The sequence below is a fragment of the Mus caroli genome, unplaced genomic scaffold, assembly GCF_978045245.1.
Source record: "Mus caroli unplaced genomic scaffold, Mus_caroli_1 scaffold_11, whole genome shotgun sequence".
NCBI classification, from domain to species: domain Eukaryota; kingdom Metazoa; phylum Chordata; class Mammalia; order Rodentia; family Muridae; genus Mus; species Mus caroli.
This window is the reverse complement of record NW_028227266.1, coordinates 940339-1084517: the sequence shown is the minus strand read 5'-3', so window position 1 is coordinate 1084517 and position 144179 is coordinate 940339. Positions and strand designations below refer to the sequence as shown.

Here is a 144179-nt window from a genome sequence, read left to right as displayed (position 1 = left end):
GTCTCACGTTTACCTAGGAAGCTCATCTTTGTCAACTTAACTGTTAACACTTCTTGAGGGAAAGAGACATGATTGATCACATGGTTCTTTGATTTGCTCAACTATAGAACTATATGCTGAATTTCCCCCCCTCTGGAAAGACAACACAGAGACACAAAAGTTGGGGAGAATAGCACTGTGTGATATAGTAATAAATACCTGTTTTGATCTATCTCCTCAAAGACCTGAACATGTCTTTCTCCTGCTTGGCATATTACCTTGTTTGTTGTAGACCATTTGGCCCCTTCCATATTTATATTGTGAAATCTTAATTCTAGGTGTTTGGAAATGAGGCCTTTGGAGATAAAATTCTGTCCTGAGAGTGAAATCTTCTTAAGTGGGGTTAGGGCTCCTATAAAAGAGGATATAATATTTTCCTTTTCCCTTTCTACCATATAGGGACCTAGCTAGAAGACAATTATCTACACAGTTCCTAAGGCATAGTATCTGCCAGCAGGCTGACCTTAGACTTTCCAGCCTCTGTCATTTTGTTAAATGGATATTGACTGATGAAGCCACCTAGTCTCTGGGAGTGTGTGTGTGTGTGTGTGTGTGTGTGTGTAATAGCAAGTTGAATGGAATAAACTAGTGTTTATAGATACAAGTTCAAGATACTAAAATCTGAAATTTAAATACAGCTAACAAAATTCAAATTGGGAAATTCTGTAATTAGTTGGTTTTGATAGAATTCTAAGTTTATAAAAAGATAAACTAGAAGAGTATTTTATTATCATACTTTTACATATAGTCTTTTAATTCCTGTTCTCATGGTGTTATCATTAATGATGACTTTCACCCTGTCTATTAGTGATCAACCTGTGATTCCAAGTCTCCAGCTGCACACAGTTTTCTCCCCTGCACTCTGCTCTCTTCTGAAAGACAAGTCCTATCACTTCCAGTAGTCTGCTCTTTTATATTGAACCACTTGATTTTATCTAAAAGTTTCAAAAGACAAAAAACATACAGTAAAAGACTCTTCATTTTTTTTTAATTTTTCTCATACCCAATAATCTGCACCTTGGAAATTCATCACTAGCCTTTTTTCTTTAATGTCTGTATTTTTGCATGTTATTTCATTCTTTTGTTTGTTTGTTTGTTTTGTTTTGTTTTTTGTTTTTTGAGACAGGGTTTCTCTGTGTAGTCCTGGCTGTCCTGGAACTCACTTTGTAGACCAGGCTGGCCTCAAACTCAGAAATCTGCCTGCCTCTGCCTCACGAGTTCTGGGATAAAAGGCGTGTGCCACCACCACCTGGCTTGATATTTCATTCTTACTGCCTCTCCCACACTTTACATTCTAATTTCTTCCTAGTTATTAGAATGTGTATATTATTAGAACATGTATAATATACACATGTAGATGATAATTTAGTAGATAGAGAAAATATTCTGGTTCTCAATCATGAGTTCAAAAGCAGATAGGTAAGTTATACAGTATCTTTTTAAATTCAAAAGGTCCCTAAAAACCCTCAAGTAATTTTATTTTTATTTTTTTACTAATTTTTGTGGCTCTGCTTTTCCCATGTTTTTTCCTGGAACAAAACCAAAACAATTTTTCTATTGTTTATACATTAGTAGTGAATGTTCAATTTTAATTATTTTAAATTTATAACTTAAACATATTTCACATTTATTTAAAGGGAAAGCTAATTTTAGATAGAAAAAATATTTACACTACTTTATGAGTTTTAAAAAAATCTGTTTAAGCATATTTTTCCAGCTTGATTAAAGTATGGTAAAATATATGTTATATTCTATATTTTTCTGATAAACAGCACTCCACTATACCATGTACATTGATAACCCCAGCCCTTCATTCTTCTTAGGGAATGGGGAGGGTTTTATTTTAATAGAATTTGGAATTGTGTCAGAATCCAGGGTTTCATTACTATAGCAACAGAGAACAATGGAAACACCAAATGTCAAATACATTCAGTGTTACCATAGCAACAGTCAGGTGCTTTAACAAAAACATTTACTTTTCTGGTCAGTCTCTTTAATGCTCTCATTTATATGAATACTCAAAAGTGGAGAAAAGTTCAAAATTATTTTTAAAAGAAAAGTTCTTCAAGAGACAAAAGCAATTGGTTTCACTCTCCATTATGTCAAGAAAGAAAGGAAGAAAGAAAGAAAGAAAGAAAGAAACAAACAAAAAACCAAAACACTCACATGATTCACAAAGAAAACTTTTTAGTGGAAATAGAAAGTCTCAGTTTAGTCCCATTGGATTTTTGTTTGTTTTTTGTTTTGTTTTGTTTTGTTGTTGTTTTCCATTATTCCATTTTTCTTATTTACAGTCAAGCAGATTGAAGCACATCATTTAAAGCATGTTTGCACTGCTGTTGCCTGAAATTTCAAACCACTTTCCTTGAGCCTCTGAATAGAGGTAATTCTGCCATATGAAAAGAGGAGACACTATCTGTTCCCATATACCCAATCCCTCAGACTTCTCCCTAGAACTGCAAGGGAACACCAGCTACAGCCCTCCCACCTGGCCCCCAACCTCTTACGTCCCCACCTCCCCACCTCCTACTAGCACCCACCCTCCACCCCCTGCCCATGCTTCCTGTGTATCTCACAGCCCATCCTTTCTGTCCTTTCCTATCCCACTGGTTGCTATAGCCCAACCACTAACTCAGGTAGAAACCCCCTACCTGTTCAACCACAGGCTACTCGACAGACAACAGGGTGGGCTGCCTGTGGAGAGTCTCCATTCCCTCTGCTCCCCACAATATTTCAGGCTCCTCCCTAGCTCTGCAAAAGAATGTCAACTGCAACTTCCGTTCTACTCAGACCTCTTCTCCTGTGGAACTAAGGAACCATCCTTTCCTGACCTCCTGCTTTTGTGTGTCAACTTGACACAAGCTGGAATTTTCACAGAGAAAGGAGCTTCAGTTGAGAAAATGCCTCCATGAGATCCAGCTGTAAGGCATTTTCTCAATTAGTGATCAAGTAGGGAGGGCCCCTTGTGGGTGGTGCCATTCCTGGGCTGGTAGTCTTGGGTTCTATAAGAAAGCAGGCTGAGCAAGCCAGGGGAAGCAAGCCAGTAAGGAACATCCCTCCATGGCCTCTGAATCAGCTCCTGACCTGCTTGAGTTCCAGTCCTGACTTCCTTGGTGATGAACAGCAATGTGGACTGAATCAGCCCTTTCTTCCCCAACTTGCTTCTTGGTCATGATGTTTTGTCCAGGAATAGAAACCCTGACTAAGACACCTCCCTACCTCAACTCATTGCTTTATCCCAGCTTCCAACAAGAGCAGGCATTCAGTGTGAAGCCAAAAGCAGATCAGGCAACTAGTACTGGAAACGTACAACCATCACACTTTCTGAAAATCCAGAGGAAATTGAAGTCAAGGAACAAAACATCCCCCAACAAAGAACACTCTATTTTACCACAAAGCACTTACTCAGCCATGTTAAGTGCAGTTCTATTCATAATCTCCAGAAACTGAAAACAACCTAGAATAAATAAAATGGAGCATTACTCAGCTGTTACAAAAACAAAAACAAAACAAAAATAAAAATAAAAATAAAAACAAACCATGAAATTTGCAGGGAAAATGGCTGGAACTAGAAAAAAATCATCCTGAGTGAGTGAACCCATACCCAGAATGACAAATATGCTATATACTCATTTATTAGTTCATATTAACAGTTACTAAATGATCACCGAGCTACAATCCATAGACCCATCAAGGTTAAGTAAAGAGGAGGAATCTAAGAGGGGAGGCAGATACGTGGATTTCCTTAGGAAAGGGAAACTGAATAGATTTTGCAGTTGGACTGCACACAGGTAGAGACTGAAGAGTGAGAGGTCAGGTAGTAGAGAAAATGGGACAGGAGGAGAGAAGGCTGAAGATGCTGGACATTTGGAATTGTTTGGACACCTACTGCACTAGGAATGTTCTGGAATCTATGAGGGTGATTCAAGTGAGGGCTCCTTGTAATGGGGATACAGATTCTCAATTGACCATCTCTTATAGCCCGGCAAGTCTTCCAGTAGTGGAACTGGTCTTTTAAAAGAAAGAAAAGAAAACCAAAACAACAACAACAAAAAGATTTCTAATGATTTCTGATGATTTCTTTTATACTCTTGGATTGGTGCTGTGTCCAGTCCTTATCAGAAAGTCTTCTGGCAGCAGATGGGAGCTGACGAAGAGACCCAGAGCCAGACATTATGTGAAGAAAGAGGCTAAATCCATGGGAGAGGGGTGCAGAAGGATTGTAGGAATCAGAGCTGAAGGAAGACACCAAAAGAGCATGGCCTACTGAATCCATGAAGCATAGTGCTCATGGGCTCATAGCAACTGAAAAGGCAAGCACAGGGCCTGCATCAGGTCCTCTGTTTATGTGCTGTGGCCAATAATGATCATTCTGACAACAAGAAATATTCCTAGGTACCCTTGGGCTTTCTATACTTTATCCTCTGTATTTTATTATAATAGTAGCAAGTACACTATATCTTTATTAGAAATATAGGTCAGTCTATTGTTTACCAGTTGTGACTGCCAGATTTTTTCATTCAACAAAAATTTGTTGAGGTCTGCTACATGATCAAGTAAAATTTTCTACCCTCGTGGACCTGTGTGATTGAGCAATGCATAAATCATGTTTATTTTGAGATTTTTAATTCTGCTTTGAGTCAGGTTGCTGGAAGCTTTATGAGCTCTATATGCCTCTGCTTTTCTACATGATTTTTTCCTCTGCTACATCCTGAAAGCATCTTTAAGCATCTTATAGTGGACAAAGTGGAAAAGCCATGATCATTTAAAATTAAGCATATTTAAAGGGAGATATATTGTGCAGACATTAATTTAAATTATACCATGAAGAAAGGTGTGTGTCTTCCTTGTTTTATGTAGAAAACTAATTTTTTGCATCATTGTCTGGAGTCACAACTTACTTCAAGCCACTTTTTAAACTCCCCGGTCTCTGTTTTTCCTGGTGGACAAGATTAACTACCATCACATTATCATTTTATTTCTCTCTCATTCCCAAATAGTATTTTAAAATAACTGAATTATACAACTTCCTTGACAATCTTAACCTACAAGAATATGTGCTCTCCCAGATGACCCACTGCTCCAATAGGTCATATTTGATTCAACCAAGACCTCAGCTTGCTTTCTACTTCTGTGGGGCATTGGGCTATGCACAGATAGGCTGGTCTCCAGTCGAGCTGAGATGCTGAACCCCAGGACCCAGTGGTGCTAATTTACTTACATGGGACAGGAGTTCTCTTATGTCTCCTGGAACTCTGGCTCCTAAGTTACCGCCATGCCGCCTCCCTCCATCCCCCCAGCCCCAACTAGAGAACCATGGCTAGAAGTCACATAGGCAATGCCCAAGCTTCTGACCTTCAGGCTAAACTCCTCCCCAGTTACCTAGCAACAGAAAAGGTAGCAGCATACTTTAAAAGGGGCTGTTTGGCCCCTCCCTTCTCCTCTCACTCCTCTTGCTCCCTTGTTCTTACCCATCTCTCCTCTCTCTCTTCTCCTCTCTTTGTTCTCTCTTCCTCTCTCTCCCTCTTCCTCTCTCACCTTTCTTCTCTCTCTCCTTTTCCCCTGTGTCTCCTCTTGGCCATGGCCAGTCTCTCTCTCTTTCTACCTTCTCTCTTTCCCCCTGACTTCTACAATAAAGCTCTAAAACCATAGACTGTCTCTGTTCACCTGCGCAGACTCTTGCCTGTGTGGGAACCTCTCTTCCATCAGCCCTCTCTCCCATAACCCCAGGCTACAGGGTGTAACCCCAGGGCTTTTGGTTTCCAGGGCTGCCCCTTGTTCACCCCACACCCCCCTTCAAGTGGGTCGGAGGCTTGGATGCCCACCTGGGGCTGAGTGGAAAACTTCTGCCAGCCCTCCCACATCCACCTATCCAGAGCATAGGTGGGCTATCCTCCCTCCCTCTTCCCACTAGGCCCCTTTTCAGTTCCCACACACTTCCCTGACTTCTGTGGCCTTCTGTGCTTTTCTCATTATTTTTTTTTTATTTATTAAACTAATAAAGTTTATTTTAAAATATACAACTCAGTATTGACATTTTTAAGTCATCAAAATGATTTATAATAGTTAAATGTCTCTTAAATATACATGATATCTTCTTAAGCTAAAAGTAATATTCACTCAACCAGTTAAATCTATTTGTAATATTAAACATGATAGAAGTAGAAAAAAAATCTCTTATGAAGTCTTCTATGAAAGGATATTGTAACAAGTTCCTGATTAGACAGAAACCATTCCATCTCTCTTAGTCGGGGGTTCTATTCCTGCACAAACATCATGACCAAGAAGCAGTTGGGGAGGAAAGGGTTTATTTGGCTTACATTTCCACACTGCTGTTCATCACTGAAAGAAGTCAGGACTGGAACTCAAGCAGGTCAGGGAGCAGGAGCTGATGCAGAAGCCATGGAGGGATGTTCTTTACTGGTTTGCTTCCCCTGGCTTGCTCAGCCTGCTCTCTTATAGAACCCAAGACTACCAGCCCAGAGATGGTCCCACCCACAAGGGGCCTTTCCCCCTGATCACTAATTGAGAAAATGCCTTACAGCTGGATCTCGTGGAGGCATCTCCCCAACTGAAGCTCCTTTCTTTGTGATAACTCCAGCCTGTGTCAAGTTGACATCCAAAACCAGCCAGTACAATTAACCCCTTGTCAACTTGACACACAAATACATCACTAGTTAGCCTGAACCCTTAGTTCTTGTTCACCCCCAAGATCTTAAATAACTTTAAAAGTCCCACAGTCTTTACATATTAAAAGTTCAATCCTTTAAAAATATCCAATATCTTTTAAAATCCCAAGTCTTTTTACAATTAAAAGTCTCTCAACTGTGGGATCCACTAAAATATTTTCTTCCTTCAAGAGGGAAAATATCAGGGCACAGTCACAGTCAAAAGCAAAAATTAAACTCCAACTGTCCAGAGTCTGGGATCCAACTCACAAACTTCTGGGCTCCTCTGAGGGCTTGGGTCACTTCTCCAGCCATGCCCTTTGTAGCACACACGTTGTCTTCTATGCTCCAGCTTCCTGTAGTCTACTGCTGCTGCTGTTCTTGGTGGTCATCTCATGGTCCTGGCATCTCCGAAACACTGCTGTCTTTCACTGTAACTTGGCTTCAACAATAGCCTCTCATAGGCTTTCTTCATGGTGCCAAGCTTCAACTCCTTTGCATGACCCCTTCAGTCCTGGGCCATCAATTGCAACTGAGGCTGCACCTTCACCAATGGCCTTCCATGGCCTCTCACAGTGCCGAGACTCAGCTGCTCTTCGTGACCCCTTCATGCCATCAAAACCAGTACCATCTGGGTAACACTTAAACATTACCAAGTCCAGCCACAGCACAAGGTACAACCTTGGCTATCTCTGGAATACAGCCTCTGTGCTCTCAGAAAACACTTTCCCAGAAGATGTCACCTCAATGATGCTGGTCTCTTCTTAATCACAGCTAATTTCTTACTCCAGCTAACCAGCATCAATAATCCCAGTAATGCAAAGTTTTTGCTTTAGTAGTTCTGCTATCTTGTTAATCACAGCTGATTCTTCGGTCCCAGCTAACCAGAATCACAGAATCTTCACAATCAAACTAGCAATGGCCCTGAAAAAAGTCTTTAATCTTCCCTCTTAAATTTCACAATCCAGGCCTCCATCTTCTATTCTGTTCTCAACATTTTCTCCCAAGCTCCTACACAACATTCAACAGAGCTCTTAACACTGAATGGATCTTCTGGCCCAAAGTTCCAAAGTCCTTCCACAGTCCTCCCCAAAACATGGTCAGGCTGTCACAGGAATACCCCACTCTGCTGGTACCAATTTGTCTTAGTCAGGGTTTCTATTCCTGCACAAACATCATGACCAAGAAGCAGTTGGGGAGGAAAGGGTTTATTTGGCTTACATTTCCACACTGCTGCTCATCACTGAAAGAAGTCAGGACTGGAACTCAAGCAGGTCAGGGAGCAGGAGCTGATGCAGAAGCCATGGAGGGATGTTCTTTACTGGCTTACTTCCCCTGGCTTGCTCAGCCTGCTCTCTTATAGAACCCAAGACTACCAGCCCAGAGATGGTCCCACCCACAAGGGGCCTTTTCCCCTTGATCACTAATTGAGAAAAATGCCTTTACAGCTGGATCTCGTGGAGGCATCTCCCCAACTGAAGCTTCTTTCTCTGTGATAACCAGCCTGTGTCAAGTTTACATCCAAAACCAGCTAGTACAATCTCCAAGGGAAAATATGCGGCATAACTGTGGCTTCATAGAATGAATTGGGTAGTGTTCCTTCTGTTTCTATTTTGTGAAATAATTTGAAAAGTATTGGTATTAGGTCTTCTTTGTAGGTCTGATAGTATTCTGCACTAAACCCATCTGGTCCTGGGCTTTTTTTGGTTGTGAGACTTTTAATGACTGCTTCTATTTCTTTAGGGGTTATGGAACTGTTTAGATCATTTATCTGATCCTGATTTAACTTTCGTATTTGGTATCTGTCTAGAAAATTGTTCATTTCATCCAGATTTTTCAGTTTTGTAGAATTTAGGCTTTTGTAGTAGGATCTGATGATTTTTTTAATTTTCTCAGTTTCTGTTGTTATATCTCCCTTTTCATTTCTGATTTTGTTAATTTGGATACTGTCTCTATGTCCTCTGGTTAGTCTGGCTAAGGGTTTATCTATCTTGTTGATTTTCTCAAAGACCCAGCTCCTGGTTTGGTTGATTCTTTGTATAGTTCTATTTTGTTTCTACTTGGTTGATTTCAGCCCTAAGTTTGATTATTTCCTGTCTTCTACTCCTCTTGGGTGAATTTGCTTCTTTTGTTCTAGAGCTTTCAGGTGTGCTGTTAAGCTGCTAGTATATGCTCTCTCCAGTTTGTTTTTGTTTTTGTTTTTGTTTTTGTTTTGGTGGCACTCAGAGCTATGAGTTTTCCTTTTTGCACTGCTTTCATTGTGTCCCATAAGTTTGGGTATGTTGTGCCTTGATTTTCATTAAATTCTAAAGTTTTTAATTTCTTTTTTTATTTCTTCCTTGACCATGTTATCATTGAGTAGAGTGTTGTTCAGCTTCCATGTGTATGTAGGCTTTCTGTTGTTTTTGGATGCTATTGAAAACCATTCTTAGTCCGTTGTGTGTGATAGGATTATTCTAATCTTCTTGCATTTGCTTAGGCCTGTTTTATGACCAATTGTGTGGTCAGTTTTGGAGAACGTACCACGAAATGCTGAGAATAATCTTTTGTTTTAGGATGGAATGTTCTATAGATACCTGTTTTGATTTTTTTCAGGATACCTGTTAAATCTGTAGCCTCCCCCAGCCTGAAGCAGGCTGATGCAGACCTTGTCACCAATGAGGTGGGGCCACCTGTGGTGCAGCTTTTCAACTTGACTGGCTTCTTTTGATGTGTCAACTGCCCTGCTCTTCTCCGAGATCCTGAGCCTGCTGAGACACCGTTGAGTCTATTCATGTTGCCTGGTGTCTTCAGGCTGGCAACAGGCACCAAGGATGGACTGGCAGGGGAGGGGGGAAATGGGGATGGGCCTTCCCCCTTTATAAGCACAGTCTCTTAGTAAACTCGAGGGCCTTGGTCAGAGAAAAATTGTCTTGGCTTCATTCTTTTCTCACTGTCTAGTCTCTCTTTCAGCCCCAGCCTGCCTTCCAGGAATACCCAGTTCATATAGGCCGCGGGCAGCTTACAACTACAAAATCCTTTTTTTTTCATAACTTCCTTGAATTTCACTGTGTCTCTGTGTAGTTTGTGTTTCTATGATCTGTCCATTGATCAGAATTGGGTGTTGAAATCTCCCACGATATTGTGTGAGGGGCAATGTGTGCTTTGAGCTTTTGTAAAGTTTCTTTTATGAATGTGGGTGCCCTTGCACTTGGAGCACAGATACTTAGAATTGAGAGTTTTTCTTGGTAGATTTTTCCTTTGATGAGTATGAAGTATCCTTCCTTATCTTTTTTGATAACTTTTGGTTGTAAGTGGATTTTATTCGATATTAAAATGGCTACTCCAGCTTGTGTCTTGTGTCCATCTGCTTGGAAAATTGTTTTCCAGTCCTTTGCTATGAGATAGTGTCTGTCTTTGATACTGAAGTATGTTTTCTGTATGCAGCAAAATGCTGGACCTTGATTTAAGTATCTAGTCTGTTAGTCTATGTCTTTTTACTGGGGAATTAAGTCCATTGATGTTAAGAGATAATAAGGAAAAGTGATTGTTGCTTCCTGTTATTTTTGATGTTAGAGGTGGAATTATGTTTGTGTGGCTATCTTCTTTTGGGTTTGTTGAAAGAAGTTTACTATCTTGCTTTTTCTAGGGTATAATTTCCCTCCTTGTGTTGGAGTTTTCCATCTATTATCCTTTGTAGGGCTGGATTTGTGGAAAGAGATTGTGTAACTTTGGTTTTGTCGTGGAATATTTTTGTTTCTCCATCTATGTTAATTGAGAGATTTCCTGGGGTATAGTAGCCTGGGCTGGCATTTGTGTTCTCTTAGGGCCTATACGACATATGTCTAGGATCGTCTTGCTTTTATAGTCTCTGTTGAGAAGTCTAGTGTAATTCTGATAGGTCTGCCTTTATATGTTACTTGACCTTTTTCCTTTACTGCTTTTAATATTCTTTATTTTTTTGTGCATTTGGTGCTTTGACTATTATGTGATGGGAGAAATTTCTTTTCTGGTCCAATCTATTTGGAGTTCAGTAGGCTTCTTGATAAACATATGGACATCTCTTTCTTTATGTTAGGGAGGTTTTCTTCTATAATTTTGGTGAAGATATTTACTGGCCCTTTAAGGTGGGAATCTTCACTCTCTTCTATATCTATTATTCACTCTCTTCTATATCTATTATTCTTAGGTTTTGTCTTTTCATTGTGTCCTGGATTTCCTGGATATTTTGAGTTAGGATCTTTTTGCATTTTGCATTTTCTTTGACTGTTGTGTCATTGTTTTCTGTGGTATATTATACACCTGAGATTCTCTCTTCTATCTCTCGTATTCTGTTGGTGATGCTTGCATCTGTGACTCCTAATCTGTTTCCTAGGTTTTCTATCCCCAGGGTTGTTTCCCTTTGTGATTTCTTTGTTTGTATTTCCATTTTAGATCCTGGATGGTTTTGTTCAGTTCCTTTACCTATGTTTGACTGTGTACTCCTGTAACTGTTTAAGGGACTTTTTGTTTCCTCTTTACCTATTTACCTGTGTTCGCCTATATTTCTCTAAGATGTATGTCCATCTGGTTATCTCTGGTGTTATCTGGTCTTGCTTTCTCTGACTATGGCTTATCCCTCCTGTAAGCCTGTGTGTCAATTTTCCTGAGAGACCAGTTCTCCCTGGGAAGAATTTGGGTATGGAGAGCTGTGGCACAGGGTCAGCTCCGGGATGCAGAAGGAAATGGGAAGGAGCCTGTCCCTGGCTGTTTTTTGGTTCCTTTGTCCTGATGGCTCTAAGCAGGTCTCCCTTGGGCCAGGAATTTGAGCAGAAGTGGTGGTCTTACCTGTGCTCACAGGTGTGTGGGCACTCTTGGGAGATCAGCTCTCTCTCGCATGTATTAGGGTATAGAGTGCTGTGGCACAAGATCAGCTCCCTGTGCAGACAGAAACCAGAAATATCCTGTCCCAGGCTACTCCTTGGTTCCTTTGTCCTGTGGTCTCTGGGTGAGACCCTCTGAGCAGAAGTGGTGGTTTTACCTGGGCTCACAGGCTTGTCTGCATTCCTGGGAGACCAGCTTTGTTCTGGTGGTATTTGGGTATCCTGCTGTGCTTTTCTATACCAGCCTCTTCTCTATGTGTAGCAATTTTGCTTTCTCATCATCAGGTTCTTCACCTCCTGGTTTGCACCTTGTATCAAGGATTTTATTCACCTAGTGATCTCTGCATTTTTGCTAAAACAGAAGAGTCATTTTTCAAGTTGTGATGCAGTGTGGTGAATAGGAGGGCACAGCAGCAAAAGGAGTAAGATTGCTTTGCACAAGTATAGCAAGATTGAAAGGAAATTGGCCAGAGCAGTAGAAATTCACTGCCAAGTGTTCACTGTCTTAAGAGACATCTGAAGAGGAGTTCCTGTGAAAAGTGGTGAAGGAAAAACCAGTGGAAAGATCTGGTTGGTAGTTAGTCATACGTAGTTTACAGATAGTTTCCAGGATCATATCAACACAAATAGTTACAGTAGAGATAATGTAAAAAGGAGGTTTTGAATGTTTTATAATGTAATCAGCTTTGACAAGAATTGCAGACATTCTATAATCATGGATGACTTAGAAATGTATTCAGATGAATATATTTTAAGCATTGTTCTCTATGTTGAAAATCAAACACACAAGAGCTGGACTGTAGCTCTATTGGAAGAGTGCGTCTCTAGCACACAAAAAGACCTGGGTTCCATTCATAGTTCTCAGTGAGCTGACCATGATGATCATTTATGCATGTAATCTGACCTGTGATCTCAGATGAAGGCAAGGGAATCTGGTGTCCAAATTTCATCCTCAGCTACACAGCAAATTTAAATAAAGATGCAGAGAGATCTGAGTTCGAGATCATATGTTACAAAGATATCTGCCGAATCACTTCTATCTCCCTAACTTTCTTCTTTAATATGACTTTGACCCTCAGGGGGTAAAAAGAAGTCCATCTCTCTTTCTTGAGTTTAAAAATATTTTGTGACCACCTTGACCAAGTATTGCATTAATGACCATTTTCCAAAAATCAGTAAATAAAATAAGGTTTCTGATTCAATTCTATTCTTTAGTGAGCATGTAACTGAAGATATCTGACATCCTCCACTACTGAATGTTGAGAGTAACCCTTGCCTATCTATGAAGACTTTATATATTTGCTGTGACATTGAGAAATGATACACAGGGAAATATATTGCGAGAAGTTCAAGATAACTTGGTAGAAACGCCTGCTGCCAAACATGATGACTGAGTTCCAGCCTCAAGAATTATGAATGAGTATAATTATAACTATCCCCAACTTCTTCCAAATGAATGAAACCCAGACAATGATTTGTTTAGCTTTGCATAATTACTGGGAGATTACCCCTTATCTATATTTCTATTGGCTAGACTGGCTACTTTCTCAGATGTGCTCCCCAGATACTTGCTGTCTGAGTCTTCATGGGTTATTTCTGATCCATCAGCCTGTCTTCAGGGTCCATTTCATTTGGTCATGTGTTTCTAGACCATCATGTCTAACAGAGACCTCCTGTTCTCTCATTCTTCCTTCTCTTTCACTATCCTTTCTTTCTTTCTTTCTCCAAGTGCTTCCTACTTGTGACCCCCAGCTTGGTAACTGATGCTCTACGTTTCTATATTTTCCCCAGTAAATGGCAATAGCCATTTTTAATTAAATGATACTTTCAAATTGGAGAGCAAGATGTGCACAATATAAGCTGATATATGTGGGAATACTCATGCCTTGGGGGAACCAGATCTTGGGATACATAATTTAACATTTGAAAACATGGCAGTACCAGGCTAAACACCAACAAGGAACCACATGTTGAATGGAGAAAACTGACTCCCACAATTGTCCTGTGAACTTCACACTAGCCCTATGATATGCACACACCAACACCCACAGACATACATACACAGCACAAATAAAAAATTTAAATGTAATAAATGTTCAAAAGGTACATAAGGGAAAGTGCAGTGAATGCAAGCTATTGTTACTTTTCCTAGACAAATGGCTATATCTATAAGGCTAATGCTGTACACAGCATTATTATGTTTTTATTGCCTAATGGTTGTTCTTTCCCATACATGCATGGATAGTTGAGATCAAGTTATTGGGTATCCTCTATAGACTCTGAAGTAGTTTTCAATTTAAATACAACATGTTTGTTAAAAACAAAATATAACATTTATATATTATTCTAATAGCAACATTTTAAATAATTGCTACCATTTTCTTTCCAAATATATTTTACATTTTATTGCCATGTGATGAGGACGATTCTTATAGTTTTATTTTCTCAAAATGGTTTTCCAAACACCTGAACAAATCAGAAGACCTTGAGGGCTTCTCTGATTCATGGTTTCTTGTCTAAGATTTGAGGAAATACAAGTTAACCCACTTCCCCAACTAACAGAAAAGCAATGAAAGATTCAAATTCAGTAAAACTATGCTGGCTGTTTGTTTTTAATTATCACAGCACAAGCATGTTTAATTTATAGTCTGCTAAGATACTCCTTTTGTTTTTTGAAAACAAATTCTTCTCTCACACAATACACCTTCCTCAAATGGCCCCCCACTCTCTTTCATTAGACATGATAAATAATGTAGTTTAATCTTTCATAAACTTGAAGGCAGTGTAGTTAATGAAAGAGGGCTCACATTTTAATAATTCCCATGAATAATAACCTGATAATGTTGAACAAAGACTAAGAGGTATATCTTCCACGAGTAAAATAAAATATATTGACCAAATAAACTTCAAAAATGACTCCTTTCTACATATGGGCTTTCTGTAACTGAGTGTTTTTATGAACTTAGTAGCCAGATTTATAGTAACATCTAAAAAGAAGCAGTGAAATGGTATGAAACATTTTACAGGTGCTATTCCAGCTTCCATTTCTTTCACAGTTGTATATCCTCAGACAAAGTATGATTCATCTAACTTCAGTTTGTTTATTGTATCTGTGCCCTTGGGGATCAATGGCTGATATGATCCATAAGGGCAATGGGAGCGATAGCTATGAACAGAGGGGTAGGGAGTAGCAACTACAAACAGGGTTCAGATGACCTGTGAGTAGGAATAGTGAATGATCACACTGGGAGAAGCTGTGGGGAGTCAGATGAACTTTACTTGGGGACAACCTTTCAAGGCTTATAAAGTTTTGGGGGACAGAGGCTTGACACATACAGGATGGGCAAAGGTCATTGGTTGAAGGCTTAGAGTACTGAAATGCCTCATTAGCATGGGGAAGCATTTCTGGAATCTCAGGTGCTAGCTGAATTGGTTCTTATGAGGAGTAAAGAATCTTGTAATCTAACTGAATCTAGTTGACATTCTTCAGGTAGAGGCATATGTGGGGGGTTTGAATTCCCCAGAACAGGTCAGAGAAGGAGACGCTCTGCTAATGGGTCTGGGCCCAGAGGTTATTTGGTCAATGGTAGAGTTCACCCTTAGTTAGCAGAGGTTTCCCAAAATTATAAGCTTAGAAAAATGGAGATCACATCTACATGGATAGGATTTTGAAGGTTAATCTCCAATTGAACATAAAACTAACTATCATTCTGCCTCGTGTTGTATTGGAGTGTGTTGCTACAACAAAGACCTTAGGCAGTACGAGCTACCTTCCTGCCTGAGTCACTAACACTAGTCCTGTTCATTTGGAATCACTGTTACCAGTGTCACTTCCATTTCATATTACTCTGCCGGCTCAAAGGAAGAGGTGGTCTTCCCCAAAGTATAAGCTCATATTTTAAGCTTTTTTGTGGTCCATCTTTTCTACACAAGGTTCTTTTGAGCTTGGTAAGGTGATTCTTGAATCCGTGACCATTCATTTGCATCACCATCAGTGCTGCCAGGAGGTCAGCCAAGCTGCTGCTGCTTCCTCCAATCTAAGCAACTTTAAAAGCTCAAAATAATTGTTTGAGACTCGACTTTTAATGTGTCTTATGTGACAGTCTCCAAGTGTGTAGTTTCTTGAAAGCATGTCTCTTGATGACCTCCTGGTTATAGGACTGCATGCTGGACTTTCCAATAAATACCATCTTCCTCCAGAAGCTTTTTAGGACATCACAATTGAAGATTCAAATTATTAGTAGACAGCTCTCCCTGTCCACTCTTTTTCTCACTTCTGCTGGGAGGTCACCCACTGAATTAAGTCAGAATGGAGATCTGTGGCTCATCTTGCCTTGAGCATGACATATAGCTCTTTTGACTCAGTCTCAGTAGAAGAGATTTCTTCTTTGTTTTGGATATCTAATGTGGTTAATGACTTTGCAAAGAGGGAAAAACGAATAAATTATGGCCCATTTAATAAAATACATTTCAGCTAAGGTTTCTCCATTAAGTCCTGGGAGTATCTCACATCCCAGGTCTCTTGGGCTTTCTAAAGTGTTCCTCCCTTCCCCACATCCCTAGAAATGGGATATTTCTATTCACTCTCCTGGCCTTTTGTCCTCTTCCTCCCTCCCCCATACCTGATCCTGCCCTACCTTTTCCTGTCCCCTCAACCACCCAGGTCACTCCCTCTCTCTGCCTTTTGTGATTATTTTGTTCCCCCTTCTAAATGGGATTGAAGCATCCTCACTTGGGCCTTCCTTCTTGTTAAACTTCTTATGGACTCTGGGTTATATACTGAGTATTCTGTACTTTTTGGTTACTATCCAATTATCAGTGAGCACATTCCATGCTTGTTCTTTGGGTCTGGGTCACCTTACTCAGGATGATATTTCTAGTTCCATCCATTTGCCTATAAAATTCATGGTTTTAATAACTGAGTAGTATTCCATGAATTGTGTAAATGAACCACATTTTCTGCATCCATTCTTAGACTAAAGGACATTTGGGTTGTTTCCAGCTTCTATCTATTACAAATACAGCTGCTCAGGTTCTAAGAACAACAATTAATAAATGGGACCTCATGAAATTGAAAAGCTTCTGTAAGGCAAAGGACACTGTCAATAGGTCAAAATGGCAAACAACAGATTGGGAAAAGATTTACAATAAATCCAATAGAGGGTTAGTATCTAAAATAGACAAAGAACTCAAGAAGTTAGACTCCAGAAAACCAAATAACCCTATTAAAAATGGGATAAGGGCTAAACAAAGAATTCTCAACTGAGGAATCTCAAATGGCCGAGAAGCACTTAAAGAAATGATTAACTTCCTTAGTCATCTGGGAAATGCAAATCAAAACGATCCTGTCTCTCTGTCTCTTATGTGTCTGTATGTCTGTCTGTCTCTCTCTCTCTCTGGAGATGAGGATGTAGCTCTGAGCTACTGCCTCAATGCTATGCATGCTGCCATGCTCTCTGCTATTTTGGCAATGGACTAAGCCTATGAAACTATAAGTAGGTCCTTAGTTAAATGCTTTATAAAAGTTGCTGTTATCATGGTGTCTTTTCATATGCACGTATTCATAATCATATATCTTTTAAAAAGAACTCATATAATGAAATGAGAAATCCAGATGAACTAGTGTAGTATAAGCATATTAATTTACTTAAAATTAAGTATTAAGTTTGTAAATTATTGACAAGTGTCTCGTTATATACGTGAAGGCTGTTGGCTTTGACCTCACTATGTTACTCAAGCTGTTCTCAAACTCAACATTCTTCTGCCTTAACTTGCTGAGCAAACAAGTAGACATGAACAATCATGACCAGATTATATTTAAATAAGTATGAAATTAGCTATGATAGTGCTATAAATTAAAAATTCAGGCTTTTAAATCCTTATTCAGTTTTTAAACAAATATTTACTAATAAACCAAGCTGCACTAGGTGCTAAAGGACTAGGGCACATCAATAAAAAAGTAGAAAATAGCTTAACCAAACTCTCCAAGGAAGACATGAATAAAAGATGCATTGCTATAGATTCTATTAGAAGATGGGTAGTGCTCTAGATTGATGGGTATGAAGGGCTGATGTCATAGGGGGAAGGAGATAACTTCAAGTCTACATAGAAAAACAAAGAACATGTTATCACCAAAAGGTGATTATAGAACTGAGATTTGGAGCATGTATAAACATAGCTCTACTTAGATAGCTGGTAGAAAAGCATTCCTGTGGCAACACCTTTGCGGGGAACTGCCTGTGCTGAATGAGGGAGGGGGAAGAACATAAAGGTCAAAAAGAAAAAAGAGAATGAGTCCACTTCACAGACTCTACTGAAAGTTGGAGCCATAGGAAGACTTTTTAGAAGTGTCACTGAAATGGCCTGCATATATCTACATGCCATTAAATTGTTGTGCTGTAGGGGTATAGGTGTGGATGCAACAAGTCAGGTCTTAAAGGCTAGTGCAGCCATCCATAATAGGACATGACAGTGTCCAAGGTGGGTAAAGAGAACATGGTGATTCTAATTTTTTGTAAAGACAGGATTTACTTGTGTTTCTGATCAATGAACATATGGCATACCCAAGAAAAGTTGATTATCCAGCTTTTGAATCAAAGAACTAGAAAAGTGGTGATCTTGTAGGTTGAGGACCTGAATTGTACAAAGTATAGCAGGTGCTGATCTTTGGGTACTTTACATTTACATTTTGTATGTCTATCAGATATTTAGATGTCTATTAGATACTAGAAAACAGAAAAGAGTGTGTTGAAATTTTGTTATAAGAACATGAAGTAAAGTGCAGATTTAGAAACTATCAGCAAATAGGTGCCAACTATCTTGAAATTTGGAGATCACCCACAGTATTAATGGAGAAGACTGTAAGAGTTGGTTCCATGGTTTTACAAACACTAGGACTCAAGAAAGAAGGAAGGAACATAAAGAGATTCACATGGGTGAGGACAATGGAAAATCAGAAAAAGAGGTTTCTTAAGGCCTCTTGAGGAGCTCACATATCAAGGATATGATATTTGATAAGCTGGGTTCAGGGTACTGATGAGTCAGACAACAGATATACGAAGAGGCTACTCGAAGTCTTGAGAAAAGCATTTTTGGTATAACAATTGTCAAAAGTCTGGGAGATGAGAGATAAGGCATGGACACCAATGAGGTGCAGGACAGATTCTATAGGCTATGTAGTGCTAACTAGTTTATATGTTGAGGAAAAGGATCTGTAAAAATGTAAAAAGAAAGTATGTATGAAAAAGTCATGAAGAGGCCAGTACTTTATATGTTTAATTTAAAAGGAGTAAAATTATGAAACTATGGGGTGTTCAGTTCTAAATGAGGCTTCTATATCACTTCTCCCTACCATGAACACTCTTCTAAGTTCATCATAAAAGAAGGGGAAGAAAGACTTTAGATCAGGAGGGAGTCAATGGTAATGGATTAGGTAAACAGTATTTACTGTATTGATAGCATAGTCACATACTGTCCCTAACCTATATCAGCCATTGTATACCAGCAGTCTTGAGGAGTGGAGGAGTTGGGGAGCAGGGTCTTGAGTGGCAGTGAGTATGGTGGGTAAAAACACTAGGAGACTATTGGAGGACAGCTCACTCACTTATTGAAACAGGGGGCTAGATTTTATAGTTTGAGTCAGTGGAGAGGGTAGAAAAAACAACAAAGGTGGAGGTGCTGCAGTAGGGGCAGGGACCTTTCAAGCATATCAACTAGATTAGCAGATGGCTGGTCACATGATTTCTCTGGTAGGGAAACAGAAGCCTATCTGGCTTTTGTTTCTATGGAGTTGAGTAGGCCCAAGCCTGATTGGTTAGAGGATAACCTCTACTGCTTTGCTCTCTGAGAGCTATTTGGGATTATGGGCAGTGCTTTACCACCCCTCACTCTGGCTTGGTAACCCATAGTACACACAAACTAATATTAGCAGAGACTGCATGCACAAGCCCTTTATAAGAGGAAGTCAGCCTAAATTCCAACATGGATGGAGTGGGGCTTATGAAGTCCCATGCCCAGTTAAGGAGCTAGCAGGTGATGGCTGCTGGAGCCACGAGACACATAGAAATTGCAATCATGTGTAAGTGTCACATCCCTATGGGAAACAAAATTGTTATAAGTTTGGCTAACCAAAGCAGGGATAAGAATGGAGAGATTACAACAGCTGCTCTTTTATCACCTCTATAGAAATGCATTTAGCCCCTCCTCTCATTAAAGCTCTGATTTTGTGTTATAAAAATCTCATCAGTATTCCTTACAACATGAAATTTATGTAAATTTTGGTTTTCCTCTAATGCTGCATTGGCAGGATTAAGAAGGGCTTTTAAATTATCCACGAAAGAGATCATCATATATGACTGGAGTTTTTCATGACTATCCTTCTCAGTTTATAGTTTCAAATATCAATAATTTGTCCTCTGCACAGTTTTTCTTTTTTTTTAATTTTTAATATTTTTTATTACGTATTTTCCTCAATTACATTTCCAATGCTATCCCAAAAGTCCCCATACCCCCCCACTTCCCTACCCACCCATTCCCATTCTTTTGGCCCTGGCATTCCCCTGTATTGGGGCATATAAAGTTTGCAAGTCCAATGGGCCTCTCTTTCCAGTGATGGCCGACTAGGCCATCTTTCGATACATATGCAGCTAGAGACAAGAGCTCCGGGGTACTGGTTAGTTCATCATGTTGTTCCCCCTATAGGGTTGCAGATCCCTTTAACTCCTTAGGTACTTTCTCTAGCTTCTCCATTGGGAGCCCTGTGATCCATCCAATAGCTGACTGTGAGCATCCACTTCTGTGTTTGCTAGGCCCCGGCATAGTCTCACAAGAGACAGCTATATCTGGGTCCTTTCAGCAAAATCTTGCTAGTGTATGCAATGGTGTCAGCGTTTGGAAGCTGATTATGGGATGGATCCCTGGATATGGCAGTCTCTAGATGGTCCATCCTTTCATCACAGCTCCAAACTTTGTCTCTGTAACTCCTTCCATGGATGTTTTGTTCCCAATTCTAAGAAGGGGCATAGTGTCCACACTTTGGTCTTCATTCTTCTTGAGTTTCATGCGTTTAGCAAATTGTATCTTATATCTTGGGTATCCTATGTTTTGGGCTAATATCCCTTATCAGTGAATACATATTGTGTGAGTTCCTTTGTGATTGTGTTACCTCACTCAAGATGATGCCCTCCAGGTCCTTCCATTTGGCTAGGAATTTCATAAATTCATTCTTTTTAATAGCTGAGTAGTACTCCATTGTATAAATGTACCATAATTTCTGTATCCATTCCTCTGTTGAGGGACATCTGGGTTCTTTCCAGCTTCTGGCTATTATAAATAAGGCTGCTATGAACATAGTGGTGCATGTGTCCTTCTTACCAGTTGGGACATCTTCTGGATATATGCCCAGGTATTGCTGGATCCTCCAGTAGTACTATGTCCAATTTTCTGAGGAACCGCCAGACTGATTTCCAGAGTGGTTGTACAAGCTTGCAATCCCACCAACAATGGAGGAGTGTTCCTCTTTCTCCACATCCTCGCCAGCATCTGCTGTCACCTGAATTTTTGATCTTAGCCATTCTGACTGGTGTGAGGTGGAATCTCAGGGTTGTTTTGATTTGCATTTCCCTGATGATTAAGGATGTTGAACATTTTTTTCAGGTGCTTCTCTGCCATTCGGTATTCCTCAGGTGAGAATTCTTTGTTCAGTTCTGAGCCCCATTTTTTAATGGGGTTATTTGATTTTCTGGAGTCCACCTTCTTGAGTTCTTTATATATATTGGATATTAGTCCCCTATCTGATTTGGGATAGGTAAAGATCCTTTCCCAATCTGTTGGTGGTCTTTTTGTCTTATTGACGGTGTCTTTTGCCTTGCAGAAGCTTTGCAATTTTATGAGGTCCCATTTATCGATTCTCGATCTTACAGCACAAGCCATCGCTGTTCTATTCAGGAATTTTTCCCCTGTACCCATATCTTCGAGGCTTTTCCCTACTTTCTCCTCTATAAGTTTCAGTGTCTCTGGTTTTATGTGGAGTTCCGTAATCCACTTAGATTTGACCTTAGTACAAGGAGATAGAAATGGATCAATTCGCAATCTTCTACATGATAACAGCCAGTTGTGCCAGCACCTTTTGTTGAAAATGTGCCAGCACATTTCGTTGAAAATGCTGTCTTTTTTCCACTGGATGGTTTTAACTCTCTTGTCAAAGATCAAGTGACCATAGGTGTGTGGGTTCATCTCTGGGTCTTCAATTCTGTCCCATTGGTCTACTTGTCTGTCACTATACCAGAACCATGCAGTTTTTATCACAATTGCTCTGTAGTACAGCTTTAGGTCAGGCATGGTGATTCCACCAGAGGTTCTTTTATCCTTGAGAAGAGTTTTTGCTCTCCTAGGTTTTTGTTATTCCAGATGAATCTGCCGATTACCCTTTCTAATTCGTTGAAGAATTGAGTTGGAATTTTGATGGGGATTGCATCGAATCTGTAGATAGCTTTTGGCAAGATAGCCATTTTTTACTATTACTTTTCCTTAATATCTCTTAATATCAATGGTTTCAACTTCCCAATAAAAAGACATAGACTAACAAACTAGCTACACAAACAAGACCCAATATTTTGCTGCTTACAGGAAACTCATCTCAGAGAAAAAGATAGACACTACCTCAGAATGAAAGGCTGGAAAACAATTTTCCAAGCAAATGGTATGAAGAAACAAGCCGGAATAGCCATTCTAATATCTGATAAGATTGACTTCCAACCCAAAGTCATAAAAAAAGACAAGGAGGAGCACTTCATACTCATCAAAGGTAAAAATCCTCCAAGAGGAACTATCAATTCTGAATATCTATGCTCCAAATACAAGGGCAGCCACATTCATTAAAGAAACTTTAGTAAAGCTCAAAGCACACATTGCACCTCACACAATAATAGTGGGAGACTTCAACACACCACTTTCACCAATGGACAGATCATGGAAACAGAAACTAAACAGGGACACAGTGAAACTAACAGAAGTAATGAATCAAATGGATCTGGCAGATATCTACAGAACATTCTATCCTAAAACAAAAGGATATACCTTCTTCTCAGCACCTCATGGTACCTTCTGCACAATTTTTCAAGTTTGCATCTTCTGGTTGAGAAAGTACAATAAAAAAACACAGAGAAATAATATTCACTCAATTTATCAAGTAAAAAGTATTAAACTAGTACTCTGTTGAAATGAGTATGTCAGAAAACACTATATAATGCTCAATATAGATACTAGAATGGGGGGTTATTAAGAAAGAATTTGAGCTGTATGCAATCAAAAATTTATAACTTCTGCTTTGCAGTTTATCAAAATCAATGATTCAATAAATTACATATTTCTGAAGACTGATCAAATCTCACTCATATTTGATGCCTATGGAGCTCTGGCTCTCTGACTTATTTGTTCACAAGTGAGCAGGCTAGCTGGGCTTCATTCTTCACTTACCATTACATATAGGAGTCCTTTTTGATCATGAGAGCTGCAGACCAAGGAGCAAACATGAGAATCATAAAAATAGAGCAAATGCTTAGGAAATTTCTGAGGCTCAAGGGCCTGAAAGAGCCTGGCAAACAAAACAAAACAAAGCAAAGCAAAGCAAAACGAAACAAAACGAAACAAAACGAAACAAAACAAAACGAAACGAAACGAAACGAAACGAAACGAAACGAAACGAAACGAAACGAAACGAAACGAAACGAAACGAAACGAAACGAAACGAAACGAAACAAAACAAAACAAAACAAAACAAAACAAACAAAAACCTATCAAATTGAAAGTATTGGCTGTAGAAATTACAGGCAAAATCAGCAGTCACAAAAGCAGCATTCTCAGTGACCTGAAAGTAAAAGGGCATAAGTTTGGTTTTCTTGCCACTGTAAGTCTAAATATTATGCAACACTCTACAGGAGCTCAAGAAAATGTTGTTATCTTCTAGCAGGACAGAGACTCTGCACTAATTTCCAAGGCACATGACTTCACAAAATTGGGCCCATCCCTGTTTCATCATTTAAGGGGGAGGGCTTATGAATGATCACTTCATTCTTTTTTTTTGTTTGTTTTTGTTTTTGTTTTTGTTTTTGTTTTTTTGAGACAGGTTTCTCTGTTTAGCGCTGGCTGTTCTGGAATCAACTCAGTAGACCAGGTTAGCCTCGAATTCAGAAATCTGCCTGCCTCTGCCTCCCAAGTGCTGGGATTAAAAGCATGTGCCACCACTGCCTGGCAAGTGACCACTTTTTTTCCCATTTTTTTTATTAGATATTTTCTTCATGCACATTTCAAATGCTATCCCAAAATTCCCCTATACCCTCCCTGCACCCCATTCCCCTGCCCCACTCCTACTTCTTGGCCCTGGTGTTCCCCTGTACTGGGGCATATAAAGTTTGCAAGATCAAGGGGCCTCTCTGTCTAATGATGGCTGACTAGGCCATCTTTTGCTACATATGCAGCTAGAGACACGAGCTCTAGGGGTACTGGTTAGTTCATACTGTTGTTTCACCTATAGGGTTGCAGACCCCTTCAGCTCCTTGGGTACTTTCTCTACCTCCTCCATTGTGTTCCATCCTATAGATGACAATGAGCATCCATTTCTGTATTTGACAGGCACTTGCATAGCCTTACAAGAGACAGCTATATCAGGGTCCTTTCAGCAAAATCTTGCTGGAATATTCAATAGTGTCTAGGTTTAGTAGCTGATTATGGGATGGATCCCTGGGTGGGGCAGTCTCTGGATGGTCCATCCTTTCCTCTCAGCTCCAAACTTTGTAACTCTTTCCATGGGTATTTTGTACCCTATTCTAAGGAGGAATGAAGTATCCATGCGTTGGTCCTCCTTCTTCTTGATTTTCTTGTGATTTGCAAATTGTATCTTGGGTAATCTAAGTTTCTGGGCTAATGTCCACTTATCAATGAGTGCATATCAATGAGTGCATATTTTGTGATTGGGTTACCTCACTCAGGATGATATTCTCCAGATCCATTCATTTACCTAAGAATTTCATAAATTCATTGTTTTTAATATCTGAGTAGTAGCCCATTGTGTAAATGTACCACATTTTCTGTATCCATTCCTCTGTTGAGGGACAACTGGGTTCTTTCCTGCTTCTGGCTATTATAAATAAGGCTGTTATGAACATAGTGGAGCATATGTCCTTATTACCAGTTGGAACACCTTCTGGGTATATGCCCAGGAGAGGTATTGCTGGATCTTCCAGTAGTACTATGTCCAATTTTCTGAGGAACCTCCAGACTGATTTCCAGAGTGGTTGTACAAACTTGCAATCCCACTAGCAATGGAGGAGTGTTCCTCTTTCTCCACATCCTCGCCAGCATCTGCTGTCACCTGAATTTTTGAACTTAGCCATTCTAACTGGTGTGAGGTGGAATTTCAGGGTTGTTTTGAATTCCATTTCCCTAATGATTAAGGATGTTGAACATTTTTTCAGGTGCTTCTCAGCCCTTCGGTATTCCTCAGTTGAGAATTCTTTTTTCAGCTCTGTACCCCATTTTTAAATGGGGTTATTTGAATTTTTGGAGTCCAGCTTCTTGAGCTCTTTGTAAATATTGGATATTAGTCCCCTACCAGATTTAGGATTGGTAAAAATCCTTTCCCAATCTGTTGGTGGCCTTTTTGTCTTATTGACAGTATCTTTTGCTTTACAGAAGCTTTGCAATTTTATGAGGTCCCATTTATTTATTTTTGATCTTACAGCACAAGACACTGCTGTTCTGTTTAGCAATTTTTCCCCTGTGCCCATATCTTCAAGGCTTTCCCCACCATAGACTCTGAAAACCAGAGTGACCACTTCTTACTGAGGGACTATGGGCAGTTAATGTGTGCTGAAAGAGGAAATGTAATTTTCCTCAGTGGTGCAGATACTGATAAGTTGCCTATTTTCCAATAAGTAAACCAACTCAGGCTTATGCAAACAATTTAAACTCAGTATTCACACACACACACACACACACACACACACACACACACACACACACACACACACACACCAAAGTAGGAATGGGGAATATTGGAAAGAATGATGTTTGCAAAACAAAGAATGTTATAAAGAGAAGATAATGAGGAATGAAAATGAGCAAAGGTCAGCAAGCACATGTATAAAAATGTCAACGATTTAAAAAAGTTGTTGACTGAATAAATTAATAGCCAAGAAATTAATACTTGAATTTATGAGAGAGAAAGTTTAAAACATTAAAAACAAAAGTGTGTCTTAACCAAGCTTTTGTCGCTTTAATTCCCTCTGTCAAGGTAGATCTTGGCATTTTTCAAATTTAAATTTGTATGCTTGGTTGTGGAACTAAAGAGGCAAAGAAAGATGGCTTCTATTAAAATCAAAGAAAAGATAAAGAGAAGCAGAGCTTGTATGCAAGCCTGCAATCCCAGCACTGTGGAGGCTACTCTAAACGTCTCACTAAAAACTCAAGCCAAGCTTAGACACAGCAAGAGCCTGTCTCAGAAGACAAAATGACTAGTCGGATAAAGAGACGTTCATTGATCATTTCTCTATACTGTGCACACACATCACATGTAATCACTGTAAACAATAACAACAGTAAAACCTGGGCAAGGAATACTGAAGGACCTTGCTCAAGCATCTACATATGTAGCATGTTGCTCTGCAGAAAAAAAAAATGAGATTGGGAACCATGCTTGTCTTATTTCAGAACAGTGTTCTCAACCGCTCCTGACAAATGTTCCACAGACTACCTAACAATAAAATTATTTGCAGTACTTGTGAGATATTTAAGCTCCCAGATCCCAAATGTGGAAATCCATAAAGAAATACCTCGTAAGTATGGTCTTTTTGCTAATAGGCACTTCTCATATTATTTATTTATTTATTTATTTATTTATTTATTTATGTGTATGTTTCTTTGTTTACTTAGTGTTTTTACCATGCATTCACATGGAGACTACAAGTTGATTTGGAGAGTCTTTCCTCGTCAAACTTCACCTTATTTTTTGAATATTTAGTAGGAACCTTCTGTCTCAGCACACTCCAGGAGTGAGGGTAGAGATGCCTATGTCCGTGTATAGCTTTTGCATGAGTTCTTGGAATGAACTTAGATCTACATGCTTATGCAACATTGAACTATCTCCCCAGCTCCTAATTATTTTATTTTTAATTTTAGGAAAATGTACTGACACTGAACATTCATAATAGGTATTCCATTATATAAGTCTTGCTTAGAGGGGAAAAATGAAGAGCTATCTCAATAGTAAAGAGTACATACTGCTCTTGGTTTTGGTGCCCAGCATTCACACTACATAGCTCACAACCATTGTATCTCAATGTCCATTTACAGGATAGCCAATGCCTCTGGCCTCTGAGGAAGTATTTACATATATACACTCTGGGGATACTGGTTAGTTGATATTGTTGTTTCACCTATAGGGTTGTAGACCCCTTCAGCTCCTTGGGTGCTTTCTCTAGCTCCTCCATTGGGGGCCCTGTGTTCCATCTAATAGATGACAATGAGCATCCACTTCTGTATTTGCCAGGCATTGGCATAGCCTCACAAGAGACAGCTATATCAGGGTTCTTTCAGTACAAACACAACACAGACACACAGAGACAGTTACTGACACAGACACACAACTAAAAATAAAATTATATAATACCCTGGTTGAAGCTGAAACACCTCTCTTATAAAAATAAGAAGCATAGATATTTTAAGCTATTGAGATTTTCTTCATTGTAAAAATTCTTAGAGGCATGAGAGAATACTAATTTGTACTCACAACACACATAAACAATAGTTAAATAGATGATATAGTAGAAGAGAAGGGAAATGAATAATATTTGTAAAAGAAATAAAACTTTACTGATATGTTCAAAGTTTTTTGAAGCTATAAATGTTTTGAATTCTAAGTAATATTTCATAACATATAAGGTAGTTAATCTCTAAAAGAAAAAACATTAAAGCTAATTGGATTTTTAAATCTGAGATGACCTTAGGGAAGGGCTGTTCTTGATTAATAACTGTAAATTCATTTTTGAACATACACTTTGGTGGTTAGAGAGGGGTAATTAACTTCTCATGGAAAGATTCAGTAATAAAGATTCACTAATTACTAGATGAGCAAATCAGGCTAGACATGAACTAAACATGGAAGAAGCACAACACACACACACACACACACACACACACACACACGTTTGTCAGGTTTAAATTCTAAGATGATGTGTGCAATACTTATGTCTAAGTTTTATTTTGAAAAGACTTTCACAGGTTTCTTTAGGTTTTCATAGGTAGCAAGCAATTCATTGGATGTCTTATATTTGGGTTCATTAAGTTTTGCAAAAAATCTTTTTGAACCACAAAATTTCATAAATACAAAGTGAATTTATTCTGGGTTTTAAAAATATCTAGCAAAGTTTTATTTTAAATAATAATGTTCACTATAGCGCATCCTTTCCTCTTTTTCTCGAACCAGGCGGCCTTAGCTGTGAGCAACACAGCAATGGCCAAAATGAAGGCTCAGGACCTGCACAGCAAGAAGAAAGAGGAGCTGTTGAAACAACTGGACAATCTGAAGGTGGAATTGTGCCAGCTTCACGTCGCCAAAGTGACAGGCGGCGCTGTGTCCAAGTTCTCCAAGACATGAGTCCAGTCGTAAGCAAATCCATCACCGGAGTCCTCACTGTCATTAACCAGACTCAAAAAGAAAACCTCAGGAAATTCTACAAGGGCAAGAAGTACAAGCCCCTGGACCTGCAACCCAAAAAAACTAGAGCCATGCACCAGTGGAAGGAGCAGCTATACCCACTTCACAAGTATGCAGTCAAGATTTATTGGCAAAAACAAACAAACAAACAAAAAGTTCACTATATAGACTACATTAGTGCTATATTACCACAAAATAATAGTTTCCAGAACTTCAGGTAACTCTACTGAAACAGAAGAGTGGACACAGAAAATGTGGTAATTTACACAACAATATTGATCAGCTGTTAATAAATGACATTGTGGAATTTGTAGGCAAATGGAAGAAACTAGAAAACAAAACAAAACAACAACAGTCATGAGTGAGGTAACCTAGACCCAGAAAGATAAATATGTGGATATTAGCTTTTAAGTAAATGGAAAGCTAAAATACACAGAACCAGTGAGCGTACTGAGACAGGCTGATTCGATGACAGGCCTCAAACTAGATCTCTGTTTAGTGGAACTCAGGACTAGATCTCTGTTTAGTGGAACTGGGCAAGTCCAGACAAATCAGTTACTGGAACTCTAGGCCTCAGGCAACCAATCAGAAACTGCCCTGCCATCAGAAGCTATCCCTGGCCTAAGGTTTCCAGCCTTCCCCAGCAACAGTTTCCAACCCCCAGCTAAAGCCAACCAATTAAGATAAAGGTAATCTACCTCTCCCAGGAATTCCTCTAATGTGCTTTAAATCGGGCCTGCAAGCTTACCTGGGTGTCTCCATCTTGGTAAATGATAGACCCTCAAATGCTGGACATCTGTAGAATAAAACACTCTTTGCTTTTACAAACTGTTTGAGTCTGGGCTACCATTCTTCTGTGAATCATGGACACTTACACCAGAAAGGTTAACCATAGAGGAAGGGTTTAGGAAGCCACATGGAACACTCTGGGAGCAGGAAATAGAATACATTTTATAGGTAGACTGAGAGCAGGTGGCAGTTTGAGACAGGAACAAAGAAGAAGAGATAGGGTAGAGGGAGAGAATGTGGGGAGAGACAGCTGAAATTGAGGGCATTTTCAAGAAAGATGTTAAGGAAGCTTAGTGCAGTGAAAATTTCCTAAAATATATGAAGGTGATCCTAATGAGGTCTCGTAACAATGGCAAATACAGAGTCTCAACTGCCCATCTCTTGACATCAGACAAGGTCTCCAGTAGCAGGACTGGGTTACATTTAAGTTAGTTTGTTGGCCAAGGAAGTCCCATGGAAATTTCCAAACAACTCAAGCTATTGCTACTACAATAGGTTGCTCTATGCAAAGTGATAGCAGGGGTGCCATTGTGGAAGACAACACCAACATAACTTATTAAACATTGAGAAGTCAAGCTGGTGTATCTTTAGTGACTTTACCTCTCCAGTCTAGTTTCTTTAGTTTGGGGAATGTGCACTGAAGTTACTAAAAGAGAAACATAAACCCTAATCTAGACACAAAAAATTTGATATACAACCTGTCCTATCTTCAAGATATCCTAGAGCAATGGTGTCACAGAATTTGTGAGAGTGGCCAACCAAGATTTGACTTAGAGCCCACTCCAGAAGACAAAACCCATACCCAACATTGCTAGAATGACTAAACCAGAGGCTAGATAGTCCAGCAACCTAGGATCAAAGAAACATTTCTTGTTTGGTTTAAAAAAGAGGTATCAATAAAAGGACTCCTAATGATATTCTGTTATACTCATAGATCAGTGTTGTAGTCCATTATCATTAGAGAACTTTCTCATGAAACAGATGGGAAGAGATGTACAAGACCCATAGTCAGATAGTATGCCAAGGAAGAGTCCTTGGATTGTGATGATGGGATGTTTCCATCAAGCACCTAACTTCCCCAATGGAAGAGGAGGTGGAAAGTGTTTAACAGCTAGAGGGGATGGAGGACATTAGAACACAAGCCCTCTGAGTCAACTAAGCAAGATTACATATGAACCCACAGAGACTAATGCAGTAAGCACAGGGCCTACATGGGTTTGCACCAGGCCCTTTATATATATTGTATATGAAATATATAAAGTTATTATGTATATATTATATATATTTTACACACACACACACACACACATATATATATATATATGTATATATATATATATATATATACACACACACACACACATACATATACATTATGACTTTCCGGTAGTATTTTTATAGGACTCCTGAGTTTGTGAATGAGTGGATCTCCGATTCTTGTGCTTGTTCCTGGGGTTCTTTTCCTTCTGTTAGGTTGCTTTGTTTAGCCTTGATGCAATGGTTTTTGTTTTACTTTATCATATTTTATTTTGCCATATTTGGTTGTTATCTCCTAGAAGCTAGATCTTTTAGGGGAGGTAGGTAGAAAGGAAATGGATTCAGCAGGGGGAGTCGAAAGCCAGTTTTCATTTTTGCAGCCTGTAGATACAGATGTAGAACTCTCAACTACTCCAGGACCATGTCTGCCTGTATATCACCATGCTTCCTGTCATGATGATAATGGACTAAATATCTGAACGATAAGCCAACCCCAATTAAATGTTTTTGTGTAAAAGTGTTGCCACAGTCACAGTTCCTCCTTACTGCAATAGAAACCCTAAGACAGCTTCTATCTAGAAAAAATAAAATGAAGGGCCTGGGATAGTGTTTGAAGTCAAAAGGAACTGCAGAATGCTGAAGAATCAGGAATAATTGGATGTTTTAAAAGGATTCTGAATCAACACATTCTTATCCAGTACCAGTATATATTAGACACCTTAAGAAATTCAAATAACACAACAGGTCTTTTGAAAATATATGAGGTAGAGGCAGACATTATAAGATGGCTAGTTTTGTCAAATCAATGGAATTTAGAATCACCTGGAAAAGGGTCTCAGAGAATATTTGTACAGATTATTTTATTTATGTTAATTTATGTTGTAGGTGACACCAATAACCTAGGCATGGGATCTAAGACTGTAAAATTGTAGAGAGCCAGATGCTACTGTCATGTATGCATTAATTAATTCACTGGTCTCTATTCTTTGCTGTGGATGTAATGTCCAGCTATTCCAAGTTCTTGCTGTCTTTACTTAGCTTTGTTGAACTCTTCCCTGAACTGTGAGCTGGAACAAACCCTTTCTCTCCTAATTGCCTTTGTCAGGGGATTTTTATAACAGCAACCAGTAAAGAAACTAACACTTTCACTTTCCAAGGGTTGGAAAAGTTTCTTGATGAGAGAGAAGATTCATCAGTTATCTTACCTAGCAGTGGGTCTCACATGTCAAAGTACTGAGCTCTCAGGCAAGTTGAGCCTTCAGATGCAATAGTGACATGACTGTTATAAAGGTAATTGTGGTTTGAATGTGCTCTGTCCATGTAAACTGGAATTATTAGGAAGTGATGGCTTTGTAGGAATGGATGTGGCCTTTTTTTGGAGGAAGTGTATTACTGGTAGGGTGGGCGTTGGAGGTCTCCTCCTATCCTTTGCAGAAGAGAGCTTCCCCATACCCACCTGAGTATGGCAGTTTCTCCTGGTTGTCTTCTGATCAATATGCAAAATGCTCAGCTCCTTCTCCAGCACCATGTCTGCTTGCATGCTTCCATGCCTCCTGCTATGATAATAATGGAGTAAACCTCTAAAATCGTAAGCCAGCCCCAATTAAAGGTTTGCCTTTATAAGAGTTGCCTATGTCATGGTGTCTCTTCACAGCAATGGAAACTGTAACTAAGACAGTAACCAACTGCAGGATGTAACCCATGCCCATGACTAAAAACTTGGTCAAAAGCCCACAGCTCAAGGACTGGGACCTAATACTGATGTTTTGTTAAATATACATGTTGTTAAACTACCTTTTAAGTATTTGGTCATATCAATATATCAATGCTGCTCTCAACACTGATCAGAGGAGTTTCTTTTTGCAGTGGGCAGTAGTTAATTCATACTTACAACAGGTCTAAGTGCTCATTCTCAATAAATGACTGTTGAGATAATTAGAAACTATCAATTCTCAAAAAACTTGGAGAACATTGTGAAAGAGAAATCACAAAGAATGTAAGAGCTGGAGACATGGTGGTTGCATGCAGGAACTCACTGCAGCTATGATTACCTGCACAAGAGGAGGCAATTGATGCTACTGGGTAGGGGTGGTCATTTCTTTTACGAGTGTGTCCTCTGGTAGGTTGCTCATGAGCATATAGGTAGCACTAGTTGGTTTCAGTAAAAAAAAAATTTTTTTGAGAAAGATAGAGGGGGGAGGGAGGAAGGGAGAGAGAGAACTGTCAAAGAACAAATCAATATATATATTTTAAAAGTTTTGTTTTTAGGGTTAAAAACTATTTCTCGTTTGAAATATGGGCTTACAAGTCAAGGTCTCTTTGTAAACTATAAATAATCACTTAGGAAAAATAAAAACATGAGAGATAAGGGTGCTATCAGAAAACAAATTATAGAAGCAAGAACCCACCAGATAACACTTATCCATTTAGACTCTCAGGCTTCGACTCTCTCTTTTAACTCTATACTATGAGCTTCTGGTATGAGATTCGATGGCCCCAATCTGAAGATGTTCTTGTGGGGGTCCCTACAAATACATGCTGTTTTTTAAAGAAATGATCATGAGAGGAAAGAAAGAATTCCACTTCAACATGACCTAATTAGCTAGTACTGCTTCAAACTTAGAGTTGGACATAGAGCAGCTCGATTTAGACATATTTATATACAGTAAAATTTTGGGGAAAAGTTTCTTGCTAACCATTATTTCAATCCCTTGTGCACAATAAAGGTTAAGGTATGGCTACATAAAAAGCACTTTTTTTGCAAAGTACATGTGGCTCTACAATGCAGATGGCTTCTATAGCTTAGGAGCATACATATGGTGTGATCCCCATCATATTGATGAGGTAGCGGTCACAAGTCTATAAAGAACATATGACACCTCCCTTAAGGATGGGTTCTATTGACTGAAAAGCAATGCTCAAGATAAAGTCTAGTGAGAAAGAACTTGGGATACACATAATAGCCTAGGAGACTCAGGTATGACTAGGTCCTACAGATAGCAATGGTCACCAGGTTAACTACACCCACTTTCAGCTTTCTGAGGTGGAAAATATACACATCCCTTTTGTTGAAGAGACAAGCCTGGTACTTAACATTTCCGGTTTCTCCAGTGTTTATCTGTGAGCACAAAGACCTTATGTGTTTTACAATGACTGGTCCTTTCAAGTCCCAAATAGAATCATTGTCTGGGGACAAAGGATTCAACATATAAGTCTATGGATGACAGCTATATGGAAATAGCATAGGCCTAGCATTCCTTGAGAAAGAGTTCATCAGCCACTGATCCTGTGTATTTGCAAAGAGGTTCTGTTTTTATTATCTCTGGACATGGATACTTGCTGTGTTTTTTTCTGTAGCAGAGGGAATTTCTAAAACCTTTCCACTCAAATGCCACATTCTCAATAATGAGACCTATTATGGTTGCATATCAGCCTAGAACATGTACAAAGAGTTAAGAAAATAAGAGTCTTGACATCCACTTTTCTGTTTTATTTCTGATAATGATAGAATATATTTTTGTTACACATTTCAATAAATTAACATTTTACAGAACTGTGATGTTTCACTATATAATAAGGTTAATCCAAACCTGAAAAAATGTTCATTTTATTTCCCGGTATTTTCTTCCCCCACCTCCCTCATTTTATTTCTCATAGCATATGGCAGGAGCCCCACATTTCACTATCAGAGAAAGCAAATAAGTTACCTGTGTAATAGCACTGGGGACCTACCACAAGTGGAAGAAATATCAGTGAAGCAATTACACTTAGAAAATGGCGGTTGCAAATGTATTAATGGAATTTGTACTTAGTGTCTTACCCATTATTGCCACTTAAAAGGAAACATAGGATTAACTGTTATAGCTACTGAACAATAGATAATGAACTACTAGAAAAATAGGAGGAGAAATTACTTAGAAGCTATAACATCACCTTCAGGAAACAATTAGCTAAAGGTGTGGAAGAATCAGACATAGTCATGATATAACTTAAAAATACATTTTGCTTCATGTGTTGCTAATAGAATTAGTTTCTATTATTTCTAATATTCATATTTCTATTATACATACTGTGCTAATTGCTGAATCCTGAAATGAAGATATATCTCAATTTCTGTAAACTTCTAAGTAAATATATAAAGAAAAAAAGAAATATTTATTTAGTGTGATTCTTACTAATAGATGGCTGTACTTTGAATTATTTCAGCAGCTTTGTTACCCCTAAGAACAGTAACACAATTTAGTGAGCTAGTTAGACCTGTATGGTTAGGAATGTTCTCGAAGGTAATGAGGTGAATAGTGTTTCATGATTGATAATTATGGAATTATGGCCTTGTCTTATGAAAATATCATGTTGTACCCAACTGGACTAATAGCACAATGACTCTCCAATTTTAGACTCATCATAAGGGTAGACTATATTAATCTGTGTGCAAAGTGTCCTGCTCTTAAAAATGTGACTGCTATCTATGGTTTTTATTTTTTTGTAGACTTTCTGTAAGGTTTTTAAAAACTATTTTAAAAATTTGAAAACACTAATAACAAAAATTGTCATTAATGCTGCTTCTACCTCATAACTGCAATTTTGTTACTATCATGAATTATAATATAAATATCTGTTTTCCAGATCTTAGGTGAACCACGGGTTGAGAACCATTTTTATGGACTCTATGAGACTACTAAGGTCTAGAGAGCTAGACCAGAATAAAATGTTTTGAATCACCAATTTCACTGGTACTAGATAGTGAGGTAAATTCCTCCTGTGAAAGATTCCACAAAGCTCACTAGGCTCGACCCAACAACAGCACCACAATGAAGAGAAATTCTCTGTGGCAACCTTATGAAGAGAAATGCAGCCTGGCCCCTGATGCAGAAGTCAAGGTGTTAAGCCCTTAAATAAGAAGGAAAATGAGAATGCACTTTGCAGTAGTAAGAGTTCTGTTCCAAGTACTTGAATGACTGACATGCAGAGACAACAACTTGAGAGCAAGTATGGACGTTCACATCACTGTTGGCAGTTACTTTCAGTGTTAACAGAACATTCAAAAATAATCCTTTGAATCAATATAGTAATTCTTTGCTTCTGAAAGCACTGAATTATAAACTCTAAGACAAAAATCATGTGTTCAAAATGTTTAAGGTAGAAAGATTTTCCTCACCATATTTTATTCCAAGATTATTTTCACTTTGAATATGTGTCTCTAACTTAAGAGAGTTACTGTTTATTATCATCCTGATTAAATTCTCTATTTTGGTATGGATCTGAGTAGGGATTAGGATATCAAATGTAATCTATAAACACACTTTAAATTTTAAGATATAAAGACAGGTGATCACCACTTTTGTTTATATAAGTACCATCTCAGGGAAATAAAAAATTATAGAATTTTTTTATTTGGTCCTTGTTTTTACTCAGTTAAAAGCTTTTCCTGAGTGGTAGAAGGAAGAAAGAGAAAGAATGAGTGAGAGAGGCTGGAAAGAAAATTTCTCTTTAATAAAATCAAGTCCTATTTTTAAAAAGTCTCAAGTTATGTAAAACAATAAAATCAGAAGGTAAATGTTTTAGTAATAGTCTCATCCTAAGGAGATCATAAGGTACAATTACTGTTTCTTATATTGAATATAATAAATATGTTTCCCTCTAAAGTCTAGCCTTTAACTTGAAGGGTTACCTTATGGAGTTGCTTTCTTGGAGACATTTCTTAAACTTATATTTTACTTTCAAATACAAGTTGAAGAGGAAAGTTCCCAGAACAATGGATTCAATTAATCTGAGAACAATGTTCCCAAAGTAACACCCTATATTCCAGTATGTATGTAATCATTACAATATTTATTACTTCAGAATATCAAGATAGTAAACAGATATATCCCTCTCTCTTTGTCTTTGGTTGTCAAATGCATACTTGAGCTAAAGACAATGAACACATATTCAATTTTTCTTAGTATATGAAAAAAATGGAATTTTGTTGCAATCTGTGGTTGCCCTCAAATAAACCAGTTTTCATGAGTCTATACCAATGCAGAGTTAAGTGATATGGGATTTTAGTTAATTTGATTATGCAACTACTCTGCCTTAAGACACTACCTAAACAAAGGTGTACCATATTTTAACCCAGGTTTGAAGGAATGCCCATTAACTTTGGATTATTTCATGTTTTAATCCTTTTCTATATTTAGTAATGCAGATACATACTTTCAAATTTAGGAGATAATATTTAAATACTTCTATATGAATACTCTAATGAGATAAAACAAGACAAAAGATAATTGATGGAGAAATGTTAAACAAATTTTTCCCCCACAGGAATGACAGTAGTCTTCATTACTTTGTTTGCTACTAGTTCTAAACAAAGGCCAGAATGAAAGGAAAACTGAGTTTGAGAAGAAAAAAACTGTAAGAAGTCATAAAAAGATGCTATACTTTGAGAATAGACTTCAGAGATTACAGAGATTTGCACGTTGGAAAAGCAGAATGCTGAGAGCCATAGTGATAAATTCTGTTCTTAGGTAGCAAGGCCACAGGATGTACCAATTTAGTCATGGGACAGATGATGTAACTGGTTTAGTTATGGATCCATTGTGGATAGGGTCCTGGAGATTCTGATTATAGGGCCATTTTTCCCCATCAGTGCAGTTAGATGAAATGGAATCATGACATTAGTGGAGCCAAGCATATGCCTGTGGTGATAAAGAAATGGGCTTTATGACTAGATATAGTATTTTCTTAATAACATAATGAACATGTTTAAAAAGCAATAGAACTAAGTCCCAAACCAGCATAAGCAAAAGCAACAAATCCAAAGTAGATGGAACCAGTTGGTTCTTGACAACAAAGATATGTCAAGAGATATACCAATGGTCATTTACCATATACCATGGTTTATTTACCATAAACCAATGGTCAATGAGAATAGCAGACATGAAGAGGATTTGATAATGTAACATTGTTGGAAGGGAATTGTTTTGCTTATTGGGAGGGGATTAGGTTTTCCTTTTAGGAAGAAATGAATAATCCCTAGATTCACTAATACTATTATTTAAGCACACTTCAGTAAGAAATACCCCAAATAGGTGACTCACTGTTACTGGCTTTAAGAATGCCAGAAAAACAACTATGAGCTTTCTTTTTATCAAGTACACAAAAGAAAGGGCAGAGTCCCCTAACTATGTGCTTAAAAAGCATATACTCTGTGACTGACATTTGAGAGTCTGATTTTGAAAGGACATGAAAATATACTATGATTTTGAAAATACATGTGGCAAAGTAGAAGGAATTTCATTTAGGTAAATTTTAATTGCACAGTTACTACAAATTAAGATTTACAATGCAGCATAGGAAGCCACATTAGTTCTGAGTTGTTCAAACTATATGATTTTTGAGATGTAAATCAGAGGTCTAAAAACCTAAAATGCCAATATCTAATAGATATTAATGTTTAATATCTAATATTTAAGAGCAATTAAATAAGCGTGTCTCTTGCAAAGCAGAACTTTTCTCAGAAACAAGGATACTCATGTTCTCGTTAATGCTGACATAAACATACATTTTGAAATTATAGGTATCAAAAGTCCTTCCATTTCTTTGAGAAAGTAATTCACTTGGAATACTTTAAATAAAATTAATGTCCATGCAAGGTAAGGTATTAAAACCTGGAACCTCATCCCAGCTCCTGGTTAACCAAACAAAGGGTTAGTTCACTTTTATGTTTATTGTTACATTGTTCACAACATTCAGGAATCAGCTTAGATGTCCATTAATGAATGGTTATAGAAAATGTTGGGTATATGCACAATGAAATTATACTCAGCTGTCAAGAATGAAATCAGAGCATCTGTAGGAAACTGGATGGAACTAGAGGTCAATAAGGTAAGTTAAATAAGCCAAATCCAAAAAGACAAATGTTGTATGTTTTCTCTCATACTAAATCTAGATGTTTCTATATCTGTGCTATATATATATATACAGTGTGTGTGTGTGTGTGTGTGTGTGTGTTTGAGAGGGGTGTAGATAGAAAGATGGTCCATCCTTTTGTCTCAGCACCAAACTTTGTCTCTGTAATTCCTTCCATGGGTGTTTTGTTCCCAATTCTAAGAAGGGGCAAAGTATCCACACTTTGGTCTTCGTTCTTCCTGAGTTTCATGTGTTTCGCAAATTGTATCTTATATTTTGGGTATTCTAAGTTTCTGGGCTAATATCCACTTATCAGTGAGTACATATTGTGTGAGTTTTTTTTTGTGATTGGGTTACCTGACTCAGGATGATGACCTCAAGGTCGATCCATTTGCCTAGGAATTTCATAGATTAATTAATGGTTGCTATGAACATAGTGGAGCATGTGTCCTTCTTACCGGTTGAAATATCTTCTGGATAATATGCCCAGGAGAGGTATTGTGGGATCCAGTAGTACTATGCCCAGTTTTCTGAGGAACTGCCAGACTGATTTCCAGATTGGTTGTACAAGCTTGCAATCCTACCAACAATGGAGGAGTGTTCCTCTTTCTTCACATCCTCGCCAGCATCTGCTGTCACCTGAATTTTTGATCTTATCCATTCTGACTGGTGTGAGGTGGAATCCCAGGGTTGTTTTGATTTACATTTCCCTGATGATTAAGGAGTTTGAACATTTTTTGATGTGCTTCACAGCCATTTGGTATTTCTCACGTGAGAGTTCTTTGTTTAGCTCTGAGCCCCATTTTTTAATGGGGTTATTTGAATTTCTGGAGTCCACTTTCTTGAGTTCTTTATATATATTGGATATTAGTCCCCTATCTGATTTAGGATAAAAAAAGATCCTTTCCCAAAACGTTGGTGGCCTTTTTCTCTTATTGACGGTGTAGTTTGCCTTGCAGAAACTTTGCAATTTTATGAGGTCCCATTTGTCAATTCTCCATCTTACAGCACAAGCCATTGCTGTTCTATTCAGGAATTTTCCCCATGTGCCCATATCTTCGAGGCTTTTCCTTACTTTCTCCTCTATAAGTTTCAGTGTCTCTGGTTTTATGTGGAGTACCTTAATCCACTTAGATTTGACTTTAGTACAAGGAGATAGGAATGGATCAATTCGCATTCTTCTACATGATAACCACCAATTGTGCTAGCACCATTTGTTGAAAATGCTGTCTTTTTTCTACTGGACAGTTTTAGCTCCCTTGTCAAAGATCAAGTGACCATACCTGTGTGGGTTCATTTCTGGGTCTTCAATTCTATTCCATTAGTCTACTTGTCTGTCGTTATACCAGTACCATGCAGTTTTTATCACAATTGCTCTGCAGTACAGCTTTAGGTCAAGCATGGTGATTCCACCAGAGGTTTTTTTACACTGGAGAAGAGTTTTTGCTATCCTAGGTTTTTTGTTATTCCAGATGAATTTGCAGATTGCTCTTTCTAATTCGTTGAAGAGTTGAGTTGGAATTTTGATGGGGATTGCATTGAATCTGTAGATAGCTTTTGGCAAGATAGCCATTTTTACTATATTGATCCTGCCAATTCATGAGCATGTGAGATCTTTCCATCTTCTGAGATCTTCTTAAACTTCTTTCTTCAGAGACTTGAAGTTCTTTTTTTTTTTTTTTTTTTTTTTTTGGTTTTTCGAGACAGGGTTTCTCTGTGTAGCCCTGGCTGTCCTGGAACTCACTTTGTAGACCAGGCTAGCCTCCAACTCAGAAATCCGCCTGCCTCTGCCTCCGGAGTGCTGGGATTAAAGGCGTGCGCCACCACGCCCGGCTGAAGTTCTTATCATACAGATCTTTCACTTCCTTAGAGTCACTCCAAGGTATTTTATATTATTTGTGACTATTGAGAAGGGTGTTGTTTCCCTAATTTCTTTCTCAGCCTGTTAATCCTTTACATAGAGAAAGGCCATTGACTTGAGTTAATTTTATATCCAGCTACTTCACTGAAGCTGTTTATCAGGTTTAGGAGTTCTCTGGTGGAATTTTTAGGGTCACATATATATACTATCATAGCATCTGCAAAAAGTGATATTTTGACTTCATCTTTTCCAACTTGTATCCCCTTGATCTCCTTTTGTTGTCGAATTGCTCTGGCTAGGACTTCAAGTACTATGTTGAATAGGTATGGAGAAAGTGGGCAGCCTTGTCTAGTCCCTGATTTTAGTGGGATTGCTTCAAGCTTCTCACCATTTACTTTGATGTTGGCTACTGGTTTTCTGTAGATTGCTTTTATCATGTCTAGGTATGGGCCTTGAATTCCTGATCTTCCAAGACTTTTATCAAGAATGGGAGTTGGATTTTTTCAAATGCTTTCTCCGCATCTAACGAGGTGATTATGTGGTTTTTGTCTTTCAGTTTGTTTATATACTGGATTACGTTGATGGACTTCCATATATTAACCATCCCTGCATCCCTGGAATGAAACCTACTTGGTCAGGATGGATGATTGTTTTGATGTTTTCTTGGATTCTGTTACCCAGAATTTTCTTGAGGAATTTTGCATCGATATCCATAAGGGAAATTGGTCTGAAGTTCTCTATCTTTGTTGGGTCTTTCTGTGGTTTAGGTATCATTAGTAATTGTTGCTTTAGAGAATGAATTGGGTAGAGTACCTTCTGTTTCTATGTTGTGGAATACTTTGAGAAGAACTGGAATTAGAACTTATTTGAAGGGCTGATAGAACTTTGCACCAAACACATCTGGTTTTTTGGTTGGGAGACTATTAATGAGTGCTTCTACTTCTTTTGGGGATATAGGACTGTTTAGGTCATTAATCTGATCCTAATTTAACTTTGGTACCTGTCTAGAAATTTGTCCCTTTCATCCAGGTTCTCCAGTTTTGTTGAGTATAGCCTTTTGTAGAAGGATCTAATGGTGTTTTAGATTTCTTCAGGTTCTGTTGTTATGTCTCCCTTTTCATTTCTGATTTTGTTAATTAGGATGCTGTCCCTGTGCCCTCTAGTGAGTCTGGCTAAGGGTTTATCTATCTTGTTTATTTTCTCAAAGAACCAGCTCCTCGTTTGGTTGATCCTTTGAATAGTTCTTCTTGTTTCCACTTGGTTGATTTTGCCCCTGCATTTGATTATTTCATGCTGTCTACTCCTCTTGGGTGAATTTGCTTCCTTTTGTTCTAGAGCTTTTAGGTGTGTTGTCAACTGCTAGTGTGTGCTCTCTCTAGTTTCTTTTTGGAGGCACTCAGAGCTATGAGTTTTCCTCTTAGAAATGCTTTCATGGCGTCCCATAAGTTTGGGTATGTTGTGGCTTCATATTCATTAAAATCTAAAACGTCCTTAATTTTTTTCTTTATTCCTTCCTTGACCAAGGTATCATTGAGAAGAGTGTTGTTCAGTTTCCACATGAAGGTTGGCTTTCTATTATTTATTTTGTTATTGAAGATCAGCCTTAATCCATGCTGATCTGATAGGATGCATGGGACAATTTCAATATTTTTTGTATCTGTTGAGGCTTGTTTTGTGACCAATTATATGGTCAATTTTGGAGAAGGTCCTGTGAGGTGCTGATAAGAAGGTATATTATTTTTTTTTAGGATAAAATATTCTGTAGTTATCTGTTAGATCCATTTGTTTCATAACTTCTGTTAGTTTCACTGTGTCCCTGTTTAGTTTGTTTCCATGATCTGTCCATTGATGAAAGTGGTGTGTTGAAGTCGCCCACTATTATTGTGTAAGGTGCAATGTGTGCTTTGAGCTTTACTAAAGTTTCTTTAATGAATGTGGCTGCCCTTGAATTTGGAGCATAGATATTCAGAATTGAGTGTTCCTCTTGGAAGATTTTACCTTTGATGAGTATGAAGTGCCCCTCCTTGTCTTTTTTGATGACTTTGGGTTGGAAGTCCATTTTGTTAGATATTAGAATGGCTACTCCAGCTTTTTTCTTCAGACCATTTGCTTGGAAAATTGTTTTCCAGCCTTTCATTCTGAGGCAGTGTTTGTCTTTTTCCCTGAGATGTGTTTCCTGTATGCAGCAAAAGGTTGGGTCCTGTTTGTGTAGTGCATATATTAAGAGATATTAAGGAAAAGTAATTGTTGCTTCCTATTAATTTTGTTGTTAAAGTTGTCATTCTGTTCTTGTGGCTGTCTTCTTTTAGTTTTGTTGAAGGATTGCTTTCTTTTTTTTTTTTGTTATCCTTTGTAGGGCTGAATTCATGGAAAGAGAATATGTGAATTTGGTTTTGTCGTGGAATAATTTGTTTTCTCCATCTATGGTAATTGACATTTTGGCTTGGTATAGGAGCCTGGGCTGGCATTTGTGTTCTCTTAGTGTTTGTATAACCTCTGTCCAGGATCTTCTGGCTTTCATAGTCTCTGGTGAAAAATCTGGTGTAATTCTGATAGGCCTGCCTTTATATGTTACTTGACATTTTACCCTTACTGCTTTTAATATTCTATCTTTATTTAGTGCATTTGTTGTTCTGATTATTATGTGTCGGGAGGAATTTCTTTTCTGGTCCAGTCTATTTGGAATTTTGTAGGGTTTTTGTATGTTTATGGGCATCTCTTTCTTTAGGTTTGGGAAGTTTTCTTCTATAATTTTGTTAAAGATATTTGCTAGCCCTTTAAGTTGAAAATCTTCATTCTCTTCTACTCCTATTATCCATAGGTTTGGTCTTCTCATTGTGTCCTTGATTTTCTGGATGTTTTCAGTTAGGATCTTTTTGCATTTTGCATTGTCTTTGATTGTTGTGCCGATGTTCTCTATGGAATCTTGTGCACCTGAGATTCTCTCTTCCTTCCCTTGTATTCTATTGCTGATGCTCGCATTTATGGTTCCAGATTCCTTTCCTAGGTTTTCTGTCTCCACCGTTGCCTCACTTAGGGTTTTCTTTATTGTGTTTCCTTCCCTTTTTAGGTCTAGTATGGTTTTGTTCATTTTCATCACCTGTTTGGATGTGTTTTCCTATTTTTCTTTAAGTACTTCTACCTGTTTGGTTGTGTTTTCCTGTATTTCTTTAAGTGAGTTCTTGAAGTCCTTCTTAATATCTTCTACCATCATCATGAGATATGCCTTTAAATCTGGGTCTAGCTTTTCCGGTGTGTTGGGGTGCCCAGGACTGGCTGAGGTGGGAGTGCTGGTTTCTGATGATGGTGAGTGCTTTTGATTTCTGTTAGTAAGGTTCTTATGTCTGCCTTTTGCCATCTGGTAATCTCTGGAGTTATTTGTTATAGTTGTCTCTGGTTAGAGCTTGTTCCTCTCATGATTCTGTTATTCTCTACCAGTAGACCTGGGAGACTAGCTCTCTCCTCAGTTTCAGTGGTCAGAGCACTCTCTGCAGGCAGGCTCTCCTCTTTCAGAGAAGGTGCATAGATATCTGGCATTCGGACTTGCCTCCTGGCAGAAGATGAAGGCCTGAAACAAGACCTGTCCCAGAAGCTGTTAGCTTCTGTCGTCCACACTCTCACCTGTGCAGACTAGTCTCAGCGGGATCCAGGGACCAAGATGGCTCCCTCTGGTACTCCGGCAAAGCACTCCCGGGCAGGGTGGACACCCCTCCTCTGGCATGCAAGGTGCCCGGATGTCTCGAGTTTGAAGCAGGGACTGTCTCAAAAGTTCTGTGGCTCCCACCTGTCCCAGAAGTTGTTAGCTTCTGTAGTCCACACTCTCACTTGAGCAGACTAGTTTCTGTGGAATCTGGGAACCAAGATGTCTCCTGCAGATGCTCTGGCAACTCTCTCCCGGGATGGGCGGACACCTCTCCTCTGGCAGGGAAGGTGCCTGGATGTCTGTGCAGACTAGTCTTGGTGGAATCCGGGAACCCGCTCCAATACATTCTTAATAACAAAGATATATTACATGTATATAATATTATATACAATAATAGTAAAGCCAAACTATTCTTAGTATATTGACCAGAAAGTTGAAAAAGCATATTGTGGAAAATTTCTGGCCACACAAAGGTGAAATGAAATCATTTAACCAGCAAGCAGAAAATAGTAGGGATTCAACAATTCTTACATTAGAGTGTTCAATGTGAATTTCTCATCTACTTCTAATTTATCTTCATGTCACACAATATGCAGTATATGAGCCATTTTCACTTCAAGAAAATTTTCCCTTCTACACAGATTTTTTCCATCATTTAACTTAAATAGACATAAATTTGTGATTTTTATTTATATAAGAAAATACTATGTAATCTGGATTATTGAACATGAATTTATATTCAACAAAACTTTGGTAAAATGTATTTTGTATTTTAAACTCCTGGAAACTATTTATTGAGAGCATACATCTATAGTCATTCTTTAATACAAGGAACATTTCAGTTTGCTGAGATATACATATTTTTAACCAATTCTACTAGGTGCAATTTTAGAGCTCTCATGCAAATATTATTTTTAGAAATGATTTGAATACCATGGGTCCCTATATTTGTTGAACTGAATGACCTGACAGTAAAATTCAGTTAAAGCTCTTGGCATTGGTGACACCTCTTCCCACTCTGACCTACTACTGTGGTAGACCTGCACTTCATCTGTGATCTCATCTGGTGCATAATCTCCACCTAATATGTAAATCTTATCCTCAATTCCAATTGCACCTGCATTAAAACCTGCACACTCAAAAGACCCTTCTCCTTTCCAAACACAAGTATCAGGACAAAAACTATAAACCTTATAGGTAGAAAGATCACATATATAAAGGGTACAGTTTACTGGGACAGCTTTAATTAAAGTAGCATGAAAAAACTGCCCAAACTCTGCTACTAGTTCAGACCACTGGTCAGTTGTAGCATTATATTTAAAAAAGCAATCAAGTGATGGGTTGAAAGCATCAGCAATCTCTACCTCAGATCCAAGGACATAAATGATATTCTGGCATGCACTGGCCTCTGGGTAATATATGCCTCTGGGTAAAGGGCTAACTGATGTCCACTCTCTGGACAGTGGATTATAAGATTCAACATCTAAGAGACTTTTTATGTCCTGGGATCCTCTAGTTTTTCCGCCTATAACAAATAATCGATTGAGAGCCATGACTGATGTATGCATGGTTCTTGGGGTTTTCATGGCTGAAACCCAGAAAAACTCATTTTTAGCTGGACAGTAGCACCAGGTCTGGTCAGTGGCATCATGGTAAGACTGTGCAATATGAAGTCGAATCCTTCTACAGCACTTCCCTTTGCAACCACCTGTCAAGAATATTTTCTCTCCATAGCTAGACAGACTAGATCCTGGCAAATCAATCAGATGTGATTGTGGCAATACTTTCCAGGAGTCAGTTTTAATATTATAGCAAAATGTATATTGATTTTCTCCATTTTCCTCAGTCTTATGGATGAATATATATTTTTCAGTTGTGGATGGTCGAGCATCAGGAAAGAGGCCACTAGAACCTTGTACACACTTAATGGCATCCACGATTATGTCAAAACAGTTTGTGCTTTTGAGTAAATACTCTTCATTGAGCAAACAGTCTTGAAGTGTGTCCTCAGATAACTGATGTAATCTTACTTTGGTAATCAAGTGAGGCAGGTGTTTTTGCCTGGACTCTAAGTTGTACTTAATCCATGTGAGGACAGCCTTTAGAACCATTTCTTCTTCAGGTACATTCAATTCATCTGATTCCAGACACTTCTGCAGCACTCCAAAACTCATTTCTAAAAAGTCACTGGATTTAAACAACAAATGAAAGTGATGCTGCACAAAATATAAAGTGTGACTGAACAACTGGGCAGAGCCGTAGCTGTCTGACAGAGATAACAAATGCAAACAATTGACCAAACTGATGCTTTTTATTAAAAAGTCACTGCAAGCTTTGGACAGGAAGGAAACCTGAAGAAAGGATGACAACTGGAAGAACATTTCCACGTTATCATCTGTTATTCTTGTTTTTCCCGTATAGGCATAGTCAAGAAATGCCTTTACAGCTTTGGAGGACAAGTTAGTAATGGTAACACTTCCGTCATCTCTTTCTTTCATGTTTACTTCGAACATAGCCCTGAAAAAGTTAAGAAAAAAAGAAGCACAAGTAAACAGAAATATTTTAATTATAACTATTTTCAATACCACTACACACATGCTTCTTTACCATTTACTTAATTTAGAATGCATTTATAAGATTAATGGGATTTTAATGAATTATTTTAACATTTAAAATAACTATATGGCATAATACTTATCTGCTGACTATTATGTAACCTTCATAACAAAAACATATAACAGTGTAGCTGATACACAGAAAGAAATAAAAAAGGTTGTAAAGTGGTTCAAATTTTATACACTAACTAATTTTTACACATAACTCAGTTTTCTTCAAAGGCAAATTAATTATCTGTGATGATAACTAAAATTTCTCAATATAAACTGCTCAAGATCTTAGGCTTAAAAAATTTACATGAAACACAGAAAATGAGAGGCCCACTGTTACCAATGATTTTGTATTGCTCTGTGGGGAAATCTGTCAAATCAGATTCAAAGTGAAAAGGGAACCAGGGAAGTAATATCCAAAGCCTAGACAATTACAAAGCCAAGAAGTCAAACCTATATTTTTGAGGTAACAACCACAGAAAGACAGAGACTGTTCCTTAAATTTGAGTAATTTTGCCAGCTTGGAAATTAAAAGGCAAATCTAAGGGATTGCTGCTATCTTGAACTCAGGAGAGACAAAAATATAAGTTATTTGGAGGTATATACTCAGGGAATAAAATGTATTTTACTGTTTATCCTGGTTTCATAACTGTGCTGGTAATATAAAAAATGCTGTGGTGATTTGACTGAGAATGACCTGCCCCCACCCCTCATTGGGTAATGTTTGAATACATGGCTCCCCGTTAGTATGACAATCTGGGAAGGATTAAAAGGGGTGGCTTTGTGGAAGAAGTTTGTCAATGGGAGAGATATAAGGTTTCAAAGCAGTGGTGCCATTACGAGTTTGTTCTCTCATATTCTTGCTATTGTGCCTTGGCTCTCCCATCACTGATTCTAACCTTCTGAAACTGTAAGCCTAATTAGACAGTTTCTTTTATGAATTGTTTTGGTCATGTTGTCTTACAACAGCTTAGAAAAGTAACTAAGACTAATACTTTGGGTGCTATATCGGTGAGTACCCAAATGCTTGTACTTGGTGAAATTGGGGCTAACTTTTTGCTCAAAGTCAGTTAAGTCAATTTGTCAGCACAAGATCTACTTGAAGAATATGAGAGATCTTTCAAATAAAATAGGAAAACGATGATAAAGAGCCCTTTTCTCAGGCTGCTCAATATATTTCTTAATATGAAGCCAAATAAATGTAGTGACCGAAGTTATAATTATACTATATCTTAACACAAGGTTCTTTAACAATGTATGCCAGTTTAGACATTTTAACTTGTAATTATATATATGATGCAGTCTTGCATAATAAAAGGATTAAACAGGTTGTTTAGAAGAATAAGTAACTTAATCATTGCAGAGTATTAAGTGCTATTATTTCAAGAAATCAAATGGTTCCTAATAGTATTCCTCTCCCCACATCTCTGTTTGTCTGTCTCTGTATCTGTCTACCAACCTATTAAGGTTTTACTTGTGTGTACGGGTGGTTTTGTCTGCAGGCATGTATGTGCACAAGTATGTGCCTAATGTCCATGAAGGACAAAAGAGGGAATCAGATTCTCTGGAACTGGAATATGAATTACCATACGGATTCTGGGAATTGAATCCAGGTCTTCTGCTGGATTCTATGTATTTTTAGTTTGGTATCAGCTTCTACACCCTTGTAGAAGACACATATAGGATCAAATTCCTATACTTTACTCTCCTACATATTTCTCAGGTATGGCATGTTATTATAAGCAGCTTCTATATGACATGTTCCTTGATTTTATATCTTAATCATATTTTTTGCTATGTAGTGCGAACTTTTCTGACATTTTATTTTACATTCTCTCAATGTAGTTAGTTTTCTCAAACTGTAGGTATTATAAATGATTAAAATTCTAGCCACAGGGCTGTAGAGATGGCCTTTCAGTGGTTGAGAGCACTGTTCTTCCAGAGGTCCTGAGTTCAATTACCAGCAGGCATATGATGGTTTATAAAACATCTGTAATAATACCTGCTTATATACACAAAACAAATCTTTAAAAAATATTCTAGCCACATTTGTACCTATTTTCATTTGAGCTATGTAATAATTTCATAAAATTTAATAAAGACTTGTCTTTTCTGCTACATGAAAGTTTAAAATTGTCTTCTGGTCTGAGCCACTGCCCTGAGCATACCTTGGGTGCTAGGTTCACACCCAGTCCCACAATACCCAGAGGATGCTTTAGTCCCAGGTGCTCTAACATTCCCAGGATCATAGGTGAGAAGGCTACAACACCTGCTCCAACAACAGGAGTAACTGGAACCCCCAGGATCTGGGGACTCAGCAATCCCGCCTGGACAGTAGTTTGGGTTCCTTCCAGTCTGAGCCAGTTGGGCATTGGTACCTCATCCAGTTCTTCAACACCCAGAGGAAGCTCGACTCCTAGGTACTCTTACAAGTCCAGGATCTCAGAAGCTTGGTCATATCAGGATTTAAGGATCCCAGAGGCAGCTTGACTTCCAGGAGCTCTAACACACCCAGGATCTCAGGAACACATGATCCCAGAATCACAGGATCACAAGAGACAGAACTCTGAGGAGTTCTGACACAACCAGGGTCACAGGAGGTATAGGCTCTAGTCAGAGACTGGTAGTACTACAGATAAACAGATGGCAAGAGGCAAAATGCAAGAATATAAGCAACAGAAACCAAGGTTACTAGCATCATCAGAACCCAGTTCTCCCACCGTACCAAGTCCTGGATACCCCATAATACATAATACATAATAATGTGATCTCAGGAACACATGATCCCAGAATCACAGGATCACAAGAGACAGAACTCTGAGGAGTTCTGACACAACCAGGGTCACAGGAGGTATAGGCTCTAGTCAGAGACTGGTAGTACTACAGATAAACAGATGGCAAGAGGCAAAATGCAAGAATATAAGCAACAGAAACCAAGGTTACTAGCATCATCAGAACCCAGTTCTCCCACCGTACCAAGTCCTGGATACCCCATAATACAAGATTTGGATTTAAAATCAACTTTCATGATGATGATAACTTTAAGAAGGATATAAATAACTCCCTTAAAGGAATACAGGTAGAAGTCCTTAAAGAGGAAACAAAAAAATCATTTAAAGAACTACAGGAAAAAACAACCAAACAGATGATGGAATTGAACAAAACCATCCAGGATCTAAAAATGGATGTAGAAACAATAAAGAAATCACAAGGGAGACAACCCTGGAGATAGAAAACCTAGGAAAGTGACCAGGAGTCATAGATGCAAGCATCACCAACAGAATACAAGAGATAGGTAGATGAGAGAATCTCAGGTGCAGAAGATACTATAGAAAACATGATATAGCAGTCAAAGAAAATGCAAAAGGCAAAAAAGCTCCTAACCCAAAACATCTAGGAAATCCAGGACACAATAAGAAGATGAAACCTAAGAATAATAGATATAGAAGAGAGTGAAGATTAAAGGGCCAGTAAATACCTTCAACAAAATTATAGAAGAAAACTTACCTAACCTAAAGAAACAGATGCTCATGAACATACAAGAAACCTTCAGGACTCCAAATAGACTGGACCAGAAAAACAAAACAAAAAACAAACAAACAAAAAGCCCCCCCAAAAAAACCCTAAACTTCTTCACATAGTAATCAAAACACCAAATGCACAAAACAAAGAAAGAATAATAAAAGCAGTAAGGGAAAAGGGTCAAGTAACATATAAAAGCAGATCTAGCACAATTACACCAGACTTTTCATTGGGTACCCTGAAAACCAGAAGATCCTGGACAGATGTCATACAGACTCTAAGAGAACATAAATGCAAGTCCAGGGTACTATACTCAGCAGTATTCTCAATTACCAAAGATGGACAAACCAAGATATTCCATGACAAAACCAAATTTACACAATATCTTTAAGCAAATCTAGCCCTACAAAGGATAATAGAAAACGTCAATACAAGGAGGAAAACTACACCCTAGAAAAAGCAAGAAAGTAATCTTCTTTCAACAAACCCAAAAGAGGATAGCCACAAAAAAATAATTTTACTTCTAACAACAAAAATAACAGTAACAACAATCACTTTTCCTTAATATCTCTTAACATCAATGGACTCAATTCCCCAATAAAAAGACATAGACTAACAAAGTAGATGTGTAAAAAGGATCCAGCATTTTGCTGCATACAGGAAACATACCTCAGTTTCAAAGATATACACTACCTCAGAGTAAAGGCCTGGAAAACAACTTTCCAAGCAAATAGTCCCAAGAAACAAGCAACAGTAGCCATTCTAATATCCAATAAAATCAACTTTCAACCAAGTTACCAAAAATGTCAAGGAAGGACAGTACATACTCATCAAAGGAAAAATCTACCAAGAAAAACTTTCAATTCTGAACATCTGTGCTCCAAATGCAAGGGCACCCTTGCATAAAAGTAACTTTATTAAAGCTCAAAGCACACATTGCACCTCACACAATAATAGTGGGAGACTTCAACAAGCCACTCTCAGCAATGGACAGATTATGGAAATGGAACATAAACAGAGACACAGTGAAAATCAAATAAGTTATGAAGCAAATGGATTTAACAGATATCTATAGAACATTTCATCCTAAAACAAAAGAATATACCTTCTTCTCAACACCTCATGGTACCTTCTCCAAAACTGACCATAAAATTGGTCACAAAACAGGCCTCAACAGATACAAGGAGACTGAAATAATCCCATGCATCCTATCAGATCACAACGGCCCAAGGTTGGTCTTCAATAGCAACAAAAACAACAGAAAGCCCACATACACATGGGAGCTGAAGAACTCTCTATTCAGTGATAACTTGGTCAAGGAAGAAATAAGGAAAGAAATTAAAGACTTTTTAGAATTTAATGAAAATGAAGTCACAACATACCCAAATTTAGGGGACAAAATGAAAGCAGTAATGAGAGGAAAATTCATAGGTCAGGTGCATCCAACTAAATAGAAAGAAAAAGAACTACAAGAGAGTCAACAAAACCAGAAGCTGGTTCTTTGAGAAAGTCAACAAGATAGATAATCCTTAGCCAGACTAACCAGAGGGCATAGAGAGATTACCCAAATTAACAAAATCAGAAATGAAAAGGGAGATATAACAATAGAAACGGAGGAAATTAAAAAAAAATAATAATCAGCTCCTAGTACAAAAGCCTATATTTAACAAATCTGAAAAATCTGGAAGAGATTGACAATTGTTTAGACAGGTGCCAAAGTTAAGTCAAGATCAGATAAACATTCCCTTAACTCCTATGGAAATAGAAACAGTCATTAAATTCTCCCAACCCCCAAAAGCACAGGAGCACATGTTTTTAGTGCAGAATTCTATCAAACCTTCAAAGAAGACCTAATACCAATACACTTCTAACTATTCCATAAAATAGAAACAGAAGGAGCACTACGCAATTCATTCTATGAAGTGACATTTATGCTTATAACTAAACCACACAAAGACCCAAAGAAGAAAGAGAACTTCAGACCAACTTCCCTTATGAATATCAAATTAAAAATATTCAATAAAATTCTCACAAACCGAATGCGAGAGCACATCAAAATAATCACCCTAATCCCAGCACTCGGGAGGCAGAGGCAGGCGGATTTCTGAGTTCGAGGCCAGCCTGGTCTACAAAGTGAGTGCCAGGACAGCCAGGGCTACACAGAGAAACCCTGTCTCGAAAAAAACCAAAAAAAAAAAAAAAAAAAAAAAAATCACCCATCATGATCAAGAAGGCTTCATTCAAAAGATGCAGGGGTGGTTTAATATATGGAAATTCATCAATGTAATCCACTACATAAACAAACTCAAGGGGGAAAAAAAAACACGTGGTCATCTCATTAGATGCTGAAAAAGCATTTGACAACATTCAACACACCTTCATGATAAAAGTCTTGGAAAGATCAGGAATTCAAGGCCCATAGCTAAACACAGTGAAAGCAATATACAGCAAACCAGTAGCCAACATCAAACTAAACGGAGGGAAACTTGAAGCAACCCATTAAAATCAGGGACTAGACAAGGCTGCCCCTCTTTCCCTATCTATTCAGTATAGTACTCGAAGTTCTAGCCAAAGCAATTAGAACACGAAAGGGGATCAAAGAGATACAAATTGGAAAGGAAGAAGTCAACAACATATCAAACACTATTTGCAGAGGATATGAGAGTATAATTAAGTGACCCCAAAAGTTCCACCAGAGAACTCTTAAATCTGATACACAACTTCAGCCAAGTGGCTGGATATAAAATTAACTCAAACAAATCACTAGCCTTCCTCTACTCAAAGGATAAACAGGCTGAGAAAGAAATCAGGGAAGTAACACCCTTCATTCAAGTCACAAAAAATATTACATATCTTGCTATGACTCTAACCAAGCAAGAACTTCAAGTATTTGAAGAAAGAAATCAAAGAAGATCTCAGAAGATGGAAAGATCTCCCATGCTCATGGATTGGCAGGATTAATATAATAAAAATGGTCATCTTGCCGAAAGCAATCTACAGATTCAATGCAATCACCATCAAAATTTAAACTCAATTCTTCATAAAGTTAGAAAGAGCAATTGGCAAATTCATTTGGAATAATGAAATACCCAAAATAGGGAAAACAATTCTCAACAATAAAAGAACTTTTAGGGGAATCACCATCCCTGAACTCAAGCTGTATTATAGAGCAATAGTGATACAAACTGTAGGATAGGCAGGATGATCAATGGAATAAAATTGAAGACCCAGAAGTGAACCCACACAGCTATGGTTACTTGATATTTGACAAAGGAGCTAAAACCATCCAATGGGGGAAAAATCAGCATTTTCAACAAATAATGCTCATTCAATTGGCTGTCAGCATGCAGAAGAATGCACATTGATCCATTCTTATCTCCCTGTACAAGGCTCAAGTCCAAGTGGATCAAGGACCTCCAGATAAAATTAGATTCACTGAAACTAACAGAAGAGAAAGTGGGGAAGAGCCTCGAACACATGGGTACAGGGAAAAATTTCCTGAACAGAACACCAATGACTTATGCTCTAAGATCAACAATAGGCACATGGGACCTCATAAAATTACAAAGCATTTGTAAGGCAAAGGACACTGTCAATAGGACAAAACGGCAACCAACATACAGGAAAAAGATCTTTACAAATCCTAAATCCGATAGAGGGCTAATATCTAATATATATAAAGAGCTCAAGAAGTTAGACTCCATAGAACCAAATAACCCTATTAAAAATGGGGTATAGAGCTAAACAAAAAAAATTTTCAACTGAGGAATATCAAATTGCGGAGATGCACCTAAAGAAATGTTCAACATTTTTATTCATCAGGAAATTCAAATCAAAACAACCCTGAGATTCTACCTCATACCAGTCAGAATGGCTAAGATCAAAAACTCAGTTAACAGCAAACGTGGAGAAACAGAAACACTCTTCTATTGTTGCTGGGATTGCATGCTGGTAGTACTACTCTGGACATCAGTCTGACCGTTCTTCAGAAAATTGGACATATTACCTGAGGACCCAGCTATAACATTCCTGGGCATATACCCAAAAGATGCTCCAACATAAAACAAGGATACATGCTCCACTATGCTTCTAGAAGCCTTATTTATAATAGCCAAAAGATAGAAAGAACATAGATGTTCTTCAACTGAGGAATGGATACAAAAAGTATGGTATATTTACACAATGGAGTTCTACTCATCCATTAAAAACAATGACTTCATGAAATTCTTAGGCAAATGGATGGAAGTAGAAACTATTATCCTGAATGAGGTAATCCAGTCACAAAAGAACACACATGGTATGTACTCACTGATAAGTGGATATTAACCCAAAGGCTCAGAATACCCAAGATACAATTCACCAAACCATATGAAGCACAATAAGAAGGAGGGTCAAAGTCCTTAGAAGGGGGAACAAAATATTCATGGGAGCAAATACGGAGACAAAGCATGGAGCAGAGAATGAAGGAAAGGTCATCCAGAGACTGCCCTACCTGGACATCCATCCCATATACAGTCACCAAACCCAGACACTATTTATGGATGCCAAGAAGTGCATGCAGACAGGAGCCTGATATAGCTGTTTCCTGAGAGGCTCTGCCAGTGCCTGAGATATACAGAGGTGGATTCTATCAGCAAACCATTGGACTGAGCACGGGGTCCTCAACTGAGGAGTTAGAGAAAGGACTGAAGGAGCTGAAGGAGTTTGCAACCCCATAGGAAGAACAATAATATCAACTAACCAGACTTCCCAGAGCTCCCAGGGACCAAACCACCAACCAAGGAGTATACATGAAGGTACCCATGGCTCCAACTGCATATGTAGCAGAGGATGGCCTTGTTAGTCATCAATAGGAGAAAAGGCCCTTGTTCCTATGGTGGCCAAATGCCCCAGTATAGGGGAATGCCAGGATGGGGAGGTGGAAGTGGGTAGGGGAACACCCTCATTAAAGCAGGGGAAGGGGGCTGGAATAGGGTTTTTAGGGTGGCAGGAAAGGGGATAACATTTGCAATGTAAATAAAGATAATACCCAATTAAAAAAAAAAAAGAAAGAACGCTTAGAATTCAATGATGGAACCTAGGTGTCCATCAACAGAACAGATTTTTCTAATGGACATAATGTACACAGCAGATTGTTTTCAGACATAAAGAAAAAGGAAGTCTCTTGGTTTGCAGGAAAATGGATACAATTGAAGAAATTGTATTAAGCTAATTAAACCAATCCCAAAGAAACAAATACATACTTTGTTGTTTGTTGTTTCTAGATTTTTCTATCTAAACACAAAATTCTGTTTGTGCTTATGACATAAAGCGAAATGACTCAGGGAACAAGGTGGTCTACAGGAGGGGCATGGAGGATATTCTATATAAACAATATATACCTGTGTGTAATGCCCTTGTATGACACAATATCATATACAATAAATATGTATGATGGAAACCAAAAAAATGTTTAAAATTAAAAATGAAAACTATCATTCTATTTTAATAGTAAGTTTAACAATGAGAAGCAGACTCAAAAGTGAGCAAAGTGCTTAAGACTACATTTTGTTGTGTATTATTTACTAATACTCTTAAATTTATTTAGCTTTATAATTGACAACTGCCCATCTGCACACATTATATACATGGAAAAAAAATTAAGACCCAAAGAATTAACATCAAAGAATTAACACCCAGAACTATTTATCTAAAAAGTAAGTTTGATAAGAGCAGAAGATTGCAAATTCAAATGTTTACAAGAACTTTTTGTTGAAGTAGCTAGAAAACATTGCAGAAAAATCATGCTGAATACACAGAACAGGATCTTTCTGTGTTTTCCTATGTTATGGAACAAGAACTTTATTGACTAACATTAACCATGTGTAAAATAAAATATGCTAACAATTTATATATAAGTTCCTTTATAATCTCCAGAATGACATCATGTATTAATTCTTATTTTTTACTTTTCTAATTTCCTTGTCACTAGTAAGGAGACCTAGGTCTCTAATAAGGGTAAGTGATTTGCATAAGGTCACATGAATAGTAAGCAGGAGACCTGGGATTTAGATTAGGGCATATATACTAAAAAACTAAGTATTTAAACCATTAAAAAGACAGAGGCCTGTGAATAAGAGGCCACATTTAAAAAATTTTTTTTATTAGATATTTTCTTTATTTATATTTCAAATGTTATTCCCTTTCCTAGTTTCCCCTCCAAAAATTCCCTATCCCCTCCCTCCTCCCCCTTCTGCCCAACCCACCCACTCCCATTCCTGGTCCTGGCATTCCCCTATATTGGGGCATAGAGCCTTCACAGGACCTAGGGAAGAGGCCACATCTATAAGGACAAGGAACACTCTAAAAGTTACATGGAAGGAAAGCTGTGCTCAAAAGAAGGGAAGACAAAGGAGGCCCAAGATCAACAGAATGTAACAGTGGGGGTCCCAGTAGAGCTCAAAGCATGCCTCAGAATATATGAAGAAACAAAAAGAAAAGAGTTACACTAAGAAAACAGCTAGTTCAAGACTGCTGGAGCCTCCCTGATCAAGGACATTGTGAATCACTGAACTCGAAATTCAAAGCAAAACCCCACAGAGGCAGGCGTTCGGTAAGCAGCAGATAGCAATACTGCAGATTTTGAATTACATGTTTATAATGCAGGGTTTGAATTAATGATTTAAAATAGAACAGCGTAAGGCCCTAGGTTCAGTCCCCAACTTAAACAAATCATAAATGCAATATAATTACTATTTTGCTTCATATATTAAATCTTACTCAGTTTTTACCAATTTGGTGGGAGATTAAAACCCTACTTAATATTTCTTCCAAAACTGGTCCTAATATAGAGTAGCAGTTAGGACTTGAGTTTACTGCAGTATGACTAGGATGACTGACTGCAGCGTGTCAGCAAAAGATACCCGTTTCTTTATTGTCCAGGAGACAATTGCCACGGTATTGTAATAATACATCTGACCTCATCGCAACAGAAACCTACTATCATCATGGCAATCTTCCTTTCTCAGCTTCCTCAATGCTGATATGACATGCATGGAAGGAGAAAAAAAAGCCTTCTGGGCTGCAGTTCCTCTCCTAGGAAATGGCGTAACTCAGCTTCAATCTTTTTCAACTTGTCATTTCACCTTTTGCTAAGATGGTATCATTCATGGATTCCTCAAAGTTAACCCCATATGAACCCTACCCAGAATAGCTCAAGGTACGAATTTTAAAGATCTTTGGGAAACCATCCTGGGAGAACTCTTGTTTTTACAGCTGCAGTTTAAGATTCTCTATTAAGTTCATCAGCTCTGTTTAATTGGCTTTTAGATTCATCGTCTATTAGAACCCTTGCCATTTGTCACTGTCTGCCTGCACCACTTCTGTGCTTGCTTAACATCCTGTTGCATGTCTTGCGTGATCTGGGCTTATAGTTTTCTGGCATGTCTTTGTAATCCCCTGTTCTTGTCAAAGCTTTGTTTCATTTTGCATTTGTAGTGCAGATCACTTTGTCAGACACCTCAGCACTAATGTTTCCATCTTAGTATCTGTGTATGCTGCTAAAACTTCTCCACTGCAAACAGTCCAGTTTTGACAAGAAGACAGTCTGTGAACTTTAAGTATTTAGGATAAGAAAGAAAACATCTTTGCTCTAGCCTACAGCCCAGTTAACGACTCTGTGAAATGTGACACATCTTCAGCACCTCAGTCTGGGAGAATCTGGTCAGCACTGAAGTCCTGGCATGATAACACTGAAGGGACTATTGTAAAAAGTCAGCTGCTTCCATTCAAATGCTGCCTTAAAATCGAGTGTCTAAATTGCCAACACTACCACTACAGTAGTAGTCCCACAAAGGGCTTTATGTGCCATCTCAGTGCTCCGCCTCTAAGTGTGGCACCTCCACAGCTGTGATGTAGCTTTGGCAGGTGGCTTCTAGAGCTCTACCATGTGCAGTGGTGCATCTTCAAATTCAAAGATCAAACTAAAGACCTGTCTGGGTCCATTTTACTTTCATTAGTGAATTTATGAGAAGTTTGATGAACCTTCATCTTTTAACAATCTCCTTTAATTATTTTAATGATAGTTTGTTTCTAAGTGACGCTTTTGTTTGAACCAGATAAAGTTTAGTGAGACTTTGTAATGATCTCTGTGCACTTTTACTTGTAAAATGGGAATTTCTATATGCTTATACTTATAAATACGATTGTCATTAGTGGCCTCATGGCTCACTGTGATTCTGTTAATTTCTTAGTGGTCTTGTAACAGGGAGGTGGGTGGGTGGGTGGGAGGGTTATTTGTACCACTGAAGCTCCATTCATTTGATTCTTTACTGTCTTGAGGGGAGAAAAAGAATGTGAAATGTTCTGTGTATTATCGGATTTCAAGCACTATTTTAGAAACCGTGTGACTGCCTTAATAATTTTTCCAATGCTATTTGAACCATACTACCAGTTATGCTAAAGCTAAATAACAATTGTGTGAACATTAATGCCTTCATAAGATCAAGTTCACCACTGTTATGCAGCTAACATATAGTATATTACATTTGAGGCTAGTAAACTATACAGTTTTAGATATCGAATCTCGTTGCAGGGTTATTTATATAATGTGACACTATTCTATACTGACAGACTACATGAAGTAGTTTTAAAAAGTAGTACTGTTTTTATTTCAGAAGTTAACAATGAGAAAGAAATGTGACTTGGCTCTGTTTGTTTTCTATATAAAGACTGAAGTGCTTATGTTTTTCTAACAATCACAGAGGGCAAAGTTCAAATCTTTCTTGTAAAGACTGTTCTTTTCAAGCTACTGTGTGTTTTTCTAAAGCTGGTGTTTGCTTCCATAGTAGGCAAGTTCCTTCATGTGGAGTAGTGCATCCTGTATATGGATTATAACTTTTTTTTTTCAATACAGGGCTTCTCTGTGTATCCCTAGCTGTCCTGGAACTCACTCTGTAGACCAGGCTGGCCTCAAACTCAGAAATCTGCCTGCCTCTGTCTCCCAAGTGCTGGGATTAAAGGCGTGTGCCACCAATGCCCGGCTGGTTATAACATTTAAAGACACTTGTACTTGCACAGTTTTTAAGTCATTCTTAAATCATTTTTAAACTTTGAACATGTGAGCTGTCTAAAAGAAGTCTCTTAATTTTGCAGTAATTCCCACTTTGTGCACATATTGATTTCTTAATGGTAAAAAAGCCTTGTTTATGATGTTCTCTGTTGAGAATATTTTCAGGGAATAAAGCAATCTTTTCATGGTCAAAAAAAGAGAAGATTCCCTATTCAAAAGCTATTAATAATCGATTTCTAATTAAGTCTTTTTATTAAGAATTAACCATTATTATAGCATGCTCAGGGGGCAATGAGTATGGTTGTAAAAGATAATATATAATTTATTTCATATATAAAATCTAAGGCATAGATGGGAGTACAGTACCTGAAAAAGTCACTGCACGCAGCCAATACACAACGATGACATGGGATTATTTCTTCTTTCATGATTATTTTGAAGTCATAAAAGACATTCTGTTCTCTAAAACTCTGTAGCACACTTAAGATTTTCTGTCCGTGATCTTCTGATGCAAGGTAATTCTTTTTCTTCTCAGATGCGATTCCATTCCATGAGCTTTGTTCATTTAAATTGTATGAATTATCCATAGCTAATTCCACCTTAGAACTAGAATAAAAAAAAGTGTGATAGGAAGCTAATGATATTTGCAGATTTAATTTGACCTCTAGCAACACAACTTCTCAGGTAAAAACTCTTGCCATGCAAGCTGGTAACCCCATATGAAGTGGGGGAAGAGAACCCCACCAAACTATCTTCCTGACATCCATCTTTGTCACAATCCCCCATGATGAATATAAAAAAAATGTACTCATGGTGTGAAATTATAACAACATTCAACAACAGCAATATGATAGTAAACCTTACTTTAAACATTTATTTTTCATAATATTTAACACTAAATTATTTTTGAATTTTCATAAATGTGTATTTGAATAGAGAAGTATGCAATTGAGACCTGACATTTATGGTTGTAGGGGTGACTGTTAAACTATATGAATACTTCCCTTCTTTAGGCTTTCACTACATGCCTCATCCTATTGTTATTAAAGTATTACTCTTGAAGTAGTTCTTATTTTAGTATATACTCTATACATCCCTGTCCTTCTACAAATGATGTCCTCTAGCGAAATCAGGATTAAAATGCTGATAGTGATGTACATACTACATATCTTCTACCTTTAACCCTAACCCTGACTTTCACAAGAGAACTGGCTTAAGGGGGAAAAAAAGCCTCCAGTTTGGTGGTATTAGCCACTTTATGGCTATAGTGGTTTGAATAAAAGTGGCCCCAAGGCTTGTAAAGGTGTGACACTATTAGAAGGTATAGCCTTTTGGGAATAGGCATGGCCTTGTTAAGAGTAAATGTTATCATTGGGGGTGAGCTTGGAAGTTTCAAATGCTCAAGCCAGGACCAGTGTCACTCTTTCTCTCTGTGGCCTTCCCATCTGGATTTAGAAATCTGGCTCCTGTGCCAGCACCTTGTCTACCTGTGAGCCCTAATGCTTCCTGACATGATGACAAAAGACTAATCCTCAACTGTAAGCCAGTGTCAATTAAATGCTTTACTTTATAAGAGTTGCTGTGGTCATGCTGTCTCTTCACAGCAACAGAAACCCTAACTAAGACAATGGCTCTTAGTAAGAAAGAAAAGCAAATGTTGGTCCTACTTGACCTATTTGAAAGCAGAAAGAAAAACAGCATACTGGTACTAAGTATTGTAAAAGGAGTTTCTAAATATAAGGTAAAGAATGCAAAACAGCAGAGCCAGATACTCATTAACTTTCCAAATAACAAGTTCAGCTACAAACACAAAAGTGCTAACATCTAAAATTATAGAAATGAGAAACAGAAAAAAAGACTGAGAACTAGGGAAATCAGAGAATGGGAAAACAAATCCACCAATGTCTCTCTTTCCTGATTATCCACTGCTTTAAAATCTCCCAACACTCAGTGGCTAAGGACCATTTATTCCTTTCAGGGTACTGGGGCTTAGCTGGAGCTTGTTGCTTTGGGTTTTCACAGAACTACAGCTAGTTGGATTGCAGGCAGCTGTGGTTGGGGTCATCTGATGTTTGACATCGTCAATGGCCTCTTTAAGGTAAAGTATAAATAAGAACCATTGAAGAGTTAGAGGTGGGGAATGTGGAGCATTAAAATGGGCTTAAAAGGAAAGGACACGGTTTGCATAAATTTTCTTTTCTATTGATGGTGGTGGTGTTGCATGTGTCATAGTGCATGTTGAGATTAGATGACAGACTCTGGTATCTGTGCCCAACCTTCCATTTTATTTGAAGCAGTTTCTTGTTATTTGGCACTGTGTACATCAGGATAGCTGACCCAAAAACTTCTGGGGATTCTCATCTCTCTGCCTCCTGTCTCTTCTAAGCACTAGGATTACAGATGCACTTGACACAAGAAAAGGATCACATTCAATTCTTCATGGCTGCAAGACATGTGTTTTACCCACTGCCATTTCTTTGGTCTTTGGTCTCTCAGTTATTTTTTAAAGAAATTCAGCAAGGTCGGGCTTAGAAGAGTAAGTAGGTACTTTGTAACTCTATTCTTTTGTTTTGGATGTGAAAAACATGCAATATGTCAGTACACAAAGAAAAGAATCAGATGTAAAATGAAATTCTGACAATAAGAGTTTAAATTCAGCATCCATATCCATATCTCAAACCAAAGTCTTTAGATCCTTATATAGTAAACTGGACAATGACTATATATTTAAAACTTCCACTCCTGTTAACAGGTAAATATTGGCAGACCAAAAAATGGTTAGAACTTTTGTAGCTTCTCAGTGATACAACAATCCTGGCAGTACAAGTGAGGAAGTAAGGGTCAGGCAGACTCCCTTGTACACAGAAAGATAGGGAGAGAGGCCATGTTTAGGTCATAAAGGTAGAACATTTCCAAGAACATTCTCCACCTCTAACTCTTCAATGGTTCTTATTTATACTTTACCTTGGAAGGTGTCATGGCCTTTCTGGCCCTCAGCTACTCCTCCTCCTTACAACTATTCTCACTATTCTGGGCTTTTGCTATTCTCACTCTCTCTATTCTCTATCTTTGGCTAGTCTCCCTTTTATCAGATAGCCTGGGCCATAGCCACCCTACTGGCCATGTTCTCTCTCTCTGTCTGTCTGTCTGTCTGTCTGTCTGCTTTGGCCTCTTTCAGAAGCCTCTGGATATTTTCTCTCTTCTGCACCAAAAAAAAAAAAAAAAAAAAGAAAAAAAAAAAAACCAAACTCTTATTTATACTGCACCTCTCTTGCATACATCTTTGACAAAACTCTTATATGCATCCTGGGTTTCTGCACCAGATACATGTGAGGGGGCACAGTAAAGAAAGTGCTGACATTACTCTACAATATGGTTAAGGTTATCATGGTTAAGATACGAGAGAGAGAACTGCCAGAGGCATTTGGAAGAATTCACTATATTTAGCAGGCTGACTTTTAGTTGGCAATCCTTTACTCAACCTCTCACAGGAGTGAGCTGTCGCATCCTGTGTCTTAAAGCATAATTCCAAATTAATCCACACACTCTCTCTGTGCTATTCCTTCATAACTAACTACTATGCAGAAGAACACATATGCTATGTATTCATGGAAGTGACTTCAAAACAGACTATATTGAAATCATAAAAATTAGTTTAAAATTTTAATAGCTCAAGAATTAGGCTTAACAACAAATCCTTGTTATAAAGTAATGATTTTATTAAGTAATTTATAAGATAAATTAAAATAAGGCGGGGCTGTGTTCTACTTCATCTGGACTTTATTTTATTAGAGCATCCAATCACTAATATCTAGATATGGAGTTTACTATAGAAGTTATGTAAAAGCACTGTATTAATCAGTGTTCTCTAGCACCACAGAACTTATGAAATGATTCTCCCACCTCTCTTTCTCTCTCTGCATGCACACACACACACACACACACACACACACACACACACACACACACACACACACCGGATTATATATTATAACCTGGACTTTTGGAATGACTTACAGGCTAAACCCAAAATAGCTATCTGTAATCTAGTAGTTTCTCAGTTTCAGCTGGTCTTCTGTCTATGCAGGAATCCTGAAGAAGTAAGCTCCAGTGCCAATTAAGGAACGGATATGATCTAGTGGAAATAGAGCTGTTTTGGAGAATATGGCAGACATACATACACCACACTTTCTATATTTTCTTTCTTTTTGTGTTTATTATCTAGTGCTGCTACTTCTGCATATTTTGTATTCTCTTTAAATCCTCTAGCTACTTATACAAATCAAAACCTATTATTATCTCTATTTTATAGACGGGGAAATAAGTACTTTGCATAAGGTCACATACAATGAGTGCGTGGAAAGCTCAAATACCCTGACTCTGGAGGGCTGGCCCTCACCCACTACAATACTAATCTTTTTGAGGATGTATTGATACCTAAATGATGAGAAGGTAAATCAATAGAGAAATTATATAAAGCCCTCACATGAAAAAGGAGTCTTTTGGTTTTAAAAAGTTATAGGTAGCCATTACTGTTCCCAGAAGACAGGGACGCAGAAAACAAGTAAAGGACCTATGATTCTAATGTCAAGAACCATTAACTTCTAATGTGGCAGTGATTTGATGTTCCATTTTTAGAATATATTTGTAGCTCATAAGTGACATAAGTTGAAAGAAGGTTATTTGTTGGAACATTTAGAGTAATTATTGTGGAAGGTACTATTTTAAACCCAGGACAGTGCATAGCTAGACATGAGTGTTTTGTTTTTTGTTTTTAATTTACTTATTTTATGTAAATGAATGCTCTATCTGTATGTACACCTGCATGCCAGAAGAGCGCATCATCGGATCCCAGGGTAGATGGTTGTAAGCCTTCACGTGGTTGCTTGGAATTGAACTCAAAAGCCCTCTGGAAGAGCAGACAGTTCTCTTAACAGCTGAGCTATCTCCACCCCGCTTAATATGAAGTTGCATCTCCAGCTCAGTGACATGGCAAAAAGCAAATATGGTCCATCCCTCTGGAGTGATTGCTAGAATGGCGATCAGGTCTCTGTCTGTCTGTCTGTCTCTGGCATAGACATTAAAAATTTCTCCTTCTCTGTCAGACACTTAGCATAACATGCAAATTCCAGTACTCTTATCTTTAAATACACATCAAACAAAAAATCCCCATGCCTTGACTTCTTATTCTCCCCTAGGCACCACTGTAATTTTCTACTCCTTATCCAGGATAACAAGCTTGACAATACTCTTCTGGTACCATTACCTCCAGTCATCATGAACCTAGTCATGTTCCTCTTTTGTCCTACTTGAACTGCTCTGTCCCATGTCACCACACTATCATCCAAAACACGGGGAAAGACACTATAACAGGATTCTTAGCTACATAGGATGAAAAACAGAAACTTGAATTATTATAATTACTGGTAAGGGTATTAGTGCTTGCTGTCTTTATTCATCCCCACATTGCTTACTGTAGCTTTTTCTGTGTGCTTCAGATACCTTGTCACATTATGAGGACTTTGCAATATTCACATCTTAAATAGCACCTCACGCTTTTAACAGATAAGGGGTTATATCAAGATAGCAATGTCTGTGTGTGAGTGACTCAAACTGCCATGTAGCTGCAGAAGACTCGAGGGGTGTGTAATATCACAAAAAATGTTAATGGGAATAAGTACAGATCAGACTAAACCCATCTCTAGGAATACAGAACTAATGGACAGTGGTTGTGTAGATTAGATTATTGCGAGCTTTCCCAGATACTTCCTGGTCGCCTTAGAAAGGTTGACTCAGCATGACACCTATCTACCATCATCCGCGAAATCCACTTTCATCTGCAGAGACCAACTTTTCCATGGACCCTAACTCGTCCTCGACTTTGTTCAAATGGATGTTCACAGAAGAGCACCGACATCCATCCACACAAGCAACCAAGGAAACAGAAATGCACCGGTGTGACGGCAGGAAGAACAGCATGAGGCATCAAGGTGCGCAGAACCCTTGAGGGGCACAGCAAAGCTTAGAGGGCTTGCACCACCGATTCTGTTCTCGGTTGGCCTGGGGTAGACAGGGAGGTCCGCGGAGGGCCCATTGGCAAACGAAGGGAAGGGTCACCTCCCGGCCGCTACCATATAGAACTCCCTGTGCAGAAGGCTCCTCGCTGCGGTCCTTTCCTTTCCGGAGCGCTCACGAGATGCACCACAACCGAGTGTAGTAGGAGCCTTGCCTCCAACAGCCAGATCCAAGCCGGTCCAAGCCCACTCCTCCCTCAAACCCCACAGCTCACCCACCTGCAACTGCAGTCGGTGAAGTCTCCACCCAGGCTCAGCCTGTAAACTCCGGCTGCGATTGGCTTGTGCGACTGTCTCGTTAGCTCTTTCTCCAGAGTGAGCAGCTAAAACGGTTCTGAGACACTCTGGTCCCGCCCTTTCCGAGGCTAGCGAGCTAAGCTCACAAGACGTCACGCCATGCCGCAGAGCTCTGGGTTGACTCTGAATCTCCTCCCCAAACCGCCCTGCCGGCTTCCGTAGGAGACATACGGGTTGGGGGCGAAGCAGCGTCAGGCCACGCCCCCACGCTCAACCCTGCACTAAAGGTGGGGGTGGGGTCTGTGAAACTTCTAAGCCGGGCGTCCAGCTACTTCCCACAGAAGCCTGAAAAGGGGTGGAGCCTGGTAACGTCTGTTGCGAGGCGCTGCTCCTTTGCGCAGACTCCGGAGCGATGGGGCGTGGCTACGTCAGCGTCTGCTGTACCTGGCTTGTGGATCGGGGGACCAAGCCGGTCGTATGGTGTTCCCCGCCAAGAGGCTGTGCGTGGTGCCACCCATGGAGGGCGTTCGTTGGGCATTCTCCTGCGGTACCTGGCTGCCAAGTCGAGCCGAATGGCTTCTGGCGATGCGATCTATCCAGCCGGAGGAGAAGGAGCGCATCGGCCAGTTCGTGTTTGCCCGCGATGCCAAGGCGGCCTTGGTACTTGAGGCCTGCGACTTTTGGGAGGCGGGCCGGGCTGCGGACTCCCACGTGCGCTCGTGGCGTTGAGGTCTCGGAGCCGCCGGAGTGCGTGCGACCGTCTTCAGCCTTCGTATCCCGGAGGCCTGGGTCACGCACATCTAGTCTTCCCTTGTGAGGTTGCCTTACCCTAAAATTGGAGGCAGGGCCTACGGAGTAATCGTCTGTTTACTAATGAATGTGTTTATAATTTGAAACTTAGAAGCCATAAATATACGTTCTAAGCAGTGTACTTATGCGATTAGTAGATAGCAATACACACCGTGTGCTTTATGTCTGAACAGGCTGGTCGTTTGATGATAAGGAAGTTAGTTGCAGAGAAATTGAATATCCCTTGGGATCATATCCGTCTGCAGAGAACTTCAAAGGGAAAGCCGGTTCTTGCGAAAGACTCGTTGAATCCATATCCCAATTTCAACTTTAACATCTCTCACCAAGGGGACTATGCAGTTCTTGCTGCAGAACCTGAGGTACAAGTTGGCATTGATATCATGAAGACTAGTTTTCCAGGTGATGGTTCATTTTTATGACATATTAAGTGTTTTATGTCTCAGATCTTAACTATTAAGCACTTGTAAATTTACTGGCAGTACTTAATTTACTGATAAAACATTTAACCAAAAGGGTGCATTTCCTTTAACATTTATCTATAGAGACAGTAGATTCTATATTACTGTACTTTTTAACCCCTTTAAATTGTTAGCTACATTTTCTTTAGGTATCGTCATTTTTCTAAGTATTTTTGTTTTTTCTTGTTACAAAATAAGCGAGGCTGAATTACAAAGATGAGTTTCTTTAGGCTCATTGTTCTGAGTTCAAGGAAATCCTTGAGGACTGGGATAATAAATTTATTAATGAAGGTGGTACCCCCTATGACCTTGCAGTGCTCTTGTATTGGCAATTAAGTTTCAACATGGATTTTTAAGAAACCTTTTTGAAGCACAGCTCCAATGAAGGAACATAATGGTATTGTTGAAGGCTTGTTCTAAAGTAACTGCTACTGTAGAGGAGTCAGGCTTATTTTTGTGAATAGTCCACATGGGTTTGTAGCTCTGGGGAAGCTTCATAGGAGCTTTTTCTGTAACTAGAAGTTAGTGGAGAGGCCATTAGACACTTAGAAAAAAAGATAGCACAGTTAGACAGTGCCTATCTGGAAATAAACAGATTTTACAACCCTTTTTGTGAGGTGTTGACTGTGGTCAGTACTGAATAAGGAAGTCATTATTAATTGACGTTTTTAATAGTAGAAAAGTATTAAGCAGATATTGAAGATTCTGTCTCCTGTTAATACTTTATTAATTCTTTGACACCCATCAATTTTGATTATAGCCTTTTCCTTCCCTTTTATAGTTTAACTGGCTCAAAGCTTATTATGTTCCAATAACACAGAGGAAGAGATCCATTCATTTGGCACTAGTGTTGTGTCATTACCATTCCACTCATTTTCAAATTGTGACTGGGTGCTTCTTTTCTTAATGATGAGAAGTAAATACCTGTTTGCTGCACTGGCAGTTTACTAGACCAGAATAGGTGAGGCAGTTCATCTACGAATAGCCTTCAGACTTGGTGAATGACGAAGTTATAAGTTTTGATAGAAGGGGAAACCTTCTCTGTACTACACATTGACAATTCCTGAGACAGTCAGCATAGAGGAGTGTCATTAGCATAACGAAGGAGACAATTCTCTTACCCACATTCTGTGTGTGTGTGTGTCCATAAGAAATATCACAAAGGAGTGTGAATTCCCTTATTACTTAGCCATGTTGGCTAAGTACTGCTCATTTCCCAATAGATTTAACTGGGATCTTAGCACAAGTTGTCAGTAGTATACATTCCTGATTAAGTATTTTTCTCATTTCTTAAGCTTTATTTACAGTTAAAGATGTTTACAGTTTTAGGTGAAGTAAAGGTATAGTTTTATGATTCAGTTTAACAGTATTTACAAAATAACCATGAACAGTATAAAAATATTTAAGTTCAGGAAATAGTAAGAATTCTATTTGCATGGTTTTGCAATTTCATGTTTGTGTTTCTATTATAAAATATTTTAGATAGAAATTGCCACAATAAAAATAACTTTAAAATATTTTGAGAACCAATTATAATTTAATTAACTCAAGTAATTTAAAATGAATGTTATTAGGTATACTGAAAAACTTCTGTATTCCCAGCACTTTGGAAGTAGAAGCAGAAGCAAGACTATGAGTTCAAGTCTACCCTGAAGTACATTGACTTTCATCCCAAAAGATTTTGTTACAGAATTGCTCTCTAGAGGAGCTATTGCATTATAAGTATAAATTAAATGTAGTTGGTGCAAATTAGGCCTGGACATACTACAGAGTGGAAAAGCCTGTTTCTTGTCTCCTCTCATACCCTCATATATACTCCTAACTGGTTCTCTAGGTAGAGCTAAGTGATCTTTTGAGAAGGACACAGTTTTAAAGTTATGAAATAGGTTCTTATTAGACATATAATAGAATTCAAACTCCTAAACATAACACTGTTATTGTGTTCTTTTCTACTTTCAATTCTCAGGCATGTTACTATTTCTCATGTCTCTCTAGTTTTCTTTGATCATTGTTTTCAATGATCAAAGTTACATGTATTTTATCATGTTACAGTATTTTATTTCCTTTAATTAGATGTTGCTCAACTCCTTACCTCCATCTTCCCCTTGATAAGTCATATTCTTTGAGAAGAATGGATAATTTTACTGCTTTGCTTTTAAATGTATGTGTGCTGATATTATGTATAGAGGCCAGAGGACACCCCACAGCAGCTGTCATTCTCAGAAATGCCACCTACCTCTTGAAATAGGATCTTTTCAACCTGTAGCTTACTGATTAAGCTAAACTAGCTAGATAGTGTGAGCCTTAGGCTTCCACTTATTTCCTCCTCCCCAGCACTGGAATTATGAGGCTGTATACTTGTATTACTGGGCTGGTATTTTTTACATAAGTTCTGATGATTAAACTCAGGTCTATATATGTTATATATGTATGTTAGCACTTTACCATTTGAGCTTTCTTTATAGCTGAATGGTAAATTTTAACTGAGATGCTTGTATTAGTCAGGGTTCTCTAGAGTCACAGAACTTATGGGTAGTCTCTATATAGTAAAGGAATTTATTGATGACTTACAGTCTGCAGTCCCACTCCCAACAAAGGTCAGTAGCAACTGTGAATGGAAGTCCAAGGATTAGCAGTTTTTCAGACCCACATGGCAAGCAGGCGAAGGAGAAAGAGCCTTCCTTCTTCCAATGTCCATATGTAGTCTCCAGCAGAAGGTGTGGCCCAGATTAAAGGTGTGTGCCACCACACCTTTAATCCCAGATGAAGTTGAACTCAGAGATCTCCCTGTCTTAATCTGGAATTCATAGCCACTAAACTTCAAGATCTCCATACCAAGATCCAGGTTAGAAACTTCTATCTCCCAGCCTCCAGATTAGGATCACTAGTGAGTCTTCCAATTTTGGATTGTAGTTCATTCCAGATATAGTCAAGTTGACAACCAGGAATAGCCACTACAGTGTTATTATAATACATGTGTACCGGACACATTGTTTTAGAGTGATATAGATAGGCTTTGAAGTTCTGGTAGTATAATAGACTTTTTTTTTTATAGGCCTACAATAGTAGCAAAATGTATTGGTTGTGGGTGATTTTGTTATGGGGTTTTATTATGTTTAAAATAAACCAGTTATGTGATTTTGATTATGTTATGTATTTAGTTAGTAGTTGACATTCTTCTTTAGTAACTAAGCTCTAAGAAGGATCAAGTATTTCAAAACTTAAGTGACAATTCACATTTTTCAGTCCTATACCTTTCATATATATATATGTGTGTATATATATATATATATATATATATGTACATATATATATACACACACATATATACATACACATACATATATATACACATATACATATACGTATATATACATACATATACACACATATATACATACACATACACACATATACGTATATATATACATACATATACACACACATATACATATATATATACACACACAGATGCGCACACACCTGTGTTCTTAATATTTTATAGGATGATTACATATATTGTAGTAGAAATCAATATATATAAATAATATTAAGAATTTGCCTATGTGTCTGTCCAGTAATGATGCTGATATTTTGAGAGACAAATTGGTTTTTCTACTGGGATTTTCTAACAGTTTTTCTTCTAATTTCCTATGGAGTAAAATAGAATATTTGGCCAGTATGCATTCCCCCATAACACCACAGGGTGGTGCTGCTGTCCTTTAGTTGAGTATTTAGAGATTCACCATTGACTGCTGTGTATTTTGTGCTTAAATATATAGGAAAGTATACACACTGGTATTTTTTTTCAGCCATAAGTAATGAGTTATAGTATTTTTTGATTGCCAGCATCCCAAATACAAATTAAGGTATTCCTTCACTTTATTTCATATATGCTACTTATGCCGGAGTCTACTTGAGAAGAATTTATCTTTTAAATTTTGTGGTTGTAGGTTGTATGGGTTTGTAAATTTGGAGGCCAAAAGTTTTCATCAGTTTCCTCTTGTCACTAATAGCTTTCTTTTTTTTTTTTTTTAATCTTTATCATTTATTATTTTTATTTGGACAACATATATACATATGTACAAAATACCTACGGTCAGAATCCTCTTTTATAATTTCATTTGATTTACAAAAAACGGGACAGCAAAATAACTTAGGTCACTAATACTGTACAAAAATAAAACTGATTAAACAGTTGTACAGATCAGTATCTTACAGTGTTCCAGACCATTCATCAGCTGTGAAAGAACATCTTATCTACCCAGAGTGATGAGCACTGTGCTAAATCTATCTGCGAACTGACAAACTAATTAGTTTCTGTAATTGTAACTACCAAATATAATTCTCAAAAGAAGCGTGATGTGGAGCGTAAAGCCAGGGTGTCATTCCACAATGGCGAAGGGCTTTCTTCTTCCCTAACCAAGGAGAGGAGAGATCTTAACTCTAAAGCTAGTAGATTTTCACTAATAGCTTTCTTAATGTTTGTGACATAATCTCTCACTGGATCAGAACGCTGGTCAGTGAGCTCTGGGGGTCAGTTTTACCTCCCAACAGTGCCCTGACAAATGCCCTTTCTGACAGTATTAGGTTATAGATACTGGTAGCTTCTATACCTTTTACAGGTGCTGGGTAATCTAAGCTCAGATCTGCACTACCTTAGCAAACTACTCATTGAACCATTTCCTTAGCCCTTTCACATTTTTAAGACTAGATGCCAGAAACAGTGAATGAATCAGTTATTATTAAGAGGCATCCAGTAATTCTCAGTAAAATGAAAATGAGCTTTGGATCACTAAAAGGATGCATGCCCCCAAATGGTAATAGTGTCTTGTTATATATACTATTCTCAAGGTCATAGAATCATAGTTATGATCTCAAGTACTACAGATTTCTGGGTTAAGGAAGGAGAACCTGTTTCGAAACTTGACTATTGAAGTTGGAACTTGGGAGACTCATAAACATTTTTGCACAAGAACTGGTTTTTAATGTTTCCTTCTCTGACTTACTATAGGAGAGGTATATGGTTACTGCAGAAGTTCTAAATAGTACCAAAGAATACAGTCTATTGTGTTCCAGATCTACTTGAGAGTCTACATGTATATATTGGTTTTGCTTTTACAGCAGTAATTTCAAGTAAGCAGTATACATTGTTTAACTACCTTCTAGTTACAAAATATTATAAAACAGTTGTTTTCTTTTTCCCTTTAGTAGTGTAGTAGGGTCAAAATATAACATTAGTGTGAATTTCTGAAAAATATGTTGTCATACTTATGTATGACATTTTAGATGTTTAAAATTTAGAACAAGTTTGACTGTCAACTCCTAAGGTTTTTGGAACATGTTTCAGAAGCTAGGGTTCTTCTGCTTAATTATTTAACTCCTAATTTCACAAATTTTTATTAAACTGGTTCTTTTAGGCTAACACATGCTTGTTATCTTGAGTTATTCTTTTAATTTCTAATTTATATCAAAATTAACAATCAATACAAAAATATTTCTTTTGTTTTTGTTTGTTTATAGTAATAGGAATTTTGCTTTTTTTGTTGTTGTTTTGGTTTTTTGAGACAGTGTTTCTCCGTATAGCCCTGGCTGTCCTGGAACTCACTTTGTAGACCAGGCTGGCCTGGAACTCAGAAATCCTCCTGCCTCTCCCTCCCAAGAGCTGGGATTGAAGGCGTGCACTACCACGCCTGGCTATGCAGGGCCTTGCACATTCCAGGCAAGCACTGAGGTACATTCGACCCTCATTTAGGATTGTTTTCTGAATAAGTTGCCTTTCCTGTTTGGGTAGTCCTCAGTAGTTTCAGTCATACAACAGCTTTTTAAGTTTTGTTTTTATGTTTATTTTTAATAGAATAAATTTTTAATTCTGTATTCTCTGATTTGGCAGGTCGTGGTTCAATTCCAGAATTCTTTCATATCATGAAAAGAAAGTTTACCAAAAAGGAGTGGGAAACAATCAGAAGTTTTAATGATGAATGGACTCAGCTGGATATGTTTTACCGGCACTGGGTACAATTCCTCTGTAATTCTATAATTATTCCATTGTCTTCACTAGAAATAAGAGTGAAAGATTTGTAGTTACTGGTAATACCATACAGTGCTTGATACAAATGGACAGTTTCTTGAGAACTTTGGATTTTTTAAAAAATCCATATAACTCTATAGAAACACATGAACCTTATTTAACAGAAAATGGCACATCACAGTTTTTATAATTTAGTTAATTCTCTTAGCAACCCTTTGAGGATGGCATTGTTTGGTCATTACAGTTTACACTTGAGAGTTCTTGAATAATTTACACAGACTGCTACTAAGATTGTTTTCGGTGCTGTTACAATGAGCAAAATAAAACAATTACAACTTTATAGCTGTAACAAACATAGAAATCAAAATGTACTATATCTATTAATGTTATGAAAAGTTTTAGCTATTGAATCCTCTAAGAGAAAATGTCCCTTTTTCTCTCTAGGCACTGAAAGAAAGCTTCATAAAAGCCATTGGTGTTGGATTGGGATTTGAAATGCAGCGGCTTGAATTTGATGTATCTCCATTAAACATGGACATTGGTCAGGTTTATAAGGAAACATGTTTGATTTTGGATGGGGAAGAAGAAAAAGAATGGGCCTTTGAGGTAAGGAATTTATTATAATTCCTATAGCTAAGACATTCCGTATTTATTTATTTTATTTATTTATGTGCGGATAATCTAGATTGTTCCTGAAATTTAGAAGAATGTCAGCAGTGTAGAATATATATCCGTTGTGAGCTTGTGTAGCTTCCTTTGAAAGTAATTCAATTCCTTTTAATTAGTAATTAAAATCTGATCATTAAAACTATCTTTCAAGACATAGTGGTGCCTGCATTCAGTTTTAGTATTTGGGATCTCTGTGAATTGGAAGCCAGCCTGGTATAATAAAAGGGGTTGGGATTTGTGTTTTTTAGATGTTACTGTCTGACATAGTTAGGGTTACTGTTGCTATGATAAAAAGCCATTTGGGGAGAAAAGAGTTTATTTTATTTGTTTCACACTCACACATCTTAGTCCATAGCTAAACGAAATCAGGAGTAGAACTCAGGCAGAGTACAAACTTGGAGCCAGGAGCTACTACAGATGCCATGGAGAGGTGTTGCCTACTGGCTTGCTTAGCCCACTTTCTTGTAGAACTCAGAACCCAGCAAACACAATGAGTTGGACCATCTTACATCAATTACTAATGAAAGTGCCCTATAGGCTTGCCTACAGCCCAGTTTTTTTTCCTTCCTTCCTTCCTTCCTTCCTTCCTTCCTTCCTTCCTTCCTTCCTTCCTTTCCTCTCCCCCCCCCCCCCCGTCCTCCTCCTCCTCCTCCTCCTCCTCCTCTTCTTCTTCTTCTTCTTCTTCTCATGGTATATTTTCTTTATTTACATTTCAAATGTTGTCCCCTTTCCCAGTTTCCCCAAGGAAACACCCTATCCCGTCCCCTGCTTCTATGAAGGTGTTCTCTCACCCACCCACTCCCTCCTGCCTCCCCACCCTGGCATTCCCCGACACTGAGGCATCTTGCCTTCACAAGGTAATCCTCTGCTACATATTGCAGTTGGAGACATGGGTACTCTGGTGGTGGTTTAGTTCCCTAGGAGCTCTGGCGGGGCTGCTTGGTTGATACTGTTGTTCTTCCTATGGGGTTGCAAACGCCTTCAGCTCCTTCAGTCCTTTCTCTAACTCCTATTTTGTGGACCAAGTGCTCAGTCCAATGCTTGGCTGTGAGCATTCACCTTTGTATTTCTCAGTCTCTGAGAGAGCCTCTCAGGAGAAAGCTATATCAGGCAAACACTTCTTGGCATCCACAATAGTGTCTGGGTTTGGTGACTGTATATGGAATGGATGTCCAGGTGGGGCAGTCTCTGAATGGCCTTTCCTTCTCTCTCTGCTCCACACTTTGTCTCTATATTTTCTCCTGTAAGTATTTTGTTCCCCCTTCTAAGAAAGGCCAAAGCTTCCACACATTGGTCTTAGCCATTCTGACTGGTGTGAGGTGGAATCTCAGGGTTGTTTTGATTTACATTTCCCTGATGACTAAGCATGTTGAACATTTCTTTAGGTGCTTCTCAGCCATTTGATATTCCTCGGTTGAAAATTTTTTTGTTTAGCTCTGTACCCCATTTTTTAATAAGGTTATTTGATTCTCTGGAGTCTAACTTATTGAACTCTTTGTATATATTAGATATTAGCCCTCTATTGGATTTAGGATTGGTAAAGATCTTTTTCCTGTATGTTGGTTGGTTGCTGTTTTGTCCTATTGAACAGTGTCTTTTGCCTTACAGAAGCTTTGTAATTTTATGAGTTCCCATGTGCCTATTGTTGATCTTAGAGCATAAGCCATTGGTGTTCTGTTCAGGGAATTTTCCCCTGTGCCCCACTTTCTCTTAGTTTCAGTGAATCTGGTTTTATCTGGAGGTCCTTGATCCACTTGGACTTGAGCCTTGTACAGGGAGATAAGAATGGATCAATGTGTATTCTTCTATATGCTGACAGCCAGTTGAACCAGCACCATTTGTTGAAAATGCTGCCTTTTTTTCCACTGGGTGGTTTTAGCTCCTTTGTCAAATATCAAGTGACTATAGCTGTGTGGTTCATTTCTGGATCTTCAATTTTATTCCATTGATCATCCTGCCGGTCATACAGTTTTTATCACTATTTCTCTATAATACAGCTTGAGGTCAGGGATGATGATTCCCTCAGAAGTCCTTTTATTGTTGAGAATAGTTTTCCCTATTTGGGGTATTTCATTATTCCAAATGAATTTGCAAATTGCTCTTTCTAACTTTATGAAGAATTGAGTTTGAATTTTGATGGTGATTGCTTTCAGCAAGAATGGCCATTTTTACTATATTAATCCTGCCAATCTATGAGCATGGGAGATCTTTCCATCTTCTGAGTTCTCCAAGTCTTCAGAGACTTGAAGTTCTTGTCATATATATCTTTCACTTGCTTGGTTAGGGTCACACCAAGGTATTTTATATTATTTGTGACTATTGTGAAGGGTGTCCTTTCCCTGATTTCTTTCCTCATCCTGTTTATCCTTTGAGAAGAGGAAGGCTACCGATTTGTTTGAGTTAATTTTATATCCAGCCACTTTGCTCAAGTTGTTTATCAGCTTTAGTTCTCTGGTGGACGTTTTGGGGTCAGTTAAGTATAGTATCATATCATCTGGAAGTAGTGACATTTAGATTTCTTCTTTGATCTCCTTTTGTAGTCTAATTGCTCTGACTAGGACTTTGAGTAATATATTGGATAGTTAGGGAGAGAATGGACAGCCTTGTCTTGTCCCTTATTTTACTGGGATATGTTGGCTGCTGGTTTGCTGTACATTGCTTTTAGTATTTTTATGTATATATAGCTCAATATTATGGATTCTTCTTTTCCCTCCAATTGAGGCTGTTCCTCCTTTTTGATTACTTTAGCTTGTTTAGAGTTGATAGATCTAGCCAACACATGGTCATGGTAGAGATTAACAAGGTGTATACTTTGATAATATATGAAATACTTAATCCTGTTTCCCCATACATGGTTACAAGAGAGGTGAGAGAGTGTTTTAGTGTATAGAAGTATAGAAAGTAGATGAGTTTTTTAAATGTAAAAAAAAATAGGTCTAAATTTATGTTTTAGAACCTGAATTCTGTTTTTATTTTTTAGGAAAGCAAAATAGATGAGCACCATTTTGTTGCAGTGGCTGTTAGGAAGCCTGATGGATCTAGACATCAAAATGTAAGATTTCGTTTTGTTTTTAAAAGTCTTTCTAAAAAATAACTGAATCAATGATGCTTTTATTTACAATTGATTAAAATTGTAATTTATCTTGCATCAGGATAGGGGGTATAGCTTACAAGGTTTGTTTTTTTGTTTTGTTTTTGTTTTTTATTAGCAAATGTGTTAAGATTAGCTGGTATTCTTCCCCCCCCTGCAAAAACAAAACAAAACAAATAAAACCCACAAAACTTTACAAGATCATGTTATCTTCTTTATATTTAAACACCCTTAAATGTTACAGAGGAAAATGTTGATAGTACTAATATATTTCCAATAGATATTCAGTATTACTTGTGTCTTAGTTGTAACCATAATTTTTTTAGATGAATTATGGTTTTATTGGATATAAATTGCATCAGACTGAAGGTTGGTGAATACTGATATTACCTTAGAAATTAAACACATTCCTAGTGTTCTAAAGTGTTCCCAGAGCTTATGTGAGACTTTATATCATATTGGGACTTAAGGTTGGTCTCACTTTGTTCTTTCAGTCATAATTGGTTTATATTTCTGATATTGTTATCTAATAAATGAGGGTAAAACACTAAGAGACTCAAATGTACATATAGCTGTAGCTCTAAATAATTTCTTTAAGGTATACTGTAAGCAAAACCTTATGCCTTTGTTTTTATGAAATGAATATGAGAATATATATATGTGTGTGTATGTATATATATATATATATATATATATATATATATATATATATATATGTGGACACAAATCCTGTGGTCATTAGTTTGAGAAAAATAATGTAGGCCATAGACAATTTCTTTTATAATAGTTTTGTCAGAGTGTCTTTTAAGAATATTAGTAGGTTAGAATTGATATTTGGTAGGAGGTGGTGTGATTCGTTCTATACGATCATATACTCTACCTCATTACCAGCTTCATGTGCTTTAGGGTTTTGTTGTTGTTGTTGTTGGAAACCTTAACTCCAGTTTGTGCTGCTCATATATACATGGGTTGGGGATATCCACTTAAGTTATGATCTCCAAAGTAGATTGACTCCCTCCCCAAGTAAGGGTTGGGTATCAGGAGCTCTTTTCTTATGTGTGTTGGGTATCTTGATGAGCTTGATTTTGTACAGGTAGGTAGCTGTAGGAACTGTGAATTATGTGCACCACCATTCCATGTCCAGAAGTCAGCATTTCACAGATTTCCTCTTCATGTGCCAGCTCTTAAATTCTGTCTACTCTTCTTGATGTTCTCTGAGCCTTAGATGTGGGCAAATTAATATAGATGCTTCATCTACAGATGAGCACACTGATATTTATGTTATTATGGCATATGCCCAACTATCAGTCAGCTTGTTGGTTGTTACCCATTACAGAAAGACCAAAGGGAAGAACACAAGAAATCTATGGATATTAACTTAAGGAAAAGCAGTTTGTATGACAGTTTAACATAAAAGTAATATTAGGGCCCTCCCCTAGGGCCTGTGCTCTTTCCAATCATGAGCTTTTGACCCAGTTTTACAGTACCAAACATGAAGTTCACTCTGTTGGAGGCCCCAAGTGGTTGGTTACTACCATAACTGTCATGCCACTGTTAAACCATTGGTTAGATGTACTTTTAGTACTTCTGCCTCTTTGAGTAGAGCCTACTGCAGCTGTGCATAATGGGAAAGCTAGGTTCTAAATCTAAGTTCACAATTTAACTTGTGTGGTTAGCTTGTGGTCTGATCTTCCCGAGCCTCAATTTCCCATCTATAAAATTGAGATAACTGTGTTATAGCATGGTCTACTAAACTTTGTTAAGATAATTTATAAAGCTCAAGTATTGTTTAATATGAATTGATTGCCCCTCATCTAAAATGCTTTGGGCTCAAAGTGATTAGATTTCAAAGTTTGTAATATTAAAATCTATATCATATACATATAATATATATATAGTGTATACTACACACATATATATACATATATACACACACACACAATTATATTTTGGAGTTGGGGCCCAATGTTAAACATAGACATCATTTTTATTTCATATATACCACCTACATTCTGTCTGAAGCAATGTTATACAATGATTTTTGTATGTTTGTGTTTTGATTGGCTTGTCACAGGAAGTCAGGCGCTTTGTTGGTTCTCAGTAATTCCTGCATGAGGGTCATTCCTCTTTAGTTAAAGCAGATTATCATAGCAGGCCTACACTTCAGGAGTGTTTCAGAAATTTTTCTGATGATACACTTCTGCTTACTGACTTTAAAGATCTTTAGATTTCTATGTATATCAACTGGGTTGGACTTTCTGCATATAGAATATCATTAAATCTTTAAAAATATACTGCAGGTAGTGGTTTGAACATGTTCATCTTTCACTTTTTTATTGACAACACTAATATAAGGAGTAAAAACAATAGAAATTTTACTATGCCTTAATTTAATACTAATCACTGGAATTATTTCAAAATTTTAAAACTGATCATATAGTTAATATAAAGTATTAAAGACAAGGGAATCTTTGTTTTTTGTTTCTTTTTTTTCTCTTAGGTTTCATATCAAGATGATTCTCAGGTATCCCAGAAGAAGTTTACCACTCTTAATTTTAATGATTTGGTAGCATCTGCTGTTCCTATGACACCTGAGGATCCTTCATTTTGGGACTGTTTTTGCTTCACAGAAGAAATTCTAATACGAAATGGTACCAAGTCATGATAGGATTCTCTTAGTAAGGAAAATAAATGAAAAGGGTGACCTTGTGTATTCACTGAAATATACTGCCTGATGTGATCAAATTTTATTTAACAAAACATTTTTAAAGACACAAATTCTTTCTGAGAGCAGATTTCCAGTCCAGTGGCTCCATTGTCGAGTATGCTCACTTTTTCCTCCCAGAACTGTAATTAATAGAAACAATGACAGAGTCTTCCAAGGATAAATGTGCATCTTAGAAAGAAAAATAAAGTGTAAACATGCTGAAGGCAAACATTTCACCTTGTTTTTCAGAGAACTCTAAAATTTCTGTTAACTTTCCAGAGACTTTTGTTGCAAATTAATCCATATTTACTTTTCTAAAAGTGGGGACATATATTTTGTAGTTATAAGAAAATACACCTGCCTTTCATAACTATTCTGCTGCATAAACTTACTGGTACTAAGTTACTGTCTTGTATGACATCTGTTTGGCACATAGCAAGCACAAGTTTTAAGGTGTCAGCATTGCAACACTCATTTTGCCTTGACTGTAGTAGCACAAACTGCTGTTGAGACTTCCAGGTTTATATCTTCATAAAGTTGTAACATTTGTTTTATCTTGATAAATTATCCCCCCAAAGATTCCATCAACTCAGATGTATCTGATTTTTTTTTTTTTAGCCACTGTCAAAAGTAAACTATTGGAGAGAAAAACTAAGTATGTCGTCTTAGGGTTTCATTACTGCGAAGAGACACCACAACCATGGCAGCTCTTATAAAGGACATTTAATTGGGGCTGGCTTACAGGTTCAGAGGTTCAGTCCATTATCATTATGCCTGGAAACATGGTAGCGTCTAGGCAGTTGTGACCCAGAAGGAGCTGAGAGTTGTATCTCTTGTTCCAAAAGAAGCTAGGAGAAGACTGGCTCCCAAGTGGTTAGGAGGAGGGTCTCAAAGCCCATCCCACAGTGACCTGCTTCCTCCAACAAGACCATACCTACTCTAACAAAGCCACACCTAATAGTGCCATTTCCTGGGCCAAGCGTATTCAGCCCAGTATACCTGGTATGGTTTGGGAGAGTTTCATTGACATCACACTACTGTGGTTGAGAAAAGTCTACCATAGGGTACTCATTTCCATGTTAGGAGCTTTCATTGTCTTTGTCATTACTGTAAGCAGTACTACAGTGAAAATGTGACGTTTTGAGAGTCATTGTTATGTCCTGCAGACAGGAGTGATTGGTTCAAAGGGTTTAAACAAACAGCTTTAGGTATTACCTTATTGCTCTTTTTAGGTATTACCTTATTGCTCTTGAAAAACTTAAGTTTATGCTTCAGCTAGTTGTGTTTACCTTTCTTTTACCTGAAGATTGGTTTGTTGGTTTTTGTTGTTTCCTTGTATTGGATAACTGTATAACTGAAAAGTGATATGTCACATTTAAATTTACATCCTTTTATTACAAGTGAGGTTAATATGGCATTGTGACTGGTAATTTGTATTTCCTTTTTATGAACCCTTTGCTAATCCCCATTTGTTTTTATTTACTAAATAGATTTAAAGTGAATATAATATATTGATACCAAGACCATCATATTGATGAGAGAATCTATTTATGGTTATAGTGCATGTCTTCAGGAGTTAGTCTTCTTAGTGTTAAATAGCAAGAAGTAGAATAATATCGTTTTTATTAATAACATTAAATACTGTGTGTAAGTGCTCAAAAATTCAGAAAAGTTTTTTTTTTTTAAATTGGACATGCTTAATTATAGAAAGCATAAAAAATCTTGAAGCATATTTAATAGATGAAGTAATGTTTTTCCCTATATGAGTATAATACTGAAATTTGTCTTATCATTATAATAATAATAATTATGGAATTTTAGGGCTTGACATGTGCCAGAAATTTTTGCCTTTTAGATTTTTTTTACTGTTCTATTTTTAATCACGTTAAAAGTGCATAGTTTAGGTCAGATTTTTTTTCACTATTTTGATATTTTCTACCTTTTCTCTTTCCTTAACAATCACTATGAACTATCAACAAAGCTGGTATGCTTTGTTTTTTAATTATTGCAAATAAGGTTTATATTGCTTTTACTTGGTTTTTAAACTTTAGGCTATGATTTCCTTATTCCAGATAGAAATCATTTTTTTCCACTTGCCTGATATTATTTGTCATTATTATTATTATTTTTTCTTCTTTTTCCTCTTCCTTTTCTTCCTCTTCCTCTCCCTCTTCTTCCTCCTCTTCTTCCTCTCCTCCCTCTCCTTCTTCTTCTTCTCCTCCTTTTCATTTTTTTATTGGATATTTTCTTTATTTATATTTCATATGTTATCCCATTTCCTGGTTCCGCCCCCTCCTGGAGACACCCCCTATCCCATCCTCCCTCCTCCTGCTTCTGTGAGGATATTCCTCCACCCACCTACCTACCCAGCCTCAATTTCCCTACACTGGTGAATCTATTCAGTCTTCATAGGACCAAGGACCTCTCGTCCCATTGATGTGTGACAAGGCCATCCTGTGCTACATATGTAGCTGGAGCCATGTGTACTCCTTGGTTGATGGCTTAGTCCCTGGAAGCTCTTGGGAGTCTGGTTGGTCGATTTTGTTGTTCTTCCTATGGGACAAACCCCTTCAACTCCTTTAGTCCTTTCTCTAACTCCTCTATTAGGGATCCCTCACTCAGTCCAGTACTTTGCTGTCATCTGCCTCTGTATTTGTAAGGCTCTGCCAGGGCCTCTCAGGAGACGGCCATATCAGGCTCCTTTCAGGATGTACTTCTTTGCATCCACAATAGTGTCAGGGTTTGGTAACTATATTTGGGATGGATCCCAAGGTGGGACAATCTCAGGATGGCCTTTCCTTCAGTCTCTGCTCTACACTTTATTTCCATATTTGTTCCTGTGAGTATTTTCTTCCGCTTCTAAGAAGGACTGGAGTACCCACACTTTGGTCTTCCTTCTTCTTGAGCTTCATGTGGTCTGTTAATTGTATCTTGGGTATTCTGAGCTTTTGGGCTAATTAATATCCACTTATCAGTGAGTACATGCTATATATGTTCTTTTGTGATTGGGTTACCTCACTCAGGATGATATTTTCTAGTTCCACCCATTTGCCTAAGAATTTCATGAATTCATCATTTTTAATAGCTGAGTAGTACTCCATTGTGTAAATGAACAACATTTTCTGTATCCATTCCTCTGTTGAGGGACATCTGTGTTCTTTACAGCTTCTGGCTATTATAAATAGGATTGCTATGAACATAGTGGAGCATGTGTCCTTATTACATGTTGGAGCATCTTCTGGGTATATGCCCAGGAGCAGTATAGCTGTTTCCTCAGGTAGTACTATGTCAAATTTTCTGAGGAACCTCCAAACTGATTTCCAGAGTGGTTGTGTGAGATCCCGGCTCAAAGCATTTCTCCCTGAAAGGTAGAGCCCCTAAAACATTTCCCCAAGCATGCTTTCCCTGATCTTTAAAAATACAACTAGAAAGAAGCTCTTTGTTCTCTATAGCCAGCAAAAGGCATTTTTGTTTCTATACTGTACAACCAGAGATGCCTGCCTTCCTGTGCCGAGGACACGGAGATAAAAATTCAGAAAGAACTCACTCCCCACTCCTGCCTTGTAAATTTCACCAAGGACACCCGGAAGAGAAGAACTCTTCCCAACTCCTCCCAACTCTCCTTCCAACTCCTCCCAATTCCTCAGCTAGCTGTTAAAAGCCCCCTACTGTGTCACCTCGAAGGGTCGAATTCCCCTGCCCTGGGAGGCGCTAGGGGTTCGTCCTCAGCTAGCTGATAATAAAACCTCTTGCAGCTTGCATCAGGTGTGGTTTTCTCTCGGGACGTTGGGGTGTTGGCCAGCTCATCCTGGGACTTGAGCAGAGGCCCAGCATCAGGGGTCTTACAGTTGTATCAGCTTATAATCCCACCAGCAATGGAGAAGTGTTCCTTTTTCTCCACTTTCTCACCAGCATTTGCTGTCAGGTGAGTTTTTGATTTTAGCCATTCTGACTGGTGTGAGGTGGAATCTCAGGATTGTTTTGATTTGCATTTCCCTGATGACTAAGCATGTTGAACATTTCTTTAGGTGCTTCTCAGCCGTTTGATATTCCTCGGTTGAAAGTTTTTTGTTTAGCTCTGTACCCCATTTTTTAATAAGGTTATTTGATTCTCTGGAGTCTAACTTCTTGAACTCTTTGTATATATTGGATATTAGCCCTCTGTTGGATTTAGGATTGGTAAAGATCTTTTCCCAGTCTTTTGGTTGCTGTTTTGTTCTATTGTGTCCTTTGCCTTACAGAAGCTTTGTAATTTTATGAGGTCTCATTTGTCGGTTCTTGAGCTTAGAGCATAAGACATTGATGTTCTGTTCAGGAAATTTTCCCTTGTGCCCATGTGTTTGAAGCTCTTCCCCACATTTTTCTCTATAAGTTTTAATGTTTCTGGTTTTATGTGGAGATGCTTGATCCACTTTGATTTGAGCTTTGTACAGGGAGATAAGAATGAGTAGATTTGCATTTTTCTACATGCTGACTACCAACGGAACCAGCATCATTTGTTGAAAATGCTGTGTTCTTACCACTGAATGGTTTTAGCTCTTTTGTCAAATATTAAGTGACCACATGTGTGTGGTTTCATTTCTAGATCTTCAGTTTTATTCCATTGATCTTCCTGCCTGTCATACAGTTTTTATCACTATTGCTCTGTAATGCAGCTTGAAATCAGGGATGGTGATTCCCTCAGAATTCTTTTATTGTTGAGAATAGTTTTCCCTATCCTAGGTTTTTTTGTTATTCCAAATGAATTTGCAAATTGCTCTTTCCAAATTTATGAAGAATTGAGTTTGAATTTTGATGGGGAATTGCATTGAATCTGTAGATTGCTTTTGTAGATGGCCATTATTCCTATATTAATCCTACCAGTCTATGAGACTGGGAGGTCTTTCCCTTGTCTAAGTTCTTCCATTTCTTTCTTCAGAGACTTGCAGCAATTGTCATACAGATCTTTCACTTGCTTGGTTAGATTCACACCAAGGTATTTTATATTATTTGTGAATATTGTGAAGGGTGTCGTTTCCCTGATTTCTTTCTCAGCCTGTTTATCCTTTGAGTACAGGAAGGCTACCGATTTGAGTTAATTTTATATTCAGCCACTTTGCTCAAGTTGTTTATCAGCTATAGGAGTTCTCTGGTGGAAGTTTTAGGGTCAGTTAAGTATAGTATCATATCATCTGGAAGTATTGATATTTGGATTTCTTCCTTCCCAGTTTGTATTCCTTTGGCCTCCTTTTGTTGTCTAATTGCTCTGACTAGGACTTCGAGTAATATATTGAATAGTTAGGGAGAGTGTGCAGCCTTGTCTAGTCACTGGTTTTTGTGGTATTGCTTCAAGTTTCTCTCTGTTTAGTTTGATGTTGGTTACTGTTTGCTGTATATTGCTTTTACTATGTTTAGGTATGGGCCTTGAATTCCTTATCTTTCCAAGAGATAACATGAAGGGATGCTGACTTTTGTCAAATGCTTTTTCAGCATCTAATAAAAAGTTGATTTTTTTTTCTTTGACTTTGTTTATGTAGTAGGTTATGTTGATGGATTTCCGTATATTGAAGCATCCCTGCATCCCGGGTATAAAGCCTACTTAATCATGGTGAATGATTGTTTTGATGTGTTTTTGAATTTGGTTGGCAAGAATTTTATTATTTTTGCATCAATGTTTCTAGGGGAGATTGGTCTGAAGTTTTCTTTCCCTGTTTGATCTTTGTGTGTTTTGGGTATAAGCATAACTGTGGCTTCCTAGAATGAATTGGCTAATGTTCCTTCTGTTTCTATTTTGTGGAGTATTGATATTAGGTCTTGTTTGAAGGTCTGATAGAATTCTGCACTAAACCCTTCTAGTTCTGGGCTTTTTTTTTTTGGTTGGAATACTACTAATGACTGCTGCTTTTTTCCTTTGGAATTATGGGGCTGTTTAGATGTATTCATTATTCTGATTTAATTTGGCACCTGGTAGGTGTCTAAAAAATTGACCATTTTATCTAGATTTTTCAGTTTTGTTGAGTATAAGCTTTTGTAGTTGGATCTGAAGATGTTTTTAATTTCCACGGTTTCTGTTGTTATGTATCCCTTTTCATTTCTGATTTTATTAATTTGGATACTGTCTCTGTGTCTTCTGGTTAGTCTGACTAAGGATTTATCAATCTTGTTTTCTCAAAGAACCTGCTCCTGGTTTTGTTGATGCTTTATACAGTTCTTTTTTTGTTTCTCTTTGGTTGATTTCAACCCTGAGTCCTATTATTTCCTGCCATCTACTCCCCTTAGATGTATTTGCTTCTTTTTGTTCTAGAGCTTTCAGGTTTGCTGTCAAACTACTAGTGTAAGCTCTCTCCAGTTTCTTTTTGGAGGCACTTAGAGCTATGGGTTTCCCACTTACCACTGCTTTCATTGTGTCGTACAAATTTTGCTATGATGTGTCTTCATTTTCATTAAATTCTAAAACTTCTTTAATTTCTTTTTTATTTCTTCCTTGACCAAGTTATCATTGAGTAGAGTTGTTCAGCTTCCATTTGTATCTGTGCTACTGTTGGAGTTTAAGACAAGCCTTAGTCCGTGGTGATATAAAAGGGTGCATGGGATTAAATTTCAGTCTTCTTGTATCAGTTGAGGCTTGTTTTGGAGAAGATACCATCTTGCTTTAGGATTAAATATTCTATAAATATTTCCTAGATCCATTTGGCTCATAACTTTTGTTAGTTTCACAGTATCTGTGTTTATGTTCTGTTTCCATGATCTGTCCATTGCTGAGAGTGGGTTGTTCAAATCTCCCACTATAATTGTGTTCAATATGATGTGTGCTTCAAGCTTTAGTAAATTTTCTTTTATACATGTCGATGCCCTTGCATTTGGAGCATAGATATTCAGAATTGAGAGTTAGTCTTGGTAGATTTTTCCTTTGATCAGTGTGAAGTGTCCTTCCTTATCCTTTTTGAAAACTTTTGGTTGAAAGTCAATTTTATATGATATTAGAATGGCTACTCCCACTTTTTCTTGGGACAGTTTGGTTGGAAAATTATTTTCTAGCCTTTTACTCTGAGGTAGTGTCTGTCTTTGTCACTGAGGTGTGTTTCCTGAATGCAGCAAAATGCTGGGTCCTGTTTACGCATCTAGTCTGTTAGTCTAGAAATCTTTTTTTCCCTGAGCATTACACCTTGTATCTTCTCTTATGCCCCCCTTCACCTCCCATTGTTTATTGTTGAAATTACATTTTATAACTTGCTTGAGGAGTGTTTGTCCCTGTCCTATGTTTTGTATTTCCTTTTTCTGTTAACTTAAATGTACTACTTTCTGTGGTGTATAAATCTCAGTTAATTTCTTCATTTCAAAGGGGCACAATACTAAGTTTTGTTTTAAGAAATTGTCTCAGAAACAGATAGTTCCTAGTACAGAGTGATGTAAAAATATTGTTTTCGAAAATCATTGATCCTTCTGTACTCCACGTCTAATTTGTTAACAGTGTTTATTTTGACCTTTTTTCTGAGTATTTGGTATAGACAAATAGGGAATTTTGTTCTGGCCTGTAAATAAGTGCTGCTTCTTATCTGTCTCCTTGATCCAAAATCACTGTTTACATTTTCCCTTACTGCCCAATGTATGGCTTGGTGGGTCTTAATCAAGAATTTCTTATACAGGAATTTCCTTGGGTTGATTTAAAATGTAAAAAGGGTGTATGTCTGTGTGTGCATGCTATTTTATACATTCAGTAATTTTTCAATTAAAATTTCTCAAAATTCTATTGCTCAGTATTTAAAATCTGTTAAATAATTAGGTTTATATATTTCAACACTCAGTAGTTAAAATGTTGCCATCTAAACTTTGGAAAACCAAACAGATGAATATAGAGGTATGGAAAAAACAAAAAATCCCTTAAAGCAGCTCAACTACTTATTTTTAAGTAAGATGTGATGGCAGCTAATGAAGTTTTGTCTGTCTGAATAGGATATATACATAGCATTCGTTGTCAGTTCAGTAAAGGTAATAGGTGCATCTTCTATTTTTATCAGCAAACTGGCTGTGTATTTTATTCAAGATCATTTATGGTAGAGTGTCATTATGGTAAAGTCTTCCAGTGTAAGTACTTTACATTTATCAGCTCATTTGATTATTGTAGGTTTAAGAAGTACTGTTACTTTTATTTGCATCATGAGGAGGTAAAACACTGTAATAGAGAACAACTTAGTAATGATTATTGACTTAGTTATGGTCACTGTTATTATGATAAAAGACCATGACCAAAAGCAACGTTGATAGGGAAGGGGTCTATAGTTCCATGTAACAGTTTAATCATCAAAAGTAGTGAGGGAAGAGCCCAAGCAGGGCAGGAACTTGGAGGCAAGAGTTGATGCAGAGGGCCATGGGAGGTAGTACTTGCTCTCCATGGTTTACTTAGCTTGGTGTTTGTTTGCTTGCTTGTTTTTATATATAGTACTTCAGACTACCAGCCCACGGGTGGCCCTACCCACAATAATAGCCCATCCCACATCAATCATTAATTAAGTAAATGTCCTATGGGGTTGTCTACAGCCTGACCCTATAGAGACATTTTCTCATGTGAGGTTCTATTCTCTGATAACTATAGCTTGTGTCAACTTGACATAAATTATAGCCAGTACAACCATATGTCCATTGACTGGTGGTAGATTTACTAATCAGGTCTGCTCAGCATATAGCCAAGGCCTAAACTGAAGAACTGTTCTAAGCTTAAGTTTTGTGTTTATATATATATTGAACAACCAAGAATATTGGGGTAGGCATGTTAAAATGTGGAAGACTTGTGCATTTTTTTAAATAACACATAGTGCCATATTGATTTCAGATTCTGTTTTATATTTATTTGAGGAATAAGAAAGGTGCAGTGAATATCTGTTCTCTCATAATCTCCTTTCTAGTTTCATGACTGACATACAGACTTTTAAAAGTTTTTGTGGCAATTTTATACAGATATACAATGTGTTTTAACCATATTTCCTTTCTATATTACCCTCTTCTTCCACTCCTAATGACCCCTTGCTATCTTTTTTTTCTTTTTTCTTTTTTTTCTTTTATTACATATTTTCCTCAATTACATTTCCAATGCTATCCCAAAAGTCCCCCATACCGCCCCCCACTTCCCTATCCTCCCATCCCCATTCTTTTGGCCCTGGCATTCCCCTATATTGAGGCATATAAAGTTTGCAAGTCCAATGGGCCTCTCTTTCCAGTGATGGCCGACTAGGCCATCTTTCTATACATATGCAGCTAGAGACAAGAGCTCCGGGGTACTGGTTAGTTCATCATGTTGTTCCAACTATAGGGTTGCAGATCCCTTTAGCTCCTTGGGTACTTTCTCTAGCTTCTCCATTGGGAGCCCTGTGATACATCCAATAGCTGACTGTGAGCATCCACTCCTGTGTTTGCTAGGCCCCTGCATAGTCTCACAAGAGACAGCTATCTTTGGGTCCTTTCAGCAAAATCTTGCTAGTGTATGCAATGGTGTCAGCGTTTAGAAGCTGATTATGGGATGGATCCCTGGATACGGCAGTCTCTAGATGGTCCATCCTTTCATCACAGCTCCAAACTTTGTCTCTGTAACTCCTTCCATGGGTGTTTTGTTCCCAATTCTAAGAAGGGGCACAGTGTCCACATTTCGGTCTTCATTCTTCTTGAGTTTCATGCGTTTAGCAAATTGTATCTTATATCTTGGGTATCCTAAGTTTTGGGCTAATATCCACTTATCAGTGAATACATATTGTGTGAGTTCCTTTGTGATTGTGTTACCTCACTCAAGATGATGCCCTCCAGGTCCTTCCATTTGGCTAGGAATTTCATAAATTCATTCTTTTTAATAGCTGAGTAGTACTCCATTGTGTAAATGTACCATAATTTCTGTATCCATTCCTCTGTTGAGGGACATCTGGGTTCTTTCCAGCTTCTGGCTATTATAAATAGGGCTGCTATGAACATAGTGGAGCATGTGTCCTTCTTACTGGTTGGGACATCTTCTGGATATATGCCCAGGAGAGGTATTGCTGGATCCTCCGGTAGTACTATGTCCAATTTTCTGAGGAACCGCCAGACTGATTTCCAGAGTGGTTGTACAAGCTTGCAATCCCACCAACAATGGAGGAGTGTTCCTCTTTCTCCACATCCCCGCCAGCATCTGCTGTCACCTGAATTTTTGATCTTAGCCATTCTGACTGGTGTGAGGTGGAATCTCAGGGTTGTTTTGATTTGCATTTCCCTGATGATTAAGGATGTTGAACATTTTTTCAGGTGCTTCTCTGCCATTTGGTATTCTTCAGGTGAGAATTCTTTGTTCAATTCTGAGCCCCATTTTTTAATGGGGTTATTTGACTTTCTGGAGTCCACCTTCTTGAGTTCCTTATATATATTGGATATTAGACCCTTATCTGATTTAGGATAGGTAAAGATCCTTTCCCAATCTGTTGGTGGTTTTTTTGTCTTATTGATGGTGTCTTTTGCCTTGCAGAAGCTTTGCAGTTTCATGAGGTCCCACTTGTCAATTTTCGATCTTACAGCACAAGCCATTGCTGTTCTATTCAAGAATTTTTCCCCTGTGCCCATATCTTCAAGGCTTTTCCCCACTTTCTCCTCTATAAGTTTCAGTGTCTCTGGTTTTATGTGAAGTTCCTTGATCCACTTAGACTTGACCTTAGTACAAGGAGATAGGAATGGATCGATTCGCATTCTTCTACATGATAACATCCAGTTGTGCCAGCACCATTTGTTGAAAGTGCTGTCTTTCTTCCACTGGATGGTTTTAGCTCCCTTGTCGAAGATCAAGTGACCGTAGGTGTGTGGGTTCATTTCTGGGTCTTCAATTCTATTCCATTGGTCTATTTGTCTGTCACTATACCAGTACCATGCAGTTTTTATCACAATTGCTATGTAGTAAAGCTTTAGGTCTGGCATGGTGATTCCACCAGAGGTTCTTTTATCCTTGAGAAGAGTTTTTGCTATCCTAGGTTTTTTGTTATTCCAGATGAATTTGCAGATTGCACTTTCTAATTCGTTGAAGAATTGAGTTGGAACTTTGATGGGGATGGCATTGAATCTGTAGATTGCTTTTGGCAAGATAGCCATTTTTACAATGTTGATCCTGCCAATCCATGAGCATGGAAGATCTTTCCATCTTCTGAGATCTTCTAGAATTTTTTTCTTCAGAGACTTGAAGTTCTTATTATACAGATCTTTCACTTCCTTAGTTAGAGTCACGCCAAGATATTTTATATTATTTGTGACTATTGAGAAGGGTGCTGTTTCCCTAATTTCTTTCTCTGCCTGTTTATTCTTTGTGTAGAGAAAGGCCATTGATTTGTTTGAGTTAATTTTATATCCAGCTACTTCACCGAAGCTGTTTATCAGGTTTAGGAGTTCTCTGGTGGAATTTTTAGGGTCACTTATATATACTATCATATCATCTGCAAAAAGTGATATTTTGACTTCATCCTTTCCAATTTGTATCCCTTTGATCTCCTTTTCTTGTCGAATTGCTCTGGCTAGGACTTCAAGTACTATGTTGAATAGGTATGGAGAAAGTGGACAGCCTTGTCTAGTCCCTGATTTTAGAGGGATTGCTTCAAGCTTCTCACCATTTACTTTGATGTTGGCTACTGGTTTGCTGTAGATTGCTTTTATCATGTTTAGGTATGGGCCTTGAATTCCTGATCTTTCCAAGACTTTTATCATGAATGGGTGTTGGATTTTGTCAAATGCTTTTTCTGCATCTAACGAGATGACCATGTGGTTTTTGTCTTTGAGTTTGTTTATATACTGGATTACGTTGATGGATTTCCGTATATTGAACCATCCCTGCATCCCCGGGATGAAACCTACTTGGTCAGGATGGGTGATTGTTTTGATGTGTTCTTGGATTCGGTTAGCAAGAACTTTATTGAGGATTTTTGCATCAATATTCATAAGGGATATTGGTCTGAAGTTTTCTATCTTTGTTGGGTCTTTTTGTGGTTTAGGTATCAGAGTAATTGTGGCTTCATAGAATGAGTTGGGTAGAGTACCTTCTGTTTCTATTTTGTGGAATAGTTTGTGAAGAACTGGGATTAGATCTTCTTTGAAGGTCTGATAGAACTCTGCACTAAACCCATCTGGTCCTGGGCTTTTTTTGGTTGGGAGACTATTAATGACTGCTTCTATTTCTTTGGGGGATATAGGGCTGTTTAGATCATTAACCTGATCTTGGTTCAACTTTGGTACCTGGTATCTGTCTAGGAACTTCTCCATTTCATCCAGGTTCTCCAGTTTTGTTGAGTATAGCCTTTGGTAGAAGGATCTGATGGTGTTTTGGATGTCTTCAGGATCTGTTGTTCTGTCTCCTTTTTCATTTCTGATTTTGTTAATTAGAATGCTTTCCCTGTGTCCTCTAGTGAGTCTGGCTAAGGGTTTATCTATCTTGTTGATTTCTCAAAGAACCAGCTCCTTGATTGGTTGATTCTTTGAATAGTTCTTCTTGTTTCCACTTGATTGATTTCGCCCCTGAGTTTGATTATTTCCTGCTGTCTACTCCTCTTGGGTGATTTTGCTTCCTTTTGTTCTAGTGCTTTTAGGTGTGTTGTCAAGCTGCTAATGTGTGCTCTCTCTAGTTTCCTTTTGGAGGCACTCAGAGCTATGAGTTTTCCTCTTAGAAATGCTTTCATTGCGTCCCATAAGTTTGGGTATGTTGTGGCTTCATTTTCATTGAACTGTAAAAAGTCCTTGATTTCTTTCTTTATTCCTTCCTTGACCAAGGTATCGTTGAGAAGAGTGTTGTTCAGTTTCCACATGAATGTTGGCTTTCTATTATTTATTTTGTTATTGAAGATCAGCCTTAGACAATGGTGATCTGATAGGATGCATGGGACAATTTCAATATTTTTATATCTGTTGAGGCCTGTTTTGTGCCCAATTACGTGGTCAATTTTGGAGAAGGTACCATGAGGTGCTGAGAAGAAGGTGTATCCTTTTGTTTTAGGGTAAAATGTTCTGTAGATATCTGCCAGATCCATTTGATCCATAACTTCTGTTAGTTTCACTGTGTCCCTGTTTAGTTTCTGTTTCCATGATCTGTCCATTGGTGAAAGTGGTGTGTTGAAGTCTCCCACTATTATTGTATGAGGTGCAATGTGTGCTTTGAGATTTACTAAAGTTTCTTTAATGAATGAGGCTGCCTTTGTATTTGGAGCATAGATATTCAGGATTGATAGTTCCTCTTGGAGGATTTTACCTTTGATGAGTATGAAGTGCCTCTCCCTGTCTTTTTTGATGACTTTGGGTTGGAAGTCAATCTTATCAGATATTAGAATGGCTACTCCAGCTTGTTTCTTCATACCATTTGCTTGGAAAATTGTTTTCCAGCCTTTCATTCTGAGGTAGTGTCTATCTTTTTCTCTGAGATGGGTTTCCTGTAAGCAGCAAAATGTTGGGTCTTGTTTGTGTAGCCAGTTTGTTAGTCTATGTCTTTTTATCGGGGAGTTGAGTCCATTGATATTAAGAGATATTAAGGAAAAGTAATTGTCGTTTCCTGTTATTTTTGTTGTTAAAGTTGGCATTCTTTTCTTGTGGCTGTCTTCTTTTAGGTTTGTTGAGGGATTACCTTCTTGTTTTTTCTAGGTCGTGGTTTCCGTCCTTGTATTGGTTTTTTTCTGTTATTATCCTTTGAAGGGCTGGATTCGTGGAGAGATAATGTGTGAATTTGGTTTTGTCGTGGAATACTTTGGTTTCTCCATCTATGTTAATTGAGAGTTTGGCTGGGTATAGTAGCCTGGACTGGAATTTGTGATCTTTTAGTGTCTGTATAACATCTGTCCAGGATCTTCTGGCTTTCATAGTCTCTGGTGAAAAATCTGGTGTAATTCTGATAGGCTTGCCTTTATATGTTACTTGGCCTTTTTCTCTTACTGCTTTTAGTATTCTATCTTTATTTAGTGCATTTGTTGTTCTGATTATTATGTGTCGGGAGGTATTTCTTTTCTGGTCCAGCCTATTTGGAGTTCTGTAGGCTTCTTGTATGTTCATGGGCATCTCTTTCTTTAGATTTGGGAAGTTTTCTTCTATAATTTTGTTGAAGATGTTTGCTGGTCCTTTGAGTTGAAAATCTTCATTTGCATCCACTCTTATTATCCGTAGGTTTGGTCTTCTCATTGTGTCCTGGATTTCCTGGATGTTTTGAGTTAGGATCTTTTTGCATTTTCCATTTTCCTTGATTGTTGTGCCGATGTTCTCTATGGAATCTTCTGCACCTGAGATTCTCTCTTCCATCTCTTGTATTCTGTTGCTGATGCTTGCATCTATGGTTCTAGATTTCTTTCCTAGGGTTCCTATCTCCAGTGTTGCCTCATTTTGGGTTTTCTTTATTGTGTCTACTTCCCTTTTTAGGTCTAGTATGGTTTTGTTCATTTCCATCATCTGATTGGATGTGTTTTCCTGTTTCTCTTTAAGGATTTCTACCAGTTTGGTTGTGTTTTCCTGTTTTTCTTTAAGGACTTGTAACTCTTTAGCCATGTTCTCCTGTAGTTCTTTATAGTCCTTCTTGATGTCCTCTACCATCATCATGAGATATGCTTTTAAATCCAGTTCTAGCTTTTCAGGTGTGTTGGGGTGCCCTGGACTGGGGGAAGTGGGAGTGCTGGGTCCTGATGATGGTGAGTGGTCTTGGTTTCTGTTAGTAGGATTCTTACGTTTACCTCTCGCCATCTGGTAATCTCTGGAGTTGTTATAGTTGTCTCTGTTCAGAGGTTGTTCTTCTGGTGATTCTGAGTACCGTCTGTCAGCAGACCTGGGAGACAGGCTCTCTCCTCTGAGTTTCAGTGGTTAGAGCACTCCCTGCTGACAAGCTTTCCTCTTAAAGGGAAGGTGTACAGATATCTGGCGTTTGGACCTCCTCCTGGCGGAAGAAGAAGGTGGAAAACAGGACCTTTCCCAGATGCTGTGTTGCTTTGGCAGGTCACAGAAGCTGTAGGCTTCTGTGGTGCACACTCTCAGCTGTGCAGACTAAGTTCCTAAGTTCAGTGGAGTCCTGGATCCAAGATGTGCTCCCTGCTACTGAGGCAGAGGGCTACTGTGCAGGGCAGACCACTGTCTTCCAGCTGGGAGGGTGCCGGATATCTGCGGCCCCAAAAGGGTGCTGCCTCAGCGGCTCTGTGGCTCCCGCCTGTCCCAGAAGCTGTCTGCCTCTGTGGTCCTCACTCTAACCTGTACAGACTAAGTTCGGCGGAGTCCCGGAGCCAAGATGGCGCTCCCTGCAGGGCAGATCACTGTCCTCCGGCTGGCTCTTTTTTCTTTTTACTTATTTTTGCTTTTGTACATTTGTGGTAAGGGCTATTTACTGGAGTTTGGGTAACTTAACAATTATGAGATACCTTCCTGTGAATTATTGGCCAGAGAGCCCCCAGAAGCTCCTCAGATAATAATGCCATTGCTTTAGGTTATTTACTAGAACTAAATGGTTTTAAGATCAAGACATGATACAGTTTGGATACGGGGTTCAGAGAAATCCAATTAGAACTGAGTACAAGAAAGAACTGTGCAGGTTGGTGGGTGAGAAAAATCATGAATGATCTTTCTGAACTGTGAGTTCTATGTGCTACAGGTCCATTGTGCCAGACAAGATGTACCTTCTTTTGCAATACTAATATAATCACATTAGTAATTACTAAGTGTAATCAACCACTTTCTAATTGCATATGAGACTGTCTTTCTGAGAATGAATTAATGCCTGGTACTGTAAAAATATGTGACTAGTCAGATCACAGGCCTTAAGGAGAATGTACTACTGATGTATTGCCAAATAGACACATAGCCAAAATGCCTCCTAGATATATAATGCTACTCTGAGTCAGAAATGTTTTGTTTTGTTTTGCAGAGTGTAATAGTTAATGCAGAGACTTGAAACTGTTTGAAGTCATGAGAATAACTGTTGAAAGCTCGTGCCTAAATAAGATCTCTATGTCACCACCTTCAAGTCCTAGGAAACATTACATAAAAATGGGGTGAAAAGATTGCATGAGCTCAAAGTTGGAGAGAGAAATACCATGAAATACAGTCTTCTTGATGTTGCATGGCCATTGCAGCCATGAACACAGTGTCTGTGGTTATTTAAATAAATATGTACTCCTGCACACAAGATATGAACATAGAATGGGACTTATTTGGGAAGAATGGAATGAACAGGAGTAAGAATAATGGGAGAGGGTAAATATGGTCACTATATTCTATATTTGTATGAAACCATCAAAAGTAAAGTTACAAGTCATTATTGTAAGCACACATCATTAGATTATTTCCTAGAAAACATAATATCTCCATGATTGCATTTTAAAAGAACTATCTGTTGGAATAAAAGTAAATTATATTGCTAAAAATACTGCTGTGTTATTGATATTTTATCAAAAGTGTCTTAAAAACTCATTCTGACTGTACTGTCTTTTCAAGGGTTAATCAGAGGACTTTTTGAATTGAATAGGCAAGACATAGTTACTGGTGGCATATAGGTCAACAACATTAAAGGCATTCATCCAGCATAACTTGGACATTTACCATGGATGTAGCTTGAGAGAATTTTCCCTGCCCTCTGGAAACATTCCTCAAGTATCATTTCAATAGATAAATAATATGGCCAAATGCCGATCAAATTATGTTAAAAACTTGAATATTTATACATGTTCTGTTTGATCATTTTTGTATTAAATATCTCTAGCCACGAGTTAAATTATTTCTAAAAGTAAGGTTTAAGACAAATAAATGCTGGGAAGGGGTGCTGGCCATTACACATTGGTAATCAGACAATGTGAATTAGTCTATGGAAATCAAAATGACATTCCTCAAAAAAAAAAAAAAATCATATGTATTAGCTATACCACTTCTGTGAATTTAAACATGCTATGGGTTTTTTAATGTTTTTTTAAACTATTCATAGTAGACAAGTTATGGATTTGCCATATGTCCATCAACTGATAGATGAGTACAAAATGTGGTATATATGTATTCAGTAAAGTTTTATTTAGCCATAAACAATGAAATTGTCACTGCAAGAAAAGTAATGAACCGGGTACACCTGGAAGGCAGGCTGGGGCTGAAAGAGACTAGACTGCAAGAGAAATTAATGGAGACCAAGACACTGTTCTGTTCAAGGCCCGCCAGTTTACTAAGAGAGTATGCTTATAAGGGGAAAGGCCCATCCCCCTCTAGTCCATTCTTGGTGTCTGTAGCCAGCCTGTAGGCGATGTGCAGGATAGGATGTTCCTCTGGAATATCTCCTCGGACTCTCAGCAGGTAGCAGTGTCTTGGAGGAGCAGTGGCTGGTGGCAGAACAATAGAGCCTTCTAGGCAGGAAGGCTCCACCCCAGGTGGTCTAATTGTCAGTGGCAGTGGAGTCTGAACCAGCCTGTTTCAGGGTGGGGGAGTTTATATTGCCCAATCACCTTATGTACTCCCAGGCACACAAGAGTTACATAACATAGTCACTTGCAGATTTTTCTAATAGCTTTTTAGCTGGTGAGAGGAGGAGGCTTACCATGCCATTTCTAATCTTAAGAGAAAAGCTCTGACTACTTCATTGGACAAGACTGGAAACAGCTGCTGTTTCTTGTGGTTCCTGTGGAACCCACATGTCAATGTGTCACTGGCATGCGGGTGTGCTGATCTCGTCTGGACTGTAGGGCGCTCCTTGTGAATCTGATAAAGCCATGGACTCTTGTTTTGTTTTGATTTTTTTCAGAAAAAAAGTGTGTATCTGTGTGCACTGAAACACCCATGCAAATCTTGTATTGTTAATATAAGAATTGAATGAATAATATATAAAAATATAACATGGTTCTAATTCTTGTTTATACTTCCTCTGATTCTTTCTCCTGAAATTCGTTCTCCATTATTTGATCACATAATTTTTTGTAGCTTGCTTGGGACAGCATACAATGACAGGGACTGCCTGCAGTAGGCCAGGATGGAGACATCTTAGAAGCCTGCAGCAGCTCCTTGTAGAAAAGGATGGCTTCTGGGACCCTGAGAAGAAGGAAACACATTCCTTCAGGGGACCTGCCATTTGAAAGGGGACTGCCTGCAGTAGGCTGGGATGGAGACATCTCAGTAGCCTGCGGCAGCTGTTTTTTTGTTTTTTTTTTTTTCCCCTTGGTTTTTTGAGACAGGGTTTCTCCTAACCTTAGCCCTAGACAACGGCTGCATAGATTTATTTGTGAGTGACTGCTTTTCAGTTGTCCTTGGTGTGCATAATTCTATTATATCTGACTTTCTTACTTCTTTCTCAATCTGATCTGGTGAATTCTGTGAATTTGGGTGTTCCTTGATGTAATGATTTATAAAGAATTAAAAATTGAGGCATGAGACACTGCACAGTAAAATCTTAATGGCCCAGGTGCATGCTGGGTGTTCTTATCTTGGAAACAATGGAATAGCTGCACAATGGTAGTTGCAGATTAATGCTTGACCTGTCCAGCAGGTCCAGTTATTTGAGGGTCTCAAGGGGACCTTCTCCTAAGAACCAAATGGGGGGAGGGAGAGACAAGAACCCTGTGCAATGAACGACACATGGAAGCAGTCTGAGTAGCAATAAGGTCTCACTGTATTAAAGGCTCAAGGCTTAAATGCACAAACAAAAGGGGAAGTACTTTTTAGCAGGAGGGGTGGAGCACTAGAAATGCACAAGCAAAAGGGGAAGTACAAGTACTTCTCAGCAGGAGGGGTGGGGTAGTGGACTTGGTGGTATCAGGGTCCAATGGGCCTCTCTTTCAAGTGATGACCTATTAGGCCATCTTTTGATATGCATGCAGCTAGAGACAAGAGCTCCAGGGTACTGGTTAGTTCATATTGTTGTTCCACCTATAGGGTTGCAGTTCCCTTTAGACAGATATAGCTGTCTCTTGAGAGACTATGCCAGGGCCTAGCAAACACAGAAGTGGATGCTCACAGTCAGCTATTGAATGGATCACAGGGCCCCCAATGGAGGAGCTAGAGAAAGCACCCAAGGAACTAAAGGGAACTGCAACCCTATAGGTGGAACAACAATAGGAAATAACCAGTACCCCGGAGCTCTTGTCTCTAGCTGCATATGTATCGAAAGATGGCCTAGTCGGCCATCACTGGAAAGAGAGGCCCATTGGACTTGCAAACTTTATATGCCCCAATATAGGGGAATGCCAGGGCCAAAAGAATGGGAATGGGTGGGTAGGGAAGTGGGGGGTGCTATGGGGGACTTTTGGGATAGCATTGGAAATGTAAATGAGCTAAATACCTAATAAAAAATGGAAAAAAATACAAATGATATCTAATAAATAATTTTAAAAAGAAAAAAGAAAATGAAGCCACAATATACCCAAACTTAGGGAATACAATGAAAGCAGGCCTAAGAGGAAAATTCATAGCTCTGAGTGCCACCAAAAAGAAATTAGAGGAAACACACACTAACAGCTTGACAGCACATCTAAAAGCTCTAGAACAAAAGGAAGCAAATTCACCCAAAATGAGTAGGAGGCAGTAAATAAACTAAGGGCTGAAATCAACCAAGTGGAAGCAAAAAGAACTAAGGGCTCAGGATGATGCCCTCCAGGTCCATCCATTTGCCTAGGAATTTCATAAATTCATTCTTTTTAATAGCTGAGTAGTACTCCATTGTGTAAATGTACCACATTTTCTGTATCCATTCCTCTGTTGAGGGGCATCTGGGTTCTTTCCAGCTTCTGTCTATTATAAATAAGGCTGCTATGAACATAGTGGAGCAAGTGTCCTTCTTACCCGTTGGGACATCTTCTGGATATATGCCCAGGAGAGGTATTGCTGGTTCCTCCGGTAGTACTATGTCCAATTTTCTGAGGAACCGCCAGACTGATTTCCAGAGTGGTTGTACAAGCTTGCAATCCCACCAAAATGGAGGAGTGTCCCTCTTTTTCCACATCCTCGCCAGCATTAGATGTCACCTGAATTTTTGTTCTTAGCCATTCTGACTGGTGTGAGGTGGAATCTCAGGATTGTTTTGATTTGCATTTCCCTGATGATTAAGGATGTTGAACATTTTTTCAGGTGCTTCTCTGCCATTCTGTACTCGTCAGGTGAGAATTCTTTGTTCAGTGCTGAGCCCCATTTTTTAATGGGGTTATTTGATTTTATGGAGTCCACCTTCTTGAGTTTTTTATATATATTGGATATTAGACCCCTATCCGATTTGGGATAGGAAAAAATCCTTTCCCAATCTATTGGTGGTCTTTTTGTCTTATTGACGGTGTCTTTTGCCTTGCAGAAGCTTTACAATGTTATAAGGTCCCATTTATCAATTCTCGATCTTACAGCACAAGCCATTGCTGTTCTATTGAGAAATGTTTCCCCTGTACCCATATCTTCGAGGCTTTTCCCTACTTTCTCCTCTATAAGTTTCAGTTTCTCTGGTTTTATGTGGAGTTCCTTGATCCACTTAGATTTGACCTTAGTACAAGGAGATAGTAATGGATCAATTTGCATTCTTCTACATGATAACCACCAGTTGTGCCAGCACCATTTGTTGAAAATGTTGTCTTTTTTCCACTTTTTTGCACCCTTGTCAAAGATTAAGTGACCATGGGTGTGTGGGTTCATCTCTGGGTCTTCAATTTTGTTGTATTGGTCTACTTGTCTGTCCCTATACCAGTACCATGCAGTTTTTATCACTATTGCTCTGTAGTACAGCTTTAGGTCGGGCATGGTCATTCCACCAGAGGTTCTTTTATCCTTGAGAAGAGTTTTTGCTATCCTAGGTTTTTTGTTATTCCAGATGAATCTGCAGATTGCCCTTTCTAATTCGTTGAAGAATTGAGTTGGAATTTTGATGGGGATTGCATTGAATCTGTAGATTGCTTTTGACAAGATAGCCATTTTTACAATGTTGATCCTGCCAATCCATAAGCATGGGAGATTTTTCCATCTTCTGAGATCTTCTTTAATTTCTTTCTTCAGAGACATGAAGTTCTTGTCATACAGATCTTTCACTACCTTAGTTAGAGTTATGCCTAGGTATTTTATATTATTTGTGGCTATTGAGAAGGGTGTTGTTCCCCTAATTTCTTTCTCAGCCTGTTTGTCCTCTGTGTAGAGAAAGGCCATTGACTTGTTTGAATTCATTTTACATCCAGCTATTTCACTGAAGCTGTTTATCAGGCTTAGGAGTTCTCTGGTGGAATGTTTAGGGTCACTTATATATATACTATCATATCGTCTGCAAAAAGTGATATTTTGACTTCTTCCTTTCCAATTTGTATCCCCTTGATCTCCTTTTGTTGTCTATTTTCACTGGCTAGGACTTCAAGTACAATGTTCAATAGGTAGGGAGAGAGTGGACAGCCTTGTCTAGTCCCTGACTTTAGTGGGATTGCTTCAAGCTTCTCACCATTTACTTTGATGCTGGCTACTACTGGTTAGTTGTATATTCCTTTTATTATGTTTAGGAACGGGCCTTGAAGTTCTGATCTTTCCAAGACTTTTATCATAAATTGCTGTTGGATTTGGTCAAATGTTTTCTCAGCATCTAACGAGATGATCATGTGGTTTTTGTCTTTAAGTTTGTTTATATACTGAATTACTTTGATGGATTTCTGTATATTGAACCATCCCTGCATCCCTGGGATGAAACCTATTTGGTCAGGGTGGATGATTGTTTTGATGTGTTCTTGGATTCGGTTAGCAAGAACTTTATTGAGGATTTTTGCATCTATATTCGTAAGGGAAATTGGTCTGAAGTTCTCTATCTTTGTTGGGTCTTTTTGTGGTTTAGGTTTCAGAGTAATTGTGGCTTCATAGAATGAGTTGGGTAGAGTACCTTCTGTTTCTATTTTGTAGAATAGTTTGTGAAGAATTAGGATTAGATCTTCTTTGAAGGTCTGATAGAACTCTGCACTACACCCATTTGGTCCTGGGCTTTTTTTGGTTGGGAGACTATTAATGACAGCTTCTATTTCTTTGGGGGATATAGGGCTGTTTAGATCATTAACCTGATCTTGATTTAACTTTGGTACCTGGTATCTGTCTAGAAACTTGTCCTTTTCATCCAGGTTCTCCAGTTTTGTTGAATATAGCCTTTTGTAGAAGGATCTGATGGTGTTTTGGATTTCTTCAGGATCTGTGGTTATGTCTCCCTTTTCATTTCTGATTTTGTTAATTAGAATGCTTTCCCTGTGCCCTCTAGTGAGTCTGGCTAAGGGTTTGTCTATCTTGTTGATATTCTCAAAGAACCAGTTCCTCGATTGGTTGATTCTTTGAATAGTTCTTCTTGTTTCCACTTGGTTGATTTCGCCCCTGAGTTTGATTATTTCCTGCTGTCTACTCCTCTTGGGTGAATTTGCTTCCTTTAGTTCTAGAGCTTTTAGGTGTGTTGTCAAGCTGCTAATGTGTGCTGTCTCTAGTTTCTTTTTGGAGGCACTCAGAGCTATGAGTTTTCCTCTTACAAATGCTTTCATTGTGTCCCATAAGTTTTGGCATGTCGTCGCTTCATTTTCATTGAACTCTAAGAAGTCCTTAATTTCTTTCTTTATTCCTTCCTTGACCAAGGTATAATTGAGAAGAGTGTTGTTCAGTTTCCACGTGAATGTTGGCTTTCTATTATTTAATTTTTTATTGAAGATCAGCCTTAGTCCATGGTGATCTGATAGGATGCATGGGACAATTTCAATATTTTTTTATCTGTTGAGGCCTGTTTTGTAACCTATTATGTGGTCAATTTTGGAGAAGGTACCATGAGGTGCTGAGAAGAAGGTGTATCCTTTTGTTTTAGGATAAAATGTTCTGTAGATATCTGTCAGATCCATTTGTTTCATAACCTCTGTTAGTTTCACTGTGTCCCTGTTTAGTTTCTGTTTCCATGATCTGTCCATTGGTGAAAGTGGTGTGTTGAAGTCTCCCTCTATTGTTGTGTGAGGTGCAATGTGTGCTTTGAGATTTACTAAAGTTTCTTTAATGAATGTGGCTGCCCTTGTATTTGGAGCATAGATATTCAGAATTGATAGTTCCTGTTGGAGGATTTTACCTTTGATGAGAATGAAGTGCTCCTCTTTGTCTTTTTTGATGACTTTGGGTTGGAAGTCTATCTTATCAGATATTAGAATGGCTATTCCGGCTTGTTTCTTCATACCATTTGCTTGGAAAATTGTTTTCCAGCCTTTCATTCTGAGGTAGTGTCTATCTTTTTCTCTGAGATGAGTTTCCTGTAAGCAGCAAAATGTTGGGTCTTGTTTGTGTAGCTAGTTTGTTAGTCTATGTCTTTTTATTGGGGAGTTAAGACCATTGATATTAAGAGATATTAAGGAAAAGTAATTGTTGGTTCCTGTTATTTTTGTTGTTAAAGTTGGCATTCTGTTCTTGTGGCTGTCTTCTTTTAGGTTTGTTGAGGGATTACCTTCTTGTTTTTTCTAGGGTGAGGTTCCTGTCCATGTATTGGTTTTTTTTCTGTTATTATCCTTTGAAGGGCTGCATTCGTGGAGAGATAATGTGTGAATTTGGTTTTGTCGTGGAATACTTTGATTTCTCCCTCTATGGTAATTGAGAGTTTGGGTGGGTATAGTAGCCTTGGCTGGATTTGTGTTATCTTAGTGTCTGTATAACATCTGTCCAGGCTCTTCTGGCTTTCATAGTCTCTGGTGAAAAATCTGGTGTAATTCTGATAGGCTTGCCTTTATATGTTACTTTAACTTTTTCCCTTACTGCTTTTAGTATTCTTTCTTTATTTAGTGCATTTGTTATTTGTTGTCCTGATTATTATGTGTTGGGAGGAATTTCTTTTCTAGTCCAGTCTATTTGGAGTTCTGTAGGCTTCTTGTATGTTCATGGGCATCTCCTTCTTTAGGTTTGGGAAGTTTTCTTCTATAATTTTGTTGAAGATATTTGCTGGTCCTTTGAGTTGAAAATCTTCATTTGCATCCACTCTTATTATCCGTAGGTTTGGTCTTCTCATTGTGTCCTGGATTTCCTGGATGTTTTGAGTTAGGATCTTTTTGCATTTTGCATTTTCTTTTATTGTTGTGCCAATGTTCTCTATGGAATCTTCTGCACATGAGATTCTCTCTTCCATCTCTTGTATTCTGTTGCTGATGTTTGCATCTATGGTTCTAGATTTCTTTCCTAGGGTTTCTATCTCCAGCGTTGCCTCACTTTGAGTTTTCTTTATTGTGTCTACTTCCCTTTTTTAGGTCTAGTATGGTTTTGTTCATTTCCATTACCTGTTTGGATGTGTTTTCCTGTTTTTCTGTAAGGACTTCTATCTGTTTGGTTGTGTTTTACTGTTTTTCTTTAAGGACTTGTAACTCTTTAGCTGTGTTCTCCTGTATTTATTTAAGTGAGTTATTAAAGTCCTTCTTGATGTCCTCTACCATCATCATGAGATATGTTTTTAAATCCGTGTCTAGCTTTTCGGGTGTGTTGGGGTGCCCTGGACTGGGCAAAGTGGGAGTGCTGGGTTCTGATGATGGTGAGTGGTCTTGGTTCCTGTTAGTAAGATTCTTACGTTTCTGGTAATCTCTGGAGTTAGTCGTTATAGTTGACTGTTTAGAGATTGTTCTTCTCTTGATTCTGTTACCGTCTATCAGCAGACCTGCGAGACAGGCTCTCTCCTCTGAGTTTCAGTGGTCAGAGCACTCTCTGCTGGCAAGCTCTCCTCTTATAGGGAAGGTGCACAGATATCTGGTGTTTGGACCTCCTCCTGTCCGAAGAAGAAGGCCCAAAACAGGACCTTTCCCAGAAGCTGTGTTGCTTTGGCAGTTCACAGAAGCTGTCAGCTTCTGTGGTGCACACTCCTACCTGTGCAGACTAAGTTCCTAAGTTCGGCGGAGTCCCGGAACCAAGATGGCGCCTGCTGCTCCTTAGGCAGAGGGCTTCTGGCCGGGCAGACACCTGTCCTCTGGCTCAGAGGGTGGCCGGCTGTCTGGGGCCCAAAAAGGGTGCTGCCTCAGAGGCTCTGTGGCTCCCACCTGTTCCAGAAGCTCTCCGCTTCTCTGGTGCACACTCTGACCTGTGCAGACTAAGTTCCTAGGTTAGGCTGAGTCCCGGAACCAAGATAGTGCTCGCTGCTCCTGAGGCTGAGGGCTTCCGAGCCAGGTGGATAGCTGTCCTCTGGCCGGGAGGGTGGCCGGATGTCTGCGGCCCGAAAAGGGTGCTGCCTCAGCAGCTCTGTGGCTCCCGCCTGTCCCAGAAGCTGTCCGCTTCTGTGGTGCACACTCTCACCTGTGCAGACTAAGTTCGGAGGAGTCAAGGAACCAAGATGGTGCTCGCAGCTCCTGAGGCAGAGGGCTCCCGGGTCGGGCAGACACCTGTCCTCTGGCCTAGAGGATGGCTGGCTGTCTGCTGCCCGAAAAGGGTGCTGCCTCAGCGGCTCTGTGGTTCCCTCCTGTCCCAGAAGCCTCTTACCTGTGCAGACTAAGTTCCTACATTCATCGGAGTCCCGGAACCAAAATGGCGCCCGCTGCTCCTGAGGCAGAGGGCTTCCGAGCCAGGTGGACACCTGTCCTCTGGCCTAGAGGGTGGTCGGATGTCTGTGACCCGAAAAGGCTCCCACCTGTCCCAGAAGCTCTCTGCTTCTCTGGTGCACACTCTCACTTGTGCAGACTAAGTTCCTAAGTTCGGCTGAGTCCCGGAACCAAGATGGCCCCTACTGCTCCTGAGGTTGAGGGCTTCTGAGCCAGGCGGACACCTGTCCTCTGGCTGGGAGGGTGGCCGGCTGTCCTTCATTTTCATTAAACACTAAAACGTCGTTAATTTCTTTATTTTGTCCTTGACCAAGTCATCATTGAGTAGAGTGTTGTTCAGCTTCCAGGTCAACCTTGGCTTTCTATTATTTATGTTGTTTTTGAAGGTCAGTCTTAGTCCGTGGTGATCTGGTAGGATGCATGGGATAATTTCAATATTTTTGTATTTGTTGAGGCATGTTTTATGACTGATTATGGGGCCAGTTTTGGAGAAGGTACCATGACGTGCTGAGAAGATGGTATATCCTTTGTTTTAGTGTATTTGTTCTGTAGATATCTGTTAAATCCATTTGTTTCATAACTTCTGTTACTTTCACTGTGTCTTTTTTTAGGTTTTTTTCCAGGATCTGTCTAAGGATTAGAGTGGGGTGTTGAAGTCTCCCAGTATTACTGTGTGCGGTGCAATGTGTGCTTTGGGCTTTACTAAAGTTCCTTTAATGAATGTGGCTGCCCTTGTATTTGGAGCATAGATATTCAGAATTGAGAGTTCCTCTTGGAAGATTTTACCTTTGATGAGTATGAAGTGCCCCTCCTTGTCTTTTCTGATAACTTTGGGTTGGAAGTTGATTTTATTCGATATTAGAATGGCTACTCCAGCTTGTTTCTTTGGACCGTTTACTTGGAAAATTGTTTTCCAGCCTTTTACTCTGAGGTAGTATCTGTCTTTGACCCTGAGGTGGGTTTCCTGTATGTAGCAAAATGTTGGGTCCTATTTATGTAGCCTGTCTGTTATTGTATGTCTTTTTATTGGGGAGTTGAGTCCATTGATATTGAGAGATATTAAGGAAAATTATTTGTTACTTCCTGTTATATTTGTTTTTTGAGTTAGGATTCCGTTCTTGGGGCTATCTTCTTTTAGGTTTGTTGAAGAATTACTTCTTGCTTATATTGGAGTTTTCCCTTTATTATCCTTTGAAGGGCTGGATTTGTGGAAAGATATTGTGTTAATTTGGTTTTGTCATGGAATACTTTGGTTTCTCCACATATAGTAATTGAGAGTTTTCCTGGGTATAGTAGCCTGGGCTGGCATTTGTGTTCTCTTAGGGTCTGTATAACATCTGTCCAGGATCTTTTGGTTTTCATAGTGTCTGATGAAAAGTCTGGTGTAATTCTAATAAGTCTGCCTTTATATGTTACTTGACTTTTTTCCCTTACTGCTTTTAATATTCTATCTTTATTTAATGCATTTGTTGTTCTGATCATTATGAGTCGGGAGGAATTTCTTTTATGGTCCAATTTACTTGGAGTTCTGTAGGCTCCTTTTATGTTCATGGGCGTTTCTTTCTTTAGGTTAGGCAAGTTTTCTTCTATACTTTTTTTGAAGAGTTTTTACTGTTCTTCATTCTCATCTATACCTGTTATCTTTAGGTTTGGTCTTCTCATTGTATCCTAGATTTCTTGGATGTTTTGAGTTAGGAACTTTTTGCATTTTGCATTTTGCATTTTTTATTGTTATGTCCATGATTTCTATGGAATCTTCTGCACCTGAGATTCTCTTTTCCATCTCTTGTATTCTGTTGCTGCTGCTAGCATCTATGTTTCCTGAATTCTTTCCTAGTATTTTTATCTCCAGAGTTGTCTCCCTTTGTGATTTCTTTATTGTTTCTAATTCTATTTTTATATCCTGGATGGTTGTATTCAATTCTTTTACCTGTTTGTAGTGTTTTCCTGTAACTCTTTAAGGGATTTTCGTTTTTCCTCTTTAAGCGCTTCTCACTGTTTACCTGTGTTCTCCTGTATTTCTTTAAGGGAGTTATTTATTTCCTTCTTAAAGTCCTCCCGAATCATCAGGAGAAGTGACATTAGATTCATATATTGCTTTTCTTTCTTTCTTTCTTTCTTTCTTTCTTTTTTTTTTTTTTTTTTTTTTTTTCGAGACAGGGTTTTATTTTTTTAGCCCTGGCTGTCCTGGAACTCACTCTGTAGACCAGGCTGGCCTCTAACTCAGAGATCTGCTTATCTCTGCCTCCCAGGTGCTAGGATTAAAGGCATGTGCCACCACCACCTGACCATATCTTGCTTTCCTGGTTTGATAGTGTATCTAGGACTTACTATGGTGGGAGAGTTTGGTTCTGATAATGCCAAGTAACCTTGGTTTCTGTTGCTTCTTTTCTTACACTTGCCTCCTGCCATCTGATTATCTCAAGTGCTTGTTGCCCTCAATATATTTGATTGGAGCCTGTTCTTCCTATAATCCCGGATGATTCAGGACTCCTCAGAGTCCAGCTTTCTCTGTGGTCCTGTGTTTCCAGGCTCCTGTGAACCTGAGATTCTGGGTGTGTCAGATTTTTTGCAGTCAAGCTTCCTCTGAGACCCTGAGATACTAGTGTGACCAAGGTCCTGGTATCCTGAAATCCTGAAATCCTAAGATCCTGGGCATGTTACAGAGCCTGGAACGGTGTCTCCTCTGGGCACTGTGGTGCTTTTTGGTGTGTTGGAAACCAAGGTATACCAGCACTGACCAGAAGGAACCCGAGCCACTGGTCAGGCAGGCTTTCTGTGTCTCTGCTGCTGGCACAGGCCCATTACGATTGATTTGGAACAGGTTTTGTGTTCCACTCACCAGTGAACCTAAGGTACTGTGCTTGCTAGGGTGCCTGTGGTGTGGAGAGCCCTCTGGGGACCGTGGGACTTTCCATGAGTTCGCGCCCGAGGTGGCCTGGAGCTGGCGCCGAACGGAAGCCAAAGGAAAAATTATTAAAGTTATGAAATAAATTTTGCATAATATTTGAGAGTGGTTCCTGGATAAGCTAGTATAGAATATGTAAAATCTCATATTTGTTAAATTAAGTTAAAACACTGGAACTCTTAGGAGAGTCATTGTATGTAATGTGTAGAAGCAGAAAGCTAGCAGAACTATTGACCTAAGGGTTAACTTGATTTTGCCACTGCCTGGTAGCTTTGCCCATGTCATTTATCATTAGAGTTTTAGAAGAAAATGCAAGTAGCTGGCCTTGGAGCTCTGAGCTCTGAAGTATAACAAGTTAAAGTTTAAATAATGATAAGTTTGCAATTATTATTGTTTTGACTATAGGCCTGGGAATAAGGAAGCTTGAAAATGAGGAACAATTGTAATTCTTGATTTCTTTCTAGGACATGGTTATTCTTTTGAGTTTGATATGGCAATGACTGTATTTTTTTTTCCTTCCTTTGGAGTATCAATAAAAGACTGGGGCAAGAGAAAAGCAGGGGAGTGAGTAGAGAGCATGAGAGAGCTAGTGTGGAGTATGTGAGGTGAATGTGGAGAGTGAATGAAATGTGAGAGAGGGAGGGAAGGAGAGGGGAGGGAAGGAGAGAGAGAACATGAGAAGAGCATGTGAAGAGTGAGTAAAGAGAGAATGTGAAGAGTGAGTGAAGAGTGTGAGTCATGTATGGAGAGTGTGTGTGTGAGTGAAAGAGTGCATGTGGTGTGTGTGTGAGATGTTTGTGAATTGTGTGTGTGAGAGTGAAAGGGGAATACACAGAGGTGTATGAGCTTGAAAGTTCAAGAAAGAGAAGAGCACAGGAGAAAAGCGGAAAGCACAAGAGAATGCAGAGTGTGTGTACCCTCAAGCTGTGAGAGAATGAGCGAGAGAGAAAGAACAGAGAATGAGAGAGGAGAGAGAAACTTTAAGACTTGAAAATTTGCCTGTCAGTTTGTACCCCCCAAAAGTAGTCTGTATATATTTATTATGCGCCTTCCAGATATCCCTGTTTCCAGTTGAGATCTCTGATTCTGTGTCAAGGCTGGACCCTGGCAGTAGCTAATCTTTTTTATCCTTGTCCTAACTTATCACTTTATACATTTATAATCATTTTATTGTATCTACCTCCTTTTTCCTCTTCTGCACTCCTTAATTTCTTTGAATTTATTAATACCTACATCATATATGTGTGGTTTGTGTGTGTGTGTTCTTGTTGAATGCATATGTGGAGGAAGGCAAGAGGGCAGTGTTGGGCCAAAAACCTATTTATTTACATACCATACTCTTATTCAAAGCAATGGCATAAAACCATACTCTTGCCACATAGTCTTGAAGCTGCCTTTGAAGCATGTCTGGTGGCCCATGAAATGGAAGTATTTGAGAAGGTAGAAATGGGTTGAATTATTTACTGCTGGGATTTGTGTTCTCTGTAATCTACATTATTGTTCCCTTTGAAAAGTTTAGCAGCCAAGAAGATTGTTTGTTTCCTCATTACAGTGTCATACAATGAATTTATAATTCTAGGGCAATGAATATAATTTTAAAATAGAGATGAGGTCATTGCTTTTGTTAGAAAATTCTAACATAACTTCTTAAAATAATGACAGTTTTATTCATTAAAACAAGAGTTTATTTCAGAAAACTATTATAGTCAGATGAATATATATGTAAATATAATTATTTGTGTAGATTATTAATTAAACAACAAATTGTGTCTTTACTCATAGGATTTTCTATTTTAGGCTGAGCATGCATGTTATTCATATATCTGAATGTTCATATGTAGATATGTTTATATATATTATTAATAACATATACATGTTTACACCTACATATACACACACACATACATAGTAGTACCACAGTTATATTGAAAAGCATATACCAGTTGAAAAATCATTAACTTTGCCAGAAAAATAGCTGAGAATTCTTATTTTGATACATGATGGAAATTCAATCGGGTGTATTTGTGATTACTTAGAATTGGTGAACTCTGGCTTTGACTCACTATTTCCAAACCACTGCCTTGTGTTTGTAAATTTTAACCAGATGGCTATCTAATTATGGATTTTAAATCAGTGAAATAAGGGAGAAATGCAGAGATCGTGCTTATTTTGACTCACAGGCCATGTTTAAGAAAGCTTTTTATGGGCAGGAGAAATAGCTCAGTGGTTACAAGCACTGTGCTTTCTTCCAGAGATCCTGAGTTCAGTTCTGAGCAACCACATGGTGGCTCACAAACATCTATAAGGGGATCTGATGCAGTCTTCTAGCCTGCAGATCTATTTGCATCAGAGCACTCATTAATTAAATGAATAAAAATGTTTAAAAAAGGGGGGGTGATAGTGGTTCACACCTTTAGTCTCAGCACTTGAGAGGCAGAGACAGGTAGATCTTTGAGTTCAAAGCCAGCTGGCTTTACAGACTTGAGTTCTAGGACATCCAGGGCTATGAAGAGAAACTCTATCTAAAAACAAAAGTGAAACAAAACAAAAAAACAAGAAAGCTTTTTTGATGTTTTATATCTGTGTATCAATAGCTCTTAAAAAGAATAAGTCACTTTATAGAAATTAATTTTATTCAAAGAAAATGACCACTGTGAACAAGCTGAAGGTTTGGGTAACAGTATTCTTGAAAACAGGTGTTTATTTATTTAAGAAAATATATACATAGTTTTAAGAATAAACTGGTAGAAAATGAGATTTTTAGTTAATGATAAATAAAACTTGAATTGTTAATCATAAGTTCCTGTCATTTTTCTAGGCATTCTTCATGTACAGTAAATGCAGCCAACCATGAAGTTAGCTGAAAATAATCTTTTACTCACTTGGGAAAATAGCTTAGCAAAATTTGATTTATTTCATTAATGGTGACTTGTTTTTCTTTAATGATCAAAGAGTAAATATGAAATCCTACTTAGGTAGTTTGTGTTCTGATAAATAATCCTGAGACAAATGAATTAAAGGAAGGGCTAAAAAAAAAAAAAAGCCAGATCCCAAAGCCCAATGAAAACACTTTGAATATTTGATTTTTATTAAGAAAAAAGAGTATGTATGAATCTCTAGCATTCAGCTCCTAGCATTGAAACTAAGGGATAGGAACAGTGGCTTATACCTAGAATGCCAGCACTCATGAAAGACAGGATCGATGGCTCCTAGTTCAGAGTCAAACAGGGCTATGTGGTGTTCTCCAGGCCAACAAGAGTTTCATAGCAAGATACTATCTCAAGCAAATAAATATATAAAAATTAAAAAATTAAAAAAGAAAGAAGAAAAATATTTTTAAAATGAGGATAAATGTAATTCTTTGAAGATCATGTTGAGTCATGCAAAAGTTCTATAATTGTACATCCAAGAGTCATGTTACCTAGACTTCAACACTAAGGACAGCAATTGTTGAAATTGCATTTTGCAAAACTGGCATTCTCTTAACTTGGGGCATGATTAATTTACCAAGAGAAAAAATATTTACCTCTTCCTAGGCTTTATACACAATTGCCCTCAGCATTATTGTGTTTTTTTCCCCAAAACAGTTGATAAATTATAAATCAAGATGAATTTACATATGTGTCTATAAAAATAGAAAAATGTTCTTAGAGCTATTATTTTCCATTTTACTGGAAATTAAAATTTTTTATGCTTTGAGTTCCTGAGGTTATATTCTAATCACTTTTTCTTGAAAAAAACAAATTTAGATTCTGTTGTCAGCCTCTGTTTGTCTCTGTTTGTCTCTCTCTGTCTCTGTGTGTATGTGTGTGTGTGTGTATGTGTGTGTGTGTGTGTGTGTGTGTGTGTGCATAGAGTGTGCACATTTCATTTGTGTCTGTTTTAGGGCAACTAAACACCATGATCAAAGCAACTTGAGAAGGAACGAGTTTATTTGGCTTATACTTCCACAGCACAGTCCATTAAATAAAGTTAGGGTAAGAACTCAGATAGGGCAGGAACCTGTAGGCAGGAGCTGATGAGGAGGCCATGGAAAAATGGTGGTTTTCTAGTTTTCTTCCCAAGGCTTGCTCAGCTGCTTTCTTATAGAACCCAGGACCACCAACTGAGGAATGGCACTGCCCACAATGAACTATGCCCTCTGCCATCAGTCATTAAGAAAGTGCTTTTAAACCAGATCTTATGGAAACATTTTCTTAGTTCTGGTTCTCTTTCTTCAGATACTATAGCTTTGTCAAGTCAATGTAAAACTAGACAGCACAGCAAGTGAATGTGGAGGTCAGAAGGCAAGTTGCCACAGTTAGTTTTATCCTTCCACTGAGTGGATTCTGGAATAGAACTCAAATCATCAGGCTGGACAGCAACTGCCTTTACCTACTGAGCCATTTGGAGGCCAACAAAAGAGTTCATTGATTTTACAGTTTCATTCCTTTTGCCATCTTAAAAACAACAAAGGAATCTCACTTAACACTGTCTTTTTTTCATGGATACTGTCCCAGAAATTTGTCCACCTTTTCTGCAAAACAAGGAGATAAATAATGTCAACCACCAGGTTCCTTTAGTTCTAGAAGCCACCAACTTTCATGCTTCTTGGCACATTTCACTACTGAGGGTCACCACCATTCTTCACATTACTATGTCCTTGGGGAGTTCTTACCTTACATTAAACAATAGCATTTAGCTCATTGCACATGCCCTCCTTCTGTTTACAGCTTCTTCAGGACATCATATCAATCAAGTGTCTTTTATGGTCTCTGTAGACCTAAACATTAACAGGTTTCAGATCCAACTCTCAAATTTCTTCCTTCCTATGTTTACTCTCTAAATATATTGTGTGCCATTAGCCCCCAGTCCATGCCTCACAGCCCATATCTTTCCCCCAAACTGCAGGATCACATTTCCCTTGACATTTTTACTTGTATACCTAACAAACATCTCAAATATATCCAAAATCAAAATATTTATCTCTCTAAAATCATCTGAATCTATTAAAGGCAAATTCTATTTCTTTAGATGCTTTTGTTAAAAACAAAACAAAACAACAACAAAACAAAAACAAAAACCGAACTTAAAATCTCTTTTATATATACCTAAACTCTTTCTTCTAGTTTCTTAATAGCTACTATTGCTTTTACCTAAAACAATCTAAATCAATTAGATGAAAATTCTATTCCTTTAGATGCTTTTGTTACAAAAAAAAATTGTACTCTCTTTGGCTTATACCCTAACAGTCTCTTCTAACCTGTTAATAGATACTATTGCTTTTACCTTTAAAAAATGTGCCTAAGTTAGTCTGCTTTTACCCCCATAGTTACTTTGAGTCAAGGTACCAGTAGCCTCATTGTTTCTTTATTTCCACCAGTTTAATGCATAATTTTATTTTTGATAAAAACAAATAATTCTGTATCTGATTAAATGATCCTTTTACCCAAAACACTCTCTGGTCTTTAAACTCTCAGATTTAAAAAAACAAGGTTATTATTATGGCTTACAAGAAGATATATATTAGCTGCCTTCACTCTCACCCCACTTTCTTCAACTTATTGTTTAAACTTTATTAATTCTTTGTGAATTTCATATCAAGCAACCTGCTCATTTCTCTATCCTCTTATGTTCACTCTTTGCTCTTACACCCATCTTCCAAATAACACACACACACACGCACATGCACACACACACACACAGAGTATCTCATTGTAGAAGCTATATATAGTATGTCACAGTATGTCCTGTGGGTCTGAGTTTACCCTTACCACTGGGGTGTTCCGAACGTTGCAAATCCGCCACTCGAGGAGGCAAAACACAGGGGCATTTCTTCCTTGACGTTGGGGTGCCAGTCTCATGGGAGGCTAACACATTGCTCAGGGGAGGCGAAATGCAGTCTAAGATAGGGGTCCGTGCCCATGTTTTTCTGTGTGAGAAATGGTGGGAACTGGTAAGGAGGCTGTGATTCTCCAACTCCTGGGTACCCAGACCTCAATGGTGACCTAAAGGAGATGGAAATAGGCCTGCAGGCCTGCAATGAAGCTGCAATGGCGGTTTGGGGGGCGAGAGGGGAGCGGGGAATCCTGCTTAGCTCAGAGTGAGTTGCAGGAGTGTGGAAAGGCCTTCTGCAGGAGACTTAGGAGTGGCTCTGTATGAAGAGGGCTTCTCCCAATGGCAGTCCTTGATGAAGGAGACAGTCCTGTGTGTCCAAACTGCTTTATTCATGGCAGATGAGGATGCACACTACTTACTCAGGGTGATCCAAAGATTAAATACATTTTGCAGGAAGAGATGCCTAGGAATGTATGCTAGTTGGCTACACACGCACCCTGAGAAACCTCATTAACATGGAGAACTCTAGGCTCTATGGTACCTGATTGGTTGTCATGGTCCTCTTATTGGAGTGTCGTGGTTACATGCTCCAGGACAGGATTCTGGTCTGGAGCTAGTTCGAATTCCTGTCATTCTTAATTGTGAGTGTTACTGGGTTCTGCACTTTATTACTACCTCACCAGTTAGTTCTCTGTTGGCATGGCCCACTGCCCCAAAGTGTACCACAGTATATCCCTTTGTCTGAACATCTTCATTGGCAAATGTTCACTGCAATGAGTCATTGTGCTTGTTTAAGGTTTCTGGCTTCTGTGACACCATCAATATTGGGTCCTCACTGAGATACCTCTCCATTATCCTGTTGTTGCCCAGTGTCATGGAGATCTTGCAGCTTCGGTTCAGCAGGACTGGACCTCTCACAAGACCCAACCATTTGAAGATGATATAGATTTTGGGTGTGAGCCAACTCAGACATCTGGGCTCAGTGGTACCTGAGCTATCCAGTGTACATGCTCTCTCTTATGCACACCAGCAGGGCAGGCTCTTCAGCACTACTCTGGCAAGGCCACCTGATGCTGCCATTGGCAGCAGACAGAATCAATTCTCCTGCTCTCATGCCCTCAAGGAGCGCTTACCTGTACCCATGCCTACAGAACCAGCTCCACTGGACTACCCAGTCAAGGCACAGGGCCCACTGTCCCAAGCGCTGCAGCCTATGAGGGTCTAGGACAGCTCTCCTGCTCTCATACACTTGGTGCTAGCTCACCTATGCCTTCACCATCATTGTCAGCTCCACTATGCTGCCTAGGGGAGGTAAAGGGCCCACTCATCTGAGTGCTGGAACCTTTATGGGCAGGGCCAGCTAATTTACTCTCATGACTCCAGGGTCCACTCTCCCAACTGCTGCAAGTGGTAAGGGGTTGGGGGGCATCATCCCCACACCTACACCACCTTTTGACAGACAATACTAGTGGTGGAGTCAGCTCTCCTACACTCAGGGCTGGCTCACCTGCACCCTCCAGACTAGAGTCAAGCATTACTGTGCTGCCTAGGTGAGGTTCACGGCCTGCTTTCCCAAGTGCTGCAACTGGTGAGGATCAGGGAGAGCTTTCCCATGCTCATAACCCTGTGGTCAGCTTTCCAGACTGCTGGAGGTAGCAGTGGGAGGGGGCATCACCTCTGTACCCATGCCACCACATGACAGATAAGTGGCAAGGTCAGCTTTCCCACATTCACATCCTTGGGGCTTGGTCACCCACACTCCCAGAGCCAGATCCACTGTGTTGTCTGAGCAAGGTGGATAGCCTGTTCTCTCAACTGCTGCTGACAATAAGGGGCAAGTAGAGTTTTGCATAGCCCCTGGACATCCATGGTCCACAGAGGCTGCTCTAGCCAAACAAATCTCCATGATTTTAGTGGTAATACGAGTCACAAACATCGACACTGGCCCCTGCCACTGTGTAGCCATGGACTCATACATGGTCATCAATGACAGCTAGTCTGAGAACTCACCATGGCCACAGATGGTGGTGCTGGCCACTCATATCAAGCTACTGCTCAAGCTTCTTCATACTCTTTCTCTCCCATCTGACTACTACTATTACTACTGCTACACACACACACACACCAGTTAATTTTAATATGCCTTGAATAGCTTAATTCCTGGGTGTTTCTAATCCTTACCACTACTAGCAAACACTCCCTTCCTGTAGGCCTCAATGTTCCACCTCAGTCTACCTGCCTACCCATTGGTTCTTTATTGATAGATCAAAAACCACCTGGGGACAAGGACCTTCAGTGTTTGGACATGCAGATTCCCAATTTGGGTGGCCTGATTAATTAAAAGTATTAGAACCAATCCTCAATATAGGACTGCTATTAAGTCTTTTCTAATGTCAAAATTGCAATGAGAATTCTGCCATTCTTCAAGTGTCACTAGTTCATTGCTTCTGAGATAGAAAGCAGGTGTTTATAACTTAGAACACATTCCAAGAGGTTGTAAAACAATTAACCAAATGCCATAAAAAGGGAACTAATGATTTATTGTAGGTTCAAGGACAGAAGCTAAAATATTGACTAGATTTATTTTTATAAAAATTCCATGATGACTTAGTCATGGTCTTTATGGTTACATGAACCTGTAAAGCTAGTGACAGATAATGAATACCTAGTCTTAATGGATACATATGTAAACATTTTCTGTTGTAAACTTCTTATTCCATTTATGATTTCAATTTTTTGAATGTCTAGTGAACTTTTGTTAAAAAAAAAAGATGCTTGGAAGAACCATATAATCTATTACTCTTGAAAACGTATGAGAAACTAGGAACAATGATATTGCATTTGGAGAAAGGGCATTATTACATCAGAGCAGGAGGAGAGTGCAAGATAAGAAAGAGAAGGAGAAATTCAAAAGAAACTTAGAAATTAAGAGAGTAATACACAGAATTCAGAGGGAAAGAGGGATAAAGAAAAAGCCAGCAGAGAGAGCAGAAAGAGCAGGCAGGCTTCTTCTTGCTATGGGACAGAACAAGTCTTTTAGCACTAAGGCAGGTATAGTATTATTAAAGAGGAATGTTTTTTTCTTACAGAGTTGGCTTTAATTAATTTATCAATAAAAGGATAGAAGACTTTTTTCCTTATCTGTGCAATAAAGATTGTACTTCATTTTTCATCCAGAATGAGTGAATTCTTTCTGTACTGGCACTTGGTCTTTTGCTCTGTATGCATGCAAAAGTATGGATGTGTGCGTAAGTATGTCATTATAAGTGTGTAGCTGTGTGATAGTTTGTATATCCTTGGCCCAGGGAGTGACACGATTAGATGGCGTAGCCTTGTTGGAGTAAGTGTGTCACTGTGGGTGTGGGCTTAAGACCCTAATCGGAGCTACCTGAAAGTCAGTATTCTGCTAGTGGCCTTCAGATGAAGATGTAGAACTCTAAGGTATGCCTGCAGCATGTCTGCCTGGACACTGCCATGCTCCCACCTCAATGATGGATTGAACCTTTGAGCCTGTAAGCCAGCCCCAATTAAATATTGTTCTTTATAAGACTTGCACTGGACATGGTATCTGTTCACAGCAGTAAAACCCTAAGACAAGTTAAGCCCATCTGGTTTGCATGAAGATGTATGAATATATAAGCATGAATTTGTATGTGAATTTAAGTGAGTTTATGTATATTTGCTTGTGTAACAGGTTTTCCTTCTGCATGCGTGACTCTCTTCTGGTTCAATAAAAGTTTAATGCTGCAAACTTTCCTCCAGCCTGACAAGTAGGAGATGAGGCTTCTGGGCAAAAGGGAAAAAGCCCTAGCAATTAATCCTTGCCTTAATCTCCTGCTGTTAGACTACAGCCAAGCCAGTGGTTTTTAATCCTCAGAATGAGCAACAAAGTTTTTCGAATTTTTTAGAAGTTATCAGCAAGCACTCAGTATAGTTAGAGAGCTAGAAGGCTGGAGACCATCAGTCTTTAAAGCTACCTCTATGTCCAATTCTGTGTTCCACTTCAACCCATTCCAGGCCAGGCAGACTCCCAGCCAGGATGAACAAGCAAGCAAGATTTTACAGAAGTTTACTGGCAGTCAGCATGTTGTTAATGGCAATGACTTGATGTTTCAGCTCTTTCTTCAGGTCTTTTGAATCCAGGTGGGAAGTGAAATCATGTTTGGCAAAAGACCATAGAAACAGTATATATGTAAATCACTAAGTAAATCAACAAATCAGCATCTAGTAGATGGTCTTCATTGTCATTGTTGTCCTCCACCTTCCCCCTTCCTCTCCCCCCTCCTCCCCTCTCCTCCCCCTCCCCTCCCATTCCCCCCCCTCCTCCTGCTGCTGCTGCTTCTTCTTCTTGTTCTTCTTGTTCTTGTTCTTGTTCTTGTTCTTGTTCTTCTTCTTCTTCTTCTTCTTCTTCTTCTTCCTCCTCCTCCTCCTCCTCCTCCTCCTTCCCTTATTTCTATTTCTCTTTGAATACAGCCTCAATAATTAACTGTTGAAAGTTTGAATGGCTTTATATCGTTATAATAACTCTCCTGAGATGGTCTTTTTTGCTTATTTATTTATATTTTGAGACAGAGTTTCTATAGAGCCTTGGCTGTTCTGGACTTGATTTTTATACCATACTGGCCTCATCTTCATAGAGATTTGTTTGCCTCCATCTCCCAAGTGCTGTGATTAAAGGAATGTACCATCATGCTGGACTTCTGAGATATCGTTAATGCTGCTTAGTTAACAGTTTGTCTATTTTCTTTTTGTAGTATAGCACTCTACCAAAGATATTTTCATCTATGAGAGGATTCAAATGATGTTTATTAAAATAATAATACAAGTACTTGTATAGTTGATTCTGATAATAATGCCTTATTTGTTTAAGTTATACATAACAACCCCACAAAGTACATGCTATTATAATATCCATTTAACAGATTACATGATCCAGAAACTTTGAAGGCATGTAAATGGTAGATTCAGAATAATTTTAATCCAGGGATCTGTTTTTATAGTCTGCACTCTGAAAAGTAGTATTATGCCACCCAGAAATACAAGTTAATTGTTAGGTTTTTTAAGGATCCTCTCTCTCTTGAACACAGTGTATTAAGGATTTAATTTGACTAACGAGAGTCAAATTTTCTTAATGTTGGAGTCAATAGTTTTTAAGAAGAATGGATCAGTTTGTATAAGGAATATGTAGAACAGTAAGATGGAACACAGGGCCTCCAATGGAGGAGCTAGAGAAAGTACCTAAGGAGCTGAAAGGGTACCTGCAACCCTATAGTTGGAGCAACAATATGAACTAATCAGAACCCCCAGAGCTCTTGTCTCTAGCTGCATATGTAGCAGAAGATGGCCTAGTCGGCCATCATTGGGAAGAGAGGCCCCTTGGTTTTGCAAACTTTATGCCCCAGTACAGGGGAACCCCAGGGCCAAGAAGTGGGAGTGAGTGGGTAGAGGAGCGGGGTGGGGTAGGGTATAGGGGACTTTTGGGATAGAATTTGAAATGTAAATGAAGAAAATATCTAATAAAAAGAAATGAAAACAAAACAAAACAAAAGAACTGACTCCCTTCACCTTCTTCTACTATTATTCTTAGGTTAGGTCTTTTCATGATTTCCAAAATTTCTTTAATGTTTTGTGTCAGTAATTATTTAGATTTAACATTTTCTTTGACTGATATGTCAATTTCTTCTATTGTATCTTCTTTGCCTGAGATTCTCTCTTCCAACTCTTGTACTGTGATAGTGATACTTGCATCTGTATTTCCTGTTCTCTTCCCTAGGTTTTCCATTGCCAGGATTGCCTCAGTTTGTGTTTTCTTTATTGCTTCAATTTCCCCTTTCAGGTCCTGCACAGTTTTATTTATTTCCTTCCCCTGCTTAATTCTATTTTCCTGTATGTCTTGTAAGGAGTTTATTTGTTTCCTCTTTAAAGACCTCTACCTGTTTGATTTTATTTGCCTGTTATTTCTTTAAGGGCATTTTCTCTTTCAAGGCCTATATTGTATTAAGGTCATTTTCCTATGCTATGGTTGTATTAGGATAGCTAGGGCTTGCTACAGAAGGGAAGCTGTGCTCTGAAGGTATCATACTGCCCAGGCTTTTACTGATTGTCTTCTTTTGAGGACCTTTAGCTGTCTGGATAGCTTTTGTCCTGGATGTTCCTATTGTAGTAGGTATTGGAAGGTGTGTGTGTGGGGGGGGGGGGATTTAACCTGTATTTCCCTGGTGTGGCTGGCCTCTGATGGATGTCCTTAGATATATGGCTCCAGATCTGCAGGGCTGTATCTTTACAGATCTGCAGTTCTATTCAGGAGCCAAAAATCTGATGAAGTTAGTGCAAAGTTAGCCAAAAATCTGCAAAAAGTTAGTGGGATACTGGAGATCCCCCTGGGCTATCTACTTGCTCAGGGAAGCTCAACTTACTCCAGAGGACTCCTGAAAATTTCTTAAAACAAAGTTATCCTAAAATATTTGCTAAAAACCCTTTCAGTTATGAATGTATTCCTTGATGAAATTTTGTTAGAAACAAATATTTTAATCAGCAGTAATGACACATTAACTTGATGTTGCCCTGTTTTCTGTATGTCAATTTATTCATGTATCTATTCAGTTATCAATCACATTAAAATCCTCATCATACCAGTCACAATGAAGTTAACATATAGACATATCAAAAAGAAAGGATCTGTGCCATTAAGTGGTTCATAGTGTGAGTGTTGGTTGCAAATATGTAAATCAATAAATAAAAACATATAAACTATGATGATGATAAAAGTATGTAGAAACATATTAACTCAGTCTGAAGAAAGTCAATAAAGGAGCACTTGTGATGGCTATAACTGGTTCTTTTTTTATTTTTATTTTTTGATAATTTCCACGCTTCCCTCCACCTCCTCCAGCTCCATCCATATGCACTTTAACAACCCCTTTCCAATTCATGACTTCATCTATAATTATTCTACACACACACACAGAAAGAGAGGGAGAGGGAAGGAGGGAAGGAGGAAGGGAAAGGGAAGATGGAAAGAGAGAAAAAGGAGTCTAAGTAGTGTTGACTTGTTTATGTGCATGTGTTTATGAGTTAACACTTAGAAGTAGGGTCACCTCTCTTTTTGATATGCGAGTAGTTAGCAAGAGTCTTTTAGAGATATGCTTGGAGTTACTGTTCTCCAGTCACAACATGAAAGTCAGGCTCACTTTACAGAGTATTCTTTCTGCATCTGTCCTTCAAGAGTCTTGCCTTAACCTAGTTTTCCAGCTAATTCATGGTAACTGATCATTTTTTAAATTTCATATATGTTTACTTATTAAACTTTGGCAATTCATACATCTTTATAATGATACTATTCACTCACAATTATGTGTTCTTATTCCTGCCCCACTTCTTTTAAACACGCTTCTTCTTCCTAGTAAGTCTTTCTTCTTCCTTTATGTCTTTTTTTAAACATTCTGAGTCATAAGTATGGGTGTGAGTTTGTTCACTAGAGCATGGGTAACTTACCAGTGATAGCCATAAAAGAATAATGATTCTTTTTTCAGGATCCAGTAATTGAAAGAACTCCTTGGGGAGAGGGGTGGGCCTTTGGAAGCTCTTCTTCCAGCCACATTGCAATGCTCACAGTCTTTATCTTGAAAAGATAAATACATTTACCCCAAGTTCATGAGAGCATAAGTTATATTATGTCCATAGGACAGCAATTGGGTATCTATCTTGGCTTTTATAGGTTGAATTGGAAGTATGGTGACTGAGCATCGGCAGTCACCATGGAAAGAAGGCATCTAAAAGTTCTTGGGAGCAGAAGAATCCATTCCTCAGCATTATTGTGAAAAGAGAGGCAAATGCCCTGAGGGCATTCAATCACTAAGCCTGATCATACCCCCAAAGAAGTGAAGAAGATGCAGATCCATAGATTCTGTTACATCAAGGCTAGTGACTGTGGCACAAACTTCTAGAAATAATGGCAAGGCTAAAAACAGGATCATCGAAGACTGTATTAAATTAAAGAATATTTCCTCCAAGGCTTTTAAAAGAAGTTGAATACTTAGGTGAGAGAACTGTCAAAAAATTTTGAGACTTTCTTGAGATACCTATTCAGTTCACTTGTCAAGTTACTTCCTATAGAGCAAGTTCTCTGGGTCGGGACAAGCTTGAGAGTTAGCTGTATTGCAGAAACTAACTTTTGTTCTTGTTGAACCATTCTTATAGTTTGTCTCTATAAATCAAAACTTGTGGTCTTGTTTCTCTCAATTGAAAGAACTGTCACCTAACCAAGAACTTTCATATAGCCATGGTAAGGGATCACCAAGTCTACCAGGATATAAATCATAAATTCATCCCAGCATAGCCTCACAAGAGACAGCTATATCAGGGTCCTTTCAGCAAAATCTTGCTGGCAAATGTAATATTGTCTGCGTTTGGTAGGTGATTATGGGATGGACCCCAGGGCGGGGCATCTCTGGATGGTCCGTCCTTTCATCTTGGCTTCAAACATTGTCTCTGTAACACCTTCCATGGGTATTTTATTCCCTATTCTAGGAAGGAATGAAGTATTCATGTGCTGGTCTTCCTTCTTGATTTCCTTCTGTTTCACAAATTGTATCTTGGGTATTCTAGGTTTCTGGGCCTATAGCCACTTATCAGTGAGTGCATATCAAGTGACTTCTTTTGTGATTGGGTTACCTCACTCAGGATGATATCCTCCAGATACAACCATTTGCCTAAGAATTTCATTGTTTTTAATAGCTGAGTAGTACTCCATTGTGCAAATGTACACATTTTCTGTATCCATTCTCTGTTGAGGGGCATCTGGGTTCTTTCGAGCTTCTGTCTATTATATAGGGCTGCTATGAACATAGTGGAGTGTGTGTTCTTATTACCAGTTGGAACATCTTATGGGTATATGCCCAGGAAAGGTATTACTGGATGTTCCAGTAGTACTATGTCCAGTTTACTGAGGAACAGCCACACTGATTTCCAGAGTGGTTGTACAAACTTGCAATCCCACCAGCAATGGAGGAGTGTTCCTCTTTCTCCATATCCTCGCCAGCATCTGCTGTCATCTGAATTTTTGATCCTAGCCATTCTGAATGGTATGAGGTGGAATCTCAGGGATGTTTTGATTTGCATTTCCCTGATGATTAAGGATGTTGAACATTTTTTCAAGTGTTTCTCAGTCCTTCATTATTCCTCAGTTGAGGATTTGGTATTCCTCAGTTGATAATTCTTTGTTTAGCTCTGTACCCTATTTTTTAATGGAGTTATTTGAATTTCTGGAGTTAAGCTTCTTGAGCTTTTGTATATATTGGATATTAGTCACCTATCAGATTTAGGATTGGTAAAAATTCTTTCCCAATCTGTTGGTGGCCTTATTGACAGTATCTTTTGCCCTACAGAAGCTTTGCAATTTTATGAGGTCCCATTTGTCCATTCTTGATCTTATAGCACAGGCCATTGCTGTTCTGTTTAGGAATTTTTCCCCTGTGCCCATATCTTTGAGGCTTTTCTCTACTTTCTCCTCTATAAGTTTTAGTGTCTCTGGTTTTATGTGGAATTCCATGATCCACTTAGACTTGAGCTCTGTACAAGGAGATTAGAATGGATCTATTCTCATTCTTCTACATGATGACTTCCAGTTGTGCCAGCACCATTTGTTGAAAATGCTGTCATTTTCCCACTGGATGGTTTTAACTCCCTTGTCAAAGATCAAGTGACCATAGGTGTGTGGGTTCATTTCTAGGTCTTCAGTTCTATTCCATTGATCTACCTCTCTGTCGTTGTACCAGTACCATGCAGTGTTTATTACAACTGCTCTGTAGTACAGCTTGAGGTCAGGTATGGTGATTCCACCAGATGCTCTTTTATTGTTGAGAATAGATTTTGCTATCCTAGGGTTTTTATTATTCTAGATGAATTTGCAAATTGTCCTTTCTAACTCAGTGTAGAATTGAGTTGGAGTTTTGATGGGGATTGCATTTAATCTTTCAAAGATTGCTTTTGGCCGGATAGCCATTTTTACTATATTAATCCTGCCAATCCATGAGCATGGGAGATCTTTCCATCTTCTGAGATCTTCTTTAATTTCTTTCTTCAGAGTTGAAGATCTTACCATGCAGATCTTTCACTTCCTTAGTTAGAGTCACACCAAGGTATTTTATACTATTTGTTCCAATTTGAATGGTGTTGTTTCCCTAATTTCTTTCTCAGCCTGTTTATCCTTTGTGTAGAGAAAGGCCAGTGATTTGTTTGAGCTAATTTTATATACAGCTACTGCACTGAAGCTGATTATCGGGTTTAGGAATTCTCTGGTGAAGAGACCCAGTTCTAAGGCCCAGAAAGTATTTTCAAAACAACAACAACAACAAAAATCATAGAAGAAAACTTCCTCAACCTAAATACAGAGATGTCTATAATCATACAAAAAGCCCACAGAACACCAATTATACTGGACCAGAAAAGAGAATCTTCCTGCCACATTGTAATCAAAACACAAAATCTATAAATCAAAGAAAGAATAATAAAAGCAGTGAGGGAAAATGACAGGTAACATACAAAGGCAGAACTATCAGAATTATCCCTGATTTCTCAACAGAGACTAAATGCTAGAAGGGCCTGGTCATGTATCTTGCAACCTCTAAAATATTCAAACATGCCAGCCTGGACTACTGTTCCCAGCAAAACTCTCAATCACATAGATGAAGAAAACAATGTTTCAACACAAATTCAAATTCAAACCATACATATTCACACACCCAGCCTTACTGACAATATTAAAAGGAAAACTTCAACTCAAGGAGGATAAAACTACATCCAAGAAAACACAGAAAATAAGTAATTCAGTAACAGTAAAAACAAGGGAAGCACACAAAAAACACACACAATCTAATAACACCAACATAAAAATAACAGGAAATAACAATCAATGGTCATTAATATCTCTCAACATCAATGGACTCAATGTCCTAATAAAAAGACACAGGCTAACAGAATGGATGTGAAAACATGGTTCATCATTCTACTGAATACAAGAAACTCACCTCAGAGATAAGGGTAGACATTATCTCAGATTAAAGGGCTGGAAAAAGTTTTCCAAGATGTAACCTGGAGTAATCATTCTAATATCTAGTAAACTTTTAACCAAAATTAGTCAAAAAGAGACAGGGAAGCATACTTCATAATCATCAAAGTAAAATTCTAAGAAGATGATATCTCAATTCTGAACATCTAGTCCCCTTATATAAGGGCACCCATATTGGGGGGAAAAAGCATTGCTGTAGTTAAAATCACACATCCAAACTCATACATTAGTAGTGGTAGACTTCAATACCCCTCTCTCACCAAAGGCATGTCATCAGACAAAAACTTAGTGGATCTAACAGACATTATGACTCAAATGGCCCTAATAAATATCTGTAGAACATTTCATCCAACACAAAAGAATGTAATTTTCTTTCAACACCTAATGGAACTTTCTCTAAAACTGACTACATACTCCATCACAGAGCAAGACTCAACAGATAGAAGAGAATTGAAATGTCCCTTTTCTGTCAGACCACTATGGATTACAGCTGGATTTTAACAACAGTAGCAACTTAAAGACTACAAACTCATGGAACTGAACAAGTCTCTATTGGATGACTACTGAAACAAGGTAAAAATCAAAGAGATATTAAAAGCTTCCTAGAAATCAAAGAAAATGATTGCACAAGATACCCAAACTAATGGGACACAATGAATGCAATGCTAAGAGGAAAAGTTCATAGTACTAAGTGCCTTCATAAAGAAATTAGTAAGATCTCATACTAGTGACTTAAAAGTACACCTGAAACATCTAGGACAAAAAAAAAAAAAAAAAGAAAAGAAACAATCACACACAAGAGAGTAGATGCCAGGACAATAGTGAAGCTCAGGGCTGAAATAATCAATTAGAAACACAGAACACTACAAAGAATCAATGAAAGCATAAGCTGGTTCTTTGAGAAAATCAACAAGATACACAAATCTGGAACCAAACTAACTAAAATGCAGAGAGGTAGTATCCAAATCCAAAAAATCAGAAAGGAAAAGGAAAGATAAGAACAGACACTAAGGAAACCCAGAGAATAATTAGGTCTTACTTCAAAAGCCTGTACTCCACAAAATTGAAAATGGATGATTTTCTAGATAGATACCACTTACCAAAGTTAAATTAAGATCGGAAAAGCTATTTAAAGTGTCCCATAATCCCTAAGGCAGTAGAAGGAGTTGTTGTGTCCGGCCAGCCGACCACATGTTTGGGTTCTAGGCTGGAAAGGCATTTTGGAATCCTGGAAGAGAAGAAGAGCTAGGCGGGTGAGAAAAAGATGCAGCTAAGACAGTCATCCTGATCAAAACTCAATTTTACTATTCTGCATGCAGTTCTAAAGCAGGGGAAGGAGGCCCGATTCCCGCCAAATAATCTTGGGGTCCAGTAGCAGGGTGACCACGTGATGGCTTCAGAACAGCAAATCGGCAGGCTCCAGCAGTGGGCGTGGCAGAACGATTGAGCGGCAAGCTCCACCCCTGAGCAAGCAGGTTTCAGGCTGGGGTAGGGGAGATTAAAAATCTCGGAAAATAGGAGTAGATGAGAATGAAGATTTTCAACTCAAAGGACCGGCAAATATCTGCAACAAAATTATAGAAGAAAACTTCCCAAACTTAAAGAAAGAGATGCCCATGAACATACAGGAAGTCACAGAACACCAAATAGACTGGACTAGAAAAGCAACTCTTCCCGACACATAATAATCAGAACAACAAATGCACTTAATAGAGATAGAATATTAAAAACAGTAAGGGAAAAAGATCAACTGATATATAAAGGTAGGCCTATCAGAATTACACCAGATTTTTCACCAGAGAATATGAAATCCAGAAGATCCTGGACAGAGGTTATACAGACTCTAAGAGAACACGATTGCCAGCCCAGACTACTATACCCAGCCAAACTTTCAATTACCATAGATGGAGAAACCAAAGTATTCCATGACAAAACCAAATTCACACACTATTGTTCCATGAATCCAGCCTTTCAAAGGATAACATAAAAAAACCATACAAGAACGGAAACCACATCCTACGCAAAGCAAGAAAGTAATCCTTCAACAAACCTAAAAGAAGACAGCCACAAGAACAGAATGCCAACTTTAAGAACAAAAATAATAGGAAGCAACAATTACTTTTCCTTAATATCTCTTAATATCAATGGACTCGACTCCCCAATAAAAAGACATAGACTAACAGACTGGCTACACAAACAGGACCCAACATTTTGCTGCTTACAGGAAACCCATCTCAGGGAAAAGGACAGAAACTACCTCAGAATGAAAGGCTGGAAAACAATTTTCCAAGCAAATGGTATGAAGAAACAAGCTGGAGTAGCCATTCTAATATCTAATAAAATCGACTTCCAACCCAAAGTCATCAAAAAAAAAAAAAAAAAAAAGAAGGAGGGGCACTTCATACTCATCAAAGGTAAAATCTTCCAAGAGGAACTCTTAATTGTGAATATCTATGCTCCAAACACAAGGGCAGCCACATTTATTAAAGCTCAAACCACACGTTGCACCTCACACAATAATAATGGGAGACTTCAACACACCACTTTCATCAATTGACAGATCATGGAAACAGAAACTAAACAGGGACACAGTGAAACTAACAGAAGTTATGAAACAAATGGATTTAACATATATCTACAGAACATTTTATCCTAAAACAAAAAGATATACCTTCTTATCAGCACCTCATGGTACCTTCTACAAAATTGACTATATAAATAAAACAAAACAAAACAAGCCTCAACAGATAAAAAATTATTGAAATTGTCCCAGGCTTCCTATCAGATCACAATGGACTAAGGCTGATCTTCAATAACAACATAAATAATAGAAAGCCAACATTCACTTGGAAAATAAACAACACTCTTCTCAATGATACCTTGGTCAAGGAAGGAATAAAAAAAAAATAAGGACTTTTTAGAGTTTAATGAAAATGAAGCCACAAAACACCCAAACTTATGGGACACAATGAAAGCATTTCTAAGAGGAAAACTCATAGCTCTGAGTTCCTCCAAAAAGGAACTAGACAGAGCACACACTAGCAGCTTGACAACACACATAAAAGTTCTAGAACAAAAGGAAGCAAATTCACCCAAGAGGTGTAGACAGCAGGAAGAGTAAATTGCAGGAAATAATCAAACTCAGGGGTGAAATGATCCAAGTGGAAACAAGAAGAACTATTCAAAGAATCAACCAAACGAGGAACTGGTTCTTTGAGAAAATCAACAAGATAGATAAACCCTTAGCCAGACTCACTAGAGGGCACAGGGACAGCATCCTAATTAACAAAATCAGAAAGGAAAAGGGAGGCATAACAACAGATCCTGAAGAAATTTAAAACACCATCAGATTCTTCTACAAAAGGCTATACTCAACAAAACTGGAGAACCTGGATGAAATGGACAATTTTCTAGATAGGTACCAGATACCAAAGTTAAATCTGGATCAGGTTAATGAACTAAACAGTCCTATATCCCCTAAAGAAATAGAAGCAGTCATTAATAGTCTCCCAACCAAAAAAGCCCAGGATCAGATGGGTTTAGTGCAGAGTTTTCTCAGGCCTTCAAAAAAGATCTAATTGCAGTTCTTCACAAACTATTCCACAAAATAGAAGCAGAAGGTACTCTACCTAACTGATTTTATGAAGCCACAATAACTCTGATACCTAAACGACAGAAAGACCCAACAAAGATAGAGAACTTCAGACCAATTCCCCTTATGAATATTGATGCAAAAATCCTCAATAAAATTATCACTAACCAAATCCAAGAACACATCAAAACAATCATCCATCCTGACCAAGTAGTTTTCATTCCAGGGATGCAGGGATGGTTTAATATATGGAAATCCATCAATGTAATCCATTATATAAACAAACTCAAAGACAAAAACCACATCATCTCATTAGATCTGGAGAAAACATTTGACAAAATCCAACACCCATTCATGATAAAAGTCTTGGAAAGATCAGGAATTCAAGGCCCATACCTAAACATGATAAAAGTAATCTACAGCAAACCAGTAGCCAACATCAAAGTAAATGGTGAAAAGCTGGAAGCAATCTCACTAAAATAAGGGACTAGACAAGTCTGTCCACTCTCTCCCTACCTAGTCAACATTGTATTTGAAGTCCTAACCAGAGCAATTAGACAACAAAAGAAGATCAAGGGGATACGAATTGGAAAGGAAGAAGTCAAAATATCACTTTTTGCAGATGATATGATAGTATATATAAGTAACCCTAAAAATTCCATCAGAGAACTCCTAAGCCTGATAAACAGCTTCAATGAAGTAGCTGGATATAAAATTAACTCAAGCAAGTCAATGGCCTTTCTGTACACAAAGGATAAACACGCTGAGAAAGAAATTAGGGAAACAACATCCTTCTCAATAGTCACAAACAATATAAAATACCTTGGCATGACTTTAACTAAAGAAGTGAAAGATCTGTATGACAAGAACTTCAAGTCTCTGAAGAAATAAATTAAAGAAGATGCCAAGGTACTCCGGTGGAGCCAGCTTGAGGCAGTAATGCCAAAAAAGCTGCTCATGAGAAATGAATTCCTAGAACTTTGTGCTGGAGGTCTGATGAAAGTGTGACCCTCCAGCTTGGATCAGTTTGACAGGCGTAAAGCCTGGAAGCTGTTCTTGACGATCAGAGTTCCATGGTGATTCTTCACCCAGAGGTTGGCATTCTCTCCTGAACCCAAAAAATTATCAAATTCCCACCGCATTAGTTTAATGCATAGATTCACGTGCACTCTATTAAGCATTACCTTATAGTAAATGCCTTTTAAGATTGAATTCTAACATAGCTAAAGCCTTTCCCAGTGTTCTAAGATCCCAGATAACAGCAAGGAGCTTAACCCATTCAGTAACTAATTTAGCTCTACCATAAAACAATAAAATACTAGCCATTAGCTCAGTTATCTGCAAAAAGAGACTAAAAGTCTCACTGAGATAGAAATATTTACTACAAACTACATTCCACACCAGAGCAAGTTGATATACTATCCTGATAATGGAAATTCTCCAAATTAGATATAATTTAACAAGGCCTAGAGAATTTCGGGGTCAGTGACACTGCATTACTCTTGAAGCCTGTAAAGATTTAAACCCCATGGAGCAATTAACAAAGTGTAAAACTCTTGCTAGGCTAGGGCTGAAGTAGGCGCTTATCTCTAAGTAAACATAGTCTTTTTAAAGTCACTCCTCTTACATCTAGAGGGACACTTATCTATAACCTAAACATTTATCTGGTTCCTGCAAATTCTTTTGTAGTCACTCCTCTTGCACCTGGTAAACTTCAATGTACCGTATCTGTTATGTTTTACAATTTATGATATTCGCTGTAATATAATAGTCTCATGTTTTACCAAGAGATTACATTCAGATTCGACACCTCTCTTGTGTGTGTCTCTGTCTGTCCCATCCGACTCTTTGCCCATCTGCTCCAGAGAACTCTTTCCTACGCAGGCACGGGACCCAGAGGGTCTGCGGCAGTTGGCGCCTTCGAACAGGGACACCCAGGCGGATTAGTCTTTTCTTTCTCTTTCTTTTTCTTTCTATTCTTTATTTTCTCAGGCAAAGATAGGAGCTCGTGGTACCGTGCTGCAGAAGGGCTGATTCGTGCATCAGTTAAGATACGAGTAAGTTTTTATCATGGGGCAATCAGAATCAAAAGGGAAAAAATTGTTTCTATCAGTGTTTAAGCACATGTTGTCTGGAAGAGGCCTAAAGGTCTCGGATAAATCTTTACAAGAATTTTATGATTTCGTGCAAAAAATCAGTCCCTGGTTTTCAGAGGAGGGAAGCTTGACATTAGAAGATTGGAAGCGAGTAGGAAAGGATATGAGGAAGTTCCATGAGGAAAATCTATCTAAGAATGTCCCTGACAATGCCTTTATATTGTGGCAACAAATGAGGGATTTATTAACTGAGAAAACAGATCTAGAATTCCTAGCCGAGGAAGCTCCTTCAGAGCCCTCTGATGATCAGAAAGCGAAACTGTGTGCTTGTAAATCGTACTGTTCCAGCATAAAAGGGAAAAGGCTAGAGAAGAGTGAATCAGAGACTATTGACAGTGAAAATGAAGATGAATGGGAAATTACTGAGGGAATGGCAAAGTGTGAAATTAAGGGAAGAAGAGATTGTTATAGTAAACACCCAGACAGTAGTAAAGAGGAGTCTTTAATTATGGCACCAGTCACCCACAGACCGGTACCAAAGCCACATCGGCTCTTACTACTGGTCGGTTTTGATGCTGAACCAGCAGCACATCTGAAAATTTCAAAAGCAGTATTGGAGAAAATTAATCAGATAGCTGTATCTAGCTGGCAGAGTTTACCTCCACGTGGGACTAAATCCACAGTCCTTTCAGGAATTAGACAAAAGCATGATGAAACTTATGAAAATTTTGTAGCTAGATTGGAAGAGGCAGTTTTTGGATGCTTCCTCCCTCTGAAGGTACTGATATATTAATAAAACAATTGGTTTGGAAATACGTGAATACCTTGTGCCAAGACCTGAACAGACCAATCCATAAGACAAGTTCCCTACAAGATTATATTAAAGCCTGTGTAGATGCCTCACTGGCCGTAATGCAGGAGATAGCTTACGCCACAGCAAGGAATAGGAAGAAACTCGGCGCTACGTGTGGAATTACATGTTTCGGTTGCAAGAAACCGGGGCACCTGAGAAAAGATTGTAAGAATCTCTCAGGAAATAAGAAAAACATTCCTTCGGGTCCCTGCCCACGATGTGGCAAAGGAAGACATTGGAAAAACGAGTGTAAATCAAAGTTTCACAAGGATGGGACTCTGCTCACTAAGAAGCAGGCAAAACAAAAAAACTAAAGGGGCAGTCTCTTAGCCCCGTTCAGAAACTGTAGAGCTCATTATAGGACACAGCTCCAGTTATAAAAAAAAAAACTTCAAGTGGTGGATTCTGATACTTTAGGTAAAATTTAAAGTTATGGTTAAATTATGGTTAAAGTATAAAAAGAGACTTCATAAAGGTCAAAATATAGCTCAATTCTTACTGTTACCTTATTTACAATTTTCCAATCCTACATTGTGCTAAAATTCATGGAAAAGGTTTATTTGAGAGTTAAGTCATCTCCTCAAACATGTATAATTCATTCTATAAATGGTATTTTTGTGGTTGTAAAAAATAGAGAACATCTTACAGATGGCTATAAAATATTTGACTAAGTGTGGACTGATGATGGCTTCTAAAAGATTCAGCATGGTAAACTTTTAGGCTACTTGAGATATTTAAAATATAGAGATTGTGTGTTTTCTCACAAAATTAGCCCTCAGATTAAATAAATTAGAAGTTTGGATGCTTGCCAGAAGCTGTTAGAAAATTTTGGATTTTAATCTTGGTTTGACAACCTGTCTCTTACAAGCAGAAATGGAAAGAAAGGATTGGGGAAGTTCTCCCAGGGACAGAGAGAAATCGGGGGACGCCCTGTTTTGTTCTCTCTGGCCCCTACAGGAGAAATTCTTTACCCTTTATGTATTGTATAATGTTTGGTGCACCAATCATGTCAATTCATGTATGTCCTTTTTTTCGTTGTCTGAGTGATTGTGTCGTTGTCTGAATGACTGTTTTATGTCTCATGTTGAAAAAATAAAATAAAAATAATGGTTAAAAACTTTACCTGCTGATTCACTCTCAGTCTACACAAAGGAGGCTGAGAGAGAGAGCCTTCACTTTAGCCAAAAATCAAACACAGTAAGAAAGGTACTACTGAAAAACTTGTTTCTAAAGAAAAGGAATCTGCAAACCTTTAGTTCTAAGGCAAATAAGCTAATAGTTGTTTTTTCCTAAAATGTTCTCTACAATTTTATGATTATTGTGTTTAACAAATAACAAAGTGTGTTTTTATCTTATAAGTATAGCTATTAAAAGTAAAATTCTTTGATTGATCTAAATTTATAAAATTCATGTAGCCATTTCATTTGGTTTTTGACTGGTTTTAAAGGTATAAATATGATCTGCATATCTTGGTCATAGAAAATTGGCTTATAAGTTATTTGGGTATGATTAAGAGGATGTAACATTGGTTATAAAGTTAACTTAAAAGTAGAAGCTCAGAGCTAGAGTCATTTTCAAACAAAAGCACCTGGTATAAACCAGCCCAGAAAGCTAGTCTTCTAAAGATATTTCTAAATTGAGATAACATTTTATGCAATTCTTATCCTGAAAGATAGACTTATAGAGATAAGATCTTAAAACAATGTCTCTTTAATAGAACATTAAAATTTAAACTGTCATACATTAATAAATTGACAGCCAAAATTTTACAACGTGATAATGATGTTTTTAGTATTGATTTAAAAGAAGATAAATTGTTTAATATTGAGTCTTACTTTCCAAAAGTTATAGATATATTCTAATATTGCAACAAAAACTTAAAAATTATGGTTAAAATTGCCAGTGACTGCAGTTTGCAGTTTAATCAAAAGCTTAAGACTTTTAACTCACCCATAATTAAGGTTATTACAAGAGTAATCAACTTATAAAAGTGCTAATGCTGCTCACTTGGGTCATTCAACCATACAAAACAAGGCAGAGTTGACTAGATATATTCGTCTTTGTGCAGAAATTAGACCCTCACACAATCAGTTTGACTGTAGTTGTGGCCTTGCAGGACCATAAAAGGTCATAAAAGAAAATGTTTAAGGTATAAGTCATCTTAGGAAAGACTGTCTGAAACCAGAGGCATGGACAGACAGTTAAATTGTTCCTCTGAAATCTGTCCTCATTGCAAGAGGGCCAAGATGCTCAGATTAGAAAAAATATATACATTTGGGTTGATACAAAGCTTAAAGCAGCCTCAGAAAAGTTTGTGCAAAGTTTCTTGCGTTTTGCAGACTGTGCCTAGGAAAGTTCTTAAAACTTCACCCTCCCTGCCTTCAGGGAGATTTCTTTTAGCTAAACAACATTTTTCTTTTCAGATCTACCCAGGTGTTATTCATAATAAACACTAAATTCAAGATTTATAAAAGGTCAATCAGGCTTTAGAACTTATAAAGGCATTACAAGATAACTTACCTACTTCATACAAAATTATTATAGATTTGAAAGTTTATTATTTCCTTTGCATCACGTTAACTGTAAAGAGTTTACTTCTAGTGAACTGGTGACCATTAAAGATTTTTGTCCCTAGGTATGGCTAACATAGCTTTATAATATAAAAATTTTATTGTCGGCTTCAATACAAAAAATATAAAGTTTAAATCTTTCTGTATATATTGTTTCCTAAGTGGAAAGTATTTTATTAGCTAATGTCTCTAAAAGAAAAGTTTAAACTTCTAGAGAATAGTTGTTACTTCATAAGATTCAGAGGTAATATCTTTCTTAATATTTAGGGTTTTAGTTATACTGGAAAATTGGTACGAATTTGCTTCAAAATTTTATTTTCAAAAGCTTCCAGAAAAATGTTAATTGGTTAAAACCTCATCTTAAATTCACCACAGGAGAACCTAAGCTTTTGTTAGGTGCTATCAAGTAAGATTTAAATTAACTGGTGAAAACCAAAAAGGCTTTAACAAAAAATAGAGCAAACTTCTGTAATCTAATGGTATCGATTGTAATAGGTAGTAATCAAATATTAGATACATATTCTAGTTATTGTTATTAAATGTGTCCACAGCTATTCCTTGACAAGAAAAAACATTAATGTAAAATCATCCTTCTTCACCTCAAAGTTCTAACATCCTATTATGAGGCTACTGTGGTGCTAATTAAAAATTAAGAATTCCTTGTTCCAAACAGCAATTGGCTATTGCAGAATAAGGATATTTGACCTATTGCACACCATCATTTAAAATAAAATTGATACTCATCCAAAAATAAGTTTAAAAAAAAATTGCCTATGTACATGCATCCCATTTACTGTATTTAAAACAACCTTTCTATGGGAGAAAAATATATGTGAATTGGATCACATGTTTATTCTTTTGAGTTTCTGTCTACTTCAGCACAGATAATTAAAATATGTGCTGTAAATAGTGTTTTAAAATGTTAAAGATTGCCTAAAAGAGACCCCTTAAGGCAATGCCATGCTAGATTTATATCCCAAGCAAATTATGGATCTTATACAAAAATAATTGGCCATATAATCTCACTCTTTACATCATCAAAATAGTAATGGTTTGGGATAATAATTTGGTATTTAAAATAAATAAATAAATAAATAAATAAATAAATGTGCATGTCATATTGTAAAGATTTAATCTCAGTATCCTCAGTTTCTACCTGTTCCACACATTGATATTAATTCTTGAGGACGTATGCTTAATCAATTATTGCAAATGGATACTTTTTGATTTAAAAATAAATAAATAAATAAATAATGCACATGTGACTATTGATACCCTTTTAGTCTTTTTAATTACAATTGCTTTAACAAAAAAAAAAAGCAACTAAGTATAGTTAGTCATTGCCTGTTTTGATTCTTTTTGCTTGGTGTTCCAAATCAAATTAAAACTGGCTATTACAGCCAAACATTTAAGATGTTTTATCAACAATTTAAAGTTATCCATGTTACTGAGACTTTTATAATTCTCAAAGAAACAGTACTGTGAAGCTTCAAATTTATATCTTTTACAAATTTAAAAGCCAAAAATCTCTCTGAGTGTCTATAGCACCCTACAATCAGACATACTCATGAGATGAAGGAATCCACTTATTGGCACATGGCATGATCCTGTTCAGATACTTAATATGGGGGAAAGGGGGCAATATTTCTGTTCTTTCCACAGAATGCTACAAGAGCGTGATAGCTCCCACAATGATTCATGTGACAGGCTGACCTGTGAGTTCCTGAGTGCCCTGACAGTGCTGACCAGAAAGCTGTATTGAGTGCACAGAAGAAAAAGAAATCAGAGAGCAGTCACTCACAAGCAAAATAAAGAAACTCTTCCTATCTCTGCCATGGGCTACAGCAAGGAGAGCCGACCTGGTGTCAACTTGGGGACAACAAAGAAAGGCTGACTCGTGAGGCGGAGGGACTGCTACAAAGTATTGGACAAGATTTCATCAGAGACTGTTTTGGCCATTCAGGCCAACTCCCCTATAGCTGTAAAAGCTTGTGTACCTTACCTGTGTGCTTATTGTTAAGATCACCAATGTTGGCAAGTCTTTTCATATGCATTGTAATTTTTGCCATTTAACTAATTGTGTAAATCCTGATGTAAGTAAGGAATCTACTGTTAAGATTTTGTTACAAAGATCTGCTTATGTTTCGCTGCCTATAGAGTTGAAAAATGATCCTTAGTTTGAGAACTCAGGGTTACAAGCTCTAAAAAGACTCAACGAACTTATTAGACCTAAGAGATTTGTAGCAGCTTTGATTCTAGGAATTACTGCTTTAATTGCCATCCTAACTACCTTTACAATATCCACCACAGCTTTAGTTCAGCAACTGCATACTACTCATTTTGTTAATGACATGCATAAGAATATTTCTGTGGCGTTGTCAGAGTTGTATATTATAGATAAAAAATTGAAAGCAAAAGTTAACGCCCTAGAAGAAGTTGTGCTGACAATAGGACAAGATATTGCTAATATCAAGACCAGGTTAGCTACTAAATGTCATGCTTCTTTCCAGTACATTTGTGTCACTCCCCTACCTTATAATACTACTACTGAGTGGCTTAAGACAAAAACACATTTACAGAAAATCTGAAAGGATACTGATATTTCTCATAATTTAGAACAATTAAAGATAAAAATTTCAAAATTTAGTAAAAGCCATCTGGATACTTAGAACATTGATGAATTGGCCAGAGATTTAAAAAACAATTTAAGTGCATTAAACCCTCTGGATTGGGTTCAATATATAATCCTACTTGTTATTATTTTTGGCATTACTTTATTAGTAATCATTGTGTTTCCACTCATCTTTAGAGTGCTCCTGAGATCTGTAGCTACGACGAAGCGGGACATCCTGGAACTTCGGCTGAAAAATAAAGATAAATTATTAAATATAAAAAAAAAAAAGGGTGGAATGCCAAGGTACTCCGGTGGAGCCAGCTTGAGGCAGTAATGCCAAAAAAGCTGCTCATGAGAAATGAATTCCTAGAACTTTGTGCTGGAGGTCTGATGAAAGTGTGACCCTCCAGCTTGGATCAGTTTGACAGGCGTAAAGCCTGGAAGCTGTTCTTGACGATCAGAGTTCCATGGTGATTTTTCTCCCAGAGGTTGGCATTCTCTCCTGAACCCAAAAAATTATCAAATTCCCACCGCATTAGTTTAATGCATAGATTCACGTGCACTCTATTAAGCATTACCTTATAGTAAATGCCTTTTAAGATTGAATTCTAACATAGCTAAAGCCTTTCCCAGTGTTCTAAGATCCCAGATAACAGCAAGGAGCTTAACCCATTCAGTAACTAATTTAGCTCTACCATAAAACAATAAAACACTAGCCATTAGCCCAGTTATCTGCAAAAAGAGACTAAAAGTCTCACTGAGATAGAAATATTTACTACAAACTACATTCCACACCAGAGCAAGTTGATATACTATCCTGATAATGGAAATTCTCCAAATTAGATATAATTTAACAAGGCCTAGAGAATTTCGGGGTCAGTGACACTGCATTACTCTTGAAGCCTGTAAAGATTTAAACCCCATGGAGCAATTAACAAAGTGTAAAACTCTTGCTAGGCTAGGGCTGAAGTAGGCGCTTATCTCTAAGTAAACATAGTCTTTTTAAAGTCTCTCCTCTTACATCTAGAGGGACACTTATCTATAACCTATACATTTATCTGGTTCCTGCAAATTCTTTTGTAGTCACTCCTCTTGCACCTGGTAAACTTCAATGTACCGTATCTGTTATGTTTTACAATTTATGATATTCGCTGTAATATAATAGTCTCATGTTTTACCAAGAGATTACATTCAGATTCGACACCTCTCTTGTGTGTGTCTCTGTCTGTCCCATCCGACTCTTTGCCCATCTGCTCGAGAGAACTCTTTCCTACACAGGCACGGGACCCAGAGGGTCTGCGGCAAGAAGATCTCAGAAGATGGAAAGATCTCCCATGCTCATGGATTGGCAGGATCAATATAGTAAAAATGGCTATCTTGCCAAAAGCAATCTACAGATTCAATGCAATCCCCATCAAAATTCCAACTCAATTCTTCAACGAATTAAAAAGGGCAATCTGCAAATTCATGAGGAGTAACAAAAAACCTAGGATAGCAAAAACTCTTCTCAAGGATAAAAAAAAAAAAAAAAAAAAAAAAAAACTCTGGTGGAATCACCATGCCTGACCTAAAGCTGTACTACAGAGCAATTGTGATAAAAACTGCATGGTACTGGTATAGCGACAGACAAATAGACCAATAGAATAGAATTGAAGACCCAGAGATGAACCCACACACCTATGGTCACTTGATCTTTGACAAGGGAGCTAAAACCATTCAGTGGAGAAAAGACAGCATTTTCAACAAATGGTGCTGACACAATTGGTGTTTATCATGTAGAAGAATGCGAATTGATCCATTACTATCTCCCTGTACTCAGGTCAAATCTAAACGGATTAAGGAACTCCACATAAAACCAGAGACACTGATACTTATAGAGGAGAAAGTAGGGAAAAGCCTCGAAGATATGGGTACAGGGGGAAAATTCCTGAACAGAACACCAATGGCTTGTACTGTAAGATCAAGAATCAACAAATGGGACCTCATAAAATTGCAAAGCTTCTGTAAGGCAAAAGACACCGTCAATAAGACAAAAAGGCCACCAACAGATTGAGAAAGGATCTTTACCTATCCTAAATCAGATAGGGGACTAATATCCAATATATAAAAAGAACTCAAGAAGGTGGAATCCAGAAAATCACATAACCCATAAAAAATGGGGCTCAGAGCTAAACAAAGAATTCTCACCAGAGGAATACCGAATGGCTGAGAAGCACCTGAAAAAAATGTTCAGCATCCTTAATCATAAGGGAAATGCAAATCAAAACAACCCTGAGATTCCACCTCTCACAAGTCATAATGGCTCAGATCAAAAATTCAGGTGACAGCAGATGCTGGCGAGGATGTGGAGAAAGAGAAACACTTCTTCATTGTTGATGGGATTGTCAGCTTGTACAACCACTCTGGAAATCAGTATGGCGGTTCCTCAGAAAAATGGACATAGTACTACAGCAGGATCCCTCAATACCTCTCCTGGGCATATATCCAGAAAATGTTCCAACTAGTAAGAAGGACACCTGCTCCACTATGTTCATAGCAGCCTTATTTTTAATAGACAGAAGCTGGAAATAACCTAGATGCCCCTCAACAGAGGAATGGATACAGAAAATATGGTACATTTACATAATGGAGTACTACTCAGCTATTAAAAAGAATTAATTTATGAAATTCCTAGGCAAATGGTTGGACCTGGAGGGCATCATCCTGAGTGAGGTAACCCAATCACAAAAGAACTCACAATATGTACTCACTGATAAGTGGATATTAGCCCAGAAACTTAGAATACCCAAGACATAAGATACAATATGCGAAACACAGGAAACTCAAGAAGATCGATGACCAAAGTGTCGACACTTTGCCCCTTCTTAGAATTGGGAACAAAACACCCATGGAAGGAATTACAGAGACAAATTTTGGAGCTGAGACGAAAGGATGGACCATCTAGAGACTGCCATATCTGGGAATCCATCCCATAATCAGCTTCCAAACACTGACACCATTGCATACACTAGCAAGATTTTGCTGAAAGGACCCAGATTGTCTCTTGTGAGACAATGCCGGGGCCTAGCAAACACAGAAGTGGATGCTCACAGTCAGCTATTGGATGGATCATAGGGCCCCCAATGGAGGAGCTAGAGAAAGTACCCAAGGAGCTGGGGGGATCTGCAACCCTATAGGTGGAACAATATGCACTAACCAGTACCCTTCTGGAGCTCGTGTGTCTAGCTGCATATGTATCAGAAGATCGCCTAGTTGGCCATCAGTGGAAAGGGAGGGCCATTGGTCGTGCAAACTATATGCCTCAGTAGAGGGGAACACCAGGGCCAAGAAGTGGGAGTGGGAGTGTGGGGGAGTGGGTGTGGGTGCATGTGGAGGACTTTTTGGATAGCATTGGAAATGTAAATGAAATAAATACCTAATTTTTAAAAAAAACAACATTTATGAAAAAATATTCAACAAAATACTCACACACCAAATCCAGGAACATATCAAAAACACCATTCACCATTTTCAAGTAGGCTTCATCCCAGGGATACATGAATGTTCAATATACAAATACCCAGCAACATAATCCACCATATAATCAAACTGAAAGAAAAAAATCACTAGATACTGAAAAATCTTTGACAAAATTCACCATCCCTTCATATTAACATACTTGAAGACATCAGGAATACAAGGTGCATACCTAAATATAATGAATCCAATATACAGCTAGCCAAGAGCCAACATTAAGTTAAATGGAGAAAAATTTAAATAAAGTCTACCAAAATCAGGGACAAGACAAGGTTGACCCATCTCTCCCTCTCTGTTCAGCATTGTACTTGAAGTTCTAGCTAGAGCAATAAGACTACTAAAAGAGCTCAATGGGATATAAATTGGAAAGAAAGAATTCAATGTATTACTATTGGCAGATGATATGATAGTATACATAAGTGACCCCAAAATTCTACCAGAGAACTCCTACACCTGATAATCACATAAAACAAAGTGACTGGATACAAAACCAAGTAAAAAAAAATTACTAGCTCTCCTTTACACAAATGATATATATGATGAAAAATAAATTAGGAAAAACAACAACCATTATAATAGCCACAAATAATGTAAAATATTTTGTTGTGGCTCTAACCAAGCAAGTCAAAGACCTGTATGACAAGGCCTTCAATTCTGTGAAGAAAGAAATCGAGGAATATATCAGAAGATGGAAAGATCTCCCGATCTCCCCTGCTAAATGATTGGTAGAATGGACATTGTAAAAATGGCCATCTTACCAAAAGCATTCTAAAGATTCAATGCAATTCCCATCAAAACTCCAGCACAGTTTTTTTTATAGATCTTGAAATTGCAAGCTTCAATTTCATATGGAAAAACAAAAATCCCAGAATACCTAAAACAATCAATCCTGTACAATAAAAGAACTTCTGGAGGTTTTGCTATCCCTGAAATACACAGCAATACCTCCAGCTAGACTACACAGAATAAATGTTTCCAAATCTAGCTCAAAGCACAACACTATTCCCTTTTGTAGGCTATAAAGCATTTACAGAGATTTGGAAAAGCTCATACATCAACCATTCACTTTATAAAAATCACTTTCTACTCTTCAATGCTTCCCCTCCTTGCTTACTGAAATTTCTGACAGCAATCAAATCCTAGTTGTCACTGAGCTGATCCTGTAGCCCACAGTGGTTGAAAAATCAGAGGCAGCAAGGAAAGTTTTCTTCCTTTTAGAGCTAGTGGAACCACTTCTTTTTCTTCAAACATATAAACAAATTCATTATTATACACAGAGACATTTTACTCTGAAGAATGTTATTGATAATAATAATTGACATAATGCTTGCTCATTTCTATGCATGGCAGCTCAACAGAACACACCAGAAAAAAAGAAAAAATAATAATTAAACATCCTTAATGCTACTTTAACAAAATGCTGTAAATGTCATTTCTTCTAGTTAATGGTTAAGAAAGAAAAATGAGGAAAAGTGCATGCATTTTACTGGAATAAGCCATCAGAGATCTGAATAATTGGACCAAATGAGTTTGTCAAAATGTTTTTCATTCACGGGTGATTACATATTCAAATGAAACTGTGTACATTAACTTAAATATGTAATCAAGACACTGTACAAAAGTAGTACTTGCTTCCAATTATAGTTTCCCTGGTATACATGTGTGAGTACTTTGTTGTGTTGCTGTAAAAGCAGAAACTGGTGCTTTCTAAATGGACTTTATGCAAATTTCAAAGCTATTGCTATTGTTCATTCGTCTCTTTCCTTCTCAGGCATATGCTCACCTGTAAATGTTATCAATAATGCTGCTGCCAAGTAGAAGTCTATCTTTTAACTATCTTTGTTGTCTGAGTCTAGAAGTCTGAGCCCATCTATTCTTTCATTTTTAATATTTATTTTTATGATATTTAATTGTGTTCATGTCAGGGTGGCTATGGATCTTCAAACTGCAGGATCTTGCCTAGGCATCTTTTACACATCAGAAATTCTTTTTTTTCATTTAAAATAAGTTTTAAATTTAAATATACTTTGACCATACTCTTCCCCTCTTCCAGTTCCTTCTGGATTCTCTCTTCCTCACTATTTACCCAACTTTTAAGTTCTTTCTAAAAACCAAGACAGTCACAATGCAACAAGAAAACCTTTCTAAACTAACAAAACAACAGTCCAGAAGAAAAACAAATCACCAAATTGTAATTAAATAAAACCACACATACGAAATTGTGGAGTCTGGTATATACTGGTCTACTCATCATGAACATGAGGCCTTTCCTGAAGTGGTTGATGTATCCAATATCACTCCATTGGATAGATCTGATTTTCCTTCTCTCATAAGGTATAAAAAAGTTGATATCCTGTATCCTAGTTGTTATGTTTTCATTCATTCATTCATTTACTCTTAAAAATATAGCAAAATAAATTATGAGATAAAACAATAACTATCACATTGAGTTTGAACAAGACAAACCAACAGAAGGAAAAGAGCCCAAGAAAAGGCACAGAATCAGAAAGCCACTCATTTGAACACTAGAGAATCCCATAAATTCATCAAACTGAAAGCCATAATATAAGTGTTGTAGACTTGGTGCAGACTTGTGCAGGCCCTGTGCCACTACTTCAGTTTCTATGAGTTCATGTTTATTTAGAAGGCTGTGCTTTCTTGGTGCTTCTATTCCCTCTGGCTCTTACATTCTTTTGGCTTCCTCTTCCACGGGATTCTCTGAGTTCTGAGGGGAGGAATAAAATAGAGACCTTTCATTTAGACTCTTTCTCCACATATTGTCTAGAGGCAACCAAAAGCAATATAAAAGAGAAAAACTGATTTCCCCCTTTCCTGCCAATTGCCACCCACCACCCTGACATTCATGTAGCACGAGGGAATAGAGTTGGAAAGGAGGAATTAGGTTAGCATGAGTGCTGTCAAGGTACTGTGGCCCAGAACATTCACTATCTATTAGGAAACAGCTGTTTGGAACACTCAGGGACTACTGCCTAATCTCTTCAATTAATCTTGAAAACGTGGGGGATGTGTGGTGCTTTGAATGAGAGTATCTCCCATATGACTATATATTTGAATACTTGGTGGAGCTGTTTGCGAAGAATTAAAAGTTGTGGCCTTGTGGGAAGAGGTGTGTCATTGAGATTGAATGTGAGATTTGAGGTTTTAAAAGCCCACCATGCCTAGTTATCTCATCCACACACCACCACCATCACCCCTCCTTGTGGGTCAGATATAAGATGTAACCTTTCAGCTACTGCTCCAGTGCCCTACCTGCTTGCCTGCTATCCTTCTTATCATGATGATCATCTACTAACCTTTCAAAACTAAAAGCAAGCCCCATTATATGCTTTCTTCTCTAAGTTGCCTTGGTCATGGTGTATCTTCACAACATTAGAAAGCTAAGATGAAGGGAGTTGCAAGGATAGAGGTGCAGCATTTGAAAGATGATACTAGAGATGCTCCAAAGTATCAGAAGAGAAGTATTTCACCTAAATACAGTTTTAAAATAATGTGAGTTGCCAAGAATAGTGATAGACTTGTCTTATGTATTAATCTTAAATTAATGATAACAAGAAAGAAAGATATCAAACTATAAAACATCTGTTGGTAAACCTTACTATTAAGGTAACAGTCCCCCATGAATGGATGGATGACTTTCTGAGCTTTGTGCAAAGGGGGAACTCTCTTTCTCAGCCAGGATTCCCTGTCTCTGCCTTTGTCTGGAGACTGTCCTTGAACACAGGTGGCTGGCCTTGTCAGGCCTTGCCTGCAAAGTGATCTTGTACTGTAAAACTGCATAACACGTCTGGCTCCAGCTGGCTTCCCACCCGCATGATAATTAGGTGCTGTGCTAAACTAATCATCTCTTTCTGCTCATTCGATGCTATGCCCAATTAGCCCTTTCCACCCATACCCTATCTCTCACTGCTCCATTCTCTGGAGGTCATTATGCCATACTCACAGCTGGCTGAACCCTGCTCTCCACCTCTACTCCCTTTGTCCTCCCAGACTGGTGGCCAACAGCCTTTGTAGGGGGGAGGGTGGAACACCCATACATCAACAGAACAAAAATGTGTGTGAATAAGTCTAATGAATTGGAAAAAATAAAGATGATGGTACTTGATATTTATTTGCTTTGTTACAAGTCTGTGCTCATGTGCACGCACGCACACACACACACACACACACACACACACTTTCATTCACTGGGTCATGAATATATTAAGCCACTTTTTCCAAATGTCTTTAAGAAGATACACATAGTAACCTCATTTTGCAGATGAAAATATTTTACTGAGAGTATCCCTTTAATTTGGATAAATCATACAGGTCATGAGCAGTAGAGCCAACCAAGGTCTGGCTCTGAAACCTATCCTTGTATCCACTATGCACACAGATGGAAGTATGCTTAGAGTCAAATTAGGCTGCAATATCTTTTGCTTTGTGATGGTCTATTTTCATTTTTCTTGTTGTATAATCTAAGAAATGATGACATGTTTACTAAAAATCGATTGATTTCCTTGTGTCATTGATCTTAAAAGGTAATTTACTTTTTCCTTGGGAAGGTTGGTAGGATCGTGCTACTGGCTCCTACTGGATGCCCTGGGAGTCTCCATTTTACCCTTGGCTTTTGTTAGATCTTGTTTCAGAGGAGGTTATAAATCTCTCAATGCTTCTGATGGTTAAAGTGTATGAACAAGAAATGTCTACTTGAGGAAAGAGTGCAGCACAGTGTTGAAATAGTGACACAAAGGCAAGAAAGCAGACTAGC

The 144179-nt window shown here is 38.2% G+C and overlaps 2 protein-coding genes across 9 annotated transcripts; one reads left to right on the top strand and one right to left on the bottom strand.

Annotated features, from left to right (window-relative positions):
* Positions 1 to 33778: 33778 nt before the first annotated feature.
* Kbtbd3 (kelch repeat and BTB domain containing 3) lies at positions 33779 to 65521 on the bottom strand. Of its 5 annotated transcripts, none has more exons than XR_015048902.1 (4): positions 65173 to 65521; positions 59246 to 59485; positions 38657 to 46219; positions 33779 to 36985 (listed from the first exon to the last, which is right to left on the bottom strand). XR_015048902.1 is itself a non-coding variant. In XM_085844385.1 (4 exons), the coding sequence occupies exons 3-4, from the start codon at positions 59464 to 59466 to the stop codon at positions 44617 to 44619; spliced, it is 1824 nt and encodes a 607-aa protein (XP_085700511.1). In that variant the 5' UTR covers positions 59467 to 59485; positions 62897 to 64261; positions 64833 to 65165; the 3' UTR covers positions 33779 to 44616. The 5 variants fall into 5 exon arrangements, 4 of the variants coding, with proteins under 4 accessions (XP_085700511.1, XP_029337384.1, XP_021028589.1 ...); XM_085844385.1 differs by lacking the exon at positions 65173 to 65521 and adding exons at positions 62897 to 64261; positions 64833 to 65165 and having other exon boundaries at positions 33779 to 46219; XM_029481524.2 differs by lacking the exon at positions 65173 to 65521 and adding exons at positions 62897 to 63014; positions 64833 to 65165 and having other exon boundaries at positions 33779 to 46219.
* Positions 65522 to 65601: 80 nt separating this feature from the next.
* Aasdhppt (aminoadipate-semialdehyde dehydrogenase-phosphopantetheinyl transferase) lies at positions 65602 to 95657 on the top strand. 4 transcript variants are annotated; one of them, XM_029481526.2, is made up of 7 exons: positions 65602 to 65850; positions 66174 to 66399; positions 72352 to 72473; positions 72934 to 73095; positions 76139 to 76210; positions 78750 to 78773; positions 94807 to 95657. In XM_029481526.2, exons 1-7 carry the CDS (start codon positions 65668 to 65670, stop codon positions 94831 to 94833), a joined length of 816 nt encoding a protein of 271 aa, XP_029337386.1. In that variant the 5' UTR covers positions 65602 to 65667; the 3' UTR covers positions 94834 to 95657. The 4 variants fall into 4 exon arrangements, with proteins under 4 accessions (XP_029337386.1, XP_085700514.1, XP_085700513.1 ...); XM_085844388.1 differs by having other exon boundaries at positions 78750 to 78900; XM_085844387.1 differs by having other exon boundaries at positions 78750 to 78927.
* The last annotated feature ends 48522 nt before the right edge of the window (positions 95658 to 144179 follow it).

What these genes read in the sequence shown, in the direction of transcription:
- Kbtbd3 (XM_021172930.3), bottom strand. Translation starts at nt 59,466, where the DNA reads ATGGATAATTCATACAATTTAAATGAACAAAGCTCATGGAATGGAATC. An exon ending in GCGTGCAGTGACTTTTTCAG is followed by an intron (nt 46,220 to 59,245) that starts GTACTGTACTCC and finishes TAACTTTTTCAG; the next exon opens with GGCTATGTTCGAAGTAAACA.
- Aasdhppt (XM_085844388.1), top strand. Translation starts at nt 65,668, where the DNA reads ATGGTGTTCCCCGCCAAGAGGCTGTGCGTGGTGCCACCCATGGAGGGC. An exon ending in CATGAAGACTAGTTTTCCAG is followed by an intron (nt 66,400 to 72,351) that starts GTGATGGTTCAT and finishes CTGATTTGGCAG; the next exon opens with GTCGTGGTTCAATTCCAGAA. An exon ending in ATATGTTTTACCGGCACTGG is followed by an intron (nt 72,474 to 72,933) that starts GTACAATTCCTC and finishes TTTTCTCTCTAG; the next exon opens with GCACTGAAAGAAAGCTTCAT.